Source organism: Ischnura elegans, chromosome 9, assembly GCF_921293095.1.
Source record: "Ischnura elegans chromosome 9, ioIscEleg1.1, whole genome shotgun sequence".
Lineage (NCBI taxonomy): Eukaryota > Metazoa > Arthropoda > Insecta > Odonata > Coenagrionidae > Ischnura > Ischnura elegans.
This window is the reverse complement of record NC_060254.1, coordinates 29,882,849-30,027,027: the sequence shown is the minus strand read 5'-3', so window position 1 is coordinate 30,027,027 and position 144,179 is coordinate 29,882,849. Positions and strand designations below refer to the sequence as shown.

At 38.4% G+C, this 144,179-nt stretch overlaps 5 protein-coding genes and 1 long non-coding RNA gene across 12 annotated transcripts; 4 read left to right on the top strand and 2 right to left on the bottom strand.

Annotated features, from left to right (window-relative positions):
• Positions 1–2,519: 2,519 nt before the first annotated feature.
• On the top strand, positions 2,520–23,939 carry LOC124165686 (organic cation transporter protein-like). 2 transcript variants are annotated; one of them, XM_046543171.1, is made up of 11 exons: positions 2,520–3,593; positions 15,100–15,267; positions 16,164–16,267; positions 16,358–16,512; positions 16,739–16,907; positions 17,547–17,700; positions 18,676–18,844; positions 19,239–19,367; positions 21,410–21,600; positions 21,705–21,878; positions 23,622–23,939. In XM_046543171.1, exons 1-11 carry the CDS (start codon positions 3,255–3,257, stop codon positions 23,628–23,630), a joined length of 1,761 nt encoding a protein of 586 aa, XP_046399127.1. In that variant the 5' UTR covers positions 2,520–3,254; the 3' UTR covers positions 23,631–23,939. The 2 variants fall into 2 exon arrangements, with proteins under 2 accessions (XP_046399127.1, XP_046399126.1); XM_046543170.1 differs by lacking the exon at positions 23,622–23,939 and having other exon boundaries at positions 21,705–22,182.
• Positions 11,730–14,483, bottom strand: LOC124165685. 2 transcript variants are annotated; one of them, XM_046543167.1, is made up of 3 exons: positions 14,306–14,483; positions 13,811–13,969; positions 11,730–13,670 (listed from the first exon to the last, which is right to left on the bottom strand). In XM_046543167.1, exons 2-3 carry the CDS (start codon positions 13,951–13,953, stop codon positions 11,849–11,851), a joined length of 1,965 nt encoding a protein of 654 aa, XP_046399123.1. In that variant the 5' UTR covers positions 13,954–13,969; positions 14,306–14,483; the 3' UTR covers positions 11,730–11,848. The 2 variants fall into 2 exon arrangements, with proteins under 2 accessions (XP_046399123.1, XP_046399124.1); XM_046543168.1 differs by lacking the exon at positions 14,306–14,483 and having other exon boundaries at positions 11,730–13,681; positions 13,811–13,901.
• Positions 23,940–25,305: 1,366 nt separating the features above from the next.
• Positions 25,306–50,329, top strand: LOC124166128 (endophilin-B1). 4 transcript variants are annotated; one of them, XR_006866407.1, is made up of 9 exons: positions 25,306–25,423; positions 25,610–25,751; positions 25,835–25,963; positions 32,113–32,275; positions 33,476–33,539; positions 35,478–35,516; positions 37,575–37,765; positions 40,097–44,635; positions 47,540–50,329. XR_006866407.1 is itself a non-coding variant. In XM_046543784.1 (9 exons), exons 1-9 carry the CDS (start codon positions 25,361–25,363, stop codon positions 47,651–47,653), a joined length of 1,104 nt encoding a protein of 367 aa, XP_046399740.1. In that variant the 5' UTR covers positions 25,308–25,360; the 3' UTR covers positions 47,654–50,329. The 4 variants fall into 4 exon arrangements, 2 of the variants coding, with proteins under 2 accessions (XP_046399740.1, XP_046399741.1); XM_046543784.1 differs by having other exon boundaries at positions 25,308–25,423; positions 44,437–44,635; XR_006866408.1 differs by lacking the exon at positions 35,478–35,516 and having other exon boundaries at positions 25,307–25,423.
• Positions 50,330–55,310: 4,981 nt separating this feature from the next.
• Positions 55,311–93,872, top strand: LOC124164912 (rac GTPase-activating protein 1-like). The gene is made up of 12 exons (XM_046542141.1): positions 55,311–55,464; positions 64,990–65,192; positions 65,264–65,414; positions 69,776–69,942; positions 73,296–73,476; positions 81,353–81,518; positions 84,565–84,694; positions 86,513–86,659; positions 87,311–87,561; positions 91,677–91,809; positions 92,233–92,432; positions 93,812–93,872. Exons 1-12 carry the CDS (start codon positions 55,383–55,385, stop codon positions 93,870–93,872), a joined length of 1,872 nt encoding a protein of 623 aa, XP_046398097.1. The 5' UTR covers positions 55,311–55,382.
• Positions 93,873–101,539: 7,667 nt separating this feature from the next.
• On the top strand, positions 101,540–131,788 carry LOC124165580. 2 transcript variants are annotated; one of them, XM_046543038.1, is made up of 6 exons: positions 101,540–101,707; positions 103,168–103,237; positions 116,821–117,113; positions 119,175–119,557; positions 126,455–126,654; positions 130,104–131,788. In XM_046543038.1, the coding sequence occupies exons 2-6, from the start codon at positions 103,219–103,221 to the stop codon at positions 131,258–131,260; spliced, it is 2,052 nt and encodes a 683-aa protein (XP_046398994.1). In that variant the 5' UTR covers positions 101,540–101,707; positions 103,168–103,218; the 3' UTR covers positions 131,261–131,788. The 2 variants fall into 2 exon arrangements, with proteins under 2 accessions (XP_046398994.1, XP_046398993.1); XM_046543037.1 differs by having other exon boundaries at positions 101,540–103,237.
• LOC124165581 lies at positions 110,680–111,739 on the bottom strand. The gene is made up of 3 exons (XR_006866262.1): positions 111,698–111,739; positions 111,402–111,621; positions 110,680–111,312 (listed from the first exon to the last, which is right to left on the bottom strand). It is a non-coding gene; the product is annotated as an uncharacterized LOC124165581 (long non-coding RNA).
• Positions 131,789–144,179: the final 12,391 nt, after the last annotated feature.

Sequence of the window (144,179 nt, the reverse complement as noted above, 5' to 3'; positions counted from 1 at the left end):
AATGAATGAAATTAGAACAGGTTCTATTTTCTGTTGATGCGTTCGCACAAGCTGGGTAGTTACATGGTGCATTTTGGCGTTCATTCTCTCGTTAATACATTTACCTTGAGCAAACTAATGTACCGAGTAAACAAGTCTACGGAGAACGAGAATAGAAGGAAACTTAATTTATTGTGCAGCTTATATAACCAATTCCTAATCGCACTGTCGAATGGAATGAATCAGCACTTTGCTCATGAAGCAACAGTATGTTCGCGCAAGAACGTTACCCCGCGTTAGTGACTGAGTTCAATGCCCTTGCTCAACCTGCAGCTCGTGTTTATGTACGCGGAAGGAATGGGGAGCCTTATCACAGAAGCAGTAAATATCGTAGTGGCGTCCGTAGGAATTAACTCGGTCAATATGCAACGAAAGCCGGCGGCTGTTTCCCATGCAGGAATGGTCTGGGGTGATTGGGGGCCCTCGGCTGGGGACCTCATGATGGAGAACTACTTCACAGGGGATTCGGGGGTCCTCCCACGAAATGTTTTAGGAAATCGCACACCCGGAAACAGACTTTGACGCCATTCCGGCTCTTTAAAACTACATAAAAGTTATTGAAGTTCGCAATATCGTAAAAAAATAATATTATGAAAAATGAGAATTTCACAGCTAATAAATATTTGAACTGTATTATGGTTCAATTATATATTTAGTGAATTTGTTCTTTGAAACTATACTGAAATCTATATAAACCTCAAAAATAACGCTTTCGAATAATCCTTTCATAAATATGTAATGTTCTCTTTCATCTTCAGACACCTTTATTTTAATTAGTTTTTATATAATCTTTTTACATTGAGTATGTTGTAAAAAAAGCAACAACTGGCAACGTGGAATTTTATACTAGCAAAAATTTGGTTCAGGTAATCTCAGTCTTTTTTATTACACCTTTGATATTTGCATCTCGATAAACGCGAGCGTTGAGTGGGCCCCTTAAGCTCGAGGACCTCGGCGATCGCCGACCAGCCGACCTGGCCAGACCGCCCCTGTTTCCATGAATTATCGTCGTATTCCCCTATGTCATGCAGGCACGAAGGGAGGGCATTGGAAGCTTCTCCCCCTTCCTACCGAAATTATTTTCCTTGCGGCGAATAACCGCAAACCATTTGCTGAAGAGAACACTTGGATAGAGACGGTCTAGGGTGATTGGGGGCCCTCCCTTGGGTCTCGTGATGAGGCCTTCATTTGGCAATCTGGGGTCCTCCCCCGGAAAATTTTAGGAAACTGCATTCCCGGACATGGAATTTTACACTATTCTGGCTCATAAAACTACAAAAGTTAATTAAAAAAAAATTTCGAAAGAAAAATACTATGAAAATCGAGAATTGCACAGCTTGTAAAATTTAATAATGTATTATGGTTCCATCATCTATTTAGTGAATTTGTTCATCAAAACTCCACTGAAATAAAAAAAATTAAAATAACCTTTTCTAAAAAGCATCAGGTTCTCTTTTATCTTCTGACGCCTTTATTGTATTTATATTTTATACTATCTTTTACACTGATTGTAAGTGTGTTGTAAATAAAGCAGCCAATTAAAACGTAGAACTTTATAATAGCGAAAAATTTGGTTGAAGTAACCTGAGTCTATTTTATCGCACCTTTCATAGACGCTTCACGACAGACGCGAGCGTTGTAGGGGCAAAATATTTCATAGCAAGAATCTCGTTCCGAGAGATTTATTAATTAGAAAAGTATATTTCAGTTTTATCCTCTTCCACTTGCCTTGCATCATAACACGAAGGACAATTAAATATTTGTAGTGTACCCTGTTCACACTTGAAAAGGATTGCCAATGCCATGTCGAGAATAACTTCAAAATGTATGCTGTTGCAACCCTTGAACTGTAGATGTCTTTACGCATGCTTTGACTGACTTAGATTTTTAGTTTTTATTGCCTCATTTGAAGCCTTAGATAACATCGTTTGCCTTTTTTGGGTAGACATTATGCCATAGCCCCCCAGCTGGTGAGCTAAAGTGTTTTTCGATGGAGATAACGGAAGGTCATATATTTAAACCTTTTAGGCTACTTTCGCATTTCAAATGACTTAAGAGCCGAATGAATAAGCAAATTTAAACAATAGATTCTTTGAGAAATGAGGAATTTTGGCAACAGTAGAAGATAAGAATTAATGCAAGCCATAAGAATATTAGCGTAACCAGGTTACAGAGAATACGATTGAATTTGATTGGTTGTCACTTTTAAATGTATTAGATTATGTAAAAAAACTATATGATGTTGAAATTGGAATTAAAACACTTTCAGTTATCTAGCAGTCCTTCGTTCGTTCAAAGTAGGACTTTAAGTTTGCCATACGTGAGTTAGCTGTGAACTCGACCATTTCCAATTTGGCTGCTTCTTTCTGATAAACCAAAAAGGTCATTGTTTTGCGGAGGGGATGGCTATAAACGCTTCTGGCAGAAAGGCTAGTTATCAGATATCGTTTGTTTAGCGCAGTCGTCCGCGTTGTGCGGCAGTGGATTGTTCTTCGAGCGTCGGGACGTGTTCTTTCTCGCTACTGCCCTCTCAATTTCAAATCTGCCACTTGGTAGTTCAAGATTCGCATATTTTATATTTTCTTTGTTATCCCTGACGTATCTCGAGTTCTTTTACCTAGTGGAGGATTTAGAGTAAATGATACGTCTGAAAAGATCTTGACACGGGAAAAAAGCTTCAGAAATTATTTTTCCGTTTTATGATCAATTAGTTTTGATGTTTCTGCGAAGTTTTCGTATATATCGTCTTTTTCCTAACGTAACCCTCCTATAATTTCGTAAGGAAAATGATAATACTCTCTCTTGGTATTTTTTTGCAAGTTTTCTAGACACTTTAGAAGTGATTTCTTACCTTGAGATATTTTATCAGTGAATAGAGGCTGAAAGCTTCTGTACAATTCATAAGTCTTCAAGAATACATGTTAAACTTCGGCAACCAAGTTACATTGATTCCAGAGAAAGAGAAAGTGCTGATGTTATTTCTATGTTTGATGCTCGTGAAGGGACTGGAGACTTAACATCTTATTGATTTCGCGTTACTCTGTGAGCATAAGTGATCAATTTTAGTGAACACCATATAGTTTCGAACTTGGCGAGAGGTTTTTTTGTGAGGTAACTATAGAGACAGTTTGAGGTGAAGGCTATTTCTGTGATTAGGCTCTTCACTGAGGATAAGGTGATGGTCGTTGATTGAGGGCTGGTGTCACCTCTGAAGAATGGTTCCTCATTTCCAGTGCAGTTCGGCCATGAAGGGGGACAGTGCAGACATCGAAAAACGCGACTTCTGCCTCGAGAGACCCAGGCTCTCCTCTTCAGCGTCGACTGGCGGCGGCGGAGAGACGGACGCTATCTTGTCGACGGTCGGCGACTTCGGCCGTTGGCAGGCGGTGGTCACGGTGCTTCTATCCCTCGTGAAGATCCCGGTAGCGTGGTTTCAACTGGGAATCGTTTTCCTGGCTCCTCCCTTCCCTTCACCTCCAACATGCGCGAGACCACCTGGTTCCAACATATCGCTTGAATTATGGCGGAATATCAGCGAGCCTTACGTTCAAAAGGTAAGTACCTACCCACCTTTATGTTTAAAGAATAACTTCGCCCAGTGTAGTGCTATGGTTAACGACTGCTGCCACGTCTACGATATAAATTACACGGCATTGGTGGACTCTGAATGGAATCAAACTTCTCAAGTATCCAAATTCACGCCGATGATCCCTTAACGGAATTACTTATTTTAATTCCGTATCCTGGGATCCCCAACGCAGGAAATGGCACTTCGCCGTTGGGTGCCGGAGTTATATTATAGTCTGTATACCGTCGGGTGGCGCACGGGCCCGCCGGCTACCTGAGTCGGTCCAATAGTTTTTAAGGATGTTTCTTTTCTCCCCCTGGCGCTGGCGGACTGACTCAGGTAGGTGGCGGATCCATGCGCCAGCTACCTGAGTCGGTCCCATACAGTTTTATGGTCGGTCCTTCCCCCCTATCCCCTGGCGCTCGCGGACCCACACGGGCCCTCCAGCTACCTGAGCCGGTCCCTTAGAGTTTTTATGGCCGGTCCTTTCCTCACCCCGGCGCGGACCGACTCAGGTAGCTGGCGGGCCCGTGCGCCACCCTATGGCATACAGACTATAGGTTCTTTAATATTATTGGGGAAAATTGTTGAGGCTGATGGCGGCGGAGAGACGGACGCTATCTTGTCGACGGTTGGCGACTTCGGGCGTTGGTAGGCGGTGGTCACGGTCAGGGGCGCAGCTAGGAATTAAGGCTAGGGGGGTGGGTTTTAGGCGCTACTAATACTGGGGTGTCTGGGGGTATGGCATACTCGCCAGGGTTATCGGGAGGTGCGGGGGCCCACCCCAGAAAAATTTTAGGATAAATAGTGAGTTTTACGGCTTTCTGAGAGATATTTTACAAATCCTTTCACTATTATATAGCCAATAGTAATGCAATTAAGTAAAATGGACTTAACTTAAAAATTTCTCTGAGCTCTGGGGGGAGGGGTGTTTATCCCCCAAACCTCCCCCCTCGCTGCGCCACTGGTCACGGTGCTTCTATCCCTCGTGAAGATCCCGGTTGCGTGGTTTCAACTGGGAATCGTTTTTCTGGCTCCTCCCTTCCCTTCATCTCCAACATGCGCGAGACCACCTGGCTCTAATATATCGCTTGAATTTTGGAGGAATATCAGTGAACCCTACGTTCAAAAGGTATGTTTATGAAATGGTATGGTACAAAATTATGACTTTCAATTTCACCACTCTGCAAAAGAAATTTATGGCAAAATTTATCGCGTTCTGATCAGTGGAGTAACCAGGAATTTTGTTCGTTGGGGGACCAAAATCGGGGGAAGAAAATTTTGAAAAACAGGGTACTAAGGAGAGGATTTTAAACTAATTGCAAGAGCGAAATCGAATAATTTCATTTTTCAAAGAAATCTTTTGGAATTTAATGATTTTAAATTATTTTGTTTTCTTTTATGAAGAGAAGTAGTTGTCCGGACCCTTCCCCATCGCCACGCCACTGGTTCCGATGCGTGGTACTTGGCAACAAATTATAGCCAATTACAAATTACCACCAAATTCCGTACACCGCCCAAGCCCTCCCCGAAGCAAATTTCTGGCTCCTGGCCATCATGTTATGACGCTGCGATGTACCATCAGGGAATCTTATAATTCAATTTTCCTGAAAAATAAAGTTCATTCAACGAGAGTATGGTACCCAATTTTTCTGTTCAGAGAAAAGTTCGCACAGGGTGATGCTATGGTTTACGACTGCTATCACATATGCGATTTAAATTACAATGCATTGGTAGACTCTGGGCGGAATCCAATTTCTCAAGTATCCAAATCCGCATTGACGATCCCTTGGCGGGCTTAATTTAGTTTAATTCTGTATCTTAGTATTTTCGTGGGCAACTTCGCCGCCTTAAGAAGGGAAAAGGACTTCGCCGATGGGTGTCGGAGATTCTAGTTTAGAGAACTTCTGGTTTCGAATAATCTTTATGGCAATACAATCCAGGTGGCCTTAATCCTTATAAATTTCAATTGAGAACCTCATTTAGAGGGGTTGCATTCTTTAACATATGTGAGAATCGGGTTGCATACCTTCAGAAGAGCCGTTGTCACCTGTTGAAGTCTCTGGGAAAAAAGCCGTTTCAAATCTTCAGCTCAAGGTGGTTATAGCAGGAGCATTATTGCACATTCATGTTTTTTCATATTTTTGTATTCATATAATTTATTATATTTCCGATACTTAAGCTAGTGCAGGAGCCAGAGCCGGTCAATGGCTGTATCCAAAAATTGCTTTTCGAATTTTTTCAGGGGAAGTAAGAAAATAATACGTTTTCTGAAATTTTTCTCTGATCATTTTCTGTAGGCCATCTTCGGAAAAATTTTCATCTCTTTTCACTGTCCTGGAATCAATCGATAATAGGGTGGTTTCATATTATTTTTTTATTGCCTAAATCGAAAGATTATTACTCCTGGAGTACGTATTTCACGCATTTAGATTTTTAAATGACGATATCTATTTTTCGCGATTAAATGAAAAGTGAAAATTTTCAAGCGCGCGTAAACGCGATGCGTAAGCATGAATGCCGGGAAATCTCTCCAAGAGACTTATTTCTGGTTCCCGCTGCCCCCCTGTGAGGTGACCTTGAGGCGAGGCTTAGCGCTGATACGACGCAGGCTACTAGCGGGTAGCTGAGTACCCTGCTGGCTGGTAGCGCTTGTCTTAAATAAGGATTATTAATACCTTATCAAATGAAGAAAACTTTCCGACCTTAGCCAGTTTTAATAAGTGATTATTAAGACATGTTTCCCTGAGCTCTACGCCTCATGCATGCATTGGTAACCTCAGACGATGTATAACTCCTATCTTCTTGTATAGAAACTAGGTCCCTGTGACGTCACGTGGAGTGGCATCGCATGGGCGCCAATCTGGCCCTTTTCAAATGAGGATAAAAATGGACCATTGCCATTCGTCTAAACCGCTATTTCTAAAACGAAATAATTTGTATATTTTGAATACACTAATGGTGGGCAACGAATCGCAATCAATGCTTTTCGTTTTCTTTGATGAAGGAAACTACCCTATTCGTATAAGTGAACGAGTCAGTGCGTCACACTCACAGTAATTCAACCTGAAGGGTGAATGGGATAGTTGAAGGTAGAGCTCATCTGGACTAAGCCGCAGGTATGTTAATACCTCAAATTCAGGGTATGGAGGACAGCTCCTTTCCCTGGGCCCCATTTCAAGGATTTTGATTTGGGGTGTTCAAAGGATCCGCCCGGGATTTGAACTTGGGACTTCTCAATCAGTAGGCAAGTGTTTTATCCACCAGGCTACCAAATAGGCGTCATACAATGGTTAGATAGGAGTTTTATTGCTCAGATCTAGAGTTTATACTCTCATAGAATGAACTTCTTCTCTTAGGAAAATCGAACTCCAGATTTTCCTCATGGTACCTTATACTGTCTTCACCACATTCTTCACATGCAAGCTTCACCATATGATGGGCAGGAGCCCGAAATTTGCTTTGGGGAGGGCATGGGTGGTGTCCAGAATTTCCATGCTGGTAATTTGTTGTCAAGTCCCACATATCTGAACATGATGAATTAAACTCTAAATTTCTTTTGCAAAGTGGTGAAATCAAAAGTCGTCTTTGTTTTTTACATGAGCGACTATGGTCAGTCTGGTCTTGCCACCATGGGTGTTTTACAAACAAATTTAAAGTCTGAGACCCTGTTATCTGTCCACAACCTTCAGTTGTTGAGAGAAAGTCTGGGCTAGCAGTCACCTTAGAGGATGTATTGTGAGCAGTTGCCGCCAAGGGAAAAAGTTTCAGGGGGCTTGAAGCCCTTAAGGTCACGCCCCCTGTCTAAGTGCCTAATGATGGCTTGAAGTTTCCCTCCCCTTCCATGGTAGATATGTCATGCTCATTTTAATCTCCATTCCTGATACCCCAGTCATTGAACAATTTTTATGGTGAAAAGATCATATTGTCACAATTTTTCCACTGCAGTAGGCCTAGGCGAGCCTTGCAACCCTCAGCCCCTATAACTTCTTAGCCCTGTGGGATGAGATAGAGTCAGGGGTTTATCCTGGAAGTCTCATTTTTACATATTTTGAGCATTACTGGAACAGAATACAAAATTATACTGAATTAAATTTTCTGCCAGGAAGCTCCTCATCATTTGTTCTGTAGTAGTCGCACTTTATCAGTTATAGAGGATGTAAAAATTACAATTTTTAAATTTTGTACCTATTTCAATGGTATTAAACCAAATGCTAATGTTAAATAATCTTATAATTGACAGAAAATTGAATTATGTATTGAAAGAGAAATCTACTGAAAGTGGTCATAGAACACCGTGCAGATTTTGGGGATCCCAGTTCAGATCCACTAGATGTAGATGGAGACAAATAATCAATTGATCATTCATTCAATCACTAATTGAATCATCTATTGTTTAAGTTTCTCACCTTGTTAGCAAGGTTTATTCCGCATTATTCTGCTCATTTCTCCTACTGTTAGGCTTCATCAAAAATCATTGTGTTGTAAGTTTGGCTGAAGCTTTGGAACTGTGGGGCTAGAAATGCATATGCCATAATACTACATTGAATGTCAGTTTCCATATGCTACCTAACCTATATGAATATGTATCATAAAACCACAGATAAAGAATATGGCCTAGGTTGATAAAAACAGAGCACCAGGCACTTATGGGTTCAAGGTTTTTGGAATCAAATTGATTCAATAATTTTTTTGAAAATTGAGTTGGATGCAATTGTCACCCATCAGCAGTGGCGTAGCCAGGAATTTTGTATGGGTGGAGGGAAAGTCCAAAACCCGGAGGGGAAAATTTTTGAAAAACAGGGTACCAAGTAGAGTAGGGGCGGTCATCAAACAACTTTTTTCGAAAGTCAAAGTTCGACATATTACAAAATGTAGCCCGACGTACCAAATGAACGGAGAAAAAATTTTGTTCATGTAGGTTGACATCCTACGGTTGCACCAGGGCAGTTTATGTTAAGCGTAGGCAACCCGCAACACATTCCCTCTTTTTACGCTATTTCGGCGATTAATGTCGTGATTTTAATGATTTTTTCAGCCGATTCTGCACCAGTCATGTACGAAATAGTCGAGGTAAGCAACATAGGTCGAATAATAACGTTTATTATACAATCACCGGTATTAAAATGCAAAGAAACATAAAAAACTTTGAAATTTTCTTAATTAATGGTATATATTTTAATTTGGTGTACTCGTATGGGCATGATCGCACTAATCTGACCCTACCGTTTATATACAACAACATTTTTCCCCTCTCCCATCCTAGAGTAAGGATCTCCTCATCTCCCTACGGCCCGCCTATGAACTAATGTCAACGCACTGCTCAGGCTACATCGTCTACGAAAATGACTCCGTGTTCCAAATTTTGCAGTTCTTCACCCACCATGAGAACAGGTGCTACTCTGGCTCTCAGGGAGACCCAGAACTCGCCACGTGGAGGGCGCTCCAACTCGAGCTTCTCCCATTACTATCCACCCTTCAAGTCTTATGACGTACCAGTTAAGATGCAATCTTTTTTGTATCCAAAATTGGTGGAGATAAATGGTAATTAAACAGATTGGAAGGAAGTGAGCTGCTGAAGGCTATGTAAATACAAATTAAAACAAAGTAACATTTTCCGGTAACCTCTCCTTTTTCTCCATTTCCCCTCTATTCTCCTTTACTATATACATATTCCCTGTACGCTATTGATGAATTGTCTTGTACATGTGGATGGCCTTTCGCAAGGTTTTGTGAGGCAAGGATTTCGTGCCGAAGTGATTTTTTTTAATGGAGAAGCAACTAAAATAAACAATGAATGTATTGACACGCTCTTCAGTTGAGAGTCATCTCTTTGGCGCTCCTCGACAGATGTTTGGGAGATATCTTCCCACATATGAAGATATTATGAAGTATTACTAATGGGTGAAGATGGAAAAGATGCAAGAAAGATGAGAATTTGATCAATCGGTCCAGGAGATTGCCCATGTTGTCGCCGACAGAGTGGACCAAGTGTAGAACGACGCGTCTGGACCTTTAATGTCGAACCGCGGCATCCTCATGGCAGTTTAGAGATACAACACGAAATGTAAAAAAATTATGAAGAGCACAAAGAAGAAAAATTCCTCTGTTGCCCATCGAGACTTTATTAATTTAAGGAAGATGTTAAAATATTGTTTTATTTTCCTCAATGTGTCTTCCAAAATTGGCCTAGTGTATTTGTAAGCCGAAGACGTAAATTAAAAATGAAGAAATATCATTCCTTTTAGACCAAAGATCAACCGGAGAACTAGTGATTGGGACCATTGATTGGAAAACCACAAAAAACATAGGAAGAAGGCTGCCAAAGAAAAAAAATGATAAAAACGGACGAATCATTTGAAAATAGGGCATCATTTGCCCAGAAAATTGGTTCTAAGTTCAAGTCTTAGGGCTCTAAAGATCAAAATGACTCGCCACCCGTGCTCGGCGACGAATGGCAACCATCCTCCCGCCCATCCTATAATAGCTCGGCGCGCAACATCCTGAAGCTGCCTGTGACCTGCCAATCGGTGAAAAGGCACAACGTAGCCAGCGGTTTGCAGCAACTCTCGTGACTGGAGCGTTTGAAGACGTCGGCCAGGTCACACCTGAAAATGCATCGATGATTGTCGACCGGAAGAAAATTGCGCGACAAAGGAAGAAATACAGAGAGCTTGCGACTTCAGAGGATATGGAAAAGCTTAGAGACCAACCGAGGATAGCATTGTTCTTCGAGGGAAGAAAAGAGAAGACGAAAATCAGGGAATTGTGCAGCAACAATGAAGTGAGCATCACGACATAACCGAAGAGCATGTAGTCATCCTTGCAGAACCCGGCGGGGTTCATTTGGGACATGCATAAACTGAAACAGGAGAAACAGAATGGCTCGGAAACTCTATCCTCGAATTAGTTGAAGCTGCTATAATTGACACGTCTTCCACACGGTGCATCGGTTGTGATGGATCACATTCGAACTCCGCGACCGGCTGGAAGGGAGGCGCTATATGTTTTATCGACGTGCGTCTCGGGCGTGCCTTATAGATTTAAGTGCCTTCTGCATTCAGATGAACTTCCTCTTCGACTTATAATGGAGAAATTTGATCGGCCAACGACGGGACCAAATATCTATATTGGGTCAGTTGGTCGCCAACTAAAGACCTGTGCGCAGCTACCTCTAATGAAATTTCAGACGATTGATCTTGGTCTACCTGATACTGAACTAAATTCATCTTTCATCAGCAATTACCAAAATTATTCGCTGGACATGGCTCGTGGTATTTCCAGGGGATACATCCCACAAGAGCTGGCTGATCGCGATTATGGGGAAATGAATAACAGCAGATGGGGAATGACGGCCAACAGAATGATCCGCGTTTACATAGAAACAAGACGACCAACAGTGGCTTTGAATTCAATAACCGAGACTATGATGAAACTCTATATTCCTATGGGGTTCACAATAAAGAAAAATTGGAAGATTACAGAAGCAGAACATATCTGGGAAATGCTTAAGAGAATAAGACAATTCCGTAAAAAGTAGAGTTCTTGAGAAATTCATCCAGAGCAAAGCGTTCTTCGCTCATCCCGAAAACATCCTCATTGGTGAATGATGAAAGGGTCGAAGCGCGAAGAGTAGCTTTCCAAAGGATATTGCAGGCAAGAAAGACCTATTCGCCAGATGAAGGCATCAGGGCTTTTCACATCCCTGACCAGTGTATTTATATCAGTTCATAGGCGAGGGCCATAGGGAGATGAGGAGATCCTTACTCTAGGATGGGAGAGGGGAAAAATATTGTTGTATATAAACGGTAGGGTCAGATTAGTGCGATCATGCCCATACGAGTAGGGGAGGGTGGGGCACAGTGAAACAAAAATTATTATTTTGCCTATAAAAACATTGCTTTTGAAAATAAAATAACAATGAAAATATATAAATGGTGCTTGTCATTTTCTTCACTATTCCTACTTTAAAAAATGGAATTATTTAAAAAAGCAATGGATTTACATCAATTTTTGTAGTGATATGTCAATTGTTTCACTGTGCCCCATGTGTGGGGCACAGTGAAACAGGGCCTTTTTTACTTATGGGGCACAGTGAAACACATTTTTTCAGATTTTATAATACCATTTATTTTTACCTTTGGCAATATTTTCACTAGAATGAAACTCACAATGCATGAATACAGTAATGGATTAAAAAACATGAAACAAACTGCACCTTAGTCAGTGATAATTAGAAGCTTAACGAACATCTAAATTGGCAAATGAAATTTTAAATGAAATAAACCTTTTCATTCTTGCAGTTCCTTTGCGATAAGAAGGAGGTGGTAAAACTAATTTAATGTCTTTCATGCTGACAGATGCTATATCTTCAATATGTGGGAAAAAAAATGAATTTGGCACTTTGGAACTTTTTCGTAAATATGTAACTTCAGCGCCATTGTGTTTTCTTGCTTCTTTAATTATTCTACCTACATAGTAGAATTTTTTCTTCGATGAAAACTCAATCAAAACATAATCACCAACTTTTACTGTACCTACTTTATTTCCAAAACCTTCTAAAATATCCTCATTACCTTCCAAGGGGTTTGAAAGTCCTCCCTCTGACGTGGTGTCTGAATTTTGATGGGGCCCCTCACAGTTATCAATGGCAACATTGGCATTAAATAAACTTCTGCATGATTTAGTTGCCTCAGAAGTTTTTTTTCCTATAGCTGTATTTTTCTTTTCCATCATACGGATTTTTTCTGGTGTGTCTGTTATGATCATACTTTTGCCTGGTTCTCTTTTCCTGGTTGAATTTTTCCTTGGAGCGGCTTTAGGATAGCCCTTGAACTGAGCAGGACTTTGAAAAGTTCTTTTATCTTCACCTTGACCATTGTTTAAACTGGAAGTACTTGCAGTTGCTCTTAATTCTTGGCTCAATAAGTCACACTCTTCAGTTTCAGGAGAAGGCTGGTCTGTTACAGAACTACTCAAGAAATCTGCCTCGGTGAAAATGTGCCTATTATATGGATATATTCCAGTTTTTTTGAATCCATTAATAATAGTAGCTGGAGTCATAGCCTTTTGATGGGCAAAATTGACGCATCCTGCAATATGGTAGATGGAAAGAGCTTTACCTGGATTGCTTTTGTTCCAGGAATCAACTGCTGCGGCATAATAGGTCTTAAATGGAGCATAACAGGAAACATCCAAGGGCTGTAATTTGGCACTGCAATGAGGTGGAAGAGTCACAATCATTATGCCATACTCTTTTGCCAAATCTATTACTTGTATACTAATATGGCTTTGGTGATTATCCATTATTAGCAGTGTAGGGTCTTCTTTACTTGTTTTTGTATGTTTGATGAAGTGCTTAATAACTTCAGGAAATATTTCTGCTGTCATCCAACCACTTTTCGATGTCAGTCCAAGAGAGCCAGGAGGGGCATTGATCAACATATGATCACTGAACTTGACCCTTGGGAAAACAAATGCAGGGGGTATGGTGTTTCCGGATGCACTCACAAAACAGCATGTAGTAACTAGAGTTCCCCTTTCACCTGCTGTTACATTATTTACCCCTTTGGATCCCTTTTCTGCAATCACCTTGGCAGACTTATTTACGACTGTTGAGGTACCAGTTTCATCTAGATTCCATATTCTGGAACCATCACCAAAACATTCTGAACGTCTTAAGGCTGCACCAAGATTGTCAAAAAATGTTTTCACTGTGTGTGCATTAAATGATGTGCAACGAGAAAGAGAACAGTTTTCAGGCTGCCGAATGCTTAAATTTGGATTTCGCTTCAAGAACAATCGTAGCCAGTCTAAACCTGCAGCAGAGTCATCATGCCAGTTTTTTGGCACTTGTATAGAGTTCACCACTGCCATTTCATAAGCTAGCTCTCGAGTGTTACGAGTCGACTGACCATAACAGAGTTTTGAGCATGTTATCAAATAGTCAGCCAAGCACTTTTCTTGTTCAGCTGTAAAAATCAATCTGGATTGATATTTTGGTGTCATGCGAACATGTTCACCAGTCCCTTCATCACTAGCCTTTTTTTGCTTACTCACATACCTGAAAAGAATCTTTTCAAAATTATTATTTGGAAAATTTGAATGTCAGTTTACGTTTACTGTTTATTTGAAATTTAAAAAAATTTTCAGAAAACTTTCAATGTTACAAGATGTTCACATGCAAAAAACAAATAAACATACCGACTGAGTGTTACATAATTGACATTACATTCTTTGGCTGCTTTCCTGATTGAATAGTTTTCATGCAGAACAAGATGAACTGCAGCGCGCATTTCACCATCTGTGAAGGATCCAATATGGCTCTTTCTTATTCTATTCCTCATTTTTGGAATCTTTATTCTGAAAATAATGAAATTCCATCAGAATAACAATAATAATTACTATAGTAATCCACACTGCATATTTCAAGTCAAATAGTTCTTCCTAAATGAGACATGGGGCACAGTGAAACATGTTTCACTGTGCCCCATTTATCTTGTTTCAGTGTGCCCCACCAGGCCATCTTGAATAAATAAACTTACTGCATGAAAACAAATGAAGATATAGAAATATGTTTGGTGGTCTCCAAAACTTAAGAAATGGTAACAGTAAATACAATGATAAGTTAAGATTTCCCATGAAAAGGAAAAGTTTGTCAGTGTGAAATAATTCTTTGGAATTATTTACTTTTCTCACCTTAAAATAGGTTTTGATCCATCAACAGGAGACTAGAAGAGCACAAGCCATGAGACTGCAGCAGCTGTTGTGGTGTTAGTTCCTTAATATAACACAGAGAGCACTAATTCATAGAATTGTCAGGAGGAGGGAAATTTGAATTGTTTCACCCTGCCCCATGTTTCACTGTGCCCCACCCTCCCCTACACCAAATTAAAATATATACCATTAATTAAGAAAATTTCAAAGTTTTTTACGTTTCTTTGCATTTTAATACCAGTGATTGTATAATAAACGTTATTATTCGACCTATGTTGCTTACCTCGACTATTTCGTACATGACTGGTGCAGAATCGGCTGAAAAAATCATTAAAATCACGACATTAATCGCCGAAATAGCGTAAAAAGAGGGAATGTGTTGCGGGCTGCCTAAGCTTAACATAAACTGCCCTGGTGCAACCGTAGGATGTCAACCTACATGAACAAAATTTTTTCTCTGTTCATTTGGTACGTCGGGCTACATTTTGTAATATGTCGAACTTTGACTTTCGAAAAAAGTTGTTTGATGACCGCCCCTAAAGTAGAGGGTTTTAAACTACTTTTAACACTTTTCATAATCTGAATAAACTTCATTTGTTAAAGAAATATTTGGTAAATTCATGATTTTTCAATCTTTCGTTTTCTTTTATGAAGGAAAATAATTGTGTTTTTATATTTTGGGGGAGGTGCCCCTCAGAGCCTCCCCCTGGCTATGCCATTGCCCATCAGTGACTATTGCACTGCAGTGTTTCATCTGTCTTTTTCTTCCTCCTCAGGGTGATACTATGGTTTATGACAGCTGTCACATCTACAATTTAAATTACACTGGATTTTTCGACTCTGGATGGAATCAAACGTCTCAAGTATCTAAATCTACAACGGTGATCCCTTGCATGTCTTGGGAATATGACCGCAGCTTATTTGAGGAAACGATCATTTCTGAAGTGAGAAAATTTCTATGCATTAAGCATACAATAATTGTTATACTGTAGCGAATTACTAGGTATGCTATATTTAATTTACATTCAAGACAAGGTTTATGAGGGCATTAGTCGGTGAATGTAGGTGTATTTTACTCTCTAAAATTGATGAAAACCATCAGAAAATTTGAATAGGTACATATACATATTTTTAAAAAGAGAAAATGCAGTGAAGAGATGAATTAAGTTTCACATTAATTAATGAAAGGAGGATATTCTCCTGTGTGATTTACAAGAAATTATACAAAAATGAGGGTGGAAGTTCACAAAAATGGTGAAAATAATTTAAAAGTAGTGGTTTGGGGGATTGAGTGTTTGATATTATGCGATGGCATTTGCTTTATAGATTGCGGCCACCAGTGATGTAGCCAGGAATTTTGTTTGGGGAGGGGGGAAATTTTTTAGCAACAGGGTATTGAGTAGAGGATTTTAAACTAATTTTAATGCTTTTCATAATAGAAAAAAATCCATTTTCCAGCAAAATATTTTGTAAATCCATGATTTTTCAATATTTTATGTTCTTCTATGATGAAGCAAAGTATAAATTGTTTTTATATTTGGAGTCCAGACATCACTGGTGGTCACATATAGTAATTCTAATTTAAGAGAAAAATTCAACTACATGTTTATGTATATATACTGAGGTAGGTATTTAAGGGAGAGTGAATTCAAATATTATTATTTTGTCATACTTTTAATGCAAGTGTTTGCTAAGCCTCTAAGTTTTTATTTTCATCATTCCGGGATTATTTCTGGAAACATGTACATATTTGAAATTTGTTTTTCCATTCCAATACAGATTAGACCTCACTCATTTGCATAGTATTTGTATTTTAATCTTGTTCTAATTTATTATGCAGTGGGACTTAGTGTGCCAAAGAACACAGCTCTCTAACATTGTACAGATGACCTTCATGTTTGGGATATTGATTGGCAATGTTCTATTTGGAATATGGGCAGACAGGTAATGTGGGATGTCTTTTTCTTTATGTACTGTGCAAGTGATAAGATTTCTCAAAAAATTTAATCATTTCAATCAATTTTTGATTGCAAGGTATGGCAGAAAAGTGCCATTGATTGCAGCCCTGACTCTGCAGGCTATCACTGCTGTTGCTTCTGCATTAGTGCCATGGTTTGAAGCTTTTGTCATTCTCCGATTTTTGCTTGCATTAGCAACCGGGGGTACCATGCTGACCAGCTTTGTCATTTGTAAGTTCCTGAAGATATGTAGAAATAAGTGAATTATTGACGTAAGTTAAGCCACTATTCCCCTCCTCTTTGTGCAAAAATTACTATAACTTTTTTGCTTGCTAGCGATTCTTGCTGTCTATACTGTCAAGTGCTGTGACTTTGTCTCAATTTTTTGATACTATTATGTATATAAAATGTGAACAAATTCCATTCCAATTTTTCATTTACTTTCTTAATGTTTCAGGCATGGAGATTGTTGGAGGATGGTGGCGGACAGCAATCCCTATTCTATATCAAATTCCATTTGGCATAGGACAGTGCACAATGTCCGGTCTTGCATATTACTTGAGGCATTGGAGGCATCTACAACTCACTCTTGGGATGTTATCAGCCTTTTTCATTTTATTCTGGTGGTAAGTGTAAAGGCATATATGTACCCCCCTTATAGCATTTAAGGTCACTGTCAGCTTCAGTCAAAAATCCTTAGATTGGTTTAATTCAGCTCTCCTATCTACTATCCTCTCATCTAATCATTAATAATTAAATAATGCCTTTTTTCATCTTTAATCGCCTATTTATGTATCTTATTCATTGCTATACCGATCAATCTTCCTGTCCACTTGTCCTCAGATGATTGTTTTCATCAGATTAGGTATCTTAATTGTAATATCTTATTTCAATTGAGTTATGATTTGGCCATTTAAGTTGTTTCATTTTCTTCCCAGAGTTTTCTGTAAACTTTTTTTTACCATTGCAAGTATTTGCTGTCAGTAAATTTTCATCTGGGATATTATAGCCCAAATATCAAATATTTCAGTTAAATTTTCTGAGGCTATTTATTGGTAAATTACTGTTTTCAAAGAAAATTTTCAATAGATCGATGAGTACCTATTTTACCTAATGACATTCAATATATAGAGCATCCATTCAAGCAATTATCATTCACTTTAAGAGCCAAAAGCTTAATTATGCAAATATGATCATATTTTGCCACCAGATCCTGATTTATGGCAGAACTACAGGTTTAATGTTTCGTTTGTTTGTATTTTTAGGGTGATTCCAGAATCTCCAAGATGGCTTCTTTCAGTTGGACGCCGAAAGGAAGCTCTTGAAATCATTAAAAATGCTGCGAAGAAAAATGGGAGGCCAGTGGATGCATTACATGATTTACGAATTGAAGAAAAAGTGCGAGAGACAGGAAATCAGGTAAGAAGATAAATTATAATAACTAACTGAATTTTCATTAACTTCTGAGTCTAGATTTAAATATTTCCCAATTGACGATGCTGGTTTGCCTACATGCGGTAGTAGCTGAATCTCATACATTTTTCTTGACTAAAACTCCTGTTTTTTGTTGTTTTCTGATTAGTTCATTACTTTTTGAGCAATCATGATAGCTTGTCACTGCAGTGCAGTGACAAGCTATCATAGTTCTTAACTGCTACCACACTAATAGGTCTTTGAAAGTTTCTGATGTCTGTGTTAGATGCTAGAGTAATGATAACTTGTAAGCTTATGATGGTAGGATGCTTTTAGGACCAGCAGTCAGGGTGACGGTCCATAGCAGACTGGCATAGGTGCAGCAGCGGCTCCAGCATGTGTTACATGTGTGGGCCAAGGTTGGGCCAGATTATAAAATGGCTGGGCCTAACCTTGAGTTAACGTGGATGAATACAAAGGAAAAATATTGTTTAAAACATTTATTTATTGACCCTACACAAAAAAACTGCTTTGAAAGGTAAATAAATGTGTATATGTATGTGCGGTTGGCAACTAGGATATCCAAGTTCATTTCCCAGTCAAGAAAAGATTTTTCATAGAGTTTCATCCATGGATAAACGCAATGGCGTTACTATAGGGATAGTGGGGTCTGGGGACGACGACTCCCCCAGGGATGGGGGGGGGGAGGTCCAGGGGTAGGTCACCGGTTGGTATCAGTGACTCGTCTCACTGCCATGATTTAATGAGTGATCTTTAACTTAAAGCAGATGATGTTTTTATACGTCAAAATTAGTAGATATAGTTTTAAATATTTTTTTTAAATTTCTCTGAGGCTTTGGGGGGGGGATCTATCCCCTCTTCCCCCACCATAGTTACACCAGTGGATAAACACATATGTATCTTCTAACCAGTTTATATGATTTTGCATAAAGTAATTTGTTGAAATTTTTTCCATTTCAGAATGTTGGTCAAAAAAACAGGATTTTGGACTTAATGAAACGACCTCACATGAGGACCATTACTCTTTGCATATTCTGTGACTGGTTCATCGGGGGATTAGCATTCTTTGGATTGTCTCAGTATTTGGCTTATGTTGGAGGGAATCTCTTCACAACGGTGGTCATGACTTGTGAGTAACATCAGTATGATCAGTAGCAATCCAGAGATGGATTCCTTACAGTCATGCTATCCCATAGCCGATGAAAAAATCCAAGATTTTGATAAAACACTTCTTAACGGGAGCGGATCCAGGATTTATTTCTGGGGGGCAAAAGCAAGGCCGTATCCAGGATTTTTTTCTGCGGGGGGCACAAGGATACCTCGTAATGCAAAATGAACGCAATGATATAATGGGACCGTATGAAAGATCTTGCATATTTTTTAAGGGTCTGGGGGGCATGTGCCCCCGTGCCCCTCCTCCTAGATCCGCCAATGCTTCTTAACTACAATCTAAGCTTAAAAGGGGTATCTCCTCTTGGTGACAATAATTCATAATGCATGGTAAATTATTGTTTTTGTTGCAGCTCTGTCATCAGTTCCTGGCACTTTAGCTTGTGTGTACATTGTGGAGCGATACGGAAGAAGAAAAACCATTATTGTGTCCCAAATGATCACAGGGATAGCAACAATTCTCATTTTAGCATTTCCAATTGGTAAGCAATACTTTTAATTTAAAGCCCCAACAGAAATACTCCCTTTGAATCCGTAATGAGTTGCAGTTAATTTTTTTTTTTTTTTTTGCTGTTTGGAAAGATCCTATTAATATATGTAAGTCCACCCCGTGGACTGCAAAAGTGATTATTGAATTTGCTTTCATTCCAACTTGTCCAATTCATGTATCCATAGAGAACAGAGGAAGAAGTGACATTTGGTCTAAATTTCCACCCAGCAACTTGCTTTGAAGGGTTTTGAAGGCTTGGCTTCTGATAAGACTCCAAATGTATGGGTGGTGCATGCTTAACCCTTTCAATTCTAATGACTAAAATATGTGGTAGTAGGTTTCTTGACCCTGGAGATGAAAGCCGAAAATTTTCTTTGGTGATTTTCCTTCACAGACGAATGAATGATGAAAATATCCATTTTTTTACCCCTTTTCAGACGGTCGCGGGTATATGAAGACCTAGTTTTGGGTCTCAAAGAAGCGGGACTTAGGCCTTACCCTCGAAATCTGGGAGCAGGTACCCAGACCCCTCGTCTCATATTATCCCTCTTTGTGGCAAAGGACCGCGGTCATACAATGTTCATTCAGTCAGTTTGCAAAATAAATACATGTTCCTTTCTCAAAAATTTAAACTAAGGATTGAATTCTTTGTCATTTGAGCAGCGTTTATAATTTTTAAACAAATTGTACCATAAATATTAATTTATATTTCTATTTCAGTATATGTAAATATTTAACAGGAAAATTGTTGCTGCATTAAATTCATTAATATTGATAGCATAGCTTCTTTCAAAATTTGAAAATTCTAAGAAAAAAATGAGGAATTCAATTCGAACTCTGCAACTTTATGTTCAAGTAACAATTATCCATACAGCTAATGCATAGAAACAAATCATGATTTACCGCGAACCAATGCCGCTGGTAGGGTCATAAACCCAGAAAGGAGGGAGCCAAACTACCCTCGGAGTCCGAAATAATGTGAAGTCCCCGCTAGCAAGGGTTGAAAAAAGTTGCTGCTGGGAGTGTGAGATCATCTGTAAGACCCTCCTTAACGAATATCCCGCAAAATGCTCATTACAGAGGTAACCAAAGAGTCTCTTGGGGCTCAGTCCAGCAGTCATGCTAAGGAGAGAACTCAACCATCTTGAAAGGGTTATGATTTGTCATTTATTTATTTATTTATTAGCTCCAGTACATGTGGTTACATGTATAGAACAAGTCAAGATACAGGAAAATAAAATATACATAGGTCATATGTATATACAAAGTACCAGTCAGGTATTCCACTTCAACGAAATAAATTCATCCACAGAATAGAAGGAATTACTGAGGATGTATTTATACAGTTGGGATTTGAACAGTGAAAAGGGTCTTGTTTCCCTTAATTTATGTGGGAGGCAGTTGAACAATTTCACCCCTGCATAAAGGGTGAGGCTATGAGTATGACCACCCTAAAATCTCACTTACATTGCTCACTTACATCTCACTTTACTTAATTTTTGAGCCCTAAAAGCTTAAGTCCTTGCACACTCGCATTTTGAGTCTAAGCCTATTAGTGCCAGCCATTTAAATTCAAACAGCAAATGCTAACAACAACCAATTGGCTGTTGATAGCGTTTGCTGCTAACCCAAGCAGCAAACGTTATCGATTGGATATCTAAATTAGGTTGATGTATCCAAAACACATTGTTATACAAAAGATATTTTGGCAACGTTACAAAGCCATCCTAATTGTAACATCCACAACATTATGTCTACTCATTAGATGTGGTGTAGATACCTGTATTAGCAATGTTGTAATATGTGGACCTTGATGTCCAATGTTGTACATTGCTGCAACATTGTTTGGCAGGTCCTTTGGATAGTTGACGCATATCCATGAAGCATTAATTGGATTAACATGGATATTGCTCAGATGTCTTATGTTAACACCAACAATGTTGTCTGGATGTTGCAGGGATATTGATTGCTGCTTGGGAAGCAATGATTTGTGATTATGTAAATTGTTTTTCTATCAATCTTTCTGTTTTTTAGGAGAGTATGTTGGCGATTGGCCTCGAGTACTTTTGGTAGTAGTTGGGACCATGGGGATATCAGTTGCATTTCCAGCCTTATACCTCTACTCTGGTGAATTATTTCCTACTGTGATACGCAACTCTACAATGGGTGTAGCATCAATGTTTGGACGTATAGGGTCCATGGCTGCTCCATTTTTGGCAACATTGGTATGACAGATAGTCAACTCTTTAAAATTATACTTATGGACCCTTATTTACTGGTAAAGATTTTATTAGGGTGCCCTAATATTTTTGTTTTAATTCACTCACAGGGATATTATGGTGATTATCTCCCACCTTTGACTATTGGAGCTACCTATATTGTAGGAACATTTCTCATATTCTTCTTACCAGAGACTAAAGGCAAGCAACTTCCAGATAGCCTTGAGGATACGGATAACTTTTACAAAGAAAAATCAAATGAAAGTTCATCATATCAGTCTACGGTAAGTGAAACTATTCAGTATTAACACTATTTTGCTGTTTTCATATTCAAAGCGAATAGAATTAGATCATTATATCAGTTTTGAGTGGTTATGAGCAGTGGCATGACTAGGAATATGTTTTGGGTGGGGATAAAGGGGTAAGGGGGGGCAACCCCCCTCATCCCTTGCTAGCATATACCATCATGTGACCGGGTCCAGGAAAATTTTTGAAGAATGTCATGCATGGAAATACTTTTAACACCATTTTGGCATTTAAAATTTAACATTAAGCAGATGCAGTTATTGTACATCAAAACTAGGCAATAAGTCGCTTTAAACAATTTTTTTTTATTTCTCTGAGGCTTTGGGGGGGATCTATTGTTATCCCCCCCATATTTATACCAGAGGTTCTGAGTAATCAATATATGCGTACATGTTGAAATACTATGGATAAGTTAAGATTCCCCTTCAATCTATTTCTTAAGGGATCATGAAGAAGAAAGGAAAGCCATTTGCGAAAACTATATCTGTTGTCTGGTCCTCCCTACTTCCAATTTTGAGCCTTTTCTATTCCATATATCCTAGAAAGTCTACCTCCTGGGTTCTACCAGTGTCTCCTTTTTTCCATTGTATGTTGTCCCCTTGAGTAGGTTTGGATGAAAGTCATTTTTTTTGGGAGGGGTAGTTAATTATTTTCTTGGGTCCCTTGGTGATATGCAACACCTCTCAGCAAGAGTGTGTCTAAAGGCCATTTTACACGGTACACGGAATTGCACAATCTGACGTACGTGCGAAGGTGCAATCAAAATTGCATCGTGTAAAGCTGTGAATTGCTAGAACACATGCAAGAATGCGTGGATGCGAGACGGCAAAATTGCCCCTGTTCTAATTTCATTCATGCAATTCCACGCCATTTTAGAGATTAATGCAGCTCGCCTACCTGCGAAATTCCATACCCCGTGTAAAATGGCCTTAAGGTCTGATATGCAAGAGTATGATGATTGTGCTGATATGTAAAGACAAGTGATTTTAATATTAATCGATCATTTTTTACACTTTTTTAAGTTGGTGAAATTAAATCTTTTATTGGAGAGCCACCTTTGCCCTTAGATGCTCAAGGAGCTAAAATATCGACCCCAGAGTAAAAGTGTTTGTCATAAATGTAAAAATCATATCACTGTAGTAAAAAATTGTTTTCATTTACACAGCCGTATATGTTCTGAAGAATAAGTCAGAATCTCAGTATCGTATAATGTCAATAAATTACTTTGCAAAAAATAAACAAAAACTGAAATTTCAAAAATTGGCCTTGAGCTCTCTTGGAGTGGAAGTGGAAATTCCTGTGAGACCAAACGGATAAAAAATAAAAACTTTTCCAGACATTGCCCCCTCCTTATGTAAATGCCACAAAAATATTTTATTCCACGGTCATTATTAACTGCTTCATACATTGAATTCCTTCATATGCTGTAACATATGCGCTTGATGCTTGGATTTTGTTGGTTTATTAGTTTCAGTTCAAAGATAGTTCACTTGGCAGTGTACTATTAATGAATTAATGTCTTTTTCCTTACAACCCTTGAAATAAAAATGCATTTGCTCAAGAAGAGGTATTCCCATGATTAACATTACTCTCCTAGTATGGAGGCTCTAAAAATGGTTAGATGTTGATATATTTAATTTCCTGTGGAATGCTTGAATTTTTTTTATATATTTCATCATTTTTCAATATGTTAGTCTTACTTTGCAGTATTTTACTTGCAGGAAGACTGAATTTCAAAAAGTATTGGCATGCTGAATTAATAATGAAAAACCATGTGGAGTATAATAACTTTGGCTCAAAATGTTAAGAAGAATTCAGTGCAATAGCTCATTGTGGGGAGATGATTTCTTGGTGCTATGAAGAAACAGATGGTTCTCATGCATTTACCTGTGTCAATTAACCCATAGACTGTGGGAACGTTTTATATGATTTGTTTTTCTGGGATGGCCGGGGAGAGTTAATTAAGCTGCAGTAGCAATCCCTGCCAGTGGCGCAGCGAGGGGGGGGTTTTAACCCCCCCCAGAGCTCAGAGAAATTTTTGAGTTTAATCAATTTTACTTAATTTGATTGATATTACTAATAAAATAGTGTAAGGATTAATAAAATATCCCTCAGAAAGCCGTAAAACTCATAATTTTGAAACATTTATCTTAAAATTCTGCAATTTATTAATCTCGCACCCACCGCTTATCCTGGTGGGTATTCCATACCACCTTACACCCCAGTATTAGTTGCGCCTAAACCCCCCCAGCCTTAATTCCTAGCTGCGCCCCTGATCCCTAGAGTGAAGGAAAGTGCACTTCATGGCCTCTATCCGGGTAAAAATAAAAATTTTGGGAAACTGCCGTAGGTTGTCAAACAATGGTCAAAATCAGTCCACCGTCAGCGCACAAAACATATGAAAACGTTCCCACAGTCTAAGGGTAATGCTTTTTTGAAAGAGTGTGAATTTTGTACATATTTTTAATAAAATATTTAATATATTTCCAATATTTTCCTCCTCGAACAATTTTATTTAAATGGCTTGAAAAGAGAATATAAATTATAAAAACAAAAAAAACAGATAGAAATGTTTTATATGATTCAGTTTCTCAGCTGTGAAGTATAATGCTCTGAAATAATAAACTAATTCATCTTTCCCTTTCTCATGAAGCCCTTGATAAAAATTCCTAAAAAAATTACATCTCACTCTATATATTTTATGTAACTATATCCTTACAAAATCTACTCTTTCTCATGTTACATAACCTACTTCCTGCATCTTAAAGATACTAAATCTTCCTGTGATTGTGAGCTGCTCTTTGCAAGCCTCAGTGCAGCACCTTCCTAGCGCTAGGCTTCTCGCATGCTGGTGGCCTTGCCTGGGACCTAGGGAAGCGATCTCAGTCAGGTGGTGGTCTTAGAGGTGGCGCTTCTAACCAGAAGCTCCTTCAAAGGAGAATTTCTGCTTGGAATTAATAAAATTATCTTAAACGTATCAATAAACCTTCCAAAAGGGTATTTAATTTTAGAAAATTTATCTTCAATGATAAAAAAATGAAATCCCCTCACTAAATTTTCCAAAATCATTATGTAGCATAAGAAAGGCAATAATTTCCGCGACAAGAATACCTGGTGAGATCCAGTCTTAAATATCAAGCGAGGTATAAGGCGATCTGATTCATCTTCTTCAAGCTCACCATTATTATCAGCACGATTCGCATGTGATTTTTTTACCATTTTGATGATTAAAGTTTTTTTTCAAAGTTATAGTCTAATATTCTGAACCTATTATTGACCGCGTAATATAGTGAAATTCCTCGGGAAATAGAAAGTTCCCAGCGGTGCCAGCGGTCATCAAATTCAAATCCCACTCCCACTCCTTTCAAGCGACTCACGTGACACAACGCATTATCGCTTTTCATTTCATTGCGCACTTCGTAAATACGGACGATCGATACGAGCTGCAAAATCTGCCAAAATGGACTTCAACATGAAAAAGCTTGTTAAAGATGCTGGGACTGTCTTTAATCGAGTCGTTCAGGTATTTATTTAAGAATTTAATTATTATTAACCTCATGAGTAATGGGCAATGTCATTTATTAGCTTCAAATAACTACTTGAAATACCTTGCCTCATTCTGCCACAGCAGTATCAAGTGCTTAAGAATATCTTGCGTACCTTTATTTGAGATATAGAACTTATTTGTACTCTTAATTGTTTACCCAAGCTCACCGAAGAGAAGTTGGGTACTTCAATCAAGACAGAACTAGACGCTCAGTTTGAACATTTGGCGGAAAGGTCTGATGCAACGAAATTATGGACTGAGAAGTTGGTATGGGATACCGAAGCTGTTTTGACACCTAACCCAGGTAATTGTGTTAACCAAAGGAAATTGAGATAATTTAGTTCATGTTTTTCTTGGTGAAAACATTCTTTTAATGTATGATTTCAGGTAATCGAGTGGAAGACTTCTTAATGGAAAAAATTGACAAGAAGAAGCCTAACCGTTTGACAAACTTGGAGTACCTTGGACTTGATATGATACAGGCGGGTAGTGAGTTTGGACCTGGTACAGCTTACGGTATGTCATGATTGTTTTGAATGTTAAACGAAGCATTGAGTATAGCTGTTATGTCTGCTTAAGTTAATAAGCCATCCAGTCTCTAGTTCAAGTGTATCAAGTTAAACATTGTATTTATATGTTATATTGTATGCTGCATGTTTTAAAGTCAATATATGTGCTAATATAACAACGTCTGACTGCGCACTTGTTTTTTTTACTTCATAACTTCCATCGTAATAGTTAAGGCAATGATAACTGTGTATTCTATGGCAACCTTAGCGTAGAGAAACAATGCTCTCTTAGCAGTTTATTGCTTGTTCCACCTACCCCTTCTCATCCACTGTTAAGTAATGGCAAATGGGAAGCTCAGCGAAGCATTTAATCTGTAAATTGTTTTATATTTACCTTTTGAAATTGATGGCGAAAAGTGAGTCTAGGATATGTTGTTATCTGGTTTGATTTTTTAAATGAACAGCTGTTTCATTGATTGAAATCCCTGCGTGCATCTTTCTTATATAACTTATTCTTTACATAATGATCATTAGAACATTTATTCGCCTGAGATGGTCTTAGTTACTATTTAGAAATTTTAATATTATTTCTTACTGATACTTCAAATGTTCAGTATTTTCGTTTTAAGAATTGCATTTAGAAATATATCCGGTCATCTACGTATATTTTCATTAAAAAGTTATTCTACTTGCATTTGAGACATCTCTCTGTACTTTCTAATGTTATATGTAGAATGTTACATAATACTTATGCATGCTCCACTTTTCATTTTGTTTTATGGGGGACATTTTCCGTGTAACTAATGTATATAAAACCTTAACTTAATAAATCGGAGAATTATCTGTATGATTAGAACAAAAATCAATTCAATTCATAGATTTGTTGAATTTAGTCCTGTTCTTATCCTATAAGTGAAAATTTTATAATTACAAATTATCGCATTACCTAACTCTGAATACGTATCTTATTCTTTAACATGGGTATAGTATGTTTGTTTTTATCATAGCATATTTTATCCAAGTTCTAATTTTAACAAAAGAAATTTAATATTCACTCCGAAATCATTCACCAAATGATTCAGCCCACAGTTTAGAATGGTATTAAGGAGAAGTGTTCACCATGAGTGAAGATCTTGCAAAATACATGGTAGGGAAGGTCCTTCCACCAGGAGAATTGGATTTTTGAATGATTATTTTGAAATTTCATTGTGAGGATCGCAATTTGGGATGGTTTATTGCCAAAATCACATTGGAAGTGGTGGCAAACATTCTCAAAGTGTGAAATGCTGGATTCCATCTAGTTTGCATATTTATTGCCCCCAGTGAAAACTAATGCCTGCAAAATCCTCCACTTATTTGTGACTTTAAAGTATAGTTATTAGTATATATGAATTTGATGTACATGTAAGCCAAACATTACTTGCTCACCCATGCAGTGGAGCTGTCATGGTTACAGCTGTCTTCTAGAATTTAGCAGTTCTTATGACATGAATGCTTGAGACATTGTATCATTCGTTATGAAGTTGCTATTTTTTATGGGAAACAAATGTAATTTATGCAGGTTTAAATTTTAAGAATTTACTTAGAAAGTGATTTAAATGTAGTGACGGCATTGTCCTTTAACTTACTATAGGTTCTCTGCAATAATGTGAATCATGCATCGACTTGTGCTTAGTCATGGAAAAGTTCCTAATTGATTCATTGCTCCACACAATAATGCTTTTAGGCAATGGGATATAAACTTACATATTGTGACTGAAACACAATCTGCGTACTTCCAATTTTGGCATTGCATCAAGATTCTATACATGAGTAAAAAAATAAGCAATGGAAAAATTGTAATATTGTTAATCATTTGTTTAAAACATTCATTCTTAAAGAATGTTAGCAGTATTAAAATTTTCAGCTTTACCTTTGAAAAATAATAATTGTGGAATGAGGTGCTTTGCATCATCACAATAGTCCTCGTAGTACGATCCAAAGATGAGGAAAATGGCATTTTCCATTTCATCCCTGAGACATGAGTGTGCCACATGTGATTGGATCGTGGGTTTGTCATTGGTGGTGCTTGAGGAGTGAGGTAGGGACAATATATTCAGTAAACAGTGACAAGACTTTGCAGAAGTCTGGTAGCATATAGCTAAAAAAATTTTTGTGAAAGGCTTTAACAATGACACCGAATAGCTGAGGTGAAATAAGGAGGTGTTATCTATATTAGTCCAGTGCAGCATGAGTACTGAGAAAAGTGAGGTATCACATCAGATATTAACCAATCTCTTTGTAAATTACACTCTTTAGCCTACATCTGATTAATCTGATTGATCTCATATGTGGATTGTGTGCAGACTGTTTTGCTGTAAATTCATACCGTAGGACGGATAGGACTACCTTCTCTGCTAATACGGCATTGCCAAATTCAACAGCTCAGCTCGTAAGCCTACGATCGTTATCCTCCAGTATTACAAGTTTCTTTAACATCTCGATTTACCGCCGACGTATAGCAATGATTTGTCATAACAAATTCCATTAGGGTCGTGGCATCAATTTTTGGTGTCCTAACACCCCCTGCCACACGCCTTTTAGGTGGCTTGCGGGGTATTATATAGATATAGATGAATTTCAGGTGTACTATTCAAAAGAGCGGCAACGTTATCATCCATTTTTCTGATAACTAAAACATACAAAGTGAAACGCTTGTACTTCATCATCCCGATGTTGCATCATAAATATCCCAAGTAATAATTGTGGCACAATAGCAATAGGAAAACTTGCCCAAGAATAACAGAGTAAAATAAAGTGATGATGATCGACTAAATACTCCCTCAAAACAAATATTACAGCATGCGCTCGGCATATTTCCCAACTCCCTACGGTTGTTTAGGCACCTATGACGTCACGCCTGGCCTCGGCAACGCTCGGGTGTCTTCGTGCAGTGGTCGGCTCAGAGAAATTTTTCTGGATTTTAAAGTCATTTTTTTTTATTTCTTTTGTTGGTGAATGGAGAAACTTGAGGTATTCTTGCGAGCTTATGTATCCATTTTACTGATTCAAAATAGTTTTTAGAGCAATCGACGGCCCATGCAAGTTCCTCATTGTTAGTTGTTGTTTCAACTTGTGAGATAAAAACTTTATTTTTAGTATTATATATACATACCTTCACCATGAGTGAAGATCTTGCAAAATACATGGTAGGACAGGTCCTTCCTCCGGAAGAATTGGATTTTTGAATGATTATTTTGGAATTTCATTGTGAGGATCGCAATTTGAGATGGTGTATTGCCTAAATCACATTGGAAGTGGTGGCAAACATTCTCAAAGTGTGAAATGCTGGATTCCATCTAGTTTGCATATTTATTGCCCCCAGTGAAAACTAATGCCTGCAAAATCCTCCACTTATTTGTGACTTTAAAGTATAGTTATTAGTATCCATGAATTTGATGTAAGTACATGCAAGCCAAACATTACTTGCTCACCCATGCAGTGGAGCTGTCATGGTTACAGCTGGCTTCTAGAATTTAGCAGTTCTTATGACATGAATGCTTGAGACATTGTATCATTCGTTATGAAGTTGCTATTTTTTATGGGAAACAAATGTAATTTATGCAGGGTTAAATTTTAAGAATTTACTTAGAAAGTGATTTAAATGTAGTGACGGCATTGTCCTTTAACTTGCTATGGGTTCTCTGCAATAATGTGAATCATGCATCGACTTGTGCTTAGTCATGGAAAAGTTCCTAATTGATTCATTGCTCTACACAATAATGCTTTTAGGCAATGGGATATAAACTTACATATTGTGACTGAAACACAATCTGCGTACTTCCAATTTTGGCATTGCATCAAGATTCTATACATGAGTAAAAAAATAAGCAATGGAACAATTGTAATATTGTTAATCATTTTTTTAAAACATTCATTCTTAAAGAATGTTAGCAGTATTAAAATTTTCAGCTTTACCTTTGAAAAATAATAATTGTGGAATGAGGTGCTTTGCATCATCACAATAGTCCTCGTAGTACGATCCAAAGATGAGGAAAATGGCATTTTCCATTTCATCCCTGAGACATGAGTGTGCCACATGTGATTGGATCGTGGGTTTGTCATTGGTGGTGCTTGAGGAGTGAGGTAGGGACAATATATTCAGTAAACAGTGACAAGACTTTGCAGAAGTCTGGTAGCATATAGCTAAAAAAATTTTTGTGAAAGGCTTTAACAATGACACTGAATAGCTGAGGTGAAATAAGGAGGTGTTATCTATATTAGTCCAGTGCAGCATGAGTACTGAGAAAAGTGAGGTATCACATCAGATATTAACCAATCTCTTTGTAAATTACACTCTTTAGCCTACATCTGATTAATCTGATTGATCTCATATGTGGATTGTGTGCAGACTGTTTTGCTGTAAATTCATACCGTAGGACGGATAGGACTACCTTCTCTGCTAATACGGCATTGCCAAATTCAACAGCTCAGCTTGTAAGCCTACGATCGTTATCCTCCAGTATTACAAGTTTCTTTAACATCTCGATTTACCGCCGACGTATAGCAATGATTTGTCATAACAAATTCCATTAGGGTCGTGGCATCAATTTTTGGTGTCCTAACACCCCCTGCCACACGCCTTTTAGGTGGCTTGCGGGGTATTATATAGATATAGATGAATTTCAGGTGTACTATTCAAAAGAGCGGCAACGTTATCATCCATTTTTCTGATAACTAAAACATACAAAGTGAAACGCTTGTACTTCATCATCCCGATGTTGCATCATAAATATCCCAAGTAATAATTGTGGCACAATAGCAATAGGAAAACTTGCCCAAGAATAACAGAGTAAAATAAAGTGATGATGATCGACTAAATACTCCCTCAAAACAAATTTTACAGCATGCGCTCAGCATATTTCCCAACTCCCTAGGCACCTCTGACGTCACGCCTGGCCTCGGCAACGCTCGGGTGTCTTCGTGCAGTGGTCGGCTCAGAGAAATTTTTCTGGATTTTAAAGTCATTTTTTTTTATTTCTTTTGTTGGTGAATGGAGAAACTTGAGGTATTCTTGCGAGCTTATGTATCCATTTTACTGATTCAAAATAGTTTTTAGAGCAATCGACGGCCCATGCAAGTTCCTCATTGTTAGTTGTTGTTTCAACTTGTGAGATAAAAACTTTATTTTTAGTATTATATATACCTGTTGAAGTTATTGTACATGATTAATACCCACACGTTCTTGCTAGCATCTCATGTTATCTCTGGTTTGAGATGATCATTCAACAAATTGTTTACAAAATAGCAACTAATGAATGTATGGATATGTTAATCTGTTGTTATTAGACATGGGATTTATGAATCTGGTTCATTTATAAGGTTTCAGTTATGGGTTTTGGTTTACAAAGTGGTCAGTCACTAATTAACATGGATCCAGTTAGTAGGCTCTTCTAACCTAGGTTCACTGCAGTTCTCTGCTTCCTGAGATGTTTATAGTAGTGAGTACTGATCTATTTTTAAATATTGGACAAAAGTTAGGAGGCTTGGTGACAGTTCACAGGAAGTCTAAAAATACAGACAAACCGAGTACAATAGCAATACAATTATGAGAAAATGCACTAAAAAGGGGATGACAGTAGGCATTATGTTTGGCAAAAGTCACGAGGTGGATAACTCACTTAGTGCCTGAGGTATCACTTTCCCATCTACCTACTTCAATAGATATGTAATACTGTGTTGGCAGTACTTTTATTGATGGAGTAAATCAGGTTATACTTTTCTGTATTCAGATCATGGGAATTGTTATAATACCGGGTTAATAATGATGTAGTGTAGTTTTTGCATTATTCCTGAAGATACCTCTGGTGGAAAACTCTAAAAAATATTCTTAGTGAAGCTGGATACTGGTATTATGTAAACATCAGTATGAGGTTAAATAAGATTTTTATCGAATAGAAAAGTTTACCAGATGTATTCAATTTAGGCCTTATTTTCTCACTGATATGTCAATTACCTTCTGATATGTATTTAATTTTTAATGCGTACTATCTTCGTGTTGTGCATTTTATGCTCATGAAATACTTAATTATACCTGTACTAAATAGTTAATGATGTTCTCCATTATGTTGTCTTCAAATTAACATTTCTTATTGCTTTTTTCCCCTCTGTAAACAGGAAGCACCTTAATAAAGGTGGGAGAGAGTGAAAAGAAGCTAGGACATGCTGAAAGAGACTACAGCAATTCAGTGATAAGCTGCTATGTCCATCCTTTGAGGAAGTTTTTGGATGGAGAAATGAAAACTATTCTGAAGGAGCGTAGCATTCTGGAAGGAAAGAGGTACATAATTATTTCATCATTTCTTGCAGCTAAGTTTTATGTTCCAAAGTATACTAAGTTTAGGCCAAAGTAGTTTAATATCCCACTTTGGCCCAGTTATATTAACCCTTATGGTGCCAGCCAAGGGCGTACCCAGGAACTTGGGAGTGTCCCTTGCTTGTTTGATATACATAATGGAAAAAAGAGACTCTTATGACCATATCTAAGTCTTGTTGCAATAAATTTCCCAGGATACATCCTCTCAAAGTTGACACAATGCCATGATCAATCTGTTGTATGGTATTAATAGATTGCTATATTTCAGCATTTTGCTTTGCGTGATTTTGGTTCCAATTTGGTCCTAAATAAAGCACAAAACATTTAGGTATAATTGATCAATTTTTTGTGGTTTAATATTATAATACATACGTACATAATTGTCTATCAAGATTTCATTCAAAGTAATTATTAATAGACTGCTTAATTTTAGCTTTTTGTTTTGGGTGATTTTGGTTGCAATGCAGTCTAAAATAATTTGCATAAACTTGTGGTTGATCGGAAAATGTTTAAAGGCAATACGCATTGGCCAATGAAAACAAAGAATGGAAGGTAGCGCTTTTCAGGTTGAAGAACATACGTTTGCCTAATTCAGGTTTTTTTCTCTTGTTTGGGTGGAATTTACACTCATTAGATGATTTAAAATATGTCAGGTGTCATGTGGCATGAATTTCATCATCCTTTGATGAGGGTCTTTGTATAGTGACCAACCAAATCTCCAAGATTGAATACTTTGCAGGGACAAGGTGGTTGGGTAGGTGTATACTTCACTCGGAAGATGATTTCTTCATCTGATTTGATAGTGCGGCAGGAGGGGCTGTAGTAGCAACCTATTAGGAAACACTTCATACTTTAAAGTAAGATGAAATTCAATCCCTTGAGTCCCACTCGCACCACTCTCATAGATCTGATTTCAATACTCATCATCAATTATCAGATAGTATATTTGGTCTCGAGTTTGATCAATAATAATGTGTCGCTAACTAAATGAATTAATGGCTATTAAATTTGATGGTTTGAGTGACCTTAATTTCTTATGTTCACCATCATTTTAGTTTTGGTTTTTGATTGATTTCATATCTTGAATTTACTTTACAATCTTCATTATTTTTGTGGATCATACTTGAGAATAGACATTAATTTTAAGTTAAAATTTAATTTCAGAATTGACTTGGATGCTTGCAAAAATCGTTTGAGGAAAGCCAGATCCATGCAGGGACAACAGAATGTAAGTTCAGACGTGAATGCTTATATCCTATGGCATAAATTAATTTCTTGTAATATAGCATTACATTCTCATTCATTATAATATGTATATTTTTAAAAATTGCTTGGAATATAGCCATTGTCAACGAAGAAGTGCTCCGCCCACCAGAAATCTATCGGCCCCAAAAGTGTACCTAATTTATATAGTGGTACCTTGCTATTTGTCGTAGATTGTTGAATGGCCTGACAATGTTTTGGAGGATATATTGGGAATGTAATTGTATCATGACATCTTGGCTCCAGTCATTCAAGAAATATGAATCATAAAGTTATTTAAATGCTATCTTTAAGTTAAAGAATAAGTTTATACCTCTTAATGCCTGCATGGGGCATCAAACATATGGTGCTGTTAGGAAATCTTTGTTTGGCATATAAAGGTTTCAAGTTTTTTAATTTCAGGATGTTAAAATGGTAGGTTGTCTGTGTGTGAATATTATTTACCTTTTAGCTTACAAAGTAATTCCCAACATCTGTAGAATATTGCACCGTGGGACGATTAAGTTAATTATTAAAGTGCTAAACTCTTTTCATAAGTTTGGTACAAAATGGCCAAAATAATTGTGGTATGATGTCACTGGAGTTCTTTTTGGTTATGAAGACGTTGCTAGATATTGCGAGCTTATATATAATTTTGAGAAATTCATCAAAATATTTTACTCTTGTCTTCCAAACTATTTCCTTTTACCTCTGAAAAGATATTTTCCATATAGCATATCCATGGTAGATTTCTGAGTGTTCATATTGTAGCAGTGATAAAAATAATTGTTATGGTATGTGTAACTACAGTAGACTCTCGTTAATACGAACAACGTTATTACAAAGTTCTCGTTATTACATAGCAAATTGTTGGTCCCGACAAAAAGGCCTCTCCAATCTATAGTAAATGAAACATTATTATGAAATTTTAGTTATTATGAAATTACAAACCTGTCCCAGTCCTGGTGGTCATAAAATGAACTTCATTACAAAGTTCTGCGAAAAAGCAACGGCATTTAAGTGGATATACACTATGCTACATTGTCATCATTGATCTATGTTTAAGTTCTCTTCTTATACTACGCCCAAGAGCGTCAATTATGGTTCTTTCTTCAGTAGGAGATACTTCAATATGCACGCAACATCCTATAATATGTTTCATTCCTGTGGAATTATGGTGACCCACTCATTAACGGTCGCAAATTGGACGCACAGTTAGTCCTCTTCCTAAACACATTGGATTTACGAACTATCGGAAGTACAAACATCCAAAAATATTCAGGCGCACCCGAAATTTCAAATTTGGGGCCTTTGGAGTTTCCGATGCGACACAACATGGCGTAGATGGACTCGCACTTTGGGCATAATCTGAACAAAGAATCATTTAATCTGGTGTGAAGTCAGAAACTGTTCAGCATTTTGCCCATTCTTTCTTCTGGCGGACTGTGATTTTTTTCGGCTCCGGCTATGTTGCAAGCTAGATGTCAGTTCGTCACAATCGTGAGTTATCGCACATTGTGCAGGATAACAACTCTCCTCGATGCCTTGTATAGGTTTATCAACTTACGAGCAAGGTTTTGGGATGCATCTTCTTCGTAAATCGAGGGCTTGCGCATAATTTAATCGCGTATATTATACACTTACTCTTAAGATTGTGTGTGCGGGAGATGGAAGAGATAAGAAATTGTGACAAAGTATGTTTTTTTTTCTTTCGATGATTCCAAAAAGAAACGTTCGTACGAACTTTGTTATTACGAACCTCCAGTTTTTCGGTCCCATGAACTTCGTAGTAATGAGAGTCTACTGTAATATTCATTGCTACTCAGTGACAGTTATTGTTTAGCAATTTGGGAAAATGTAGAAATTCTTGCACTTAAAAATGGTTATAAAAGTAATGGTTGTCTCTTTCTGATGCATTGCCCAGGATAAGGATGGATTAAGTCCAGAAGTAATTCTGGAGCAGGTATGTTCAACTCTAATTTCTTGTAGATAATTCAAAGAAACATCTTACTGTGAAATTGACATTCTTGAGCATTCTATCCTTTCACATTAGGCATGCTTTTTCTAGGATGCCTGCCAATTCATGGAATTTTTTTGCGCCGTATGCACTTTGAAACAAAGTAGACATGCATTTCTCTTAGGAAATAGGAGGGTATATCATTTACCCTTTTATATTTTAATTCTTTTGCTTATTATTAATTTATTTTGCTTATTAATTATTTTTATTTATATTTCTGTTTACGTTTTACACGATTTCCATCCCAGGTGATGTAATGTGAAGAAGAGCTCATTTTGGTCACCAGAACAACATACCTTGTATTTTGTAGTGACATCATTTGCAACTCTTAAATATTGAAGCGTGGATGTAGTAATTTTGCTCATTACTTTTTGCCTGATATTTTATGTTATTTCTCGTTGGATTTCGTGTCAGATCTTGGCAACAGGATTGTAAAATAGCTTGATTAAACCACTCACCTCTAAGCACAGCAAGCAAGATTGTTTTCAGTCTGATGTGGATTATGTAGGTATATTTTGACAAAACATTGATGATACGAGTATCTGTGTATGCAGCCACATGCATGAGTGCCAGCAAGGATGAAATTTGGCTCAACAAAATCATTTTGCATTATCAGAATTTGAAATCAGATCTGTATATTGTTGGTCATGTATGCTGCCAGTAACACCACTAAGCCATCTTATTTTTGAATTTTATCCTTGGTGACAATATGTTAAGTTTGAGTTTCACTAAATATTTAAGGTTTATCTTTTTAAGATGAGTAACAGTTTCTCATGGTTGAATGTGAGGATTTGCAAGTATGCATATCTTGAAGAGCACATAAAATGAGCACACTTGAAAGGTGTCTCTCTGCTCACCAAATTACTTCACCACGTGCAATATTCATTTGATTATCAGAAACATCCAAAAATGTAATTCTATTGTGTGAAATTAAAGTTTAACTTACTTTCAAAGTATTTGTTTTGCATTCATCGAAAGAAATAGTTCAGCTTATGAAATAGAGAGCATTTAATTTACCTCATAATGCATTTAAAATTTTTGCATGAAAAAGATGTTGATCTAAACTTATATTTGTTTACTTTTTCGGTAGTTTTTTTTCATTTCTGCAGTTCAAAAATTTATTTTGATGGCTTTTAAATTAGTTTATATGCTGCTAAATGGAATGATGGATGTTATGTTTTTGTAATACATACTATCCCAATATTGGTATCTTTACCATTAATATTTTTTTTGCTAGCATTCATTGAACCCACTGGCTAAGGAAAAGAGTATGTTTCCAAGAACACATGGCTGAATTGATCTAGCTTTTCCCATTATTGCAGAATTTTAATTTTATCTTTTATTAGTGTGATTCTCAGCATGAAGTATAATAGGTCTTGATGTAACAATTCATATGTTGTCACAACTGCTCATGCTCATTTTTGTAAGTTTTGAGGTGCTCACTTTTAGCCTACCTATGTGTTTTATTTTACATGCACCTTTAAGTAGGTTGCATTCTACGCTGTGCTGATTAATTTTCATTGAGTGATTAGTCTTTGCGGATTGAGGTGAAGTAATTTTTTCTGCTTCAAGTAATCCATTAAAATGAAGGAAATTTTTGAATTGCTTAATCATATAAGGTACCATATTTCTTTTTTATTATTATAAGTTTCAGTTATAAAATTTTGTTTTTATAGTTCGGATTTTCAAATTAGCTAATAAGATTTTAAGACAAAAATATTTGGCTATATGTACATATTCATTTCATAAATTATTTTCTTATGATATAAGCAGTAAGAAATTATTCATGGTATAATTATAATTGCCTAGTGAAAAGTGGCTGGAATGAATTTGTATTAAATTTTCATTTTACATTGATTGTAAATAGCTAACTAAGCTGCTAAAATAATGGTTTGAAGGTTTTCTTTAAGAGCAGTTTCTAGGAATTCTACACCTTTCTGAGAATTGTAAATTATTGTTTTACAACCTATGAAGTATTTTCTACCAATAATTGTATCTTTCAAGGCGGAGCGTGATTTGCGGGTAGCACAATCCGAGTTTGATCGTCAGGCTGAAATCACAAAGCTGTTGCTGGAAGGAGTTGGCAGTTCCCATGCATCACACCTGCGTTACCTCCATCAATTTGTCGAGACTCAGGCTCAACACTATGCCCTCTGTCATCGAATTATGCAGGATCTTCAAGCGCAAATCGCTGGGTGAGCAATGTCAAGTGAATGAACTGTTTCCATTATCACCATTCAAGTTGATAATATTAGTTATTTTCTCCTAAGTATTTGCACAATTTATAATTATCATATATTTTGCAGTAAATCTCTGGAGCTTTTGTCATTTTTTTTAATATTCATGTTTGAGGTTTGAAATTTGTATTTGACAGTGGTGTTGCTAAATACATATTCCCTCGTTTTTGCAAGGCAGATACTTAAGCATCATAATTTTATTTGTGCTTCATCTTTTGTTAACTAATTGGTGGATTATAACGACTTTTTAAAAGTAAATTGTGGAAAGGTGAGGGTTTGTATACATCACTCCATGAGTATACATGTTCAAAGTCTAAAAGTTGACATCAGTGTTGTCAGAAATTTCTTCAACCCTTTGGCTACTAACAGGACATGTGTGTCCCCCACAAAGGAATGTAAATTGACCACTGGGTTTATATGGGTTCCATACCAAAAAATAGGTGGATAGTCTAAGGACCATAAATAATGCAATTCCTTATATTTCTGCCTCATAGTCTGAGTTTTAATATCTTGTTTCATTAAGTACTCCTCAAGTCCTTAACTAATTTTTAATTAGATTCTGCCCATGATTTTGGTGATAAGGCATTTCTTCACACATTTCATCATCCAGTTTAGGAAGTAATTGATCGGCAGCAGAATAAAAAAATCAACTTTCCTGTGTTTACCAGTATAAATTTTGGTGTAAATGTTAGAAAAAGTAAGCTCAAATGAATAAATATATCCCATGGATGCTGCACCATCATCCAAATTCATATAATTAGTAGACCCTGAATGCATGTCAGTGCTAAGATTCTAGGAAAACTGTATTAATGAAGTCTTATACTTTGAAGTAATTACACTTAGTATTGTAGCGAGGCAACATCTAATTTATATTTATAAATTATTTAAACCTCATAATTTTGTATTACATCCCAAATTATTAACTGCATTTTAGCCAGAACTAGTACCTCCATATTGCCATTTGTGTTCATTTCTTTTAACTGTCGTTGCATTATTTAGTATTGAATAATGTACATTTGTGCTATGGAGTTTCCTGATACCTTTTTTGTGAGTCTAAAATTACTTGAATCATGATCATCTCTTAAGGAAAGGAAATCTTGAGACTTTAAGAAGGTTGTAGTCATGACTGTCAGTCTTATATATGTACTTTATCTAAATTGATCGATTTGCTCATTATTCCTATCAGTTTTTGCTTCCACCAAGTATTTCGTACCTTAAAATATTCGTAATATTTCCCGTAGAGTGTTAGGTTTGTACTTGGTTCTTTCATATTGATGTTCATCTGCCTAACTAGTCATGAATACTATGGTTATTTTTTGGAGTCACATGACTAATAATTGTAGCATTTGTTTGTTAGAGAACTTTGGGATGAGCTTAGCAATTCAGCATTGAGGACTTGTGGGTGTTGCATCATTCATTCGCTTGGTTTAAAACCTGAAAATAAAGTATTGTAAGCATTTGCGGAAAAACAGATAATTAGACAAAATTTGTGGCTGCACAAGGTTTTAAGTTAATTCTATTTATTTTTGTCTGGGAAAGCACATATCTTTTATGCACTACTCAGCCTAATTGAAAGTAGAACTGTTATCCTATGTGGCTGTTTGTCTTGGTATGATAAATTTTCATTTATTCATTAATATTTTTTATGTATGTATTTGGTAAATTCCGTTGTGAATATATGTTTATGTTTGGAGACTCGCCTTTTATTAGTTGTAAGGATTATGATATCAGTCATGTACTATAGGTTGGTTAAAATGATCAAAAGAATCAAAATCATACAACATCATTTATTGAAACAGGGTATGTCTTAATTGTACCTTATTTTTCTTTTTCCTACACATTCCTGGATTGCATTGCTTGACCTTCCATGAATATATTTCCTTTGTCTCTGATGCCTATACCTTTTTTAATTGCCTATGCAAATTTGTGTTTTTATTTCATTTTGAATACAATTTTTTTTCTCCTTATGCCCATTTTTATCTTGATTTATCATGCACATGCATTTCTTGATTGCTTCACAATATACCCTTATTGTTTATAAACCGATGAAATTCCTTGAGGGATTTTTTTGAAAAATTCACTATTAATTGTCAACTTAAAACATGTGACTCTGTCATTCATCCTATTGTTTTCCATTGTAATTTAAATAATAATATGGCCTTTGATGAGATGTAATGTGGCTTACTAACAATGCACTGCTTTTGTATTGCATGATGCTTTATGATGTTACCTTGTGTATTATTTTTGAAAATAATAACCTCATCATTCGTCATCGGTTAATGGAAATAGAGCCAAAAAGCCAGCTCCCAGATTGCAGTTGAATAGCGAGGAAGTTGACCTTGTTACTCCGTCAACTACCCCCCCTGCTGACCCTGCGGCAGCTGGGGCTGCCCCTGCTGACGATGATGTCCCTTTTAGAATCCTGGGAGTTTAAATATCAGCCAATTCCCTTAGTACCCTTAGAGAAGCATCCTTATTTGTTCTCCAAACCCAATGTAATGCTATTTTGTTCATTTTCATTTGTTTTATCTCACATGTATGACCATTACATATCACAATACATGCGATAAATCCATCCACTACATAAAGGGTGAATGCGGAAAAAATTAGATTCCTCAATATGTTTTGTTAAACACTGACATACCCTCTTTTGTTTTAATAGGAGTGGAGTTAATTCCCCCTCTTGTAATTTTGCCTCAAAAAGACAATATCAGTCACAGGGTAATGCAGTGGAAGGGTAACTAACTTGTCTTCCACTTCAAGCTTTACCCCTTGTGTAGCATGTAATGCGTTGCCTAGTAAATACTAACATTTTCATAGTCACTTTCTGAGATGTAAGTTTTGTTTTGTAGTGACTTCTTAATTTGATTTTGATGTGATAACTATGTAGTGCGGTCGGTCCATTGCAATGCCTCAGGTAAAGCGAGATTCATAGATTGTTCATGAAATCACAACCCTTAGTAACACCTACTGCTCTTATATTTTGCTGTTTGATTTAGTCAAAGCTTAAATTATGATAGTGCAAACATTGCATTAGAAGTAGCCATGAGAAAGTGCCTGTTGCACTGCTGTGCGTAATGGCTGAAAACACCAATTATGCTTTTTTTTCTACCTTATCACGAATTCTCATTCGTAATTTCTTTTTATTATTGTGTGTAGAATTTGAAAAAATAACTTTTGAAGCAAACCCTGATGCATTACATATGTCCATGTGATTTTTAGGAATTAATTAAACACTTATTTGTGTGTGGCGGACAATAGCAGCAATGCTGGATATATCCAGTGTTGAATGATAGACTACTTGTAAGTCAACTTGTTGGGACTTCATATTTACATTGTTGGCTATTCTGCATCGGAGCCATCATGTGTGTATATCAAATTATATTTATGAAAAAATAATGGAAACAATAACCTATTGGCTAGTAATCATGCAACAGTTTCTGTTGCACATCTGACAATATATTTGGTAGCAGTGTGGAAGGTGATAGATTGCCTGGTATGTGCCTGTATTTTGTTATCAGGATACAAATGCAGTTGAAATTCAAATATATTCACATTAATTAATTGTTATTTAAATGAATCAATTGAGCAGATTCATCTAAGTAATGTATCTTTTAAGGATATCTGTTCATCAAATAGTCCATCACACTATTATTTAGTGATGCGCTGTTGTGCTTGTCCTTAGAGCCTATCATGTGTTTGCAGAATTAACTAAAATGACAATACGTATATGTTATATTAGTGAAGGAAAGGAAATATGTTTTTTGTATCGTAACACATCTATGAGCTAGTTTTATTATATGTATGTAGTCATATGCTGTTACTTCTGTTAGTACTCCTCATGCATGCTGTCTTACGTTGTTTTTTTTAAGTGATTGTAACTGTCTGATGTGTTGTTGTTGTAAGTGAAGTGCTGGAAATGGTTTAATGGCTCTCTTTTTGATTCCCTCAATTAAATATTGATTTACTTAGTTAATGCCAGCTGCTTAGCATCTAAATAATTTTATAACAATTAATGCTCATTTTCAATTTCTTGCTATCCTTCCTTTATCAATGTCATGGTTCATGTATGTAAAGTCTAAGCAATTGGTACATTGGTTTTTACTTTTTTTGTGGAACTTTTGTGGTTTGTACTGAGTGATGAGCTAATTGTTAAAGAATACATAGCATGAATTTATATGCATTTTGTGGTGCAAGTATGTACTTAACATTTTTTAATATGGCGAAATAAAATTGTATCAAATATGCTGATTGCAATGCATAAGTAGTGCTTGGTGGATTTAGTTTAGTTCACACTAAATTATGTTGTTAAAAATGTATGATATGGACTACTATAAGTGAAGGTGATAAGTGTATGATGAACTACCTGCTCAATACCTACATATTTCATCGTGTATGTACGGCTACCAAGATCTTGCATTTTGTAATATGAATTTTCCCTTTTGAAGAAGTCAGAAATATTTCAGAAGTACATCCTTGTATATATCTGTTGCCTGCATGCGCAACCTGGTTGAAATATCAATCAATAGAGGATTGGGTAAATGAAAGGGATGTAGTTTTTGATGAATACTAATGGAATTGTATTAATTTTGGTTTTTTGCCTCTCCTACTTCATGCTATTGTCTTACTCTTTGTTTATAATAGTTACGTAGTGCACTTCAGTCAAACAGCATTATGGTTTCCCACAACTCAGGAGAATGTTCAATTTCTTTGCTATTTAAAATGTAGTCTAGGTAGCCATTTAACAATGCTGCTTTTTTTTAAGGATCAGACGATTTTCATGAAGTAAGGATGGGTTTGTTCCACTTTTTGTCAGTTGTGATTCCAGTTTGGCTCCTTGTTCATCAGTTCTTGGTTCCAGTTCTTATTGAAGTGTTTCATTTTCAATGCTTAATTTTCCTAAGCTTTTAATAATTTTCATTTCGGTATTACAATGGTTCATACCATTAAGGGAGTTAGGGAAATTAAGATAATGATGCAAGAAAAGCTCCCAATGCTCATCAAAATTTTGAAAATCATGCTTGAATTTGCGGTGAGGAATGTTGCTGTATTTCATTGGTGAGGTAAGAGTTCAGCTACTGCCCTGCCTGGGTGAAATGGGGTAGCATAGGCTTAGAGATATGTACTTGACTTTAATACTGACTGATTTGCCATTAATATAAAGAAATTTTACAAATTTGGTCTGGAAATCAGGGAAAAGGCAAGAAATTGAAAAGGAAAGTGGCTATGAACCCTGTTTATCGAAACTACCTAATGTAATACATCTAATGATGCCACCATCTAATGATTCCTTGTTATCACTCGATGTAAAGTTTTCACTGTAAAAGGTGCTCAAGAAAGTTTCTGAACTGGGTTTTACTAAAATTATTTCCATTCCTAATCCCATTCTAAGCTCCAGATCTGGTGGAACCAAGAACCGAAAAAACAAACCAACCTATCCTTATCATATTTATATAACTAGTAGTTCTTTCTGAAGATAATTACGGCCAGAGTTATGGTAGCATTAGTTACATTAGCAAGGTATATATTTTGCTTTCTCCTGTAGTAACATTGGAAGGTATGACGTATGTCTGTGAAGTGTAGAATTCTTGCCTGTCAAGTTTTGCATTTTATTATTTTTTTAGTATAAAATAGTTTAGGAAGAATGTGAATGTTACTCCATGATTCCAGGCGCTATTAAAATGTATTTTTTTTGGAAATTGGAGTAAGTTATGACCCTGGCAATTTTTTTACGTTTCTTTTGTTCTCCTTTCTTCCCATTACCTCCCTTTCACTCCAAATCCAACTCATCTGCTAAATTTCCTTCATTCTTACCTCTCAAAAACCTAAAACCCGTAAATTTGGGCACTTGATACAACACATCCAAATCTTTGCACTACTAAATGTCTTGCTGTGGGCTCTGTCCAACAACCTTTTGAATTATCTTTTATGTTGGTCTTGCACATACACTCTCCTAACGTGCACTTGGTATCTCCTCTTGTTCATTTTTATTTTAAAATTACTCTTAACTTATCGTATGATTCTAAAACTTGCCTCTTACACATTTATTCCACCATCAACATACAATCTTGTGACGTATATATTTTCACACACCACTCCAAATGCCTTTCTTCAAAATTAACGTATTTGTGAAACTGAATGATAAAAATTTTTCTTCTAAATTCCTACTACTGAATGAAATATCATTCACCAATATCTATTGATGATTTAATTTTGTCTTACATACATACATGTATGTATGTGGCATCGTAATTTATTGTGATGGATGTCTTTTTTTTTCAATTGACATTCATTCATATGCCATTACAAATCCACTGCTACAATTATGTACTGAAATTCTCACCCTTGTTTGCAAATGTATTCTTTATATTTATCCTCTTCGCCTTGCTTCCCTCTACAAATGTATGTCCATAATTTTGCCTATTGCTTGCCGATTAATTTGAACTCACCTGCTTTCACCCATTGTTGTTTCCATTTCTTGTACTTATTGTTGTTATTGATATGTCTACCACTTTTGGACATATTTTTGTGGCCCAACACTTTTGTTGTCGCCTCCCTCCCCATTCCTGTGCCCTACTCCTCTTCCATCCCCTTCACTCCCACTTGTGCCATGAATTCACCGCTGCCAGCTTGTCGACGGGAAGCACACAGGTCCCCTTAAGCCAGTCACAGCAGCAAGCTACCAATGACGGAGGTGGATCATCGTCTTCTTCTGCCGGAGGGCTCTCGCCTACTGAGGGCTCGGCCAAAGACTTACGAAAGCGAGCAAGAGTGCTTTTCAACTATGAAGCCAAGGACAGCTCAGAGCTTAGTCTTGTGAGCAATGAGGTGAGGACCTTTCTTTTCCTTACTAATTTTTGACACTCTTCTCTGGGATAATTTCATCAATCCATTCAGTTGTAATAGTGTTGAGGTTTATAGTGGTCAAGTAAAACATGATTACCGTATTTGACAGCATATAAAATGCACCCGCATTTCAGTATGGCACGCACAAGAAAAAATATTCTGTGCGAGGGTGTGAATCCCCAACAACTTATGTTAGTTTCTTGAAGATCTTATACGATTGTATAAGTTGAAGCCAGATATCGAATGAAGTTGATCATATACATATGTATATCAAGCTCTTTTGATATTTTTCTTAAATAAGGGAAGGGACAAGCTCTTTTGATATTTTTCTTAAATAAGGGAAGGGATAAATTAAGGGAAACAAGACCCTTTTCACTGTTCAAATCCCAACTGTATAAATACCTCCTCAGTAATTCCTTTTATTCTGTGGATGAATTTATTTCGTTGAAGTGGAATACCTGACTGGTACTTTGTATATATATACGACCTATGTGTATTTTATTTTCCTGTATCTTGACTTGTTCAATACATGTAACCGCATGTCCTGGAGCTAATAAATAAATAAAATTAAAAAAATATCTAGCTCCCAGCTCCTTCAATATCACAGATACGAGCCAATCATTAGTAATGTATGAGGGTTGCACCAAAAGTAAGGTTCATTTACATATTTTTTTACGAATAGAAAACTTTGTTAACTGTTATTAATTCTCACATCATTGAAAAGCTTGTACTTTTGCCCATTTTTCAATGTAGTCTCTATTTTTTCGGACACACTTTTGAAGACAGTGTTCCAGCTTCTCTATCCCTAAGTCGAAGAAGTCTCCCGCCAACCTGTTGGAAACGTGTGACCTCTGCTTGGACTTCATCGTCACTCTTGAAGCGTTTGCTACCGAAATGTTATGTTTCAGGGGTGTAATGAAACACCCCCATTTCATCTCCTGTGACGATAAAGTGAAACAACTTTTCCTTGTTGCCTTCCTCCCTCACATTGTTGAAAAAATTTATGAGCTCAGTCAAGGTTTTGCTCCTTGTGTCCATCAGTCAGCATCTGGGGGACACAGCGAGCACACAACTTGCTATTATCCAACATTTCTGTTAAAGTACTTTCAATTGTACCGTTGGAAGCTTCATGAATGCATTCAACAAGCTCACGGACAGTGGCCCTCCGACCTTTGCTCAGCTCACTGTTGATCTTCTGGACAATCGCATCCGAAACCGGCAGTCTTCCACTCTGTTCTTCATTGTGAACTTCCGTGCGACCCTCAGCAAAAACCCTGCACCAGTTGCGGACGTGCTGAACGGACTTGCATGCATTCTTCACCATAACCTTCAGTCAGTTGCCAATGAATCTCTGTGGACGGTAACTTCCATGCGTGGGGAAATTGGATTACTGCTTGAACCTCACACTTGGCGGGAACGGGGATCAACACTCCTACTGTTGATGGTTGCGAAGCCAATACTGAGTGACATAGTGAATCGCAGACTGGTGGACTCAAGAGTAGGGAAACCACTGAGCACGGTACTGTTGTGGTATTTAGTGTAGCACCTTCCCTCAACATTGTAGCTCAGTGGAAACCTTACTTTTGGTGCAATCCTCATATATTATAAAAAATAATAGATAAATAATGTTACAGTGGCAATGAGCTTAATAATAATACATAATAACTGCGATATAGGTACTTTAACTGAATAATGAAGGTATAATACTTGTAAATATAATGGAGTCAGTATGGAACTATGGAGATCAAACCTTCATGTAAATGATGCAGGTGATTATTTTGAGCTATTAATTAAGAAAAAAAGGTGTTCTTATATGTCATCAAATATGGTATGTTAAAATATGCTGAATTCAACCAATCGGTCATCATCATCGATGCATAGTCAGCAATCCTAAGATTCCTTCCATGCAGCTCTCCACCTAGTTCTCTGTTAGGCTAATCATTCAATTCTTACTTAATTCTTATGTTTTAAATCCATCTTAAATAAAATTTAGATGAGGTAACCATGGCTACTGAGCAGTTGATTCCATTTCGTGGCTAAGTGGCAGGATACGGGTTATTCATTGTCAATTTGGAAGATGCTTGAGTAATGAAAAAGAAGATTTTGTAAATTTATACTTGTATGAACAAGTGAGAAAGTGGCGGAGTAAAAATATATGAGGGACGATGATGGAGAGAAGTTAGAACTTGGTGCACTGTGTGCGCTACTTATTTTCACTAAAAAAAATCAACCATTTTTGCAGCCTTTGTTTCAAGACTGTTTATTCTGTGATTTTTTTATTTGACCATTTTAATGATAATTAATCAACATACCCTTTTTAAACTACATAAAAGTTACGTGTAAAAATTCCACAGGGTAAAAATCATTTGCCTTGACCAGCTTTCGAACCTGGATTTTCTCTTTACCTCTTGTGGAGTTTAGATTTTTTGATGAGATGTATGCTTTTCCAATGCATGCGCATTGATGAAAAAATATCATTGTCGGCAACCCACATAACACAGAAAATATTATTCATATCATCTAGCTTCATATCTACTGCTGGCTAGTTTATGGTAATTTCCTCGGTAATCTACCAATGTCTTCAAAATTTACGAGAAAATAGTCTCATTTTTCATAACATCTTCTCACCCGAAACCAAAGTGGTGGTAATTGAAAATTTTATGTGGATTCACTGTGTTCTTTTCCTACTCTAATTGCCTTGTGTTATATTTTCAACATCAATATGAGACTATTGACATTCTAAGGAAAAAATCCTTGTTACTAGTTTATTCATCGATAATCATGGAAAGTTTGGGAGGAGTGTCAAAAGGCCATGACATTTCTTTTCTATCTGTGATTAGTTTTATTAATTAGATTAATGTTTTTATGCCAATATTTTTGTTTTAGGTGATTGTAATTGTAGAAGAGGAGTATGAACTGGAGCCTGACTATGCAATATGCGAAAGGGGCAGCATGAAGGGGAAGGTGCCCAGGGCCTACTTGGAAATTTTATCGTATTAAATGGTGCCAAGTTTTGAGAATGTTATGAGAGACTGATGGCGCACATTTGGTAAATGGCAATGGAGATGTGTAGCAGTTTTATTGGAATGTTTACAGATATTGAATCCTTGCAAAATGTGTACTGCAGGGGAGTAGTAAGTACTTCAGTATTGTGCTTGTGAATGATTTATTGGTGCTGGTTTTGAAGGTTTGAAAATTCAGAATATGATTTTGAACCATTCTTATGTATGTATTGAGTAAAAATTTTACTTTGTGGTCTGGATATAATGACCACTTTCTGAATACTTTCATCATGCAAAGGAAACGTTATCATGCATGATTTCAAATTCAAAAAGACAATTGCTCAGGCCATCATCATGCTGTGGAAAGTATTTCAAAATCAGTAATTGTGTGTCTCACTCAAAATAGAGACAACTGGCTGTATAAGTTGAGTAAATCATGTAGACTAACACTAATAAAAATTACTGATCTGAGTGGTGGTGTTGAAAGTTCAATGCCAAGGTAGTATTCTGTAACTTCTAAGAACAAAAATGTTACTGATGTGTAAATTAACAATTGTTGCAATATAGGATGTAGAAAGTCAAGAAAAGTGCATCGCATAGCCATGTTTCATCGGTTGTCTAAAGGTAGTCAAAATGGAAGACTGAGGGGAGATTTTATCATTAAAGAAAGACATTGTTTTATTGATAGTATTTGTTTACCCTATAATTTAATATTTGAACAAAGGCATCATTATCACAAACTAAGCAATATTGTCATCTATATTTAAGCATGACAGTGATGAGAGAACTAAAATGAGTTGGTATTTGGATTGTAGATGAGAGCTAATTCAAAAAAATTCACTTTGCTCTCTATTTTGCTTAGTGTGGTACAGAACTCCTCTGTATGAATTTCATAACACCCCTGCACTCTTTACCAGGCATTAATCGTTAAATATTTACAATCCAGCACGAAGATACATTTATTAAAGTTACTCTATTGAAATTTTTATTTGATGTTCAAATTGAAGTATAGTGGTGCTCATAAAAGTCATATACATGCACTACTGTTGTCTCAGTTCCTGAAATTTTAATTTTTTATTAAATTCTCTCCGATAATACATTCCAGGAATTTAAGATCACTATCAATATAATAGTGACAAATAATATTGTTGTAGAATTTAAGTCAGTCATCGTTTTATTGATAATTGACAACAGACTGCCAAGTGCCTGAGGAATTCTGAAAGTAATACTGTTGAAAGCCTTCCTCTTTTTTTCTTTAAACCAGATAGTAGCTGCATGTAGTATGCTCTTTATGAAAAACAATAATCTGAAGAACTTGAACGTATTTTTTTGGGAATTCTTTTTTTGTGAAGTTGATTATTGGCGTTGCTGTTATTCAGGGATCTTTTATTATCCTCGTTATTATTAACATCTTGTTAATGAACCCATTGAGTTCATCTCCTGTTGGGTATCTTAGCTTCATTTTAAGAAATGGCAATGAATCATCATTGCCCCAAATACTCTGTTGTTCATATGAAACCTTTAGCAATTATAATCATGTTATTTTCATGTTACGTGTTACTTTTCAGTTGGCACTTCCATGAGCCAAGGTTCTCTATATTTCATTGGAAGTTGTTTGTAAATTTATAATTGTAAAGAAGGTCAAGAAGTTACATAAATGATTATCATTTGGCATGGTAATGATTTATTTGTGATTGTTTTATAACTGATATTTTAACATTCACAAATCATTGGAAAAAGCTGCGGATATGCATTACCTTGTTAAAATTATTGTTCACCTATAAGTATAATTCATTCGAAACAAAGGTATTAAGGCTTAAATTTGTGCTTGCACACTTTTAAACCACTTGCACATGATTTATATCCAGTTGTCATCACATATTAAATATCATTCTCTACATTCCACTGAAGAAGTTTGCTGTATATAAAAACGATATAAATTTTGAACACCAATTTACATATTACCTATTGGCTTGAAATTACTTTGGCGCAATAAATTAAATAGTGTGATAACCATACTAACTTCCTACTATGATATTTTGGAAGTGATGGTGGTAAGTCTGAATTTGTCAATTGTATTAAAATTGCATAGTTTAAGCAGCTTACTGCACACACTGAAATATTAACAGATCCCAAATTGTTAGCAGAAATATTTCGTGACATTGGGGATATGCAAGAAATTTGGGCAGTTATTTTAATAGAAGGGTAATAAATGTCATGAATTAAGGAGGTATATGTCCATAAATTTAATAGTATGATTCATGACTGTTATTCAAGTACAATATCCCACATTATGCAGCTGGGGTTTTAGTAAGGTTGTTGATGGTAAGTCCTTGCTAGTTGTTAAGTTAGGCTCATCTAAGGTGAAGCTATGAGTACAGGTCAGTGCATTATATGTTTTGTCATTCGATTGGATGAGATGGTAATGTTAATTGCCATTACAATCTTTCGAAAGAGGAATTTAATTATTCACTTATATATAATGAGGATTAAATGCCTGCTAGCTGTGATTATTATGCCAAATTGTGGAATTCATCTAAGCTGTGAATTTGTTTCTTCCTTTTATTAAGCATTGTATAGATAATTTTGTAATTTTTGTCATATTGAGTCGTTTAATTGTGAATATAGCTTCTTGTTTAATATATTCTTTAAATAAATAAGTTATTATAATTTTCGCAAATGTTTCTCAATCCATCAACCAAAGCTACCTAGGAGGATATCATGCCTTCCCATTAATGATTAATGGCAGAGGTTCTCATAATTGCTGGTCATCATCATTAATCCTAAGATTGGTTTGTTGCAGCTCTCCATTACGTTAGCCTTTTCATAGAGACATATTTTATCTCTTTTACATCCTTAATTACCTACCCTACGTAACTCATTCAGGGCCATCCCTTGCCTGTCTATGATAGTTTTCATTAGGTCATCATGCCTCATAATGTGGCCTACCAAGTTGTCCCGTCTTCTCCGTAAGGTTTTAAGAAGACTTCATTTCTCCCACTCTTCTTAGCACTTCCTCATTATTCACTTGATCAATCCATTTTATAGTCTTCATTCTTTAGTTGCACCAGATTTTGAATGCTTCCACTTCTGACTTCTCTGCTGCTGTCAACGTCCACGTCTTGCTCCCTTAGAGAAACATCGATTGAGAATCACTGCTGGTGTCACTGAAATATCCATGTTTCATGTGTGCATTCACTGAATCTTTCTCGCTATGTACGCTGATGCGTTATTTTGGAGGGTGTGTAAAGGTTAAGTCTTAATGCATTCACTGTGTCGTAACCCAATAAAGGGTCTTACCTAACTACTGCACGATGGCACATTTACTATTTTTCTTCATTTTGCTGTCGTCATTATTTGGCAAAATAATAGTAGGAGTCTTAAAACTGGGTGTGTGGTTATTGTATAGATGGTAACCTGCTACGTCCAACCATAGGTTGGGTATGATCCACTGGTGCGTCATATGTTTGCCAGGCCTGATGGTACATTGCAAAGTGATGGCCATCCACAACTCAGCCCACCAGTAATACATAATCGGAGAAAATTTCACAAAAAACCCATTGGCGTGTTATTTTGTATTAAATGCATACATTTGGTGTGTTACTTAACCCCACTGCTGAGGTCATTCCAAATTGGGGTTTGACAGTTAAAGCTTTTTTTTTTTTTTTTTAAAAGAATTGGCAAAAAAATTGGGTGGCATGTACTAGGTGGCTATTTCTGATTCTGGCCTCAGTCTAACTCCCAGGTAACTACAGTTTTATCCTAAATTAGTTTTGCTGAAGCCTGGCTGTGGATATGTGCTCATGCCTCATTTAAGAGGAAATGATGGTAGGGCCTTGAGCACACTCCCCTGCTGCAGTGGACGGGCACATGTTCCTATTCATTCTCTTTACCCATTCTCATTCTCAGAAGACCTCATAGTGTGGCACACCTCTCGGAAGTACCTAGAAGATGAACCCACTGGTGGGTCACTGAGTACAGAATGAAGTACACCCATTGCCCACCATAGTCTGAACTTGGGGAGGGAGATTCAGCTCCTCTGCGACTGTGTCGAACTTTTTGCTTGCTGCAGAGGTTGTCTGTCAACCTGCCGAGTCATTTTGATTGTAACTCATACAATATAAATTCTTGATAGGAGACCAGATTCGTGGGCGCAGCTAGGATTCAAGGCTAGGGAGGGTTTTAGGCACAATTAATACTTTGGGGTGTGGGGGTATTGCATACCTGCCAGGGTAAGTGGGAGTTACGGGGGCCCTACACCAGAAAAATTTTAAGATTAATGGTTCAAAATGACTAGTTTTACCGCTTTATGAGAGATATTTGATTAACCCTAACACTATTCTATAAGTAATATTAATCCATTAAGTAAAATGGATTAAACTTTAAAATTTCTCTGAGCTCTGGGGGGGGTTTTATCCCCCAAAACCCCCCCTCGCTGCGGCACTGACCGGATTCACATGATATGTACTTCATTCACTTTGTATCCTACTTCAAAGCAAATGGAAACAAGTTATAACCTTTTGAGTTTACCGCATCAAATACATATGTGCACTCCCCTGTTAACTCCCCAAACAAAGTGTTAACTCCTCTGTCTACCATAGCTAACAAAATGGATGTACACCTGTAGGCTGAGGTTGAATTACCTTCATTGATGATGGAACATTTCCTCCCTGAAAAAAAAAAACTCATTCCTCCGCCTGCACACATATACTAATTCAGAATTAAATAAGTAGAGTGACGATAAATTGGTTTGTAGGATCTCAGAAATTCCTGGCAAATTGATAGTAGGAACATTTCTCAGGTTCCCTACGGGGTGAAATGGTTGATTTATTCTAACATTTAGAGGGTGTAGACTGCCATCATCTGCAGCGTAATTATGAAATGGGGCAATCTCAAGAACTCTTCCTGCAATAATTTTGATCAATATTGTTATCGGTCCCATCCATTTTATTTAAAGCTCAAATATTTTAAAAGAACCAAGTACATAAAGGCTGTTTGATGAAATAATCATTAAAAAATTTCACTAAAAGCCCAAATATTTTATCACGTGTCGTACGAGGGTATTTAAATGCTATTTAACCCTCTGTTCCGGCGGATATTTTAACCTTAATCTTAGAACATGCATAGTCATAGTAAAATTTCTATAACTTTTTTAAAAATTAATATTTTTAAATGCGACTTTGAATATAGTACTCACAAATAATGTCAGCATTTCTTCTTCTTGTGATATTCCATAAAACATTTTCCTTTGTGGAGTGGAACGCCACAAGCTGAGCGCACATACCTAGTCTCTTTCCTAATTTTTCTTGAAGCACACACTTCGCATCTTCTGGTGTGTTATTTTTTCTTCCCCTTTCCAATGATAGGGATGAGATGATGTCTACCAAGGTCTCTCGAGAAGCGATGTGGGTGATCTCTTGAAGGAACACGCTCTGTTGGCTTATCTTCGCCATCCTCGTCTGAGGATGACTCAACTGACTCTTTACTCGCTGCCCACTCTTTGGCGATCTGGAACAAAAATCCTTTGAAACGAATGCTACTTGAATCATTTAGAGTTTTATAAATCCTAAAAGAATTGAAAAGGGCACAACTTTGATCCATTAATATTTAGTCTCACAATTGTTGCAGGCAGGAATTCATTTTGGTTTAATCCTTGCTAATACATTCAACCAATTTGTGCATTCTAACAAAATGACACAAATGTAATTCTGGCATGCATACTTTCAAGGATGCGACATCCTCGTATCTATCATGGAATTTTAAGCACCACGGCTTCACCTGCCAATGCAGGAGGAGGAATAGGCAGCTCCATCTCCCATAACCTCTAGGGCGTTACCGGTATGGGGTGATTGGGCGCCCTCGTCTGGGGCTCATGATGGCCACTCCGGTACTCGGGGGATTTGGGGGTCCTCCCCTAGAAAATTTTGGGAAATTGAAAGGTTGGAAATAGATTTTAGCGCTATTCTGGCTCTTTAAAAACTAGATTTAAGTAAAAAAAAATAGCAACATCGTAAGTTAAAGTTCTATGAAAAGTAATATCATTTCTTCTGACACCTTTACTTTATTTATAATTTTACATAACATTTTTCTGTAAGTAAACCAAAAAATGAATAAGTAGAATTTTATAATTGCAAAAAAACTTTGGTTCTAGTAATCTGAGTCTTTTTGAATGCACCTGTCATGTAAGCTTCAAAAATTAACGCTCAATTCTGCCCTCCTCCCCCAAAGCTCGGGGCCCTCGGTGATTGCCGAGCTGACAACATTCATAATTTAACATGTTGAAAACGATATCGCCTACGAAAACACTAGTAAACTTGCACAGACATAACCAACCTCAGAGGTGCACATGAGATAGATAGCTTCCGTTCACCATCGTATGTGTAATTGTATCGAAATAAATTCAAGAAGAGGAAAAATGATATGAATTAACCTCATACGGTTCATACAAGGCAATTGTTAAAAAGCATTGCAAGGCACCGTGAAAGACAATTTTTCATGCAGCAATATCCGTAGTCGAGCCTAAAAGATGGTTATGTTAATAGTGGCTCTCAAATTAAAATAATTATTCGACCAGTTTAGCATATAAATTTCAAAATTAATTATGAATATCCATAAATGCCAGCTGTCTGCACTGTAAGCTGTCATGGCGGAACTCGGAACGACGGGCAAATATAATTACGAGCTTGGCGAACTCTAGAAATTGGCACTGGCCAAAAAAACGATAAATCTGTAACTTCAAATTAATTTATGCAATTTTTTATTATGTAAACACCGAAATTATAGTTTCCCATGCCGTTAGTGTAGATCAGTAGGGACTCATTTGTTTATGACGTCACATTCCGCTCGCAGAACACGAACCGAGGGTTGCGCGTAGACGCGCGCAAGAGTAATCAGTAGTGATGAGCGGAACTGTGATTTTCGGATCACTTCGTTACCTGTGACTGCTACTCATCAGTAACGGTGATTCTTAACTGTGATTGCGATCACCGAGGTGAATCACTCTTTAAAGTCATCGGTGATTTGTGGCGCTGCTATTCCTGCTACTTTGTCCAATTCCAAGGAATGAGCTCTTCTCAATAGGAACAAATAAACTTATAGAAAGTTGTAAAATTAGACAAAATATTTTTTTGAGGGAATAGTTCTGATTCCGAGTTTATATTACAACAATAAAGTAAATTTGATGTGGTAGAAGAATTGATAAGGGGCAATCATTTTTTGTACGTATTTATAATCAAACCATCATAATTCAAAGCTTCAGCTGTATATTTCGCACAGAATGTCTTATTTATCATTAAATATGAATAAGACGTCGTTATTTTACTGTTGGTAGCATCATGGTAGCTGCCGAAGCTAACTTCACCGTATTCACAGTCGCAGTGATTTCTAGTATTTGGTGATTCAATCACCGGCAGTGACGGGCAGTGATTTCGAGCATTCGGTGATTTTGTCACCGGCAGTGATCGGCTACTTCTATTCAATCACAGGTGGCGATATATCGCATATCACTTGTTAGTAGCCAGCGCTATCATCACCGAATCCAGTGATTGAATCACCGATCACGGTGATTTCGAATATTGAATCACCGACAGTGACTGCTACTTTTCAGTAACGGTGATTCAATCACAGTTAGCGATATATCGCTCATCACTAGTAATCAGTGGCACCATTTGAAATATTCGTGGTGGTGAGTGTGGCAAGCTGTACCTCTCAGGATAAGTGTGTTCAACATGGGTGAAGAGACGTCTCTGGTTGATTGCTTTGATGATTTGATAGCACTGCAAGAAATATTGATCGATGATTCGGAGCAAGGTACATGTGGATTTGAAATTCAATTATCATTGTCTTGTCAAGAGAAAAAGGAAGTGTTTAGTCCGGTACATTTGACTACGGAAAGGGGTCGTTTAACCCCTACGTCGTCCCAACGAACTAAAAGGAATAACTTATTCCAATCGTCAATATTTTAAATCTCATATACGATTATCTTCTACTTTACATCCTTAATAACTTGGCCTCAGGGGTGCCGGCTTGCAAAAAATATTGGGGGGGGGGGGGGGGGGGGCAAACCGGGGATCTTGCCCGGGAAATTTTATAAGTAGTGAGTTTTAAGTTTTTTAAGGATTTTAGAAGAGTCATATGATCAACATGAGAACCCTGATAACTCGAATCTCGATATCTGGACACTCCGGGGAAAATCGGCAAGCCTGACACATTTTTTCCTCACACCCATAACGAATTTTTGAGGGGGCTCGGGCCCCCTCAAGCCCCATGGAGTCGGCGCCATTGCTTGGCCTATATAACTCATTTGGGGCTCTCCTTTGCCTTTCTTTCCACCCAATTGACCTTCCTCTTCATCAGGTCATCGTGCGTCCAGTGATGTAGCCACGGGGGGTTTTCCGGGTTGCAACCCCCCCTTGAGCCTTCAAAAGAGTACTCCCGGACACCCCACCCCCTTTGTCGTGGTATTTTTTCCTTACACCCCGGAAGGGCCCCGAGATCTCTGGTAAACCCCCTCCCCATTTCAAAATCCTGGCCACGCTACTGCATGCCTCATGATGTGGCCTATTTAGGTGTTCCGTCATCTTATTAGGATCTGCTTCTTCTGCATGCTTTCTATGATGCCCATGCCATGTCCCCACAAAAGATCATGCACAAATTGTAGAATCTGATCAATTGTTCCTTAATTCTGTGCTTGTAATCTCAGCTGTAAGTATATTTTTCTTGAAGAGAATGCCTTCTTTGCTTATAATTATAATAGTAGCGGGCGTAACTTTGTGGAAATCCTTAATAGAAGGAATAATAACTATTTCCACATGGTAATTTATTAAGACCGACCATGGTTTTGTTACAGCTTAACATGGCGAATGAACTCCGCACCATTGCCGTTAACAATGACTACGAAGAAAAATTAGTGTACACCATTTTCCGGCGAAAAAGAACTCGGATGGCAAGGTGTCTAATATTTAAAACGCAAACTTTCCTGGGAGGGTTCTCCTAAATGGTGCTGAATTCCTTTCCTTTTTTGGGAATTTATCGTTAAAATTGCAGAGACTACTCCCCAAGGAAAAAATAAGGCCAGCCTTTTATAACTACCGTACACTAAGGAGCATGCTTGGATCTCCATAGGGCAAGGAAATCCCGAAGGAACGGAGCTGAGTGTATTGCCTCAGTTGCACCTACACAATTTACATCGGCTTAACAGGGAGGAATTTTTCCATCAGATGGCCAAGCACCAGATGTGTCATAGACAGCCCGGAAAGATAGTTCACATTTTGCAAACCATCTTATTGACATGGGGCACAATTGTGACTTCACCCCTACTATTCTTCACTTTGAGGGTAGAGATTAGACACCTTGGAAGAGCTGGAAATTTTAAGCCACTGGAACTCATACTCGACCACCTTTACCCTTCTTGCTCCCCCCTCCTCCACTTTCCCACTTACTCATCCAACCCTCCACTCACCCCACCCACAGTGACGCCTAAACCAGCTCAAAACCCAACCCCTACCTCCCCCTAACCAACAGCTTCCGGAAATTTCCCTTCCCAACCTTCTGCTATATATACTTGTCAATTTACCTGTAATTCTTCACCTTGATAATGTTATGCTGTAACGAAACCATGATTGGTCTCAATAAATTACCATGTGGAAATAGCAAAGTTATTATTCCTTCTATTTCTTCTTTACTTGTTCTAAATATCAACTGTTTCTTTCTCACTTAATCCCTTGGTGGTCTCTAGGCTTCTTATATAGGCAGCAAAAGTTCTTAAAGCTTATTTTTTCCTAGTTTGATGCTTTTTTTTGGTACTTCTTCTGCTCCATTCTAATATCTTTCTTTTTATTATGTTACAGCTTATGTATTTTTGTCAGTATTTTCGAGTATTCATGTTCCTCGCCTGCAATCCTGTTGTCCTCATCTGAGAATTATTCAGCTCCCTACTCCATTCTTCTGTAGCTGATTCTGGGCATTATCAAAGCGTGTGTTTTCAGGCTTGTATTTAGTTATAAAATCGTCTCACTTCTCTGCTATCTTCTTTTTGGGAATATGAATGATGTCCTGCTTGATGTCCATTAGTATACATATCTCCTGTCGAGTTTATTTTTCAGATGGATTTGTTGGCCTTGATTATAGCCTTCTCTCTTGAATTTTCCTGCATAAATAAAATCATTTATTCCCTCTCGTTGCTGTGTCAAATTTTTTTCTTGAGATGCTGATGACTCCTGTGTCTTCCACTATTCATTCTCCTCTTTAATTTTTTTTGCATTGATAATGTTTCTTTTGTATAATTCTTCTTGGGATTTTATCTATCACACCACTTAATCTTTGTTTTCAACAAGATAATTTCCATTTTTGTTCCATCCTGATAGTAATGCATCTTGCACCACGGGCCAGGGGCCCTGCTAGGAACTAAGGCTTGGGGGGGTTTTAGGGGCAACTAATACTGGGGGTATGGAATACCCGCTGGGGTAAGCAGGAAGTGCGGGGGCCTTCCCCCAAAAATTTCAAGGTAAAATGGTTCAAAATGGTAAGTTTTACGGCTGTGTACATAGTTTGATGTTTTCTTTGAGAGTCATCTGTCTCCCTAGTATTAGTTACAAAATTTTTCATTAAAAATTACATTAAAATATTCTCTATATATTCTCTAATATTCTCTAAGCCATGGGGAAGGATTTATCCCTCAAAACCCCCCTTTGCTGTACCACTGCCAGTGCATACCTTGGATCAAAACTAGGAGGGGGGGGGGGCAAGCCATGATCGTTGGACTTGTAATATTTTAGCATGGAAAAGGTGAATGAGACCAACATTTTAAGAAAATTATAAGTGTTTTATTAGTTTTTAAAATTACTTCTTTGACAAAAAAATTTCATTTTAATTACATGTCTTACACTATTATAATTTTTTTTGGGTTTAACTAAAATTTGTAGAAAACTTTCCTTTCAATTCAGTCCTGATTTTCCTTGAGCTGTCCCGATTTTTGCTTGAAGAGGGGGCAGCTGTCCCCTCCTGCCCCCCCCCCCCCTGTTGGGTACGCCCATGTCTTGTACATTCCTTTCATCCTTGACATAGTTCCTTACTACAAGGGCGTACCTAGGATCAAAACTAGAGGGGGGGGGGGCAAGCTATGGTTTTTCAAGTTGTAGGTAAGATTTAAAGAAAGGGTGAATGATTATTTGCCTCAAAAAATATTATTTTCCTTAAAGACATTTGTGATTTTTTCTTCTTCAGCTGCCCCCACCTACCCCACGCTGGGTATGCCCATGCCTCACTATTCTATAGGCAGCTTAAACTTTTCCATGTTTTAGGTTCTTTGGATGATCTTTAGGTTCTTCATCTATGTTTCCCTAGCATTCTTTTATTTGTGACATTTCATTCCTTCTTCTGTTGTGGTAAGTCTGTCATCCTTCCATTTTCTCATTCTTGTAGTATCTTATTTATTAATATTAGGAATTTGATTTTATTGCAGGATTCAGAAACCAAACTAAAGTGTTTAGCCCTCTGTACTCCATATGAGTTCTTCTTCTCTGAGAATTGAATGTTTCATTGTATCCTAGAATTGTCTGCAGGCTATTTTTATTGCGTACCGATGATGATTAACTTGGGCACTCTATTTTACATTCGATTTTCTTGTCGTGTAAAGACTTTTTTTGCTTTAAAAAAGCAACATCAGGAGTGATCATTGGGTTCTCGCCAAATCATATTTATACCAAATAGAAATTTATCATGTTCCCTCTCTTCCAGGTTCATTAACTCTTGATATACTGCTTGTTCATTTTGTGAGGGGCCCGTGATTTAACTTGATCACTAATTTTCTTCTTAAAATAAGCAAAATGGGTTTTCCTACTGAGTGCATCGCTATTTGCTTTTTGATGTGAGGCAGATAGGAAATTTGAAGATCCAAGTGTGATGGAGTGGAATTTTTCCATATTGAAATAAACAAATTCGTGACAGGAAACTTTTCAGTTCACATGCATGTGAATAAAAACTAAACACTGCTACATTGTTGAAAGACAAGAACTTGCAATCCTCATCAGAATCTAGCTCAGGCAGGGGCGCAGCCAGGAATTAAGGCTGGGGGGGTTAAGGTGCAACTAATACCGAGGTGTGTGGGGTGTGGAATACCCACCAGGATAAGTGGTAGGTGCGAGATTAATAAATTGTGGAATTCTAAGATAAATGGTTCAAAATGGTGAATTTGACGGATTTCTGAGAGATATTTTATTAATACTTACACTATTCTATTAATAATATCAATCCAATTAAGTAAAATGGATTAAACGTAAGCATTTCTCTGAGCTCTGGGGGTGGTTTTAACCCCCAAAACCCCCCCCCCCCTCACTGCGCCACTGAGCTCAGGAGCATCTTTACTCAGACCCCCATCATATGATATATGTACATTGTTACATTTCACAATGCCTGCCAATCACCAATGATGAATTTAGCTTTCTGCAATAGTCAAGTGAAATTTATAGGTGATCTCTTAAAAGGTTTACCGATGTGTGTGATTCGACATAAAAATATCAGTGTATGCAACCCCCTCAATACTGAAGCTCCCTCTGAGCAAATTTCAGACTAAGTGCCTGTGTCTCACTGTAATATTTCCTCCATAACTAGACAACTAAGCACCTGTTGCTTGCCTCCTAAAGCATCAGTCACCCGGCAACAGCATCATAAGCGCAATATATTCCAATTGGAGAGCAATGATTCCTCCTGTGACTGATGCTCAATCTAGGAGTGTGTGGTCACATAGACACATGGTGCAGTGAGAAAACTTGGTATAGTGGAAGAAAACTAAATACAGTTTTGAAATCGGCATGCCCCTTTTACACCGAAGCAGCTCAAAAATTGAAGTCAACAGGTACTGTGTTTAAAATTGTTCCCCAGTGTAATTATTCTTAAAATAAAAAAAAATTGTGAATGTCATTTGTCTTTTTGTATAAGTTTAGGTAGAAATGACTGAAAGAAAAGTGTGAATGCTATTGTAAATGTTTTACTCCGAAAAAAATCAATTTGAATCCTGTCAATGGATGAAATGACCTTTCTTGCTGTTACCATAGTGTCTTTATAGTCACAGTAGATGTTAGCAGGCCCCTGGGCTGCAAGCGAGTATAACTACAGTGAAATGCTTTGATTCAATGTTTAAATTGATTAATAACATGCCAGAGTATTTTTTTAGCATTTGGTAGAAAATGTAAAATCCAATATTTTTAACCTTTTCCCTACTAACCATGAAAATATGTGGCAGGACGTTTCTTGACCTGGGAGGCGAAAGCAGCAAATTTTCATTGGAGATTTTCCAATGCAGGCGAACCAAAGCTAAAAATATAAGTTTCCTTGCCTCTCCATCTTATATGACAGTCGCAGGTTTGCGAAGTCATGGTTTCAGGACCTAACTAAGCGGGACTTAGGCCGTACCCTTAAAATCTGGGAGCAGGTACCTGGACCCCCTGTCTCATATTACCCCTCTTGGTGATAGGGGACCGCGGTCATACAATTGTTCATTCAATTCTTTGTCTTTTGAGCAGCATTTACAATGTTAGAACGAAATTCTACGATAAATATGAACTTATATCTCGATTTCATTATAAACATGAACATGGAAATTGTTGCTGCATTAAATGCGTTCATGTTGATGGTAGAGCTTTGTTCAAATTTTGATAATTCTCAGAATCTAATGAGGAATTCAATTCAAAATCTGCAATTTACGTGCAAGCAACAATAGGGTAGTTCCCATCATCAAACAAAACGAAAGGCATTGATTGTGATTCGTTACCTACCATTAGTGTATTCATAGTACACAAATTATTTGGTTTCAGTAATACCGGTTTAGACGAATGGCAAGGGTCAATTTTCTCCTCATTTGAAAAAGGCCAGATTGGCGCCCATGCGATGCCACTCCACGTGATGTCTCAGGGACCTAGTTTCTATACGAGTAGATAGGATTTTTACATCGTCTGAGGTTACCGATGCATGCATGAGGGACAGAGCTCAGGGAAACATGTCTTAATAATCACCTATTAAAACTGGCTAAGGTCGGAAAGTTTTCCTCGTTTGATAAGGCATTAATAATCCTTATTTAAGCCAAGCCCTACCAGCTAGCATGGTACTCTGCTACCTGCTAGCATCCTGCATCGTATCAGCACTCAAAGCCTCGCCCCAAGGTCACCTCACTTGCAGCAGTGGGAACCAGAACGACGTCACACGGGAGTTTTCCTGGCATTCATACTTACCCGTTGTGTTTTCGTGCCCTTGAAAATTTTCACTTTTCATTAAATCGCGAAAAATAGATATCATCATTTTAAAATCTAAAAGCGTGAAATACGTACTCCAGGAGTAATAATCTTTTGATTTAGGCAATAAAAAAATAATAGGAAACCACCTTATTATCCATACAGCTAATTCATATAAATAAAGCATGATTGACCGTGAACCAATGCCACTGGTTGGGTCATAAAAACCCGGAAAGGAGGGAGCCCAACTACCCTCGGAGTCCCAGGTAATGCAAAGTCCCTAGTGGGAGGAGTTGAAAAAGGTTGTAGCTGAGTGTGTGTGATTATCGGCGAGACCCTTCTTAACCCTCCGAAGCTCGCGCTGAGCCTGCTACACTCACTTTAGTAGTTCTTGACCAATTCTCAATAATGCACTTATATTTTCTCTACCTTTTCCTTACTCTTTAGGCTACGTTTTACATGCGCAGAATGTCCCGATTAACCTATCATAAGGTTGGAATATGATACTTTTGCTTCGTATGCACGTGGTGTGAGCCCCTCAGGTTTTACGCAAGTGCTCGCGTTACAGTTTTGATTCTCACTCTTAGCCTATTCTTTTTCTCTGATCGCCTGTATAGACACAATGTAGGCTGTCATGGATAACCTCTAACACTATACTCCTAGTAAAGGTTCTTTTTCTGCCAAATCAGCTTAATATTTTGAAAGTCATAACTATTTACATGGGAGAATGTCTGAGAAGCTATTGTTGCTCTTCCTACTGTAATTACAAGCGCGCTATAGTTGACACAAAGTAAGCTACTAGTATTGATTTCACACAATGTTATAAGTTATGGCTCGTTAAATTACACCTCTTCTCGAAAAGTGTATTCACTTCGCCCCACGGCGGCCATAAAATTCGGAGGACACGGTCATTCTGATTAGAGAGTGCACAGATATTGGAGGTACTCTTCTCGCTGAAGTTTCAACTGCACCAGTTTCCGCCACAAAACCGTGAGTATTCTCTTTCAGCATTCTGGCAGTGATTTTTTGATTGCGAAAATTATAGAAAATACAAAGAATAACAGCAAAGACGACAAAAAATGATAGGATAGCTGCAATTCATGAGATATTTGAAAAATTTGACAGTCAATCGTAAAAGTTCTCATGTTATTGGTGAATACCGAACCATTTATGAGAAAATTGTGGATTTTCGAGGTCTTTTTGCATTCCAGCAATATATCCCAAGTGTGCCCAACAAATACAGGATAAAAAATTTTGCTTTGCTAGGTAGATGCTGGAATATTTTACACTTAGAACTTTGAAGTGTATGCTGGTAAACAACCTGATGGATCGTTTTCGGTCAACAACAGCCCTTCTGATATCGTGAAGAGGTTATGCTCCCCATCAGCAGTACTGGTAGAAGTATTTCGATTGATAATTTATTTGCCAGTGTTTGTTTAGTAAATGAACTCTTGAAATTCTGACTTGCCGTGATTGGAACAGTTCACAAAAATAAGTGGGAATTGCCTACTTTTTTTCGTTGAAACAAAAAATAAAAAATCCAGTTTATTTGAAATCTGTAATTTTTTTTGTGTCATACACTCCAAGAAAGAATAAATTTGTGTTTATGATATCAACCATGAACTATAGCAAAAAAATGATGAATGTAGTGGAGATGAAAGAAAGCCAGAAATGATACCTTTTTATGACATGACAAAATCGGGAGTAGATACACTAGATCAGTTATGCACGGCATACAATGTATCAAGAAATGCACGGCGTAGTCCTATGCCAAGTATTAAAGTTTTGCTAAATATTGCTGTGGTAAATTCCTACATTTTTTACCTCGGAAACAAAAACTTAGAAGTAAAATCTCAGAGAGCGTAATTTAGGCAATAGTCAGCTGGGCTCGTAGATGAACACGCGTAAAGAAGGGGAACCATAAAATCGCTCCTGAAAGAGTTAGGGCTAATTATAAGACGAGCCTATCAAGAGTAACAGAATAGATTAACCAAAGGCAACTAAAAAAACAGAGAACCCAAACTTCACTGGAATTTAAAAAATGTGTGCAGAATGTGGATGCACGAAAAATATATTTAGAGGGTATGTCTGAGAAAATATTGAAAAGTGTATTTATCTCGAGCATATGCAATTATTGTATAGTGCATGCTTGCAGAATAATGTTCATTGCTAAATTTGCCTTATAATGTTTTTTTCTGTCTTAATATTAACACTGTGTAGTCAATAAATCAATAACAAGTAATGGTAATCTGTATTATATCACACTTGATATGAAGAAATAATTACATATTTTATCAGATGTAAATGGACTTGATTTTCATGAAATGGACCATTTCAGCATTATTAGTTTGATTTAAACAAAAGAACAGGAAATATAATCGACTTTAATGGGTGAGGACTTGAAAAAGAATATTGAGCGTGACCGGCTCAATGCGAGTAGGTACTCGCGTTCCAAAAAGGGGTGAGAGTCCTGCAGGGTTAACGAATGTCCTGCAAAAATGCTCCGTACCAGGGGACACAAGAGTCTCTTGGAGCTCAGTCCAGAATTCGTGCTAAGAAGAGAACTTCAACGTCTCGAAAGGGTTAAGCTGAATTGACTTACCATGCATAAGCTGCACTGCACTGTAGCTAGGAATTACGGCTGGGGGGAGTTTAGGTGCAACTAGTACCGGGGTGCGGGGGGGTATGGAATACCCACCAGGATAAGTGGTAGGTGCGAGATTAATAACTTGCGTAATTTTAAGATAAATGGTTCGAAATGGTGAATTTTATGGCTTTCTGAGAGATATTTTATTAATCCTTACACTATTATATCAGTAATATCAATCCAATTAAGTAAAAGGATTAAAATTAAAAATTTATCTGAGCTTTGGGGGGGGGGTGGGTTTTATCCCCCAAAACCCCCCTCGCTGCGCCACTGCTGTAGTTATACTCTCTCACCACCAGAAGCATAGGGATCCTCTGGAGTGAAAATTAAATGGAATGATGTGATTTTATAGACTGTGGTTTTACTTCATATATGACTTCTTGTGAAATTTGGATTTGAAGCTTGATAATGCGGAGGCTCTACGTGTGCTGCAATTTATCCACTTATTTTATCTGGTTCCAGAATTTTTGCAGTTTGTCATTAATCAAGAGGACTGCAGACTTCAGTGGTGTGCCGCAGTAGAAGAATGTAAGAAGTTACAGGCTGCCCTTGAAAAAACACAGAAGGCTCTTATTGCTTCAGAAAATTCTCTTCATTGTGCCCGAAGGATGCTGGACAAGGAAAGGCAGAGAAGAAGGCAGTTTGAAGAGGAGAATCTTGCATTGGTAGGATTGCTTTTTCCCCAGGATAATTCTTTATTTTTATTTGGTGGCTAACAAATGACTCTTCTTTGCAGGAACGGCTTGTAGCCCGAATAAGGGACTGTCATGTTCCACTACAGAATCAACTCAATGAAGAAATTGAAGAGATTTTGCATTCAGCTGCAAGGAGTGCCAGAAATAGCATAGCTGGATCTCTTAGACTTAGCACCATTTCTGATGCAACAGGTTGGTTGATAACACTTGGGAATGGTCATTTTCTTGTCTTGGATCTGCAACTTGTTTTGTTATTACCTTTTGGCATCTGAATAAGAAAATTACCTCAGTTTTTGGTCTATCACTTCAACTTTTTAAGCCACAGGGGACCCTCTTTTTGTCTCATGTATCATAAAAAATATGCAAATGAAGGGAATATAAAGGAAAATCTTACCTTATACAGTGTCCATGCAGGAACTTGGTAGATAATCTATTAAAAGGTATGGTTTACCGATGGGTGTGAATTGATAAAAATTAAGAAAAATCCACATTTGCAACCTGCACCACAACAAAGCTTCCCCCAAGAAGCAAGTCTCACCAGTGGCGTAACTAATGGAGGGGATGAGGCGATAGTTCCCCCCCCCCCCCAAAACCTCAGAGAAATGAAAAAAATATTTCATACTATTATCTAGTTTTGACGTATAATAACTGCATCTGCTTAAAGTTAAATTTTTAAATCGAAATGAAAGTAAAATGTTATTCCAGACATGTCATTTTTCAAAAATTCTCCCGGACCCCCATTTCCTGGGGGGCATTGCCTCCCCAGGCCATCACATCCCCCCGAAAGCATATTCCTAGTTTCACCACTGGGTCTCACTGTAGTATCTCCTGCATAAATAGATTGCTACACACATATGTAGCTTGTCTCCTCTGACGTCAGCCACCTGGTACCAGTCTGATAAGGCTTGTGTCAGCCATTTGGAGAGCAATAATGATGATCGATGCTCAGTCTAGAAGAGAGTAGTCACAATCACATTTGGTGAAGTGAAAAACTTGACATGCTAGAAGAAAACTAACTAAAGTTTTAAAATCAGCATGCTTATTTTAGCATGAAGTAGCTCAAAATTTGAAGTTATCAGAAAGTTTGTTAAAAATTGTTCCTCAGTGTAATTCGTCCTATTAACCTTTCACATTACCTTACCTTACCTATGTGGCCACTCAAACCTCAGGAGGTTTTTGGCCTCACCAACAACATGTCGCCATTTATCTCTATCCGCCATCCATTCTGCATCTGCTCTCATCTTCCCTAAGTCCCTTTTCACTTGGTCCTGCCATCTTAGTCGGGGTCGCCCAAGCGGACGTTTTCCTCGGGGTTGATTTTCAGATACCATTCTTAGCATGGACTCATCTTTTCTCCTCTTTACATGACCGGCCCATCTTAATCTCCTGCTTTTTATTTGCGCTATTATATCCGGATCTGTATATAATTCTCTGAGCTCTTTGTTGGTTCTGATCCTCCATACTTCTTCTTCATTAATAGGACCATATATTGTTCTGAGGATCTTATTTTCAAAAACTATCAATTTCCTCTCCTGGTTTTTTGTTAAAGTCCAGGTTTCGGATCCGTAGAGTATTACTGGTTGTATTATTGTCTTGTACAGTTTTGATTTAGTTTTTCTTGACAGAAGTTTACATTTTAGCAATGATTTAAGAGCCCAATAACAGTTGTTCCCGAGAAGTAACCTTGCATTTATCTCTACCTCCTCTTTATTTTCCTGTTCTATGGTTACTCCTAAGTATTTAAAATTTGTTGTCCTTTCAAAGGTATAATTTTGGACTTTTAAAGCCTCTGCTTCTATGTTTTCTGCGTGTCGACCAACAATTAAGTATTTTGTTTTTTCTTCGCTAATTTCTAATCCTACTTTTTTGGTTTCTTTTATCAGAGACTCTGCAAGAGTTTTTAACCCATTTGCATCCTCCGCCAATAAGGTCACGTCATCTGCAAAAGCTAGCAGATTTATCTTTTTTCCGACTTCAATCCCCGGTTGTTGCTCCTTTACGGCTTTAAGTGCATTTTCTAATGACAGGTTAAAAAGCAATGGTGAGAGTGCATCTCCTTGTCGTACCCCCGTGGCTACATCAAAACTTTCTGAAAATTCATTATTTATCTGTACTTTGCAACTTGAGTTTTCTGTACATATCTGAGCCAGTTTGACTAGTTTGTTTGGGATTCCCATTCTCCTGAGATATTTCCACATTTGGTTTCTGTTGATACTGTCGTACGCCTTCTTAAAATCAATAAAGAGGAGGTGCGCATCTCTATTGAACTCCCAATACTTTGATAAGATTTGTTTAATGATAAAAATTTGATCAATCGTAGACATTTGTTTTCTAAAACCTGTCTGGTGCTCTCCTATAATTTCTTCCGAGTATTCCTGTATTCTGTTATACAGTATTTTGGACAGTACTTTGTAAGCCGTGTTTATTAAAGATATTCCCCGATAATTGCTGCATACTAACTTGTCTCCTTTTTTATGCAGCGGGACTATTATAGAGAGGTTCCATTCTTTTGGTATTTTTTCCTCGTTCCATATTTTCACTATTAGTGCATGCAGCTTTCTTAAGAGAGCATTTTCCCCGGCCTTGAGGAATTCTGCTGGTATACCATCCTCTCCAGGAGCTTTGTGGTTTTTTAGAGCTTTTATCACGTTGCATACTTCCTCCTCAGATGGATCTTGGATCTGTATTTGAGGATATATATATAATTCGTCTTCTTCTTCTGCTGGGATCCTGCCCGCATTAAGGAGGTTGCTAAAGTAATCCTTCCATATATTAAGGATATCTTTTTGGTTACAGGTAATTTTACCATCTTTACCTTTGACCCCAAATGTTCTAGGTTTAAAACCCTGTTTGAAATATCTCACCGAACGGAAAAATTCTCTAGAATTGTTATTTGTTCTGTCTTCTTCCGCTTTCTTTAACTGATCTTTCACAAAATTTCTTTTAGCGGTCCTCAGTGTCTTGTTTGTCTTTCTATTAATTCTTAAATATTCTTCCCTTTTTTCATGGTTGTCATCTGTAAGTAGTCCTGCCTTGGCTTTTTTTCTCTCCTCTATCATTTGCCGGCAGTCTTCATTGAACCAAGTTTTCTTGTTCTTTCTATTATTTTGGAACCCAACTACTTCCTTCCCTACTTCCTGAATTGAATCTCGAATAACTTTCCATTTTCCTTCTATAGAATCCTCTTCTTCCTTTTCTAAGGCTTGGAACCTGTTAGAAAGTTTAATCATGAACTCTTTCCTAATATTTGGGTTATCAAGTTTTTTGAGATCAAACTTTTGTTTTGTCTTTTGTATATCTCTTCTGTTTTTGCACACTTTTTGCCTTACTTTTATTATTATCAAGTAATGGTCCGTTCCACATTCTGCTCCCCTCTTGCTTCTAACGTCTGTGATGCAGCTTTTATGTCTATCCTCAGTCAAGACATGATCAATTTGGTTTTTTACTTGTCCATTTGGGGAGACCCATGTATACTTATGAATATCTTTTCTTGGGAAGGTGGTCGACATGATCTTGAGATTTTTTGCGCTTGCAAAGCTTATGAGCCTCATTCCATTTTCATTAGTTGTTTCGTGCAAACTGTTTCCTCCTGTATATTGTATCCAGCTTGGTTCATTTCCTACTTTTGCATTTGCATCACCGAGTAGAATTTTCATGTCATAGTCTGGTATACTTGTCATCAGCTGATCCAGATTGTCATAGAAAAAGTCTTTTACATCATCCTCTGCATCCTCTGTAGGTGCATAAAAGCAAATCACAGATATGTTCTGAAATTTCCCTTTCAGCCTTATGTAGCATAATCTTTCATTTACAGGTTCAAAGGTCATCACAGATTCCATAAATGTTTTTCTTACAGCAATTCCTACGCCTGCGTAGTGATTACCATCGTCACAGCCACTGTAAAAAAGGGTATGACTAGATGAATTCAGCTTGCCATTGAATGGCCATCTTGTCTCTTGGAGACCTACTAAATCTTAACCTTTCACATTGCCCTCTTAAATAGCAGAGGTTCAAAATGCCATACAATTTACTCTTATTTACCCATTTACGGCCAAGGTTTGAAGTAACAAAGTATTTGAACTTTTCAATGCATGTATGTATCATCATAAAGAACATAAAAGTTAGAAATATTGAGGAGATTAATTTATCTCTATGAAAAAAATAATGGTGTATTTCAACTACTTAGGAAGAATATGGCTCCCTCTCTTAAATGGCCAATATAAATTTTTCAATTCTTTCTTTGTCTTTTGTAACAGAAGGTCATTTCTACAAAGATCTCATATTGATTTCATTACCAGTTTACAGAGAAATTAACCATTAGGAATGGCATTTTTTAATATAAATTATGAAATACCTCTAAAAAAGTCTAAAAAACCATTTTCATAACAGATAAAGAATAAGAAAAGAGTGAATGAATTTGACAAAACATTTTGGTAACAGAAAAAGAATAATAAAAGGGTGAATGAATTTGACAAATAAATTTTTTCATTTGAAAAATATGATTTACTGTTATGATTTCATATGGAGATGTTCAGATAGAAATTTTTTCTCAGGGTCCATTCTCACAGACTTGAGTGTAACACGGTCAGAAGATAATTGTATGATTAATTTGGATGGTATGAGTTTGAGATCTGGAAAAAACTGGAAACAACAAAGGCCATCATACGGAGGTGGAGATGTACTTCCTACCAAATGTAGGCGATCATCCATCCGCTTAAGTGTGAGTATCCTCATTTATTGCTGGAAAATTAGATGCAATGTTTTTGAATAAGCAGTTATTTTAGATAACCTTGCTTCTGTGAAGAAATAGCACGTACATATACATGTGTATTAATGTTACATTCATCCAATTTAAACCAAACTGATTCCATTGATACATCTGATATTTATAAATTAATACATACATTTTCTCTGATATCAGTCACAGCTATTCAGCCCTTGTAATCACATGGAAATATTTTAACCAGCCTTATCAAAAATATCTTACCAGTTCCTAATTTAAATCAGATCTGACATTGGTCACATGTGAATGAAGTATGGAAATTGTGGGCTCAATAAATTTCTGTTATTGTGTTCCATATTATTTCTGTTGGTTCAATAAAAGTTCAATAATACTTTCTCACCTATTCCATATATTCCACACTGTCCAATCACATATCTGAAATTTAATTGTGATTGGTAGTTGCTTTTTAATGAATCGTGTGAAAAATCACTGACTTCTCCTGGCATTGTATCTGCATGAAGGAAAGTCCATTCTAATAACCAGAAATGAAAAATCATGTCAGTAAGTGCACCTGGTCTTTGCATTTGCATACTTAGGTCCTTAAATATTGATGCTTTCTCAACTGTTTGTCACCAGAAACATATGTGATACTCACATTTGCTGTTATTTACTTTTCGTTGGTTCCTGATTATCACTGATTTAGTGTTTCAACTCAAAGGTTTATTTGGATTTGTGAGGCTACAACTCACCCCAGACTAAGCCATGGCATTTGAATTTTGCTTATTCAGGGTGATTGGCAGAAGTGCCTTTCCTTGGGGCACCATACTTGTCGAGGGACTTCACAGTGGATTTATTGATACTTTCTTCAGACTATGCCCTAAGTGCAAGTTCCTCTACGCCACACTGCATCACGTTGGCCAACTCCATTGACACCAACTTTGAAATTTTGGGCACGCTTAAATTTTTCGAATGTTTGTAACTCTGGAAATCGAATTTTCATCAGAAGAGGACTTAACATATAGCCGATTTACTATTGGTAATGAGTGGGTCACCATGATTCCATGGGAGAGAAGCTTATTATATGATGTTACGTGGATAATGCAGATGTGTCTCCTACTGAAGAAAGAACCATAATTGTCCCTCTTGGGCACAGTTCACTAGGAGAACTTAAACATAGCACAATGTTTATGACATAGAGTAGTGTATATCCACCTAAATGCCGTTGCTTACCCCTGGAACTCAGTAATAAAGTTTATTTTATAAGCGCAGGGACCGGGACTGAGGTTTGTAATTTTGTAATAATGATGCTTTTACTATGGATGGGATTAGCCTTTTATTTTGGGACCAGCGATTTACTTTGTAAAAATGAGAACTTTGTAATAATGTTGTTCGTAATAACTGGAGTCTACTACACCCATGCCTCGTATAGCGAGAGGGATGCGTTCCTTGGGGTCTTTGTGCTGTACCAATTTGTGTTTTATGAGAGCGTTTTAACATAGGGAAGATAGGGATGCATTCCTGGTAGCGTAGGTGTTGGGTATTGAATTTCCTCTAAACCATATACATATATTCCTATTAATTGCCTTAGAAAACTTTATTTATGTAAACTTTTAAAGTTTAAAATATCTTTAAAGATAGTGGGCACGCATTCAAATACTTTTATTCACATAAAAAAAATTCGTACGTGCTTTTGAAATTCCTTCCTGTTGTGCGGGTGGGCTAAAATTGCTTTGTCAGGGGTTCGCAATGCATTGTCGACAGTTGACGAATTTTCAAACCAGTCTAAAAACAATTATTATGTCACCCAGGCCCCTTTGTCACTCATCCAAATAACAGGCTAGTGCTAATTGGAATACCATTTCATTGCTTGCGGAGTTTGTGAATGATAAATCATAACTGGCTGTAATTTAAAGTCCCCCGAGGCATTAGCAACTTTGCAAAACAGTCTTTAAATGCCTTGAAATCTGACCCAGTTTTACTCTCCTGACAGTGAATGAACGAGATTGCATTCTTTTCCAAAACAATATCATCTTGTCAACGCTAAAAACTAGTTGAGGGGGAAAGGAGCCACTTTCAATCACAGCTTGGAGTTCATCAGAAAATGTTGTGGTGACTGAACTATCAACACCTAATATCGCCGCACTGAAAATACCTGCTTGCAGTTTAAAATTCTGGAACCAACCGGAGCTTTCAGTGAATGTCTTGGAGCAATTACAACCTTCGTCTTTTTGTACAGATTCACAATGAACTTTCCGTATGTATTGACCGCTTGGTTGAAGTTGGCATGGCTGAGGTCACTGATTTTTTAACTTCGTCTTTTTTCAGAATAAGGCATCGTGAGTTTATTCTTCTGCGCCGTATCGCTGTGACACTCTCCATTTTCAGAGCAATTGACCTCTTTAAATTTCTCTTCTAGGTTTATAGTTTTTCTTGATAACTTCTTCATTTTTCTACCAGTAATCCTATTTTTTGCCATTTTTTCTTTGTTTTTACTCTATATGGCTCTATCAAAATCACCTTCTATTGCTGCACTGTATACCTGAGATGCAGAGGGCCTAAGACTGCTGGGAGGGAATGAAGGCATTGTGTTTGAGACTCTATAGTGGATCATTTTATGTGTTGATGCTATTCATATGCAACTCGGCCACCGCTCCATTTCTCCCCCTTGAATCCCGATGATCTTGAAGGCTTTAGCGTAGACCCTCTACCTGGAAGTTAAACGCCCGACAACCTATGATGGCAAAAATTACATCTCAAACCGTATTACTTAAAAAAAATCATTACCACTAGCTCCATGCATAATTAATGATTTAAATTAACTATTGTCATTCTGTTTTGGAGACAAGATAAATTACTTTGGTAGGGTGGCTATCTGGACCCGATGATGAGTAATGCTTTTGGCCATTGCACAGCAATGGATTTCGATTAATATATAAACAAAAAATAAGATTTCAGGCAAGCAATACTATTAATGTGTGTAAAATGAAAGCAATTTCGTGTGTACTTAGTGCAAGTTCACGTTTTATCATGAGACCGTTAAAGTTTTTCATTAGGCTACACTGTGTTGCGATGTTTCCCCTAGGAACAAATTTGTGCTATATCGAAATTGGGCTATATGAGGCCTGGATGTATATCATTATTGGGGATGTCTGAAGGCTTGACTTGGGATTTGAACCTACAGCCATTTTGGTCAGGAGTCCATTTCTGTACCCACTGGACCATCACATTACCCCAATTCCTGATAAATAGGAAATTAATCATGTTGATTTAGACTAGTTCTCATATGTTCTGCACTCTTCATGTAGTGTGATATCTACATTACTGAGATACATAATCTGTAAATTTTTCAGAACAATCATATCATTGAAGCAGCAGAGGAATGGGATCATCTGGAAGCTACAAATACCGTTTGTGTTTCGCGACGGCTATTTAATGATGCGTACCTCATGGAATCTAGCGAATACAAGGAAAATGTTACGGAAGCTGCTCCTAACGTCAGGGAAACACGGATGTCATCCTCTACTCATAATAGTAAGAAAAACGTTTACTTAGATAATATTCTCTTGAGGGAAGTGATTTAATGGAATATGTAGTGTGGCTTTGTGTAACCATAAGCATGGTTTGATTTGAGTTATGTTATAGTATTTTTAGTACATCTGTTCCTGTTAAATATTGTCACAAGACTGATTACGTATTTTACCTTTTGATGTCTGCGGTGGGGTGAATGAATTTTGTAGCACAGTCCTGGGAGTCTTGACATAGCAATGATTTGGCAATGCCACTGAACCTGCTACCGAGAATAACAAACACTCAGTGCATAAAGCAAAGGCCTTCTTCTCGAGTGATTAAAAATGTTTTTGATGCCCATCCAAGGACATTTTGATCTGTGATTCTTATGGGGGGTATCATGGGCCACGGCAATGCTTGCCTCCATCCTCTCTTGTCCAGAAATCAAACAGAGACCATTAGTGAATTCGAAATTAGTGTATTTGAAAGGAAAGAAACCAGAATGGAAAAAAAGAAGTGGCATGCTAACTCATACTTTTCTAAGGACTGGGTTGCTGATTCCATGATAATCCATTTCATTTATAATACGCTTCACAATTCATTTATAATACCCTTAACTTCCCACTTGTTATAAGTGCACTTTTAATTGGCATTCTTGCTGTATGAGTACGTCTTTATTAACCCTCATATGGATTTGCTGCGCCTTAGCGGCGTTCGTGGTTTTTAAAGTGGTGTAAAATTTTTCCATTCCAATGAATCATTTTGAAATTTTCAGTAGTCTATTTTTTCTGCTTTTTTTGTCTATATTTAAAATTTTGTTAGCATAGTGTCGATAGGTTACATTTTATTGGCCTCTAATGGAAAAAGTTACGTCGTTGGATTTTCGGCGCCGCTGCGGCGCTCAGTATTTCCTCGTCGCTACGTCGTTGACTGCACTCTCAATGTTAATGTCAAAGCATTTACGGTTCGTATGAAATGCTATAATATATTTATAATCATATTATTTATATTTCTAAACATTATAAACAAAATAAAATTGTTAAACAAAAGGAAAATACTACCATACCAATTTTGCTTTCTATTTTAGCTAAGAATCGAAATATTTACCTCGTTATGATGTTCATTGACAAAACTTCATCTTTTTACAACAATTATTCATAAAAACTCATGGCTAGTCAAAGTTGTTTTTTCATGGGCCGCTGGCTTAGTTTTGCTTGGGCCGAGAATTTCCTCATCGCTACGTCAGGGTCTGCACTCTCAACGCTAATGTCAAAGCAATTATGTTTCATATGAAATGCTATAATCTATTTATAATACTATTATTCAATTTTTTAAACTTATAATCCAAGTGAAATTGTTTAACAAAAGGAAAATATTGCAATACCAATTGTGCTTTCATTTTTAGCTAAGAATCATTATGTTTGCTTCGTTATAATGTTCATTGAAAAAACTTCATCTTTTCGCAAGAATCATTCATAGAAACTCATGGCTAGCCAAGTTTTCCTTGTTTTTTCCGTGGCTTCCGACTTAGTTTTGCTTGGGCACCTTCTACGATCCGCGTCCACGCACCTACCGTGGTGATAGCCACCTTTGGGTAAATCCTAGGGTGACTCTGTTTAGAATTACTCCAAGCAGCAATTCTAAGAAAAATTTAACGCAATGCATTATCCGAATTCGTAGAATAATGCTTCCTCACCGTTGTGTGAATATTTCTCGCTGAATGAGTAACTGTAACTTGCCAGGAGATTCAGAAGTTTCACCGACTACCGTGAAGAACACATCGCACAGTTATTGTTATATGTCTTGTACCTTTCATTCGAAAAAAATCCCTTTGCGGCTACGATAGTCTATACAAAATTGCTGGCGTTTATATAGCTACTGATGACGTGACAGTTTACCATTGGGGTGAAATCAAGATAACTACCCAACTAATTGTGTGATAGAAAATAATTTTTTTCCTGACGATGAGTTTAGACTTTACATGGTAAAAATCGTTTCATTATGAATAGGTGAAAAGACAATTTACCGTGAGGTGAAAATTTGTGAGCATTATTCTCGTTTCTTTGTGTTCTGAAATGCACAGATGTTTTATGCATTTGGGTTGTTACTAACGTAAAGGAGTGAGTGAGGAGGGGAAATAAGAAGGAATGCCAGGAGGTTGTTTTGAGGTGAAGGGGTGGTAGTGTGTCGACTGCCAAGGATCGGGGAATACCCAGATCGTTAGGACAGGTAGGAGTAGAAAATCCTTATCGCAAAAAAGGTTGGGAGTGCAAGGAGGCAAGTAGATACAAAAGCCTGCTTTTTCTTCATCCTTCCAACGCTGCATGAGGGACAGGGAACAAAAGCATGGTCAAAACGCTCCGCGGTGGCCCTCCCTTCATTCCAAGAAGGTCCAGCTCGGTGGGTCATTAGGGTGGAGAGAAGTTCAATCAAGTTTTGTGGGAGGGGGGAAGAAGGTGGTGAATGACGAATAAGGGAGCTTAGTGGGAAGGTATGGACAGTCTCAATGTTTGGGTCAGTGAAACGCTAAGAAAGGAAACGGAAAGAAAATGTAAGGGAAGTCTTTCCAAAGTGAGGGTATTTTTGTCACCCCAGAGCATTCTTTCATCAGTTTCTCACGCAGAGCTGGACGAAAGAAAAAAAGGCAGCTGCCTCTTCTCCCCTACCACTAATACCACATACTTCTAAGAATTTTTTTTTTTTTGGATTTCCCACCAATCCAGGAGTAAAACCTAATCTGGTGCACTCCGACGCAAAACATGCATATCCATATCCAGGGAAACCTTTCTCTTGGGCTACACGTCCCAGTGGGGGAATAGGGCTCTGTGGTAGGAAAAGAGTACCGACTCTTCTAGCTCCAACTCCAAAGAAGCGCTAGGTTCTTTGACACGTCGCTTATCTTCCCATATTATTTATATTTCAAATCCCGTCAGACTTGATTCTTTTAATTGCAGGACATAAGCTCCCAGAATATTCGTAAGATTTGTCTTGATCGCCAGAATCTTGTAAACATCATGAAAGTTACACTCGTCTCTTATCACTTAACTTACGGCTGTTCCATTATTAACGTTTAATACCTTATCCTTCTACGTACACTGCAAAGATATAACATATGGGTGGACGCAGTGAAGAAAAATTATGTCATATGGGCATAAACGAATATTATTAGGTCATCATTTTTAGTATTAAGATACATAAAATTATAAACAATTTAAACATTAAAAAGCGGAGTTTGTAGAGCTATGCATGTCAGAAAAATATTTCAAACAACAATTACACACGAAATTAAAACTTTCACTCGAAAATAACAAACAAAGGGAACTGAAATAAAGAGCATTACGGCAAGAAATGGAAAAGAATGCAGCGTTCAAGATTTTTTGTTATAACTTCAACAATAAGGGTTTAAATCTAGCAGAACACGGTAAGAAATAAAGATAATAGATGTATTTACCATTATCAATCAGAAAATATGTAAATTCAGACTAATTTTGAAAGATAATAGCAAAAAATGACGCAGCGCCGCTGCGGCGCAGTAAATCCAACGACGTAACTAATTTTGTAAATCCATATGAGGGTTAAAATAAAAATAAAATTTAAAAATAATCCCAATTTGCTTTAGTGAAGAGGAGATGTAGATGCTAGCAAAGCTTTGAATGTTTCAAGATTCCTCTTGGGTAATGCATGGATTGTGGGAGAACCTCTCTCGGGGGGCTGCTTTAGTAGAGCTAATTTTGTTTTTCAGTGTGTGCTGAATTGCTTTTTCCATTGATTATATGTAGTATATGTATTGTTATACTTATCTTCATAGTTGGATTTTATGTGCCTGAGGCCTAAAGTTAAAAAATCACTTCAATATACAATGTGCAAAACAATGAGCATATAGCTGTGCTATGAGTATGCATCATTCATTAATTTTTTTAAATGCATGTGTTAAATGTATAATAAAGTAGCATAAAAACAGCAATGTTTTTTACATGTTTTACTTCTTACGTGATGCACGTATAAATGTTATTCCAGGGTATTAAATATATGTACTAAAGAACTATCTGCTGTACTTCCATGTGAATAAATTAGTGCTAAGGTCCATTTCACATGGATGCGATGGACCTTAGCACTAATCTATTCACATGGATGCGAATGGTCCGCACTGCACGCTATGTGCATGGATAAGGTTACATTGCAGTTAATGGAAGCTTACACATGAGCAGGGGGGCAGCCAGGAATTAAGGCTGGGGGAGGTTTAGGTGCAACTAATACCGGGGTGTGTGGGGGTATGGTATACCCACCTGGATAAGCAGTAGATGCGAGATTAGTAAATTGCAGAATAATAATATAAATGGTTCAAAATGGTGAGTTTTACGGCTTTCTGGGGGATATTTTGTTAATCCTTACGCTATTCTATTAGTAATATCAATCTAATTAAGTAAAATGGATTAAGGTAAGGTGGGGTAAGTGCGACCCATAAATAGCATACATCAACTTTAACTAGCTTAGGAAAATTTTCTAGGCTAGCTAAAAACAGGAGATTCAATGTATAATATGTATGTGAATCACTGAAAATGATAATTAGATTTAAAATCCTCTCTCTGTAAAGTGGTAATTTTTATAAATTTTTACTTACAATCTTGTAGAGGGATCGCACTTACCCCGTACATGGGGCAAGTGCGTCCCATGGCTGTTGTGCAATATGTTTACACATTACGCGGCGCATGGGGTAAGTGCGATTTGCCCAGAAATTCAGCAGTACATTGCTTTTTAAAGTACCAAATTATGTTTAACCATTCTTGAGAAATCAACTTTTATCTTAGGTAATGTAAGCAGATTTTTTTTTCGCGTTTTTTGGTTAATTATGGCACAGTATGGAATTGTTGTTTAATGTGTTTTTTTAATGATAATAACAGTATTCAACTGTTACACATTAATTCAAAAGTGTATTTAAAATATCTAGTGTGCATAAAAGTGGAATTAATAAAAATAAATAAAAAATTATAAATCCTGCATATGACAACAAATCTGAATATAAACTAGATTGTAATGAACAAAGAATTTCTTCTCTAATGTAATTTACGTTATTAATATAAAAAAGCAAAATGAAGAAAAACTCATGGTCTTCAACCAATTCAACATTGAATATTTATTTGTTTATTTTAAGTTTTACCCCGAGAAAGATAGGCAAAACGTTAACTTTCCTCGACGGCCGACAGAGGGCTTCGGCAATATTTTTACGACATCTTCCCTGTGTCTGTGACCATCTGGAAGGGTAAAGGCGACGTCGCAGAATGCTCCAACTACCGCCCGATCCGGCTTTTATGACACGCCATGAAAATATTCGAAAGAGTGATTGATGCTAGGCTCAGACACATTGTTCACATCACACCCAACCAGTGTGGATTTGTAAAGGGGAGTGGCACAACAGACGCAATACACGCAGCTAGGATGCTCTTGGAGAGGCACCGAGAGAAGAACAAGCCAGTGCATATGTCTTTCCTTGATCTGGAGAAGGCCTTCGATCGCGTGCCACACAACCTTATCTGGCATGCCCTCAGATCTCACGACGTCCCTGAAGTCTACGTGTCATGGGTGAAGCTTCTCTACACCATCGTCACCAGCTCCGTCCGTTGCCCATCAGGAATATCACCGCCTTTCCCAATCACTGTTGGCGTCCACCAAGGATCGGCCCTCTCTCCGCTCCTTTTTATCCTGTGCATGGACACACTCACGGCCTGTCTCCAAGAATCACATCCTTGGTCACTACTGTTCGCCGATGATGTCTTCCTTGCCAGCACCACCAGACCCGAATTACAGCAGCGAACTCAACTATGGAAGGTACGACTCGACAACTATTGGTTGCGATTAAACACCAAGAAGACTGAGTACATGGAGTGTGGACCTCAAACCGATGGCACGATCAGCATCGACGGTGAGGACCTTGAAAAGGTCGAGAAGTTTAAATATTTGGGCTCTGTCATCAGCAACGATGGAAACACAACCGCCAACACACGAGCTCGAATTAATGTAACATGGCTGAAATGGTGCCAAGTTACTGGCGTATTGTGCGACCGTCGAATGCCCGAACGATTCAGGGCCAAAGTGTACAAGACCGTAGTCCGCCCAATGGCCCCATATGGAGCAGAATGTTGGCCAGCCACAGCAAATCAAGAACAGGCCATGCATGTCATGGAAATGAGGATGCTGCGATGGATCCTAGGCATCTCCCGCCTGGATCACATCAGGAATGAAGACATTCAGAAAAGAATGGGAGTTGCACCGATCACAGACAAGATGCGGGAGGCTCGACTGCGGTGGTATGGGCATGTGGTGCGTAGTGATGAGAACTCCGTGGCCAAAACAGCAATGTGGCTGAGTACTGAAGGACGCCGACCACGAGGACGACCAAAGATGCACTGGCTCGACAAAATTAAGGCGGACATGAAGACCATCAATGCCACGCCAGTAGATGCCCTGGATCGAGCCAAGTGGAGAAGACTTTGCAGAAAAGCGGACCCTGCAACAGTGCGGGACAAACGCTAGGATGAAGAAGAAGAGATCTTCCCTAGGTATTTCGCTGGAATCCTCATTCCGTGGACAGGTAAACTTAATTCAGTTCCAAAAAATGTCCTCAAAAAGAAAACCACGGCATCACCTTATTCATTAATCTCCAGAATTTTCCCTACATAGTGAGCAACTGACTTTTTGCTGCTGAATCTAGCCAGAATCCAATCTCCACTTTGAATGTTAGTCACCGAATTTGTTAAGCTTTTTCGACTCATGCTATCTTGTTTCAGGCATTAATACCATGTCGTCTACATCCTCCTCGTCAGAAGACATGATATTCAATGCCCTATCATAATCAATCAACAAACTGAAGTAAGCTATCTTTGTCAGATAAACCTTCAAAATAAAAGTTGATGAGAGGACTCTAATTAAAAGACCTAGTTTTATAAACTTCGGTGTTTTGCAACATTTATTTAAGAAAGTTTAACGCAAGAACTGCCAGACAGAAATTAAAAGTTTAACGCAAGAACTGTTAGTCAGAAACTAAAAATTCAATCCATACTTCAACCTCGTACCCTGGGGTAAGTGCGACAGGGGGTCGCACTTACTCCAGGCAACGGGGTCGCACTTGCCCCGGAAGGTAGGAATGGATGGTTACGATGGGGAAAGTGCGATCCCCCATCCAAACTAAATATAATGACCCGAGTTCCTTAATTTAAAGTAAAGCAAGGAAAACCAATCCATGAAGAAGAGAAAACAAGATATAGTTCTTACCTAACACCTCCGATGCGTTGATTCAGAGGGAACTGCGGTATAGCCTCTCCTCACAACCAACTAAGACTACGAGATGAATGGACGGGTATATTTCCTAAGCATGTGGAACGAGAAATTAAGGGATAAGTATTACAAAGTCGTTGGCTCTGGTTTCATTACTACGTGTAGAATATGTTGCACGACCGCCACCTGCTTCGAGAACGGAAATACGATTTTCCTGAAGGGGGGTCGCACTTACCCCGCAGTCGCACTTACCCCACCTCACCTTAAACTTAATAATTTCTCTGAGCTTTGGGGGGTTTTTATCCCCCAAAACCCCCCTCTCTCTGCGCCACTGCTCATGAGTGTGGACCGTCAGCATGCAGAGGAGCCATCCGCGTGGCCCCTCCCCTCCGTGGATCATCCACATGTGTACTGGCCACAGAAACATCTCTCTGTGAAAGCGAGATCTCTGAAATTAGTTTAAACTGTTTTTGTGAGATTAAACCGATTTTAATTTGACATGAATACTAGACTTAACATTTGTGATACGTACATGTATATTTTTGAGGATGTTTGTTGGAATTTTTAGAATGATGCTATCCTCCCCTCAATTTTTTCCCATATTTTCTTCCCAATGATTCCAATACAGGGTCTAGTATTTCAACATGGACCATGGCAAGGAATTCTGGAAGTGTTTGGTTGGCACCTGATGCTGGAATGAGCTTTGAAGCTATCAAGCGAATAAATTGCCGGCAGCACTGCTTTGAAGAGAAGACAGTCCTTAAACGTGAAGAATGCACTCCATGTGGGAAAAGGTTTGGCTCACTCTCTTAAATTATTGCATATTGATCTAGCTGTAGTTAGAGAAAAAATACAGTTAACTCTTGATTTTACGAAGTCAGTGGGACCGGAAAATTGGCACTTCGTAAAATCGAGTTTCGTAATTTCAAACCTTTTTCATAAGTCACGAAAAAATGTTCGCTTTTGTTTCTTCCGCCCTTTTTTGTCTTTAGTGGTCTTATTTAAATGTTTTTGGTGGTTATTCTCGGTATTATTCATAGAAAATGCTTTTTGTTATCGATTTATGCTGTGAAAGATCGTTAAATAATTATACCACCATAAAATTCCCATTTCTCGTTCATACTTCAACATCAACAATCGCTTAAGAAATTCCCGACCAGTTTAGAAAACGTAATGAAATAATGAATTGCAAAGTTTATTATAAGAATTTAATGTTATAAATTTGTGGTTAGGAGCGAATAACAACTATTAAGTACGTGTAAGATTGATATTTGTTTCCAGCACCCACGGAATTTTAGCGGCAGCCGGCCTAACCGCCATTTTTGTCGCCCTCTATCGCTCATTGACGTGAAAAAAAAAAGAAAAACGAGGGCCTTAACCCATTTCCAAAATAATCTTCGTAAGTCAATATTTCGAGTTACTCCGTATTTTCAGCTGAATGTGCTATCTTTTCAATTAGTTGTTTTCATTGAGATTCAGTCACGATCATAAATTACGTTGGATATCTTCTGGCGAATATTTGAAGTAAATTCTGTTTAAGTTCTCCGTCCGGATATTGTGCCTTATCATCTTTGCAGGCGTTGCTACGAAAGACTTTATTCTTCATCAGGACCATATTCTTCATACCGGGTGTGAAGTGCTATGTTCATATAGTATTTCTCTCTTCTTTTATGCCGACAGGAGCAAGGTTCCAACCGGAAAACGACAGGAGAAACATCTTCCATTAACGGAGAAATAAAGAGAATCGTTATTATCTGCATTGATTGTTTTCCTACAAGAGATGTTTCGTCATTTCTTAACGTGTGTTAAGCATTGGTTCACTTGCGTGAATTCCCAAAAATGACACGCAAAAACCTGTACGTTCACCTCATTTAGTTTTCGTGTTCCTTTCTCTGCCGTATTGAAAGTTATGCAAAGGATCATTGACATAGAGAAAAGATTTTCTAAGCTTTAGCACTAAAAAATAGTGGCACCGTAATCGTAAGTAAATATAGTGAGGAAAGAGCAAAGAAAATAATTTCAATTGAAACGTCAGCAGAGAAGAAGAGAGACAATAATAAGTGCGGCACCATTTCCCCGATAGTGGAAGATACTTCTTCAGCCTCTCTCTGGTTAATAACTTACCCCCGTTGCAGGTAAAGATGAACCATGCCCTTCTCCACAATCGAAAAACATTCCCAGTGGGTGGGGTGAATAAGAGTGGGATGGGGATTGCCTGAGGAAAGAAGTGGTCACCATATGGTGGGGTGAAGGGGGCAGGAGAAAGAAGGGTGGGGAAAGGGCCTTCAGCTCTGCCTCAGTTTACGTTTGGGGGCGTATTTTTGTACGACGCACTCAAGCTCTGTAACCTTAGGGAGGGAGTGAATGGGAAATGCTGGGGAAGGAGGGGTTTGGGATGCGTAAGGTGGGTGTCAGCAGGATCAGCAGAAGGCCGCGGGAGGAAGTAAACAAAGACTTTGGAAAGAAAGATCTCTCGGCATGGGAAAACGGGGAGACGTGCGAGAAGAAAGTTCATGGTTAGAGTTAGAAGTGCGTCTTCATTACGAGTAGCCTGAAAAATAAGTTGGTGGTTGATAGAGCCCAATACTTAAGATATTTAAGTTGTTTATTCAGGAAGGCTATCAAAGTATCTTAATGTTTGGAGGGCAGCGTGTACTTCTTTTTTATTTGGTGAAATTACTTCCTCACTTTCATCTTCGTCGTCACTGCTATCCTGACTAGTCTCAGCGGTCTCGGCCGCTGCTTCTTCCGACGTATGTACCGGCGTCCCATTGTCGCAAGCCCGCGGATCATCGTCAAGGGCAATATAATTGTTTGATGTTGCGCGCTGTGCTCTTCCTGCTTTTTCCAAGAATTTTTCAAAATCATCTTTTAAGCCTCTTATCTCCTCCGCGATTTTATCCGCTGCAGCTTCCTGAAGGTATAACGTAACGAATCAACCATAGCCGTGATATTATAGCAGTAGAATTACTAGTAGGCTAGTTGTATCGATTACCAACCTCGAGAACATCCTCATGATGCGCTATAAAAAGGAATCCGGCCGATTTCCAGCAATTTGCGATTGTAGTGGAGGAAATAAAGTACGTCTTTGAACCATGTTTCTGCGATGAAAAATGACAATTTTATTAACTTGGCCATTTTAGCAACGTTAACAAAATCGTTATTTCTCATCGCAGAAACATTGTTCAGAGACGTACTTGAATGCCGGATTGGCAGGAGTGCGATGCAAACAATTATTTTTTGATGATGGTATTGATTGATAGATTTTCAAAATGCAGTCAGAGCGGTCACTTTTGGGGAGGGAGGCCCCCCGCTCGGAGGGTCGAAGAGAGGGGCCAGCGAGGGTGAGCTCGTCGAGGAAAGAGTCCCACATAAGGGACCCTTCGAAGTGCTTCGGCGAAAAGTAGTCAAGTAGTCATCGAAGTACGTTCACAGTAGCCTGCCTTGCAAACGTACCAGGTACGTTCACAGCAGTGCAAAGGGTTAATTAGGGGTGTACGAAATACCCCGCGCGACCTTCCTGACATGTCAAATTACGAAGTATTGTCGATGCGATGTTTACGCATAGGCACGTAAATAGGGGCATTATGTCAGTCGCGATATTTTACTGAACTCCTACTTCCCCTAAATTCCCACCGTGAGGTTTTAGGTGAACCCTTTCTCTCCAAAGTTGCACTACCATTTACGATTTCACACTTTTAATGATCTTTTTTTATCCCCCAAAATCCCCCTCTCGCTGCACCACTGATCATAACAACCTACACTTTGACAGCAAATGAGTTGCTGGGTGGTTGGGTAAAGGAATACAATGTGAGTTCCATTTTTAATTTCTTTTTTTAGGATTAACTTTGGAAAAATTGCTTTGAAATGCGGTGATTGTAAAGTCGTCTGCCACACAGCTTGCAAAGACGAGGTTTCCCTTCCATGTGCTCCTTTGGGAAGCACACCAGCTGCTAAAAAGGTTAAAAAGGTTGGTTGAACATATCTCTCAATATTATTTCTCTTGTTGGGATGCAGTTCTTTGTCAAATGGTTTCCAAGGACCCCTTTAAAGTAATTCTTTGTTTATTGAATTCAATGCTTAACAATTGTATAATTTATTTGCTTTTTCTTCAAAACCGGTGATGATGTAATACATTTTGTGCTGTGAGAATCCATTTTAATATTTTTGACCGTAACTCATCACGTTAACTAAGCGAGCTAAGATCAATCTGGCTGATTCAGTCGTGGTTGTTGAACTAAGTGGTTTAACCAGACTGGTCTGAAAGCAGGTGGAGTGAGCTCAGTCAGTGCTTAATTTCGGACGGAATGCACCAGAACGGCATTCCGGCACCTCTTGGGGAAACTTGGGTCGTGTAAAAAAAAAAATCTGTTTTTTTAAATTTGCTAAAACAGGATTCAAGATTCCTCATCGTAAAGTATATTTCAAGTTCTAAAAATTGGAAGTTTTGATGGAGTGTCAGCTTTAATATTAAAATTATGTTAGGGTATGTGTAGGTATGTGTTCCCGTTCCTAAAATTTGAGAAATTAAGCACTGAGCTCACTTCCGAAACCTGAAATCTCGGCTCGGGCTGACCAGTACTGGTCTGATTGTCGAATGCATCAAGCGGATCCAATTCAGTCGCTCATTGTGATTCTTCCATGTCATCAGATAACCACTTTCTTTCCTTAAGACAATGCTTTTTTTTGTGTGTAATGGTCCTTTGCATTCCGTTTTGGTTCTAAAACTAGGCAAAAATATCCCAACCATAAATTTCCTCATTCAAAAGTTATTTATCCAGTCATTTTTATTGAAATGGTTAGCAGCAATAACATTCACTCGTGACTTTGTTGACCAATTTTCAACCTAAGTTCCTACAAAGAACAAATGATGAATCGTCTATTTAAGTAGAAATTGATCAAGTAAATTCCCAAGCAATTGTAATCGATCTCTCCCGTTGTTCCCCTTTCTTTTGATATACTGTTCTCTGTTCATTTTATCTTTGCTGGTGAGCTGGTGTGGCCAAAGCAAGTGGGCGTGAGGGGAGGGGAAGTTTCTCGTCACGTGACTTTCCCTTGACCAATCTGCAAATAGTAGGCGTGGCCTCAGTCAATCGCTCTCAGACCTCTGATGAGTTGACATCGTGAATCTGCTCGTGGACCAGTCTTGCCAAACCTCTCCTTGTTGGTCTCTTATAAGTATGCCTTTCACCTACGGTACCTCATTCAGCGGGATAGGTGACGATTTCATGGGCTTCTGTGGAAGGATTATCCTCAATACCTTCCAAATGAGTAGGTACATTGTCTTGGCTCATGTGTTTTCAGTGACAAAGTAGGGCAGCTATGTACAGCAATGGCAACAATTTGGCAACGTTACGTTAGCTCTTCCTCCCTCTCTTGGTACAACCCCTACCCCATTAGCAAAGCCTTCCTAAAGTGTCTGGTCTCTCACGAAAAATCGCCCGCAAACGTGAAGTGAAAAGATGATAGTATCAGATATCGGTTTCAATTTACCATTTGTAGTGTCTAGCTGTGATGATAAAACATTGATGTTATCCCTCTAATTTAATATTAAGACCCTAGATTAAGTCGACTTGATAGAGATTTACAGAAAAATGTAAACACAGGAGAGGAAGGCAAACTGAAGGATGGTAAAACTGATAGGTGAAGATGAATATGTTAAATCAATGTTGGTGAGTGCAACGCACAGCAATCACTTTCTCTTTTCAAATCAGTCTTAGTTTGGTTGGTAAACAATGTGAGTGTTGCAATGAGTGAATACTGTGACATTAAAGATTCTTTCCTTTAGGTCTCAATTGCTGATTATGCGCCAGCAGTTGCTCCCATGATACCATCAATTGTAATCCACTGTGTCAATGAAGTAGAATCTCGAGGTCTCAATGAAGTTGGAATCTACAGTGTTACTGTTTCAGAAGAAGATGTTAAATTTTTGAAGGTAGGTATTCAAGGAATCCCTTGGGAAATCTAATATTGTGATCAAAAAGTAATGAAATTGGTTTTTACCTGATGCTCCCATTTGCTTAAGGGGTACCCAAACTTCAAAATATGATATCACCTTTCCGACACTGTCATAAGCAGTCTCCATTGAGGTATAAAAGGGAGTCTTTGTATTGTCATGAAGTTTGAGCCCATCAGTCTGGGCGAAAAAATAATTTAAAAAAATTTAATTTCAGGCACTGGCTCTTGTGCAATGTCTTTATTTTCCATTCAGTTGTCAATGATTTAAAGGATAGCATTTAATGAAGATGTGGATGCATAATTTGCTCCATTTTTTAATATTATCTATCCAACTTTATCTTCCAATCTATTTATCCAACTTTATCTTCCCATGTCATGCAAATGTAATGCATAATTAATAGTGCTCTTGATACTGAAATCATTACGTACTCTTTTAGCATACATTTGAGGGAAATTTCATGACTGCTGAATAAGACATAGCATTGTAGATATGACATCTGCTTCTCCAAAAGCTACTTTTACTTCAGTTGTGTTTCATGGACGAGATTCTCAAACATACACTATGAAGCCAAAGCTTTACGTGCCCTTATTAATCTTTTTATTACTAATAACTTTTCATTTCCTGCAGGAGAAATTCCTGGAAGGCAAAGGGGCCCCTAATCTCCATGGATATGATATTCATGTGGTGTGTGGTGTCTTGAAAGACTTTCTCCGCAGCCTGACTGAGCCTATCATATCTTTCTCTTTGTGGGATGACTTTGGTAAGGCAGCAGAATCAACTGACGCTTTAGATTCGGTTGCTTTGCTGTACCACCTCATTTCGGAGTTGCCGAGACCCAATCGAGATACTCTGGCATACTTAATTATTCACTTGCAGAAGTAAGTTTGTTTTAAATAGCTGAATGTAAAGTTTTAATTGTTAAGGAAATTGGCTAGTATAATTTGCATCGGGCATTACATATCAATTTTTTGTTGGGGTTTAATTAATGATAAATTCTAAAGATCAGGTTGGAAATGTATGGTGATCATTTGATTGATATAAAATTCCAGCCTATTATGTGTGCCATTGCATTTTCTTAATTCATAAATTTACTAAAGTGTGAATCGGCTGGCTCATTGTTTTAGATCAATGATATTAAATGTAAATAATATCTTTCATTTGGCAGATTCGCTACAGTACCTATTCCATTGGTCCAAAGTTTTGGGCTATCTGTGAGGGGCAAGAATATTGGCCAACACTTACCACATTTTTCAAAGCCATGCAAATTTTTACTGTCATAGACTTTTGAATTTAAGCATGAAAGTAGTATTTAAATGTGATGCAAAGTTTATGAAAAGTGGAATTCCCTATTTGGTATACCAGCATGCATATGCATACATAACTTATCTTTACCTCCAGTGTCCGCAACTCTGGCTGTTCATTTGCAATCTCGCGTTCATTTTGATTTCGTGTTCATTTGAACATTTGCATTCGATGAACAGGATGTGATGGTTCAGGTTCGCGGTCAATTTACGGGTCAGTTATCTGTTCGTAATTTATGCTATGGTTCAAAGTTAATTTAAACGTTAGGTTAAAACTTTATTTTGATTAGTTATATTAATGCAAAAATTTATTTCAGCAAACAGAAAAATATTTTAACAGAGAAATATTTTGCAATTAAATTATTCGTAATAGAATTAACTTTTAACTGGGTTAATCTGTATTTTACCCTGCGTCGCTTTAAGAGGTCTGAACTGATGATTTTGGGAAACAAAAATTTGGCTTCAACTTTCCTCAAATTACTTGTTTGTAGTGTAATTAGACATCGAAGGGGAAGAACTTGGTACTCTTCCGGAGAAAGTCTATGGAGGCATATATCCATCATTTTCAAAGGAATAAGAACAATACGATACCAATGGTAATTTTATTTGATGACATTAGGTTTTTCACATCGCAACATTTTATGTATTTTATTGTGACCACTTACCTTAATTGCACATAAATACACCACAAAGTGTTTACTTTTTCTTTGCTTTCCACGTTTAATATTTAAATATGTTACTGAATTCCATGTGTGTAACATATTTTACTATTTTTTTACATTATACCAAAAGTACTAATTTAACAATGAAACTGTTAATTTATCACTGTCTTACACATGCTATTATTGACAGTTAATTGCATCGTAAGAGTGGATAGATATTTGAGACAGGCTGTAACAAGGAGAAAAAAATTGATTTCTTACAGAGAAGTCTAAGATATCAACAGATTTAGGCATTACTTGGTGGAACGATGAGATATTCATGGTTAAATAAAAACACAGTACTATTCCACAACCTTATATTTTTGCAGTCTACTAGTTTCAACGTTACAACGTCATTATCAAGACTAACTGAGAAAAGCATACAACATCCAGCCTTATTTATCCAACAATAGTGTGAGGGAAGGAGGAGGGGGGGGAACTAAATGAGGAGGAGCATTGAGCATTGTTGGTTGGGCATTGTTGGTTGGATAGGAGGTTCAAAGCACAAAGTATAAAAGTTTGGGGAGGTGGGATGGGGGCAGGCAGATAAAAGTCAGGTGGTAACGAGGTTAATGAGAAGGGGAGGAGGAAAGATTGTCAAGGAAGAAGTCAGATTTTAAAACAGTAGATAAAAAGTTAGAACATTTGAATACAGTCATATCATTAAAAATTTCGATGTTGCGTGCAAGAGTGCATTTGGTGATTTCTAAAATTTCTAAAATATCCAGTTTTACACTTTTGTCATGTACATGTAAAATATTAATATTAAAATCACTGTTGTGGCCGGATTCGGACAGGTGTTTAGAAAAGTGGGAAATGGAGTCTTTCAAACGAGCACTTCTTTTATGTTCATCGACACGAGTTTTAAACTTGCGGCCCGTTTGACCAACGTACACACCGTCACCTCCTTCCTTGGGCTACTCAATTCCCTCCACCGATCCATCAATTTTACAACTGAACTTGGAGGTGACTCAATCCACTTCCTAGATCTTACGATTTCCCTCAAAGAAGGCAAACATGACTTCTCAATCTACCGGAAAAGTACCTTTACGGATGTACTTATCCCCGCAGACTCAAACCATCCTTACTCCCACAAGATTGCAGGCATTAACTCTATGCTAAACAGACTCCTTTGTATACCAATGACTGCTTCAAGTTTCAACCAGGAACTTGATGTTATTAAATCGATATGTTCTAATAACGGCTATCATTATGACCTCATCCGTAAATTACTGGCCAAAAAAACCCGAATAAGAGTATCGCCCACCCTAACCAGTTTGCTGCCGGTCCCCAAAACAGAACCCAAACGGTGGTGCAAATTACCTTTCCTTGGCCCCCTGTCTTACAGTGTTCACAACCTCATACCCAAAGACAAATACAGAGTGTGTTTTTACTCCCCGACCTCCCTTGGTAAAGTGATTTTTAACTCCAAGGACAAAGTGAATCCTGAAGACAAAAGTGGTGTCTATGCCCTGACATGCGACGAGTGCAACGGTGTGTACGTTGGTCAAACGGGCCGCAAGTTTAAAACTCGCAAGTTTAAAATTCCACACTAAGCTTTCATTTACTCTAAACGTCCGATAAACAGTATTTTCTACCTGAATGACCGTGACTGTTCGCCATGACCAGATATTTTGAACTGTTCTTTTTACTGAACAGGTTCAAAGAGAACGGTTCATCAAAATGAACAGTTAAACCCACGTATAGCTGGTTGCATCATCATTTGGGTAGTCATCACTTCGAAATGCTATGTTCCTAGATGTAACATTTTTTTAAGTTATAGTTTTCTCCTCTATGGTATTTAAATTCCCTATGGTTGCCCTTCACTGTCAGATTTCTTTATAATTATCCTTTTAATTCCCTTTAAATTAGTGTACCTGTACACCCAGTGAGAAATGGATCATCGAATCTACGTCGAATCTTCGTCGATTCGACGACTATGGATCGATATGTGGTCGATGTCGATTTTATTTGTTCAATCGATGATTTTTCGACGTGGTATTCTCATTGGTCAGCGGGGTCAGCGTGTTGATTGGCTGAGGGGGGACAAAGTGATGTTGTGATAAAGTCTTAAAATTAACGGTGAGACTATTAAAATATATGTGACACAAATAATAAAGCTAAAATTAAATAATTATTTCATTAATTCATACACATTAGTCTTAATCTCGGAGAACAATCTTTGATTCCTTTTCATTCTGTAACTTTACGGGAAGTGCATGACGTTGAAGCTTGAAGGCAGTCTCCAACAATCTCTACCGGTCTCTACTAATTTTTGGACTCTGTCGATCTGATAAGCCGGTTGAACCGTGGGAAACCTGTGTCGGTTGCTGTCGGTGTTTCGTTTCGTGTCATTTCGTTACCTTTAGCCTCTCGTCATAGATATCTACATCTCACATTTTTTCTCAAGGGTTTCTGATTATGTATTATTGAAGATAAATACGAATGATATTACAATTCACCATAATAAATTTGAAACAGTCTAATTATTTCAGCCTTCATTTGTTAAGACAATGCGTGCTCGAGTGAAATCCGTCGTTGGGGCAGCAATAGATGCTCTTCATTTGCCGTAAAGATTTATATTTCCGTAATTATTATTAGGAATCACAGGTAAGCAGACGGTATCACGTCGACATAGAAAACACGTCGATGACATCGAAAACACGTCGATTTTCGGACCATATAGACATCGATCGATGTCTTGGCTTCGACGTTTTATCGATGACTACTTCGACGTCGAATCGACGGCGATTCGATAACTCATTTCTCACTGGGACAGGCACACCAGGCACCTAATTTATAACACATCCCCCAATATTTCACCTAATTTCTAATATTTTTCCCTAATTTCTGTATCATGAGGCTATTGTAAAAAAGAAGTCCAATTGGTTGAGCGTTTACTTGTGTTATCATATGAGATGATTTTATGGATGTAATCTTTGCAGCCTGCAAATGATAGCTGTTATCCATTATATGTGCTTCTTATTTCAGGGTTGCCTCATGCAGGGAGTGCAAAATGCCTGCAAAAAATTTAGTGGAAGAGTTTGAGCCCACAATTTTTGGATGTACATATAGTAACATATCCCCTGAAGAAATAAATAATGACATAAGAGTGCATCATAAGGTATGTCATCACTCTTGCCACTTAAAGTCATGTTTGTTTAAAGTATTTTCACCTTTTATTGAACTTTCCTTGAAATCAGAGGTGATCAACTCTGTTCTTTTATTGTAATAGGGCAATTTCATATTGTTTAGAAACGTGCGTATGGAGATTTTGATCAAATGCTGTGAATTTTATCTGCTGAGGACTTGCATTTTTGAAATTTTATAAGGGAAACTAATTTCGTGCAAGTGATTGCTTATTAAAGTCTAACTAATCACTTAACCATAATATATCATCCACTTTACAATATTTGAGTACTGCAGTTGACTTGATTCTTCATAATAATTTTTTTTGGAGAGTAAACTGTGACCTATACTATGGTGTGTAATGTTATGTATAATTTTTTAATGTTTCACTGTAATAATTATATTAAAAATGTTACAGGTCATAAAGGCCCTCATGAAGATTCCAACAGAGTACTGGTCATCTTTCATCAAGCCAGATAGTAATACCCTAAACACTCCTCAGTGCGAAATTCCTTATGGGACTCCATCAACTGAAAAGTGTGGAACTCCTGCGACTGTAATAAAAAACAGGGCATGGAATCAGAGAGGCTCTGGAAGACTTTTCTCGAGTTCAAATAGGTATGTGAATGTTAATAGTGGAGGATTTGTTTTCTTGCTTACTTGAACCTTGATGGAACCAATCACAACACATTGTTTCACTTAGAACAGCATCTCCATAAACTTTTTGGAGCTCACGATGCACTCCAGTGTCTCTCGTTTTCTTCGAGTAAAAGAAGAAAATCAACTCTCAAGGCCTGGTTACACGGTACATTAACACGTACAAGTTAATGTACGTTTGCGTGAAAGATTTTGGTGGAACGGAACATGTATGAATGCATGAACCAAATTAGAACAGGTTCTATTTTCTGTTCATGCATTTGCACGAGTTGGGTGGGTACACCGTACATTTTCTTGTTCATTCACGCATTCATACATTTAGACATTAACCCGTATGTGTTAATGTATTGTGTAACCAGGCCTTTACAGCATATTACGATTAATTGGTAAAAACTCAGACATATTCACGCAACAATTAGGATATGACGCTAAAACAAACTCATGACTGTCATCGGGCGGTTTCTTTACCAAATGTCTAAGCTTGATTCATGATGTTTCCAATATGTCAAAATTAACCAGCTATCACTGCTAGAGACATCTATTGACAAACAACAAGAAATTAGTTGCGCACCTTTAGTCTGTATACCATAGGGAGGTGCACAGGCCTGCTGGCTACCTGAGTCTGTCCCATAGTTTTTATGGTTGGTCCTTTCCTCCCCCCGGCGCTCGCAGCTTTCGGGCTGACTTAGGTACCTGGCAGAGCTATGCACCACCCTATGGTATACAGACTATAATAGTTAATTATGTAAAAATGATTAAATATGAGAATAATGAATAATGGAAAAAATTAATAATTAATAGTGTTACCAATGCATGAATTGCCTTGAGAAAAAATTTCCCTGGAGTGGGAATCGAACCACTGACACTTGGCTTTCCCTGCCACTGTGCATACCACTGGCAATTTTACCAAGGGTCATGGTACTAGATGTTAGGCCCTCGTTGTCCATCAACACCGAGGGAGAAAGGACTTCAAAGAAGCTACAAGCGGTCATGAGCCTCAAACCTGCGCTAAATCCATGCATGGAGGTGTGTGTGATATTTCAAAGCCTGCGTCGTGAACGTGTTCTTTGAAGTCCGCAGATTTAAGGACTGCAAGGGCCTAACATCGAGCACCATGAGCAAGTTTGGACTGGAAATCTTGGAAAAGTGGGGGAAATTGAAAATGGAGAGTTGCAATATATGCCTTGGGATAGAGTGGGCTGTTTGAGCAGGTTTTTCTGTATTTAAAAACAGATGAATATCAATTGACCTTGTGAGATATTTAATGGCTTTCAGTTGTTGTGCTATTTGTTTACCCTAATTTTTGTTTTCCTTATGTATTTTTCCTCTCCAATTTACAGATGGAAAGGGATGAGGTTTTTTGATTCTCCAACAGTGAAACATTCTTGTGATAATGCTTAGAGACAGAGGCATTGTATACTTCTATGGTGTGAATAACTAACAATAAGTCAAGTCTCCTTGGTGCCATAGTTGATTTTATTTTTTGTGCAGTAAGCTTGATTTGTGGCAGAAGTATACATACATATTCCAATGTGTCAAACTAATATTTGCCACTTGGTGTAGGTCATAAGGTTTTATCTTATTTATTATGATATTTTAAAAAAGTTTTTAATGTTCAGAATGTGCAAATACATATAATATAGTTTTTATTGCAATGCCATCTTGTCATTGAAGATATGATGTGTGTAAGATTTATTTCATTTATAAATATGTTTTTAAAATTATTGTTGTAAAAATGCAGAAATAATTAAATATATTATGAATTTTGTTTATATAAATAAAATATTCTTGAAGTCCAAAGACAATGAACATGGTAAATAAGTCCTCTAGTTTCAAAAAAATATGGGAATAGTGAAAAATTAAATGATCATTTATATTTAATAAATACATATAATTACTGTTAGTGGGTGTTAAAAATTCATTTGGGCATATCCTGAATATATTCCTCAGTCGAGTAATGCAATTTTGCCCGTAAAATTTGCTTAATCTAGATTTTGAACTGCTAGTACTACTGATGCATAGTTGGCAATTAGTTATATAAATGCAGTCGCGAGGTTAAACCTATCTGATAAGGGTAGCACAAGCAGAAGTAATTGAAATTTACTCTCGCCAGTGTTACTCCAGGGGTCATTGGCACACAAGTCTTTCCACCGTGACACATTTGTTGACCATGGGAAAGGGCTCACAACATTTAAAAAATACAAAAGGCCTATGTCTGCAATTCCCTGTCCCATTGTAATTTCACATAATCAAACAATTGTGTCCATTGCACCTTTGGTAGAAATTTAAAAAAGTATTTTTGGTGGTATGTTATCTTCAGATATATTTTCGTCCATGTGTAACAGGGTAGTTTCCATCATCAAAGAAAATGAAAGGCATTGATTGTGATTAGTTACACACCAGTAGTGTATTCATAATACATATACAAATTATTTGGTTTTAGAAATCCAAGTTTAGACGAATGGCAATGGTCAATTTTAACTGCATTTGAAAAAAGGCCAGATTGGCACCCATGCAATGCCACTCCACGTGACGTCACAGGGACGTAGCTTCTATATGAATAGTAAGGAGTTTTATATTGTCTGAGATTACCAATGCATGCATGAAAAGGGAAAAAAAAGGGATCAGGGAAAAATCTCTTAATAATCACCTATTAAAATTACCTATAGTCAGAAAGTTTCCTTTTTTTATAACGTATTAATAATCCTTATTTAAGTCAAGCGCTACCTGCTAGCAGGGTACTCTGCTACCTGATAGCAGCCTGCATCGCAGTGGCGCACATATTCTTGCCCCAAGGTCACCTCACTCGGTGGCAGCGGGAACCAGAATGACGTCACACTGGCTTTTCCCATCATTTATACCTACTTACAAGGAGACATCGCTAAAGTGATTTTCGGGATCTACATTCGGATGTTATTTTCTGAAACTATATAGGTAAGGTAGAAAAAGTGTCACGGCTTTCTTCCACATAGGCCCGGGTTCCAGAGATATTCGCCCTCTAATTCGCGTGATAAGGCACAATTTGGAGTTTTGTTTAAAATCCAAAAATTGATATTAAATTTAAAAAATCGTGAAGTAACTAAATAAAACAAATGGGTGATTTAAAAAATTAGAACAGAGAAAAACTATTTCCAACACTGGGACTTGGTACCTAGACACTTTATACAGGTTTAATGACTAGTGCCCTAGACCACACAACTATGGCCATGTTTGAGAGATGGAGATTACTCTATGGATGTGATGCTGCGCGAAATCTTTACAAGCGAGCATCTCTCGAACCCGGGCTTATGTGGAAGAAAGCCGTGACACTTTTTCTACCTTATCTATTTGTTAGCCATCGTGTTTTCGCTCTTTAAAATTTTCACTTTTCATTTTGTCGTGAAAAATAGATATTGTCATCTAAAAATCTAAAAGTGTGAAATGCGTACTCCAGGAGTATCAATCTTTCGATTAAGGCAATAAAAATATAGTAGGAAACCACCCTATTGTGGAGAGCACCTATTATTTTTTTATAGATCATGATTACAGTCTTATTTATATGTATATGTGTTAGTTTTAGGGCCAGTGCACCTTAAATACCAGTTATCTGACATAATATTACATTTAGAATGAAGAAATGAGCTTTTGAGGAGGAAAGGTTTTTAAACGCTAACAAAAGTGGCCACTGAAAAACCTGGAAAGCCAATGAATTTCGTTTTGCACAAAAAGTGATAGCGCATCAGGAAAAATACCTAATAAGTCGCCACAAATCATTTATTAAAGCCAATTAGTGATATTTTCTGTCTTTTTGGATTACAAAAGTGTAACTTTATTATTTGAGCATCCTGTACTTTTCCACTAACCATTTGAAACTGTAACGGCAGCGCTAATTATCATTTATGAGTAGCACTTGTCACAATTCCTACCCTTTCCTTTTTGTTACTATTTGAGTGTATTTGGTATAAACGTAATTGTTTCATGTGTGCGTGTGAATAGCATTTTTTTTTAAAATACCGCGCAAACAAGGTGAATCACGACCCGACAGAGCGCGCTAGTGGAACCACTGCCCTCCCCTCCCTTCCCCTCTCACGAGACAGTCAGTGATGGAACACTCAACATCGGAGAGAGACAGCCAGTCATTGAACCACTCAACACCGGAGAGAAACGGTGGAGAGGACGGTCGAGCATTCATTGAACCACCCAACATCGGAGGAGTCGGTGGAGAGGACTGTCGAGATTGATCGAGCCACCAACGTTGGAGAGAGTCGGTGGAGCATTTGAGCCACAGGCTGCTGGAGAGAGAAAGCACCTTGGCAACTCCCCAGTCGTCGGCTTGGAAAATGCAACGAGGAACCATCACGAGCGCATGAGAAGTCTACTCGGCCACGTCACCACCTCGTGTTCCCGAATAAGGTGCAGTAATCAACCGTGTCCCCACCACTGTCCCCGGTCGAAGCAGCGTCGAGAACGTTTCTCCCTCCTACCCCCTCTTTTCCCATTGCAAGGAAGCGCTGGAACAATTAGTGAATCTTGAATCTCAAAAGTGCAGCAGAGGACTTTTTTAAACCCTGCGAAAAGATTTAAATGCAGTTCATTTCAAGTTTACTTTTATGTTATCAAGTTGATTTTTGGTTTCTTTGTATTTTGTATTTGATCCTTGACAATCCGGCCCTACTAACATTTTTCAAGTGCTACTCCCCATATTTTTGTATGTTAAATTTAATTATTGCGATCTTTGTCAATAAATGCATATTCTTGTGTTCGCAACCCAGGAATACGTGTGGTCTTTCACCCTCAACCTCCCCTTCCAATTATCCCGTACGTTTCGCATTCCCAAAATTACTCGTTTTTTACGTCGCCCCCGCTCTGAGGTGTTTCTTGCTCTATTTTATAACGGACGCAAAACCCGTTCGTCACAGGGAGCAATTATTCTTTTGTAAGAAATTTAAGATTTTTCGATGGAAGGAGCATATGAGAGTATAGTCAGTGCTGTTGTTGGGAGAACAAAACTTTATTATTCCGACCCTGGGTTTCAACTACAAGATAGTCACTATCAAGGTGATCAAATCAATACCTCCTCTGCAAAAATGCTCATTAATCACCCACGCAATCAAATCCGCTCATCTAGTAGTCCAACAGTACGAATCCGCTCAGGTGGCAGTGTACGGAGCATAAATGCTCATCTCCTATTCTCAAAGCTTGGAGGTGAGTGTATATGCTCCGAACAATGCCAGCTTAGCGGATTCGTATTGTTGGACTACTAGATGAGCAGATTTGATTCGGTGGGCGATTATTGAGCGTTTTTGCAGTGCAGGTAACAAAATGGTTCACTGTTATGCCCTAGGAAGGGAGCAATTCACTCCAGTATGCCCTCCTGACCTTATCTTTCTCCCCTCCCCTATGATGCAGTACCTTAATATTGCTCCTCCTCCCTCTAATTTCGAACCAGTCATGCACTCCTTGCCATTTGACCTCTTCATTTCCTCTTTCTTGCCTCCCTTTACACCCTGTGTAGCTTAGCATAGCTTAATAGCTTCCTGACGACTCATCAATTGTGTAATTCTAAGTGCCTTAATGGCGTAAAATATGATTTCTAGTGATACAAATGTTCACATTTTCCCTAGAGGGGGTTCCTCCCCCCCTTACCCCCCCGGGTCGTGCCCCCTCCAACACATCGTTCTGCCTACGCTCCTGATGATTAAACATTTCAGCACCAAGCAAACGAAATTCATTTCTTGTGTAATGAAATTAATGGTTTTCCGATTAGTAGTAATTGAAATAAAAATTAAATACTAGTATAGGCAACCCGCACACAACCCAAGCACCCCCTTTCCCATAGAAAATTTCTGGGTAAGTACCTGGACACTGGAATCCACTCCTGCAGTATTGTTACAGGAGAATGATACACATGTACGAGGTGAATTCAGAAAATAACGGGAACTAAAATTTTAAATTTCTCGCCAGTTTGGAGATTTCAATAGGGTAGTTTCCATCATCAAGGAAAACGAACGGCATTGATTGCGATTCGTAACCCACCAGTAGTGTATTCATAATATACATATTATTTGGTTTCAGAAATCACAGTTTAGACGAATGTTAATGGTCAGTTTGAACCTCATTTGAAAAAGGCCAGATTAGCGCCCAAGTGATGCCTCTCCATGCGGCATCACAGGGACCTTATAGTTTCTTTACGAGTAGATAGGAGTTTTACATCGTCTGAGATTACCAATGCATGCATGAGTCACAGAGCTCAGGGAAACGTCTCTAAATAATCACCTATTAAAATTGTCCATGGTCGGAAAGTTTCCTTCGTTTGATTGGGTAATAAAAATCCTTATTTAAGCCAAGCGCTACCTGCTGGCTGGGTACTTTGCTACCTGCTTGCAGCCTGCATCGTAGCGGCGCTCAAAGCCTCGCCCTAAGGTCACCTCACACGACGGCAGCGGGAACCAGAGTGACATCACACTGGCTCTTCCCAGCACTCATACTTAGCCGTCGTATTTTATCGCGCTTTTAAATTTTCACTTTTCATTTAATCGCGAAAAATACATGTCATTTAAAAATCTGAAAGCGTGAAATGCGTACCCCAGGAGTAATAATCTTTCGATTTAGGCAATTAAAAAAATAGGAAACTACCCTATTATCAATTTTTTTTGTTTTGGTCATTGCTTATTTTCGGTTAGAACGCGTCAGAACGCCGATCCGGCACCTCTCGAGGGAAAATTGGGTGTTAAAATTCGGCGGTGCGAGGTGAGTAAGTTTATGATGAAGACAACATTTTTCTTTACTTAAGTTAGATTCTAGACAGTTTTTTTATCGAATGGCTGAAGTAAAGTTGATACCATATGCCTTCAATTGTGAGTACCGTATAAAAAAAGGTTTTATAAAGTTCTAGACATAGCTAAGCCTCTTCCAAAGATCGAGTTTGAGAAGTGTTTAGAGGAATTGGAGATGCCCAGCCCCATGAGTCATGTGTGGATGAAATGCGTGGGTATAGCTTCTGGATGGCGATATTTGGTGGCATTGTTTAACAGGAAACATAATCACAGAAACCCTGATATTGTTTGTTCCACTATTTTTTATGATCTGCAAGGGTTTCGACTATGGGAATTATATAGTCTATAGTGTCGAAGCCTGGGTCACACCATTAAAAAATTGTGGAATATATCATATTAGTGTATGCCAGTTGCGGAACTATGGGTGGGATCATGGCGCAGCGAGGGGGGGGGCCTAAAAATGATTAAAAAAACCCCAGTCCTCAGAGAAATGTTTTAAAATTTTAATCCATTTTACTTAATTGGGTGCATATTATTAATAGAATAGTGTAAGGATTAATAAAATATCCCTCAGAAAGCCGTAAAACTCACCATTATGAACTTATTTATTTTAAAATTCTGAAATTTATTTATCTCGCACCTGCCGCTTACCCTGGTGGGTATTCCATACCCCACACACCCCAGTATTACTTGCAAGTATTAGAGTAAAGCCCTACTCCCCCCAGCCTTAATTCCTAGCTGCGCCCCTGGGTGGGATGAGGGGATAGATCCATCCAAAAGCCTAATAGAATGAGAAGAAAATTTGATATCATACTAATGTTTTCCCTTTTGCGATGATTTCCCGCAGAATTACGAGTGAAATCCAAATTTGAAGTGCCAAAATGATGTAAAATGTGTTACCAGTCATTAATTTTTGCAAATCTTACCCCCGTTGCCTGTGATGGGGGTGTCGTCGCCCACAGTGGCGCAGCGAGGGGAGTTAGGGGGATAAATCCTCCCTCCCCAGAGCTTGGAAATTATTTTAAGTTTAATCCATTTTACATTCGATTAAAAATTCTTATAGAATAATGTAAGTATTCATAAAATATCCCTCGTAAAGCCGTAAAATTACCATTTAGAACCATTTACCTGAAAAATTTTATGGGGGAGGGTCCCTGCACATACTCCCTCCAGTCTCCCCTGTAATAGTTGTGTCTGTGGTCCCCAGACCTCAGCCCCACCCCAAAGCAACCTACGTAGGCCATAGAGTGTATCTGTGATTGCGTTTAATGGGAACTATTTTGAAGATGCAAACCTATTAATAACGAGCGTGATGCACCCGCTCCCAGCGGGCTTCCCCCGCTCTTTTCAATGCAGGTCCACAGAGGGATAGGCGCGTTTCTAATTTTAAAATGTAGAAAAAAAAAAGGCGGAGTCTTATTTACATCACATACGAATTGAGGTCAGAGGACCTCTTTAAACACAACATTGGAAGTAATTACACTATCCTCTGTTAATACTTTTTTAGCGTTTTCCTTAATATTTACAAAAATATTTTGAAAAGATCTTACCCTAGAGAATGCTACATAAAGTTGGCCATGAGAGAATACAGGGTCAGGCAGGAATAAGCCAGCTCTTTGCAAAGTCTGACCCTGGGCCTTGTTAATAGTCATCGCATAGGAAACCTCAGTGGGAAATTGTCTGCGAGTCAAATTAAAAGGCATGGTGGGACCCGACGGCGTTAACTGTATTCTTGGGATGAGGACAATCTTGCCGGAATCGATTTTTTTAATCGATTATTTTTTTTTTAATCTTTAAAAACCAATTTTTGGAAACAATAGCAATATTTAGGAAGTAAGATATGCCGTCGCATGTTCTCCGATAAATTCTGTGCATTTTGGTACCTCATTTGTAGAGTTTGGTTGCGTATAAGTAGAGAAAAAGGTATCTATACAGTAGAAATAATATAGAGGACTGTTTTTATGAAAAAAAAACTCGAAGTCCCGTCATCTTCTGAACACACCTCGTATAGCGATCAGCATTCCATTATTTTGAGTGTTGTGATCAAGATAAATATTAATGGTTTCTATGAGTCAATCTATGTGACACGCCCACCCGCAGCTGTACCAAATATTTGACCGGGTGCGAGAGACCTTGTGGAAAGCTATGAAGGCTGGAGTGTACGTCCTCCCACGCATCGTCTTATCCGCAGCCTCCAAAGAGGAAGCCTGTTATCTGGTTTCCGCGTCGGGAAAAGTCAGTTCTCCTCCTTCGCCTTCCTACCCCGCCCACCAAATCCGCGAGGCGAACCCTCATTAGTCTGACCTCCGCGGCCTCTGCTGGCGCTTCTGTCAAAAAAACCTTTTGTGCGCGGCCGAAGCTGTAGCTGCCGAGTGGTGGGAGATTGTTGTCGGTCGACTCTCTTCCTACTGCGGACAGTGTTTTGGTTCTCAAGTCGTGCTGAGGAGAGATTCTTTCGCAGTTACGCGATCTAATATCCGAGTGAGGCGATTGATTATTGGAACTGGGAGAACTTATTGATATTTTTTTTCTACCGATCTCAGTGTGCGGCTTGGTTTGATGTATTTTGTTTCGAGACGTTTTCCTGCCGATGGGCGAAGTTGCACCTATTTTTTATGCTCCTAATTTCAAGGATTGTCTTGTTAGGAGTTCACTATCATCGCTGAAGGAGTATCGTATCATCGTGTTCCTGTTCTTGTGTGAGGTAGAATTCCTGTAAGGGTCTTGTTTTCTTACGCTGATGGACCCGTAAGTGCGACAGTTGTGACAGTGTCATAAGGGGAGGTTACCTATCCTGCATTCGAAATCTTTCGTTCCGAGTGTCACGCGATTTTATTCAATCACTTTTCTTCCGTCAGTGGGTATAATTTTGCTTCTTTTCGCGTCGTTATTTCGTGAGGCCATTAGTTTTTGTAATTATATAAATTTACGAACTTTTTCCCATCGATTATTGTTGACGGCAAAGTGTCGCTTCATTTTCTGGGCTTAAGTTTCAGGGAATGCTTATGGTAGTCGTCTGAATATTCTGGTGTGAAGTAAAATTTTATGTGAGTCCCGTCTTACTTTCTATCGATCCGGTAGTTGGAGGGCTCTTGTCATCTAGAAAGCGATTTTGAGTGTTACCAGTGTTAAGCGATTTTTCAGTAGTTATTCTGGTCGGCGGATAGTGTTTTGCTCAATAGTTACCGTTAAATTCCTCCTGGTCCTGAGTGAGATGCACTTTTTTGGTGTCTCTCACATTCTAATTTTGCCTGACCCTTTTGGGGAGACAGATCTTGTCATTATTAAAATAGTGACATCCTTTGTGGACCAGTCATTAGCCAGTCAGGAGATTCCTCCTCTGTAATTCTCGGCACGCGAATTTAGATGTGATCATGTGAGGTTTACCACTCCCTTCGGCTAATGAGAATTGCACTTATTTTATGATTTCCGCCATTCTCAATATGGTGGAGGGATTTGAATTACGAAGTTGTGATTGAAATTGACATTTATAGTAGCCGGCTGACGTGGTTAATACCGAGTCTTTCATTGACTCCAATAAAAAAATTACTCTTTACGGCAACTCTAACATGCGTATTTCACCACATTTTCCAGTGAACGAGATTTTACAGAGTGACTATGTCCTGAGTAAACTGTTTTTCTTTCATGGCTGGTAATAAGAGTAACTGTATGGGAGGCGTGGTTAGGTATTTTTCGCCGAATGCCTTGGACATTTGAAGAAATTATTTTGTAAAAATATTGTGGTTCGGCGCTCCATGTACAATACTCGGAGGAGCGTATCATTCCAATTATTTTAACCTGCTCCTGCCGGGTAGCACGATGTCAGAAGATTCTTCTAATTTTCTCTAAGTTATCGGAACTTCCACCCTGGGAAACGCCTGGTTATCTTCATTATCAGTTGTTTTTCTTTCAACCATTTTTCTATTTCTCTCTGTGAGCAGTCTGAAAAAAATCCTCGTGATCCAGTTCGATCTGTTTGACTTCTATTGAAGATGGCGGGATCTATCTCAGGTAAACTATATATTATGGCATTAAGTTTGAACTGTTTTTGAAAATTTTAATGTCACATTTCGAACTGCTTTGCTCTGGCATTGAACCCAAATTTAATTGAGGTAGCCACTCTTATCAAAGAGATTCTAAATCATTTTCATTTAAATTTTGTGCAATTGATGCTTACTTAAAAACTGTATTTGCAATTAATTTTGGCTCTTGATTTGTTCGTTACAGGCAATAAAAAATAATTTTCAACTAATTTTTGACTAAAAAAATGATGCAAAAGTTTCCTCGCTGATAGGATTTTATTCAAAATATTTTTTTATCGTTTTAATCCACAAATAATTGCAAATGAATGGCAGACTAGGTAGCCCGTGCCAAAATTACGCTCTTTCCCGCTATTCAGGGAATAAGTATACCGTAAGTGGTTGAAAATATTTCCTTCCTTAATCAAAGCCTTCTCAAATCTTAAAAAATAAAGGAATATCTAATGTCATAGAATACTCAATAAGTTACAGTAAGGCCCCTCATCAAGTATTATTCTAGGAATTTATTCTTGGAAAAATATTTGACGATACGATCGTGCTTTACACACAAATTCATAATCTCTAATTCTTAAAACAATTTCATAATAAACTGTCACTCTTATCATAGAGTAAGTATATTCTTATATTAAGAGAGTAGTAGAGAGACTAATAGAGTAAGTATATTCTTATATATACTTACTCTATGATCTAATTCATTGCAATTTTATACCATTCACCAACGTACAATCATTTAATTATCATTTTCTGTTGACAATCCCCGTTGATAACTATTCTTGAATATCAGTGCGGTGTTTCTATTTATTCGTGATACTCGTTATCTTTTGAGTTCTTTTAAGTTAAGTTGCTTTAAGTTCTTTATCTTTAAGTTCTTCTTCTCGATGTCAATTTTTGAGAACGTTTTACATTCTTCATATTTCTTAGATTTTATTTTTAATATTTTTGCGTGCTTAATTACGTTTCTTTGCTTTAGTTGTGGTTTTAAAGGGTTTTAATAATTTTTTAAGTAAAAAAAAAAAAAAAAAATTAATTATAATTAGAATAAAAAGTGGTTGAAGTCGATATACCACGAATGAATAATCGACATAGAAAAATCGAAAATTTTAAGTGAAATTAATGGGTAAATAGTGAGCTTTGAGATTGAGATTGTATTTTTTGTCAAGCTTTCGAGACATTCGAATGCATGTCAAGCTTTTACAATTAACTGTGCCTAACTCTGCTTAGAAAAAAAGACTAGTACCCCTTGGCTTCTCACCCCCCCCCCATATATAGTAAATCTATCAATAGCAACTCACAACTTCTTAAAATTTCTGAATATTTCTTCAGTATACTATGGGACAATACTACTGCAGAAAGGGTATATTCTCTAATTTTATCTCAATGGACTGCTGAGAGAAGTAAATGGAACATTGCCTCAGTAAAAATTTATAAAAAGCGTTCAATTGAAAATGCAAAAATTGCTTTAAAATTATAGTAACAGAAAAATATACAAAACCACAGAGCTAATTAATTTTTATTGTTATTTATAATTGAATTGTCGTTTTTTTTTTCAATTTTTCTACTTTTTCTCTGGCATCTGGTCACCCTAGGTAACCCCCCCCACTTCAAATCCTGGCTACGCCACTGGGTTCAGGAGATTTTTTTCAATGTGCAACCCCTGAATTTTATATGCGATCTTAGATGCATCCCCTCCAGGGATGAATTCAGCTTCAAATTCGGAGGGAGAGAGGGGGTAATGCTCTGGGTCCAGTGAGTACGGAATACCCCCACGGGAGAGCTGATAGATTAGAGCTTATTTTATTTTTGAGCTTGTTTTTCACTGAAGGGATAGTCTACTCTATGACAAATACTACCAGGGATGCCGACTTACAAAAAATGTTGGGGGGCCTAAACCTGGGTCTTGCCCTGGGAAATTTTATAAGTAGTGAGTTTGAAGTTTTTTAAGCATTTTAGAAGAGTCATATGAGCAACATTAGAACCCTGTTAACTCGAATCTCGACATCTGGACACTGGGGAAAATCGACAAGCCTGACACATTTTTTCCTCACACCCATAACGAATTTTGGCGGGCTCGGGCCCCCTCAGGCCCTATGGAGTCGGCGCCACTGAATACAACTCAAATTTCACTCAAGTTTGGGACTTGTAGACATGCCTTTAAATATACACTCTCTTTGCTTCTACACAAGAATACAAAAAATATTAAAGTAATAGAAATTGATTTTGATAAGATTTGGGGGGAGGGTAGTCATTACCCCTGTAAATCCCCCCTCAATCCTTCAATGATGCCCAGGAGCCCGGTCAAGCCAGGTCGGCTGGTCGGCGATCGCCGAGGGCCCCGAGCTTAGGGGGGGCCCAGAGTCCTCTGGATCGCCGATAATGTCATACTGCATAACCCTCATAACGCTATGAGGGTTTTGTGTAGAGAACTGCCATTAAGAGGATTCTGGGGGCCCCACACAACGCTCGCGTATATCATGAACTGGCCGGCATGCGCTGGGGCGCTGATCGCGTCTCTTCTCCCTCTCCTGTCCCACGCTTAGGCTAAATACGACTACGAGTTCGTGTGAATCTCCCTCGTGAGATGAGACCACGGTGGCAACCTCAAGTGCAACCGTGCATTTGTCAGTATATTTTGGGGACCACTACGGATCATGTGACATTCCATTTTTTCCCTTGTCCGCTCTTCAAAAGCCTCTTGTTCCGTAGCGAAACCCGATATCCCCGCAGGTGTTTCTGGGTAGTCGATACCCCAATTTATTCATCGAGAAAAAATATCAGATTACTGTCTGGGGATAGGTACACATTCCACTGGTATGATTTTTTGACTAAGGGGTATCTATTACCGTGGGAATCAGTGCCAAGTAGTTCTCCCAGGACTGAGAGTAGGGAAGGAAGCGTTTTTGGGGTTGTTGGAGTTGGGAAGTTGCGCGCGCAGAGCACAAATATTCTCAAGTTTTCCTCACATAGATCGCGAAATCCTTAGCGATACTTAGTTCACCTTAGTAGTTCAGCGAATGCTAGTTTCGTTAGTGAGAGATTTTCATCCTCTTTGAAATGTTAATGTGAAACGTGTTTACAGAAAAGGTGCGCAGGTAAGCAATGAGAGCACGGCGAGTAGACTTGTAGGTGAGGGGGGGAGAAATTCGCGGCGAAGCGGGGTTGCGCCGCTACCCCGGCCACCGTGGCGTGGCAATCGCTTGACGTCAGGATAACAGCCAATCGGAATTGACTGCCAATGTCGTCTGCATATATTGCTGTATTTACGTATTACTTATTTTTTTTCTTATTTCCTTTAACCAGCGCGAATTTAGGGACAGGATTTTGTAGGGATCTTATAAGGATAGGGGTATTACTGCTTCAAATAAGTTAAAAATCCGATTACGCTTCAAAAGCCTTTATTTTGAGCTGGTGTCTGTACATGAAAAATCGTTATTACAACAGAAATTATTCTTTAACAAGCAGGACAGGAGTCCACAAAATTCACACGTAAAGCGGATAAGGATTAGTTAGTAAGAATTAATTGGAACGAAACTCCCACGTACCACTCGTACGTTCTACCAGTCTAAACTAACATTGTAAAAAGTTAGGAAAGCTCAAATCAATAAACATGGGTTACAACCAACACACATTAAAATAATATTTATACATTGAAAATGTAGTCATTATATTAACAAATAAGGTTCGATCATAACAATTAATGTACAAAATTGTATTGTAAATATCAGGCTATATACCGTAATGTGTACTACAGTATAATGTCCTACGTTTGATGCAATATAATTAAATTAGAAGTTGAAACGAAAACCAAATACTGTTTCACAAACTTTTTATTTGCCATCAAGACAAATTGTCTTGGTAATGATGTTGAAACTAGTTGATAGCATTAGTAAAATAAGACATTGCAGTATTTCCACTGAGTTTTATTATGACACTACGTGTTCCGTCGTTACAAACAACGTTATCAAGTATGGCCAAGCAACACCTGATAATGTTGTTTGTAATGACGAAATGTTAGTGTCATAATAAAAGTCAGTGGAAATATTGCAATGTCTTATTTTACTAATATTAAAACTTCCACCATATCGTGCCCAACATCATACAAGATAGTTGATACCAAATAAAAAGTTTTTGGAACAGTACTTGGTTTTTGTTTCACCATGAATATTTCATCATTCTACTAAGTAACGCCCAAATCAGTTGAGTTTAAATGAGAAGGCTTCAGACATATTGGTAAGGGTGGAAATCAAATTGGAAATGGGAAGAATTCACTCAGGCAGATGATTCTCGGTAGCCTACTGAACCCGGTCGGCTACAGATGATGTTCGGTTGTCAACCAAATCAGGATTGTTACTGACGATTTTTAGTTGCCTACCTACCAAACATAGTAGGATGTTTCAAAAAGCATATAGCCTACTGTAACCGGTTGGAAAAATTTTCAGCTGCAGTTATCCATTCATATCTCAAAGTGCATTCGTATCAATGAAAAGTAACAAAGTGAATCTTTCCTATTTCCAATTTGGTTTCCACACACACTATTATGGCTGAATCTCTCAAATGTACTTATCATACATCAAACTTAGGAGATTATACTGCACTGTACAGTGTAGAGTACGATGAACAGAAAACCACTACTAATCCATGGTATCTCATTCCAGTTTTTAATCCATATTGCACAAAATTAGTAATCAAATCAAAATTTCTAAACACAGGAGAAATTACTGTAGTGAAAGGGATGTTATTACATATCACTTGAATTGAGGTGACTTTTGGAGTTGAAGTAAAGCCAAGGTACAAAACATATTATTATGAAAATATCTTACCATTGTCAATAATGTCATATGATTTAAGACTCCCTTACAAATTCAAATGTGTTTTGCTGTTAGGATTATGTACATATGCAGTAAAACCTCTATGCAGTGAACCTCTTTACATCATAAACCTCCACACTTCATACCACCCCTGCGGTCAGTTTTACATGTAAATTTATAGGCAAACCTCTTTGTAGTGAACCTCTTTATCTCATAAAATACTTATCATACCAAGGAGATACTCCCGAGACAGCCTAACTACCTCCAAACATCAAATTGCCCAAATTTTGGTCCCCTCCATTGCGATGTAAAGAGGTTTTACTGAATAATTGAGGATCTTAGAAACCAAGAAAGATAAGTGCAATTAATTACCAAGAATTATCAGCTATTATGTAAAAAAATTGCACTAGTCCCCCTAGGCTTCTATGGTCCTCATTTGTTATGTAAAATGAATGACTAAATGAATTAATCTAAAAAATCTTTACACGTGAGAATACAACTCAAAGCAAATTAGCAGTAGGAACACTCGTGTATTTAAAAATTTTGACTGCAGTAACTTTTCAACAGTCTGACTGAACTATTAAATAAAAGCAAACAAAACAATGAGGTGGGAATGGGAAAGATTTTTCTGATTAAAGAAAAACCCGACTCTCTGTCTTACTTTGAAATTTGATTAATTTACCCAGCCTTAAATATTTATTTATTTATTTCAAAGGATGGAAAAAATACACTTTTGCATTCAAAAGAATCCTAAGTCTGGAATAATGAACAGTAGTCTCCATGTAAACTTACTGGGAATTTCCAAATTAATCAATTTTAGGGGCGTACAATCCACATTGAAATCATGTAAAACTCAAGGTCGGAAAATGTCAGAAAATTGCAAATGCCCTACTACATGCTTCAAAATTTCCATTAAAAGCTGTCCAGATTAGCCAAAGCAGTATCCACTCCTTTGTTTGAAAAATGTTTTTGAGTGACCTTAAGTGTTTAGGGTGGTAAAACATTTATCCTTGTGCATTTCTTATGGAACAACCGTTTTGGTTACCAAAAATTGAAGGAAGCATTTCTTTACTACCTCCTTTAGGCAAGTTTCATTTGAGATATGAAGTTATAATTTTCACATTTATGCTGACAAATAGATGAGATTCACTTGTCTAGCAATCCATTTCTTTCCACGATAATATCTCCCTTGATAAATGCAGTTATACTGATTAAATAATTCATATTCTCCCAACATCAATAAGGACATAGGTACAGTGGAACCTCGTTAAAGCGAGTACGGGCTATAGCGACACCCCCGCTATTACGAGAGATAGCCGATGCACCGTCGATTGACCCTATAATAAGAGTGTTAAAAAATTCGTTTTTACGAGACCCTTTCGGTGTTGGCTCTCGCCATAGCGAGGGTTTCACCGCCGGAAGACTTTCATGAAGACTCCTTAACCTCTGTAATTGCTAGCGATCTGTTAGAAATGAAGTTAATGGAGTGCTCAGTCTCAAATTTATGTGGTAAACTGTCGTTTGATAAATATAATGATGACAAAACAATGCTTTGTATGATTTTTATTCAGTGCGGCGCTTATAAATTGTTTGAATAGTTGGTCGTTATTTGAGTAAGGAAATTTAGTGATGCAAAAAAACATAGCCTTTCTTCTGGATTTATGCTTACGTTTATCGGATAGATGTTTATCTGTCGCCGCACCACTCCTGTTCCTGTATATCTGTTCGCAACAGGTATATTGGCTATTATTTGCTCCACCTCCAGTAAAGCGACAATTCGCTATAGCGAGTGATTATTAGTGCACCGTGGGGTGTCGTTATATCGAGGTTTCACTGTATTTACTTCCTAACCATAAATACCAAGGGCAGGAAACAGTAATCTCATCTTCTGAAATCCATTACTTAGAAACCCAGATTATCAATGCACTAGATAATAAAATGGAAGTAGCTACAATATTTTTTGATTTCTCAAAAGTTTTTAACACTGTGGACCACCAATTGATACTCAATAAACTTGACTTGATGGTTTTTGTGTCATAGCTAATTTTGATTGAAACCTACTTGTCGGACCATATTCAATTTGCCATTACCTCAGGAAATGGTGTAACTTTCATTTGCCTGGGTACAGGCCTGAAGCAAGGAGTTCCATTAAGCTCCTTCCCTGTGCCTATCCTATCACTTTCAGACATAAATGATCATATAAATAGTTTTCTACAAATAAATGGTTCCAATCCATTCCCTATGCTGTTGGCACCAATATTGTTCTCACAGCAACAATAATTTTGGAGAATTGAAAGAAAAATGCAAACAGTGAGTCATACTTTCTCTACCTATCTCATTGAATACATTGGAGTTCCTCGTCTCAGACAATGGCCATTTTTATAGATCAAAAAAAGAGGCATTTAGGCTATGAATTTTTAAAAAATATGATGCCCTTTACTGTCCTCTGTTCAAAAAGTTGGCTGTATTACCACTGCCATGCAAAAATTAGAGGTTTTGGTACTCGTTGTCTTTAAGTAATGGTTATTTTATTAAAGTTGGTAGCAAAAACTGTAACTACTGTTTTCACTAATATTTCTCATATCTTGCTCACTAAGGGTGAGGCCTTAAGACAAAGTTTCATTACACTTCCCTAAAAGACAGAGAAAAGAATGTCTCATAAGATACAAAGAAATAATATCTCCTTCATCTTACACAGAAAACAGTATGTTTATACATATCTTGAATGGTATTCCCATCGTTGATTGTTGAAATAAATCAGGCCACTATATGTACCGAATAATTTTGTAAGGTGTGCTAAGAATGTTGGCTATGTTGTGTAATCTGACTGATGTGTTCTATTGAATCTTGGTGCATGAGTAATTAAACAGACTAAATGAGTAACAGGGAAAGATACTTTCCAAAAAACCATACCATACAACTTTGTGAAAACATCAGGAGAGGTACAGGCTAATGCTTGGTCAGAGAAATGCAAATTGTCAGAGAAATGCAATTTGATAAATAAAATATATAACATAATATAGAAATACCCACTATAGAGACTGCACAGAATTGGCGAATCACAAATATATAAACTTTTTCAATACCTTCTTCCTAAAATTCCAGATGCTGACATTTATCATGCAAGAGGCCACAAGATTTCCATTCGAGTTCTTCTGTTGGGCACTTACATTAAAGCTGCAAAACTGCTTTATGAATTGAACGATTTCTGCAGTCACACTCACACCTTAATCAATCCACCCTGCTATAGACAGTAAGAATAACATGGATGTCTCCCTTACTAAATTTATCTATTTACAGTTTCTCAAATCTGTATGAAATCATACTCACCTAACCGAACAAAAATGTCCAAATGGAGAAGACAGTAATCGACAGAATGCATGGGCGGCAAGGCTCCCTTTCATTTTCTCTCTTCACCTAGGATTAAGAGTAGAGGTGGATATCTTGGGGAAGTGAACGATATTCCCAGTGTCTTCTACTCAGATTCTTTAGTCTCCTCATTGTGGGTCTATTTTCCAACCCTTGTAATAGCTACACCACCAACTGTCATCTACAACAAAATTTATAATTAATTATGGTTATTTACATAATACTGACAATTTTGAAGTATTTGCTAATGTTTATACCTCTTCTTTATTGTCATATTCCATGAACATGTTTCGTGGGCACTTCAGGAGATGTGGAGGGTCATCGATGGTGAACATTTTTTCACCCGCAAATCTGAAATAAAGATAGGATATCTTGGAAGTGTTGGAGGAGTAGAAAGGACTATCTTCAAAGGGATTACTCATCACGCCAGCTTCCCTAATATAAGGGTACTCCCGTGGAAAATTATCTTATAGTGAATGACTCTCTCTCGCATGGAAGAAAATAATGCCCTAATAGTACTTAAGTCCCCACCCTTTGCACTTGCATTTACCCCGTCATAACACCATTTACAGCACATATATAGCATGACACTAATGAAAAAAATCCACAGATACTCCAAGAACATAAGAATATTATACGCTAAGTACGATATGTCACATAAAAACCAGATTGTTTCATTAATTTTGAAAGTGAATTGGAAGAACAGGGATATACAGCGGAACCGCCGGTCTCACCTACTGGCTTTCAGTGCATTAATGGCCAACTTATACTACAAGATTCTTTCACTTTGTACTTACAGACGTTCATTCCGAGGAAATGAATGCAATTTGATAGGGCTATCAGGAGTTTTCCGCGCGCCGTATCCAAAAGCATGACAACGTTGAGACGAAGGCATGTTTAGATTCAAACGATTACAAACGGTTTGCTGTTGTCTGCTAGTCGTTGCCGATTGGCTGTTATCCTGACGTCACGCGATTGCCACGCCACGGTGGCCGGGGTAGCGGCGCAACCCCGCTTCGCCGCGAATTTCTCCCCCCCTCACCTACAAGTCTACTCGCCGTGATGAGAGGAATAAAAAACTCTTTCATGTTAATAATATCTCAAAAAACTTCTGTGCTTGGTTGAACAAGAACAGTGGTTTCTGTATCGATTTACTACTCTGTGAGAGTTTTAATACAAATTCAGGTACGTTTGAATATTCGTATTTTCATTTTAATACCTTAAAAAATACCGTCTTGTGACGCGCTTCGAGTGAACCTTCCGTGTGGTTCTTCCCTCTCTCCATAATTGCGTTTATTTTTTTAGTTCGTTTTGGACGGGTACTATTTTAATATTTGTCCACTTAATTTCTATTTCCAATATACGTATTGTGCCAAACGGAAACAAAGGAAAGAATCCATCTACTATTTCACAACCTACAGTGGGTCTGGGGAATTCCCCCTGCTTATTTGGGATTTTTAAGACTCAAAAACGGAAGTTTTTGGTAAATTCTTTGATATGATGCAGTTGACCAAATTATCCCGTAATTACAGTTAGAGAATATTATTTATGTAAAAAGGTCACAAAAGGAAATAGACTTTCATATACTTAGGTGCGATAAAAGAACTGGCATCATTCTCTTTATTTTATTACAAATTTAAAAAAATAATTTTTAACTTACTAAATTTATTGCAACAGTGAGTCTCAGCAACCAAATTAAATAAATCAACATTTAGCCCTGATGATGAGCGCCGAGACGAAGCTTGAAACGTCGGCCGTTATGAAAGAATTAACCCGGTGGGAATCCCGAGAACAGGTTACCCACGCTTATAACGAGTTTGGATTTTAGGGGGTACGCCGTACCGCCCCGTACACGCCCAACTACAGCACTGTGTATATATCACTCGGGTATATCCTCTTTCTCGTTTCTCGAACGGGGAGCTGACTTCCTTCAACTTAATTAGAAGCGGATCAGCTTTGGCACCTTCTTTCTTGGACAGACGTAACTTCCCCATGACTGTCAACACGGATTCCGAAAAGGCAGATCATGCGAAACACAACTCGCGCTCTTTCTTCACGATATTCTAATTCTGGTGAATCGAAAAGACAAGGTGACGCATTATTTCTAGATTTTAAGAAAGCTTTCGACATGGTACCTCACAACAAACCTTTATACAAATTACAGTCATGCGGATTAAATGAAAAAATGGTGAACTGGATTCGCGACTTTCTCAGTGATCGTAAACAAAAAGTAGTTCCTGACGGAATTAGCTCTGATGTAGTAAAAGTTACATCAGGTGTTCCACAAGGAAGCGTAATCGGCCCCCTTTTGTTCATTGTATACATTAATCATCTCTGCTCCGCATTAGCAGTAAAATATGTTCATTTGATGACTACGCTTTCATCTATCGCGTAATTACTGATCACTCTGACAATGAAATGCTATCATCGGCCATAAACAACGCTATTTTTGGAGCCAAGAGTGGGGACTCGAACTTAATGTTAGCAAATGCATATTGGTGCATTTCTCGCGGAATTCGTCCGACTATAACCATGCTGTGGATGGTATTTACATAAATGCAACCGACGAAGTGAAGTAACTGGGAGTTACGATAACCTCGAACCTCTCGTGGGAACACATACAAAGGAATATTTGCAGCATAGCCCTGAAGAAATTAGGATTCGCCAAGCGTATTGTAGGAAGATTTTCGGATAAGAAAGTAAAAGAAAGGTGCTATTTCGCACTCGTGCGACTGCACCTAGAATATGCAGCGAGCGTATGGGATTCGTGAAGAAAGACTTAATCCGCGAACTGAATAAAATACAAAGGAAGGCTGCGCGGTTCTTCAAAAACTGCTACGGACGTGCAGATAGCGCTACCCAGATGTTAAGCGAAATAGGCTGGGAGCCACTGGAGACTCGGAGGCTGCGCGCTAGGCTTAGATTGCTTGAGAATGGATATCTTTCAGAGCAACACGGAGAACATGATATTAGAGCCACCCTATATTTCCAGGTCCAATAGAAGCGATAAATTAAAGAGAGATTTTTTTCCGAACGGATAGATATAGGAATTCGTTTTTTCCCCGAACCATAAAGGACTTTAATGAACGATAGTCCCAACTTCGTTAGAGCACCTCATTTTGTATGTGCATATGGCTGGTGTCCTAACACCCCCTGCCACACGTCTTTTAAGCGGCTTGCGGGCTATTATGTAGATGTACTGGCTGCTTCGAGAACTACATAGTATAACGACGGGGTGTATCATATCTGATACACCATACGTTATTGTGCCCTTCAGAAATAACCGCCAGAGAGTGCAGTGTATCGTTTATGATACAAAATGCAGTGAAGGCTTAAAGTTGTACGGATAACCTTACTTTATGAATTGATCATTTAGTTTTTTTTGTAGCATTATATTTTATAGTAGGATTATTTAGTATAGTCAGGATTTTTTTCTGGGGGATCCGGGACTTTTTCTCGCACAAGGGGCTGATATGCAAACGATCTTCTCATAATTGAGATTAAGAATAGGATATAAAAATTAATTACTGTGCGAAATATTCTCTTTGTTTTAGTATAAAAGTTACTAATGTGAAATTAAATGATCGAGGCTCTGTAATACCATAGAGTAAGTATATGGAGTAAGAATATACTTACTCTATGGTAATACACATAACAAAGCGAACGTAATGATAATCGTATTAACAATCTTGTCTATTTTTTAATCTTGCCTAGTTTTTAATCTTGTATATTTTTTATCTTGTCTATTTTTTTCTTGTCTATTTTTTAATCTTATCTATTTAAAAAAAAATCTTTTCTATTTTTTTAATCTTGTCAATTTTTCTAAGCTGGATTAGGAGGGGGCACGGGCCCCCTAAATCCGCCTACGGTTGTCGGTGGCATAACTATGGGAGGGATGAGGGGAATAAAAAAATGTATAAAACTATTTTTGATTTTAAGGTTTTCGCAGCGATTAGATGCACTACTACATTCTATTTCCGGGTGTACTGCTGTGTGCTGACTATAAAACTCAACGTTTCGTTCCTCCTGTTGGGAACGTCGTCAGGTTGTGAGTCTCGTGACGACATGGAATGTAGTAGTGCATATAAAATTATTGTCTTTTAATCAATGCATCTGTTTAAATTTCAATTTTTTTCAGCCAAAATTTTGTAAAATGTATTTTCAGGCATGTCATTAAAAAAAAACAATCCCTCATGGCATCCATATTTTAGGAGAAGTCAAATAAGAAGGGAAGCACTGTCCGGAGAAAATGGGAAGTGTGTGTAGAATTTATTTTTCGCGGGTTTATCGATTACAACATTTATAAAACATTTAATTTCTGTGAAACATAGTGGTGGTTTAATTTAATTGCAAATTTTAAAACAAATCGGACTGGTAAAAGTTGACGAAATCTTGTGTCAATCTTATGGATATCGTAATTTTCGGTGATTTTTTTTTGCTTCCCTGGGGGGGTGGGGAGTCGCCACCCCAGGCCATCACGTCCTCCACCCAAAGTATATTCCTAGTTACGCCACTGGTAGTAGTAGTAGTTATCGTGAATGGTCATTGTTTTTCGGGTTCATTCCGCGTTGACTCATATTTTGCGGACGACAGTTTCGGGCGCGTTCCAGCTCCCGTCTTCGGTAGGGATGGGCAAAAAATACCGGTATTCGGTAGTACCGAGTACTATTTTTTTTCTACTCCGGTAGTACCGCCCAGTATTTAAAAGCGGTACTACCGTATCGGTACCAAAAAATACCGGTACTGGTATGGCTGGTACTTCGACAGCGTTGAAATGAAATGAATTGAAGCACTCACCTGATGGCGTTCCCGAGAGAACTTCACACTTATAATACACAAATAAAACACCAAAACTTAAAACGTATGCACCGAAATCGTTTGCATGATGTTGCCTTCGACGACAACTACGTCGCTATCACCCTTCTTACTATCAGATAATTGGGCCTCCAATATAGTAATTTAATATTTGACTTATTCAGTGTATTCTTTCTACCCGGTATTCTAATTTGCTGAAATACCGGATAATTAGGGTAATGCGAGCGTTTATTGTCAACTTATCAATATATTTAATTATTTACGAAAGTACCGGTATGCCGGTATTTTTTCGCCGGTACTACCAGGGGAGTACTATTATCGCTTTTTAATACTCATCGCAAAAATACCGGTACTTTTCTAAGTACCGCCCATGCCTAGTCTTCGGGACCCGAATGTCCGGAATATCGTGAATGTTTGTCAGCGGGACCCGAAGACGAGAGCTGGAACGCGCCCGAAATTGTCGTCCGCAAAATTTGAGCCAACGCGGAATGGACCCGAAAAACAATCACCAATCAACTCACCGCGGAAGCCTCCGTAATAAGTTATCGTGAATGTTTGTCAGCAGCTGTGATGGTGCTGCTTCCGATCCTCGCGTATGGATCCATGACCACTCCTCGAATTCACGACGGGCCACTTCAAGAACGCATCCACCGGCCGTGGGAGGACCGTCACGAGCCACCGCCCTTGCCCGGACTGCCGCCGATGCCTCCCGGCGCCACGGCGTCCTCCGGGAAATTCCGAGCGAGGAACCCGGACACGTTTCCGATTTGTTCCGAGAGAGAATGCTCCTGCGAGAGTCGAACCAAGGACGGGGAGGAGTTGGTGGACATCACTTGCCGATGCTTGAAACCCTATACGGTAAGTATGAATTACTATTTACACATGATAAAAACTTAATTGGTAATTTACACACTTTTATTCAAAACTAAACACCAACCATGGTTTCAACCAGGGGCACTGCGCATATGGGAGGCCCAATAATGTAGTTTCCTGAATCAAAGAAAACGAAAGGCATTGATTGCGATTCGTTACCCACCATAAGTGTATTCATAATATACAAATTATTTGGTTTTAGAAATCCCAGTTTAGACGAATGGAAATGGTCATTTTTAACCGCATTTGAAAAAGTACAGATTGGCGCTCATGCGATGCCACTCCACGTGACGTCACAGGGACCTAGTTTCTATACGAGTAGATAGGAGTTATACATCGTCTGAGATTACCAATGCATGCATGAGTCACAGAGCTCAGGGAAACTTGTCTTAATAATCACCTATTAAAACTGCCTATGGTCGGAAAGTTTCCTTCGTTTGATAAGGTATTAATAATCCTTATTTAAGTCAAGCGCAACCTGCTAGCAGGGTACTTTGCTACCTGTTAGCATCCTGCGTCGTAACAGCGCTCAAAGCCTCGCCCTTAGGTCACATCACACGGCGACAGCTGGAACCAGAAATACGTCACAAGGGCTTTTCCCCAGCATTCCTACTTAGCCGTCGCGTTTTCGCGCGCTTGAAAATTTTCACTTTTCGTTTAATCGCGAAAAATACACATCGTCATTTGAAAATCTAAGAGCGTGAAATGCGTACTCCAGGAGTAATAATCTTCCGATTGAGGCAATTAAAAATAATAGGAAACCACCCTATTCCGCACCATTTACAGCTGATTTCTGTTGCCACTTCGGTCGCATTTCAATCAGTTTTCAAAAATGTCCGTGACGCGTTGATGAGTTGAATTCGATTCACATTTTTCTAATATTTTGTGGTATAATGTTGTTAATTACAAGGAATAACCTTGGTAATTGTTATTTAAGAGATTTGATGGATTACATCATCGTGTATATAAATATCGGTTTACACTCGTAAGTATACATCATTTTCCCGTGAAACTCGGATCAATAGGGTAGTTTCCTTCATCAAAGAAAACGAAGGACATTGATTGCGATTCGTTTCCCACCCTTAGTGTATTCATAATATACAAATTACTTGGTTTTAGAAATCCCAGTTTAGACGAATGTTAGCGGTCAATTTTAACCGCATTTGAAAAAGGCCATATTGGCGCCCATGCGATGCCACTCCACGCGACGTCACAGGGACCTAGATTCTGTACGAGTAGTCACGAATCGGTCATAGGTCGGGAAACTTCAGTGCCACCCAAAAATTGACGCGGCGACTTATTCCAAAAGTTTTTATTTAACATGACGAGTACCCGCGAGAGTTTTAACGAAGAATGGTTTATTCTGTTTTTCCGATTTCGTGAGATTTACCTGAGATGTTTGGCGGAAGGGTCATGCTTGGTGGGTGGCTCAGGCAGTGGCGCAGCGAGGGGGGGGGGGGGGGTTTGGGGATAAAACCCCCCCAGAGCTCAGAGAAATTTTTAAGTTTAATCCATTTTACTAAATTGGATCAGTATTACTTATAGCATAGTGCTAGGATTAATAAAATATCCCCCAGAAAGCCGTAAAATTCGCCATTTTGAACCATTATTCTTAAATTTTTTCTCGAGGAGGGCCCCCGCAACTCCTGCTTACCATGGTGGGTATGCGATACACCCATACCCCTAAGTATTAGTTGCGCCTAAAACCCGCCTCGCCTCGCCGGAATTTCTGTTTTGTTTTTGGCCACTAGTCCCAGCCTACTGGCTGTCTCCAGTGTGTTTCAGTAAAGGTGGTTTCTGATTGTATGTTTTTCCTTATGTTATTTTAGTCATTCTGTTGGTGGCGCCCTAAAACCCCCCCTAGACTTAAGTCTTCGCTGCGCCCCTGGGCTCAGGGCCCGGGCACCCTGCCCCTCCCCCCTTTGATCCGGTCCTGTTTCAAGGGTCAAAATGGCGTGACCTGGCAATGATTCTCACATATATAGGGTTCTCACCTAAGTGTTTCTTGCTTATATCGAGGTTTGACTGTATATCCTTCCCTCATAGGAGCTGAATGTATGGGTGGATAACCTGCCCCCACAGGCGGATACGCTGGACATCAGCGATTGTTACATCGTGCGGCTTCAAGGCGTGGATCACTGGGGCCAGGCGTCCTCCGAAGACGGAAGGGGACACGGGTCCCTCGGACAACGGTCCACCCGGAAGAAATCCAAGAAGAACCTGAGGATTACGAGGAGGAGGAAGAGGAGGGAAGTGGTTGCGGAGGAGGAGGGAGAGGACGGGGGAGGAGGCGTGTTGTGGGATGAGGCTGTTTGGGAGGCGGAGATGGGGTCCCCGGATGACGAGGAAGGCCAGGAGGAGACGGACCCTCCCGAGGAAGAGGAGCCGGACACGATGACGGAAGGGGAGGAGGCCGAGAAAGGAGGAAGGCAAGTTCACCCTCCAGAACCAGTGGCGTAGCCAGGAATTTCGTTCGGGGGGTCCAAAACCAGAGGGAAATTTTTTGAAAAAACAGGGTACATAACATAACAATAATGCACAGGGTGTGTGCTTGTGTCCTACGAGGACATTTGTTCCTTGGAGCAAATCCGCGAGGTGTGTGAGTGAGTGCGTGTTTTTATTATTATTTTTATAATTTTGTCTATTCTTGTGTGTGAGTGGGTCACTGTCGTAAGCGAGAGCTTCACAAACCTGTGTGAGTGAGTCCGTATGTCCTACGCGGACATTTTTTCCTTGGAGCAAATCTGCGAGGTGTGTGAGAGCGTGTTTTTCTTATTATTTTTATAATTTTGTCTATTCTTTTGTGTGAGTGGGTCACTGTCGTAAGCGAGAGCTTCACAAACCTGTGTGAGTGAGTGCGTGTGTCCCACGCAGACATTTGTTCCTTTGAGCAAATCCGCGAGGTGCTTGAGTGCGCTGCGCGTTTGTTTAATCTCTTAGTGTTTTATCTTGTTTTCGTTTATTACTCCCCTTGTTAGCATTGTAACTTCTCACCCCCCTCTGCCCACCAAAGAGTACGGCCCTGGGGAATTAATTTTCTTTCAACAGGGTACATAAGTAGAGGGTTTAAACTAATTTTTAACACTTTTCATGATCGAAAAATCTTCATTTGTTGAAGAAATATTTTGTGGATTCATGATTTTTCAATATTTTTTTTCATTTATACAGGAAATTAATTGTGTTTTTATATTTTGGAGGGGTACGGACACCCCATATCCCCTTCTTCTGTCTTCGCCACTGTCCAGAACGATATGGAGGGCTGAGAAACATAAGCCTCGTTCAGATTACGATTGTCCGAGCGATCGTCCTAACGATAGTTGGCCGAACTAGCTGTGTGAATTGGTATGAATGCATGTCCTGACAATGGTTCACGTAGTTCCGAACGTTGCCACTTTACGATGGTTAGGCGCTGGGAGACCGGAAGAGGAAGCGACAAGAGAAGGACGAAAAGTACCTGAAGCTCCCTTCGCTCTTTTTTTTCATGGGTTTGTTCAATATTATGGGCGGAAGAAAGATTATTCGTTAAATACACGTTGAATGCAGTAATATCTTGACCCTGCGTAACTCAACAGATTTGCCAACCGTGTATTTTTCGTTCACTTTAGCTGTCAGCTCTAGAGGGCAGCACAGGTTTTAAAGGTTCTTATGCCCTGTTCACATTACCATCTTTCTTAACCAGCGTAAGATGACGTCAGAACCAACGCGCGTTCACACTCAACCATGGTTAGACCCTAGCGACATCTGATGAGTGGTAGAGGTGGTAGAGTAATTCCAAGTGAAAAATGAATTAACAAGAGCGAATAACTTGTTGGAAGGAAATATAGAATGTGCAGGGAAAAGTTTTTGTGTTAATTGCAATGATATTGATGATGAATTTAAACGTATGTGCATATTATGAGCTGCTTATGAATTAAAAATTGCATTCCAGCGTCGACAATCATTGTTCCTTGCTACGTAGAAGGTAATTCAAATGTGTTCGTCCAACTAATCATTTCATCCATAGTGTGGCTTGCATTCTTCTACTGCTCTATTTAATACGAATGAAAGCGAATATTACTGATAATTAGGTTGATATCAACAACATATACTATTACTTGCCCTTGATTCGGATGTGTCGACAAATCATTGATGTAGGTGAAGAAAATCGAGGACCTAATCTTGAGACTTGAGTCTCAATTTGAGACACTTGTGATTTGGGATGGAGATACACTTTTCGCTGCATTACATTCTTAGCTATTATTGTTTTCTGACTTTGACAAAGGACATGATCCAATCTGATGCTATACCGTAAATTAAAACTGTTTTACCTCTTCTTCAAATGTGGACGAATAACTTGCAGAAATGTGACGATTGTTGAAATTTAACTTATGAAATAAGAGAGAGAATGTGGTATTTTTTGCGATATGTGGTATCACCCGACGTTTCTAAATTTATTTTCTAGCGTTACATCTGACTAGCCGTTAGCCTGATACTTTATATTGATATGGGAAGAACTTTTGTTCAAGGATGAACATAAGTGATCTTTTTCAAACTGGGACAAAGAACTCTTACCAAAACATTAAAATCATTGTGACCTTCGGATTTCTATTATGGTAGTTTCGCACATTTTACTTAATTCTAGCAAAATATTAATATAGATTATTCAATCTGTCCGTAACAATACAATACGAGCTAATAGCTAATTCACCACGAACTATAAAGTATATCGCATAACTTAAATCAGGTTTAAAATCTCATACTATACAACACATTACGGAATGAATCAATAGCACTTTCCTTTGAATTAATTCTGACGAATATAATTCAACAATAACGGCCGTCTCCTCTTCGAAACTTTATTTTCTGTTTTCTTTCCTCCTATCCCACTTCGTTGCTGCTTCGCCTTCTTCTTTTTCTAACCAGCTTTTAACCAACTTGCGTTCACACCCGCATGAACTACCGCCAACCATGGTCGGAAAACGGTGGTCAGAATCCCAACCACGGTTAACGGGAACTTGCGTTCACACCTCGTTTTGTAACCATGGTCGGGGCTAACCGGCGTAAAAAGGACGTAGTGTGAACGGGGCATTACTTTGAAGGCCTGTTTACACGGTACATTAACACGTACGGGTTAATGTCTAAATGTATGAACGCCAAAATGCACCGTGTAACCACCCAACTTGTGCGAATGCATGCACAGAAAATAGAACCTTTTCTAATTTGGTTCATGCATTCGTACATGTTCCGTTCCGGTCCACAAAAATCATTCACGCAAACATACATTAACTCGTACGTGTTAACGTATCGTGTAAACAGGCCTTAAGAACCTTACATGGTTGCCATCTAGGGTTCTTGGTTGTGTGAATGCACAATAGTTAAAACCATTGCTGGAACAGTCGTAACCTTAAGGAGGCAATATTGGTGTCGGGATTTCGGAACTGAGTCAACGGCCACATTGCTTGGGGGGGAGGGTATTCTGTATTTCTCTATAGACTTTGCCGAGGGCGGGGCGGGGGTGGAGGGGAAGTCTCTCGCAAGCGGTACGGTCCTTACCTCATCCGCGCCGCGGCGCGGGGTATCGCCCTAGAGGGGGATGGCATTACGACGGACTATATTTCGTAAACGCTCAGAGATAGGTCAAAACAAACAGATATTCGTTCCTGAATTCCTCTACCTTCACGTCTTCATAAGGGTCGTGCATTTGCAGCTCCAAAAAACTAAATTGAAGGTCCTCAGTATTTACGACCCGTGGGGCAGGGGTTCCCGTTATTTTATGTAACCGAATTTTTTGCTGGTGAATATAAACCTCATTTGGATCATTTTGAGGCTAGGAAAACATAACTTTTCTCAATTGTCAAAAATAAGGGCCGGCCTAGTACATCTACATCTACCCCGCTAGCCGCCTAAAAAAAGACGTGTGGAGGGGGGTATTAGGTAAAGTGACCATACGTCCCAGTTTACCCGGGACAGTCCCGTTTTCAGAACGCTTGTCCTGGAGTCCCCGCGATGTTCCCCGGAACAGGCAAATGTCATTGTTTTTGACTTGCATCTGTGTGAAATACTGAAACTTTTATTTTGCGTCCTTTTAGAAATTTGTTGCCCTGACAAAAAACAACAATAAATAATAAATAATTATGCCACTAATGGTGCTAGTGAGCTATCTTACTGTCTCTATCCTGTAACTGAATCGAAAGAATATGGAGGGGGAAAAACTGGTAACCGACATTTACGACGTTAATGTCTTTTTTGTAATTTCTACATTTAGTTAACCGTAAACAACACAATAAAGTGAATGTTTGAAAGTATCCCATATTTAAATCACCTTACCATTTTAAAGGGCAATGTTTAAATTTTAAAAATACCCTACCACAAAAATTTCGCGCGCGAAAATGCTTAGGTATGCTATGTGTCCCGCTTTGTCCCTTCCAAGATATGGTCACTTTATAGTAGGATACCAGCCGTTTACGTATTAAAAGCAAATGCTCTAACAAAATGACGACTATCATTCATTTAAATCCTTTATGATTCGGAGGAAAAACGAATTCCCATATCTATCCGTTCGGCAAAATATCTCTGTTAATATATCGCTTTTGTCGGACCTGGAAATATATATTGGGGCTCTCATATGCTGTTCTCCATGTCGCTCTCAAAGATCTTTTCTCAATACCACAAGCAATCTAAGCCTAGCGCGCAGCCTCCGAGTCTCTGGCGGCTACCAGCCTAATTCGCTTAGCATCTGGTGACATCTGGGTAACGCTATCTGTACGCCCGCAGCAGTTTTGGACGAACCGCGCAGCCTTCCTTTGTATTTTATTCAGTTCGCGGATTAAGCCTTTCTGCACCGGATCCCATACGCTCGCTGCATATTCTAGGTGCGGTCACACGAGTGCGAATTAGCAACTTTCTTTTACTTTCTCATCCGAAAATCTTCCTACAATACGCTTGACGAATCCTAATTTCTTCAGGGCTATGCTGCAAATATTCCTTATATGTGTTCCCACGAGATGTTCGAGGTTATCGTAACTCCCAGGCAGTGGCGCAGCGAGGGGGGGGGTTTGTGGGATAAAACCTCCCCCCAGAGCTCAGAGAAATTTTTAAGTTTAATCCATTTTACTTAATTGGATTCATATTATTAATAGAATAGCATAAGGATTAATAAAATATCTCTTAGAAAGCCGTAAAACTCAACATTTTGGACCATTTATCTAAAAATTCCGCAATTTATTAATCTCGCACCTATCGCTTATCCTGGAGGGTATTCCATACCCCCACACACACACCAGTATTAGTTGCACCTAAACCCCTCCTAGCCTTAATTCCTAGCTGCGCCACTGCTCCCAGGTACTTCATTTCGTCTGTTGCCTTTATGTCAATACCATCCACAGCATGGTTATAGTTGGACTAATTCCGCAAGAAATGTGGTCTTTCTGTCTGGAAGGGGAGGAGGCCGAAAAAGGAGGAAGGCCATACCCTCCGGAATGATGTAAGTACATTAAGGGGTCGTCCATTAATTACGTGAGGTAATTTTGGCCCTGCCCCCCTCTGTGAGATATCGTGAGATTTGGCTCGACCCCTTCCCTCCACTAGTAAACTCACGTGAGATTGTTCAAAATGCGTATTTTCAGTGTATTTTAACGTTTATATTTCCTCCTAACTCCACAAAATCTCATTAATACCGATTTCAAACACTTTTTAAGTTCTTTCGGCGAAAACATCAGGAGCGACCCAAACGCCACTCTTTTCACAACCATACTCCTCTATCTTCCGTTCTGCGCCGTCAACAACAATAGGGTGGTTTCCTAGTATTTTTTATTGCCTTAATCGAAAGATTATTACCTACTCCTGGATTACGTATTTCACGCTTATAGATTTTTAAGTAACGATATCTATTTTTCTCGATTAAATGAAAAGTGAAAAATTTCAAGCGCGCGAAAACGCGACGGTTAAGTATGAATGCCGGGAAAAACTCCGTGTGACGTCGTTCTGGTTCCCGCTGCCGCAAGTGAGGTGACCTTGGGGCGAGGCTCTGAGAGCTGATACGACGCAGGATGCTAGCAGGTAGCAGAGTACCATGCTAGCAGGTAGCGCTTGGCTTAAATAAGGATTATTAATACCTTATCAAACGAAGAAAACTTTCCGACCTTAGGCAGTTTAAGTAGGTGATTATTAAGAGATGTTTCCCTGAGCTCTGTGCCTCATGCATGCATTGGTAACCTCAGGCGATGTAAAACTCCTATTTACTCGTATGGAAACTAGGTCCCTGTGACGTCACGTGGAGTGGCATCGTATGGGCGCAATCTGGCCTTTTTCAAATGAGGATAAAATTGACCCTTGCCAATCGTCTAAACCGGTATTTCTAAATACAAATAATTTGTATATTATGACTACACTTATGGTGGGTAACGAATCGCAATGAATGCCTTTCGTTTTCTTTGATGAAGGAAACTACCCTATTTTCGTCCATTACAGTTTAATTATCCATTATTGCTTGATCCATTGTTTTTCTCCCATCGTTGACATTAATTGTTACAGTACAAACTTTAATCTAGTCTTCATTACGTTGGATTCATAAAAAAACATTTGTTTATTTACTTTTATTTAAGAATAGTTAAGATTAAACTTTCAGATTACCAAGATCGTAGTCTAGAATCACATTTTACTGTTTCTTGCGGAAAAAAATTACGTGGTACTTGCCCGGACCCTCCTTTTCCTCCATGTGAGATTAGGTGAGAATCAACTTGACCCCATCCCCCTAAGCACCTCACGTAATTAATGAATTCCCCCTAATACTACATCACATTGACCAATACAACCCGAATTCCAAGGGAAAGGAGTGGGGTTCTTTAAGCAGTATCGGGATTACATCAAAGATATGGGAATGACTAACATACTCATTTTCGCTTAGCAAATCAAATGTCTCTCTTCTAGTTCTATACATGTTATGTTCCGGAACCAATAAAATTCAGTAAAAATCGCTGATAAAAATCGCGCTTGTAACGAAATCCCGCCTATAACGAGGTGACTTCCCGGTCCCTTGGAGATTCCTATGATAGCCAATGTTAATTTCTCCGCATGTAGCGAGTGCGGATGATACGAAATCCTCGCCATTACGAACTCTTCTTTGGTAATTGCTCCGGACTTGTTGCTTGAAAAAGATGATTTACGATATATTATCTGAAAACCCTGTAATAGAAAATCTTTTATTATGGATAAAACGAAATCCTGTTTATAACAAAATAGCACGATTGTCCATTGAGATTCGTTATAAGCGAGTAGTACTGTTTTGTTTTTATAGTAATTGCTTGAGGCCCTTATTTTGAAATTTCTCTCGGATTTCTCAATTTCAGGTACGCGAGAGCAGTACCTGATTCAAATGCATTTCGTCCTCTGTCATCTTTGGTTGTCCGTCGGGCGTGGGAGCTGTCAATGAGGTCACACGCCGTGGGAGCCGTCCGCAGTGTGCTGCTGGAAGATGTGTTGATGATCGATGAGTTCCCGGCTCGTGTCTTTGAGCCCCCTCCTCCTTCATTCGCCTCCGCAACCGTAGGTAGGGATCTCAAAAATCGTACAGCAAACCTCGGTTATAACGATCACGCATGGAACGAAATCCCGCCTATAACTGGTCCTTATCTGTTTAACTTGTATATTGATGATCTTGCCTCTTTGCTACCTTCTTCCCAAGCTCAAACTCTCCTTTATGCTGACGATTGTAAATTGTTCAAGGAAATTCAAAAACCATCTGATTGCCAAGACCTACAGGATGCCTTACGTCAGACATCGAATTGGTGTAATGTCTGGAATCTTGCATTAAACCCAGATAAATGTAGTGTGATGTCCATTTCCCTAAAGAAGATAACTCATCAATTTGACTACAGTATTTTTAATCACTCGCTGAAACGTGTATCAACATCTAAGGACCTAGGCATTATCACTGATGATAAATTAAATTTTTCTCCGCACATACAATCCATCAAGTCTAAAGCAATGTCCCTCTTAGGACTCCTGTTCCGTTTCACTGAAATTAAAGACCCCCAGGCACTTCGAACTTTTTTTTCATCTATCATTCTTCCAATTCTTACCTACTCTTGTCCCATCTGGTCTATCTCTTCACAAACCAACCTCTCATCCCTGGACTGTGTCAGCAATTTCTTTGCCAATATAGTAAAAAATAGAATACCGCATTTACGCAACATGTCCACTAATGCTATTCTCTCCTCCCTCTTCATCCCCAATCTCACTACCCATAGGCTCACAGCTGATTTAAAACTTATTTATAAGATTCTCAATTCCACCATCGACTGCCCAGCATTGCTCTCTTTTATCAATTTTAAAGTTCCACCCCGCCCTACCCGTTCTCATCCCCTAATCCACATGCCCATTCCTAGACTTTCGCTCACTAAACGTTCGTTTTTCTACCGCATTACTTCTGTGTTGAACTCACTCCCTCCACACATCGACCCCTTTGAACTTCCATTGAAATCCTTCATAAGCCTTTCCCTATCCTATCTGTCACCGAAGTAATCTGTCACTGCAGTTTCTTGTTGTCCTTTTGTTTTTGTAAATGTAATTATTGTTTTTTCATGTTATATTGCGTCTTCGTCCTCTAATTTATGTATTTTTACCTGGCCACTATAAAATGGCATATGCTGTATGTGGTTATATTTCTTTAAAATAAAATAAAATAACGAAGTCCGCCTGTAAAGAAGAGAGTACCCAGTCCCTAGGACTTTCCCATATGATCGCCAATGCTGATTTCCCTGCATGTAATGAGTTGATACGAAACCCCGCTATAACGAGCTTTTCTTTGGGAATGCCTTTGGGAATTAATTCCTCCCTTATTAATAAATATAATTACGGCCATCTTCGCTAATCAACTATCCCTTACTTTATCATCAGTTGTTCTCATGCGTGCCATACAGCACATTATTCTACTCTTGATTTTAAAATTTACAACCCTTTACAGCCGATTGATGGAAAGGTCAGGTCTCCATTGAAAACTCCGAATTATTTCATTTGTTTTTTTAGTTAATACTTTACTTGCTGACCCCGCGCATTTCGTACCGCCTAACAATAAATGAACAGTTAAGTTAAACCATTTCTGTATCATTAGCGTCCTTACCGTTTTTAATCATATTTAAGTTATTATAATATAACAAGGGAAAAAATTCAATAAAACTACATAAATTGGGATGAAAATTACTTTTCAGAAAGGCATTTTCTTTTGAAATCTACATAGGGTGGATCTTGGCACGTTTATGCGAATTTATTTCAATGAATTTTATAATTTTGATATTTTAACTTAAGAAATGTTAGACAGTGTGGTTTTAAAAAGCAGTTAATTAACGCAACGTTTTATGCATTCTATTTTTGGCTCTTTGTGTTTTTAACCGTAAAAAATGTTTTTAGGTCCAAGCCTGATTCGTAAACTTGGCCCGTTCTCGGGGAAAGTTTACGCAATGCTAGACTGACGCATGACTGATGCTCAAAATCATGTAAGAATAGCCCCTAGGGAGTAGCATCAAAACGTAATGACTTTTGGCTCGCCCGTTATAGAAAATCGGTTCGGAAGAAGTGCACTGTGTTAACGTACCCCATGCGCAAACGTATCACGGTGTACCCTACACATTCGGGTTTAAACCCGAAATATGTAATATGGACGACTAATGTCTGTAAACTACTTGCCTTGCAGTGGCGTAACTATGGGGGGATGAGGAGTTAGATCCCTCCCACAAATATTCAGAGAAATAAAAAAGTTATTTCAAAATAATAACTAGTTTTGGAATTTAATAACTGCATCCGTTTAAAGTTAAATTTTCAGTGCCAAAATAATGTAAAATCCATATCTAGGCGTGTCATTTTTCAAAATTTTCCCCCCGTTGCCTGGGGAGGTGGGGGGGAGGTCGCCAACCCCAGGCTATCCCATCCACCACCAAAGTATATTCCTAGTTTCACCACTGCTTGCATGTATCATAAAAGTAAACAGGAAATAAGTTTTCTTGGATATGTACATATTACTTATACCACTACCATTTTTACATAACGCGACCCGGGTTTCAATGAGTTATCATCATCTTCAGGCGTAAATTATGATGTATTTCTCTTATTATTTTATAGTGAGTTGGTGAAATTTTAACAGGAAATGCTAGCCTAAATAAAAAAAAAAAAATTCACTTCTTCCAAAAAATATTCTTGCCCTAAAGATAAATCCTTTCTCTTTAGTTCAATCGTAGAAGTTGAACAACATCAGATTCTGTTCTTGTTACCATCGAGCTAGCTATAGGGTGAGGGAAGTGTCTGACAGGTAAACGGTCTTCTCATATTTTGGATCAATAACAACGTACTAAAAATACTGTACGAAATATACTTTTTATTTTGGCATAAAAGTTATAACTTTATTATAATGATATATGTATCCAAGTATCATTAAGTTACATATATAATAATGACATATTTCTTATGCTTCCTTTAGACAGCTTGTATGTTTTTTTATTATTAACTTGCGATCAATAGCGTATAAATCAGTACGGATTATTTTCATCTTTGCATGACATGCTTTTTGTCACCTTTCTGACTTTTGCATCATTTCACATCGATTCACTGCCTTCTTATTTTATTAGGGAAATAACTTTTCATACCGGAATTTACTTGCGAAAGAAAAGATTTTTAAATACCGTCTTCATTTAACTCTATTACTGAATACACAAAGCAAAACTAACGAAATGATAAAGGGACCGTATTAAACATCTTGTCTATTTTTAAGTGTCTGGGAGGCTCGTGCCCCATGTTTCCCCTCCTCCCCTAAATCTAAAACCCTGTTTACGGTTTATTCTGAGGAAACAAGCCGAAATATTTCACTAGATTACCTACTAAAGACCGCTACAGGAGCATAATATCTTAAATATCGTCACGATCACAGAAAGTAGAAAAATTTCTGGTGTAAATAGGTTTATCGAATGTTTTCGCTGAAAAATTTATTGTTGCCTTCTCTTTCCTCAGGATACCCAGAGGACGGACCACTTCCTCACGGGGAGGTGTGGGAGATGGATTCCGTCACGCTCAAGAACATCTCGAACGTGAAGAAATTTTCAGCCTACTCCTTCGGCAACGTCCTCCTCAAGTCGCATTTCCTCTGGGATCGCACCAACGTTGTCATCGTTGACAAGAACGCCATATGGGTTACGTTCAACGCTTTGGACGAGGACGAATCTGTGGACCCTTGTGAAACGTCGTACAGAGCGAAGACAGCGGAAGAGGCGAGCTCTACAACAGCTACTACGACTGAGCAAGGAGAAGAAAATGGTTCTCGCGCTGAGGAAGGAGGTTTGAAAACCGCCTGCGAAGCTCCCCAGGGAGTTTTCACCGTGACGAACAGCATGATAAGCATGTGGAGCATGAACGCCTTCGGCATAGCAGGCGCGCGATTGGTTTCCTTCAGCGGTTGCATCGCTACCACGCTGAGGCCATCCGCCATATTCGTCGGCAGCGCCAACTTTTTCTCGTTCACTCGCAACAATGTGCTCGAATCGGTATCAGCCAACGCCTTCGATGTAACGGCATCTTTCGCGGAGTTTCGGCGCAACAAGTTCGGCAGGTTGCAGGAGGAAGCGATGTCTGGGGTCAAGCCGATGCCTTCGAAAATATTGTACGGGCTTCCCCATTTGACCTTCGAGGACAACCTCTTGATCGACGTGGATCTCTGGTCCTTGCACCCCAATTGGGACATTTCCAAATTCGCGAGCAACAAAAGTAAAGCTGTCAAAAGTGCGGGTTACTCCTTTCACAAGAACTCTTTCGCAGACTGTTCGTGTCCTCACCTGGGCTGGATCGTACAAATGGCGATAGGGCAGGAAGCGACTTCGGGATTCTATGCTCACTTAATGCAAGACGAGTCTGGTAACTACTGCGTGAGGGAGGCCGTGGAACCAATGGGATTGGTTATGCCTTGCAGACTTCCCCTCAGGGGAATCGCGTCCTTGTTCGAAGAAGATGGAATGACTTGCAGGAGGCATGTAGACGTCGTGGCGCTATGTGAAATGTACGGAAATGCCGCATCCAGGTTGATATCTTCCTATCTCTCTCAAGTTTTGATCGCTCTCGTCCCTTGTGTCGTGTGTACCATTGTGATGAGCTCATTATTTAGGGTCATCATTTGAAGACTTCGATTGCATGGTGAGGCCCACCCTTATACTATTGTAAGCCCATGGGCCCACCCTTGTAGGCAGGGACTAAGGGGACAGTTTGCACCCGGCTCCCACTGAAAAAGGTGCCCCTGAATACTTTGGAAGTGTTTGCCAGGTATAGGGGAGTTGGGAAGTCTCAATAAGACTATTTTTCCAAATCTCAAACGTGTCTGGACGGCACTATTATGTAGTATTGTAAGTATCATTAAAAACAAGGCAAGAGACACAAAGTGGTTAATTGATGTTGCAAGATGCATGTTGTTTACCATGGACTCGCCTCTGATGACTGAGAAATGTTTTTTTTAGTATCATAGGTTTGCAATGTTTGCTCTCCTCCAAATATGGACTCTGTGGTAAAATATGAGGACTCATTTCTGTGAATACCACGTTGGTAACAGATCCCTATGTATTTCCATTCCTTCTTCTTTAAAATAACGTTAAGACTTAGTTCTGAATGAAATAGCACATTGAGGATGGAATTTATTATATCTGTATGGTTTTGTCATTTATAATTAATGCGAGGACCGTCAATTATGAGCTTAAGTTGAGGAGGCTTGTCAACCCTAAACTATCTTCTATTAACCAGTTTCTGTACTTGATTACCATCATTATTTTGTGTGATATATTGAATTTAGACTAATTACCTTCTTTCCATTACTTTCTGATACAAAGGGAAAATCTCAATCAAAAAATGAATAGAATTCATTGAAAACAAAATGTCACCATAAATGTGTTTTTATAATGCTATTAAAATGAATAATGGAGACTAATTCATAGCCTTCTAATTTTGTGGCAGGTTTTAGTTAAAAAATAGGGTACTTTGTGCTCATATGCTTTCTCCACGTAAAGTCACTAGACAAGAAGTCGTCGTACATACGTCACTTCTTAAGTGAACTCACAATTGCGTAATAAACCGTACTCTCTGAGAAAAACAAATTGGTAGCGGTAAGTATAAATAAAACTCCGCGGCTCGAAAAATGAGAAGTTTCATTGTGAGACTGCGTCAGTGTCATAAATTTAGTATTCATTTTGGAGTAGCAAAGACTACTGCGGGTTCCGGAATTACTGCCTCCCATACAGGATTCCGGTGATCCACCCTCGAGGGTTTAAAAAATATGTACATATGGTTAAACTTTTAACTCAAGGCTTTCGATTATTTTTGCACGTGACAATGTTTTACATTCTCTGGTATGAGCCACATTGGGGCAGTCGTCGAAGTGAATGTGGTAGGATCGGCTATTAAGCGTTTTTGCATGAATCATGCACTCTTATTAGCTGAAACAATTTTTAGAACACTCGTTGTAGTGCCTCCCTCGTTGCTCCTTAATGTAACTCAATTATTCTTCTTAATTATACACGATGTTGTTGTCTCTTTTTACTTATTTATTCAACTGCACTGGTCACTAGTCAACAACTTTTTCTTACCCTTGACAACCCTATGCTTATTGGATATGAAGTGAAACACTTTGCACTTTCCACATAAAAATTTATTACACTAGAGTCGACATGTTTCGCTGCACTGCAGCATTATCAAGACTCTTCAAAAGTCTTGATAATGCTGCAGTGCAGCGAAACATGTCGACTCTAGTGTAATAAGTTTTTATGTGGAAAGTGCAAAGTGTTTCACTTCATATCTCATAATGGATCTCCACAAAGTATCTGCCTCATCCATCCAATTCACCTTTGCTTATTTATAAACTTCAACACTTAATGCTGTTGATTTAAATTAACATTTCGTTAAAATAATTACTATTAACTTCAAAACTCCTCATTTCGTTTTCTAATTACGCTTTTCTCACAAATTTAAGAAAGGGAATACTTGATATCTTATTTTTTCCCGGGATAGTAACTTTCCCGACCGAGTAAACGCATCGTCGGAGATGGACGATCCATGGCCTAATTGAGTGTAATGCGTGCGGGTTCTTGCCCTCGGTGTCGGGAAGCGAATGATCTCACACAAGTATTTGAAGTTTTTAACCCAAAGTTTATTTCCTTTTAAAATCCCAGTTTCCCAATAAATTCAATGAATATACATAGAGTAATAATGAATTTGTGCGTCTAGAATAGCCAAAATTTAGAATATTACCAATGTCTCGGGAAGGAGAGGAGCTGCTGGTGATGGCACGGGTGGATAGCGAGGTGCTTAGGTCGCACGGGCCCTACGGCCCGCGCTTCGACTCCAACTGACGGCTACATCGCTGACAGACCAGTGACTGAGTAGAGTTACTGAGTGCCTGAGTCCCTGAGTGCGTCCTGAGTGACAATTGCATCTACACCGTGCCATTATAAAGGGAAATGGAACCAGGATGTTTTCGTCCAAGAGGAAGGGGAAGAGGAAGGTTAGGCGTTCTTGAAAGTGAAAAGGTGCAAATCCCGAGGAATAGTTTGTCATAGCTGGCTATTCTGAGACGTCACACAACAACATATTTATACATATTTTGGAAATGCAAATCTTCCATTTCCGGATCACTACATGAGCATAGTGCTAATTTCTTGTTCACAAAATTGTGGGGAGGCAAAATGAGAGGGTTCATAGCAGTGGCGTAACTAGGAATATGCTTTGGGGGGACGACTAGGCAACGAGGGGTCCGGAAAATATTTTTTGAAAAATAGCACACCGGAAATGCATTTTATATCATTTTGGCGATAAAATTTTAACTTTAAGCAAGTGAGCAAGCTTTTGAGCATACCTGCAGAGTTTCAAGTTTATAACTCAAAAAAAGCTATTTTGTAATTTTGTCCGGCTTTTTCCGATTTCCGCCGTCCGCTGCGAGCATTGGACTCCGGATTTTGACGCTCGCCACGCGTGAAAATGACCGTTGGACGTGCATAATGGAAATTCAAATAGACCGGTTGCACCGGCCCTAGTGAATGAAGAAGTTGATTCAGCTTTGCCGTAAGTAAGAAAAGCGACATATACTGGTCTGATGGATCATTATAAGCCGATAAGCATGCCATTTCCATTGCCAATTCTATTTGATTCTGCGACGCGGTTTGATGTGCGACTGTTCGACTGTCTTCTCTGTTCACGGAGCGAAGTCCCCCTGAGACCACTGTTTTGGTGAGTGGGCGGGTTTTTCTCTATTTTCTTCTAGTTCCGTTGCCTTGTGAGGCCGCAATGAGTTTTTTTTGTCGGTTCTCTTTCGACGTATCCATCGAAGTACCGATTTTAGCGAAATATCAAGATAGAATGAATTTCATCACCGGTGACACCCAGAAGCACATCTACTGGTGGGATCGAGTTCTTCCGTTTCGGTTGAATATATTGTTGATCCTAAAGAATTCAAATTATCGAAGCTAGCCTCCAATAGTCCCTAGTCGTTGCTGAACTTGATGATTGGCCCCGGTACAGGACTGGCAGAAAAGGTGAGTTGTGTTACTCAGGGGCGCTGCTAGGAATTAAGGCTAGGGGGGGTTTAGGTGCAACTGATACCAGGGTGTGTGGGGTATGGAATACCCACCAGGATAAGCGGTAGGTGCGAGATTAATAAAATGAGGAATTTTAAGATAAACGGTTCAAATTGATGAGTTTTACGGCTTTCTGAGGGATATTTTATTAATCCTTACAGTATTCTATTAGTAATATCAATCCAATTAAGTAAAATGGATTAAACCTTTCACTTCTGTTCAATATCCGAAAACCTTCTCCTTACATGCGGGGAAAATGTTAAAATGCGTTTCGTTGGGCCATGAAGCAGGCACTTACAGGATGGGCGTGGTACACCCTCTATAGGATCGCTAATCCGGGACCCTTTCCTCGACGAGCTCACCCTCGCTGACCCTTATCTTGGACCCTCCGAGCGTGGGGTCTCCCTCCCGAAAAGTGACCGCTCTGACTGCAATTTGAAAATCTATCAATCAATCCGATCATCAAAAAATGATTGTTTGCATCGCACTCCTGCCAATCAAGTAGGTACATCTTTGAACCGTGTTTCTGCGATGCAAAATAACGATTTTATTAACTTTACAAAAAAACGTGGCTGCGGACCACCGAAATATGGCCATATTAGTGGTCATGATTAAGATGGATAGAGCATTTGGGTCACAGAAATAATGTTTCACTCCACCATTCTAAAATAATACGCAATCAATTGGATATTCACAAAAATTTATCGTCGCGGAAACACGGTCCAAAGACGTACTTGACCGCTTAATTGGCAGGAGTGTGATGCAAACAATCATTTTTTGACGATCGAATTGATTGATAGATTTTCAATATGTAGTCAGAGCGGTCACGTTTGGGGAGGGAGCCCCCCCACCTCCCCGCTCGGAGGGTCGAAAAGAGGGGCCAGCGAGGGTGAGCTCATCGAGGAAAGGGTCACGGATTAGGGCCCCTTCTAAGTGCTTTTGCGAAAGTGCTGAGTGCAAGGCAGGGAGGAAGAAACAGTACATTCAAAGCAGTCTGCTGTGCGAACATACTGTCCATTTTTCCGAACTGACGGCGGCTGGGTGGAAAATAGAAACTAGCCAATGAGAACCGCTGCCCCTTCCACCTCTCCGTTCCCCTCCATCCCCTTCCCATTTCCCCTCCGCTCCCCTCCATCCGGCCGACCGGCGTTGCCATCCTTGGAAATAACGGTACTTTCGGGGGCGGCAGAACGAGTGCTGTGCGATCTCCAAAGATTCAGCTTGGCAACACTGCTAGCTGGAGAGCGATGTGCACTGCTCGGAGTTCGGAGAGAGACTGCGGGCTCTTCCTCACTTTCTCCTGTCGCTCTTCTGTGATTGGCTTGAAGAGTGGGTGGGTTTCGAGCACGCTCAAGGTCAGCCGCCTTCAGTTCAGAAAAATAGTTTATAGGTATGTTCACAGGAGTGAAAGGGTTAAACTTAAAAATTTCTCTGAGCTCTGGGGGGGGGGGGGGTTTAACCTCCAAACCCCCCTCCCCTCAAGCGCCACTGGTGTTATTTCTTACTAAACTATACCTGTGATCAATCAACTCACACTATATTCCAGCTTTCAACTTTTGACTTCGTATGGCCATACGTGGTTCACCATATAAGAATTGTAGGGTAAAGTTTTAAATTTTCATTTTGCCAGAACTTGGAAGCTTGATAGCACTTACCCTTAGATTTATTTCCAAAATTTTGCTGGGAAATGTTGTTGGTAGAAAAAGTTGAATAGTCAAAAGGAAAAGTTACCCTGTACTCCTGGGATTGGGACTTCAAGGAGTGGGTTGTCACAACTCGGGATATGGATATGTTTAAAGTCATATTGTCATGGTTCCTAGGAAACCTCATCACAATATATGCCTGTTGGAATTCTTGGGTCATACAGGCATGGGCAGGGCCGTAACTAGGATTATTGTCAGGAAGGCAAAGATCAGTTTGCCTCCCCTGATTCCCCCTCGTTCCCTCCGCAGTGTCGGATATGGATAGGGGAATAGGGGGAGTGCGCCCCCCCTTGCGGGCCCGCCCTTATTGCCAAACGTTGCAGAACCACAATTATAACTTTCTTATATCATAAGATGGCATTGTCTTGTATATGCGTGTTATAAATTTAACTAAAATTTTCTTAAACTCTGCATATGACTTGATTATTTTTGATAAGGATAAAAGTAAAGGTAACTCAAGATATCTTTCGTGCCCCCCTCGAGCTTTTTCTGTATCCGCTACTGTGCCTTCATTCCCCTTCCAACACCACTAAAATATAATAAATCTGTAAGCTACATTTAGGGCATCAGCGAAATTAAACACTCTTTGCTTGCTATTGAGAAGTTTTATTGATATTATTGCTTATGTCGGCCTCGGTGGCGGCGGGGATTAGTCATCACCTACCATACCCTAGGTTGTGGGTTCCAGTCCCGCCTGGATAGGTTGCCCCTTCCAGGACAAGGGTGTGTGTGATCGTCTGTTGTTGAGTGTTTAAACTCCTGATGTGGAGGGCGAAGCGCTCATTGTGCTGTTTTCGGGGGAAATTGAGATAAATAAAAAAATAAAATACAGTAAAACCTCTATGTAGTGAACCTCTTTACATCATAAACCTTCATACATCATACCACCCCTACGGTTCCATTTGATTTACATGTAAATTTATAGGCAAACCTCTTTGTAGTGAACCTCTTTATATCGTAAAACCTCCACTTGCCATACCAATGAGATACCCCTGAGACGGCCTAACTACCTCCGTAAATTGTACCGAGACAACAAGAGACCATTAATGTGGCTGCGATTACGTACGTGGAATGACATTATCAGCAATAAATGCTTCACTCTTTTTTTTCATATATACCTAATTATGCTGTGATTTTCACGTTAATCTTAGTTGCGGCCATTTTGTTCAATATGAGAGCATACCTAACAGTAAATAAGAAAAAAGGTATCCAACTATCCCAATCATTTTAAGTGAATGTTGAATTAAGAGAGATCACATCATTTTATCTCGAATCGTGGTAAAAATCATGCGATAGTGCTCGCCTTCTGTAATTATTAAATAATAAATATATGTTCACTGATGCATGCATGTGTGTTTAAACGCATAAACATAATGGTTTAAAAGACAGTAGTGCCTTTCATTTCCAAAGGATATGAAGAAATGGTGCCTATCACTAAAACCTCTCAATAGTGAACCTCCATACATCAAAGTGCCCAAATTTTGGTCGCCTCCATTACGATGTAAATAGGTTATACTGTATTTGTTTGAATTGTGAACCACGTACACCTTTTCCAACATTAACTCCTACTTTCCCCATTGTTTTATCTTCTTGTATTACTTAATACTTTGAAAGTATACACACAAGTAATAAAGAATTTACTACTGTATTAAACTCCATTTATTAACTACGGAACTCACCAGATCATTACACTGGTTTTCACCCCACACTCCGACCGCCTTCCGGTCAGGGGTACCAACCTTACATTTACCAATCTATAACACCCATGGCGTTGGAAAATTCAGCCAGTGTGCATTCGAATCTAAATACAGTTGAGGACCTCAAATCTGGAAAGCTTGGGTCCAAAGGGTTTCTGGATTTCTGGTTTTCAGCACGCGAAAAAGTGGTACACTTTTCTTAGAGAATTTTAACGCAATAAAACCATAACTCAGAAATTACACATGAAAGAGATTAGCATAAAACATCTAGCAATATTTCAATTTAATATATTCATTAAAAACTTGACGATTAAGTCGTCAAATCACTACTGTAGCTTCCACAGCATAAACTATACGTGCTTAATACTGGATCAGAATGAGCAATAAATACATCTTTTTCTTCATTCTCAATACCATCCGTTGATAGCATCCACTTGCAGACGTTGCAATATCTGTCGATACCTTCCTCAGTCGGACAGTAAATCTGTACAAATGTTTCTAAATTTTGTTAATTAATTAATTTATAAATTCATTCAGGCTCAATATTTGAGATCCCTACGTGTCCCTGCCTAGGTTGTTAGTGTATGTTCATAGCATGTGCTAACTTCCTACTCGTCCCAGAACCAGGCTCAGAGAGTGGTGCCATGAGTTGGCAACAGGACCTGATTCACCGTAAGGTAAAATATGCACGTGCCCAGGGGCGTCGCAGTCTAAGGGGCGCCTTCAAGGGCGGAAGTTCATTCAGTTACAGCAGTACGTAATGTTTTTATATTTGAAGTCACTCTCCTTTTTTGTTGTATGAATTAAGGATAGACATTATTTTTGGAAAGGGTATTCATAAAGTGTTTTAGTTGCATAAAAGTTAAACTTTTTCTTATACCTAGTTTTATTCAAAGCTGTTTTTCTCTAACTGAATTGTCTACGTTTTCCCTGCGTAAAAATTCCTGCATAAATAATAATAATAATTTTATTAACTTTGAGAAATGGTGTAAACCATAATAGGTGTCGTCCAATACAAATTACAAACATATAAAAATACATTCTGTGTACAAACAAAATTCACAATCAAATATCATTAAAATTACATTCAAAGTACTCATATGTAGAATGAAGGGGATAACGCACAAGCCAAACCCTTAATTTCCTTTTAAAGATAGTAACATTTTCAGCTCTAATAAGGGTTGGTAACCTGTTGAATAACCTGATGTTGACCCTATGGAAGGAGTATAATTTAAAGACAACCTGCAAATTCAATGTTCAAATTTTTCTGTTCCTCGAGCTATAGTTGTTAACATAAGATCTATGCGTATAACTGTCTAGATTGTCTTTGACAAAGCAGAGTGCTCTGAAAACATACAAGCTGTAAACAGACATGATGCCCAGCAGTGAAAACTTATGCTGTCAGCCATATACATATATGTTTATTCTTTTTTTCCAAACCTTACCTCATTTGAGTTGCTATGCCTTATCATAAAAATCTGGGAAGGGGGGCTCAATGGAGAGGTGCCAATAGTGTAACTTGGGGCAAATCCCCCCCTGGGTGGCAAGTTGGAACACTACACAGATGAATTTTCAAACGTTCTGGTTTTCCGGGTTTCTGGATTCTGGATTTGAGGTCCGCTACTGTAGCTGATTTTCTCTGTCTACATCATGTAAGACCAAGCAGGTGAATAAAATTTTTATTTTATTTATTTGTGCTCTACTTTAAGGAAGTTCTCAAATTAAGAGTGCTCTTTGAATGCAAGTTGCAACCCAAATTTGAGGCCACAAAATCGGAAAAAAAAGCGAAGCTTATTGTTTGGACCTTAGGGTTGGGGTGAGTGGAGGTTGCGATGATGGATCTATGAGTGGATGACTGGGTTAGGGGCCTTCGGTGGGGTTGGGGGTGGAGGCCCTAGGGTGACATGACTTAGTGCGAGGGCCGCATGCTCAGAGACAGAGACAAGGGGGCAGTGTTCGGCATGCCATCATCCGAGAAGCATCTATTCTGTGATGTGAACCATTTCTATTTGTTAATACAGTCCACTAAGTATCTTTACCCGTTTTTCATTTCATTGAAGTTACCACCCTTGGACAAGTCGGTTTGAAGACGCATGCTTAGTATCGAACACTTATAAGATGTGCTCCCCTTGGCACCTTTCTTCAAAAGCAGAGGCTAATGTTGAAGCCAGGTTATGGCCATTATGAAGACGTTATGGCCATTGGTAACTATGTACCTTTCTGCTTCACTAATAAGGCCATGCAGCTCACCTCTTCTGTGAGGCCTCTCACCTCTTCTCACCAGGCTTGTCGATTTTCCCCGGAGTGTCCAGATATCGAGATTCGAGTTATCAGGGTTCTAATGTTGATCATATAACTCTTCTAAAATGCTTGAAAACTTAAAAATCAATACTTATAAAATTTTCCGGGGCAAGATCCCCGGTTTGGGCCCCCCCAATACTTTTTGTATGTCGCCATCCATGTTATCCATCCACTGTTACAATTGAAATCTTTTGCTCCTGCTCATCCAAAATGAGAGTTTGACTGACCTATGCAGGCACATAGTCATTGAGGGGTGCGGTCTTTGAGGTCTTCAATCCCCTTTACTTTTTCAGGCCCGAGGAGCAGTGGAGAAGTTGTTGGTAGGATATCATGAAGCCATCAACTTATCTATGAAAGGTTAAAGACCATAAGTTTAAAAAAAATTTACATTGTCCATTCTTTCCTTTCCTCACTGGTTACTTTCACTGCATGCTCTTCTATAAAGCAGTTAATTTGCGTGGGGAAGGGAGCTATTTTTGCTGGTTGGGAACACAGGAAAATGATACAGAAAAAATTCATAAACTCCCTGCTTAAGGAAAAATATGCTTCACAACATTTTGGTGTTTACAGTATGCATTTTAGCATGGACTGAACGCCATCTATCATTCTTCTGTAGAACCAATAAAAAACTGCCACTCACTCTGTAAATATTTAAATTGAGTTGAGTGGTTCCTTAGCTGCCTCAATGTCTTTTCCTGATTTCACCACTCCATTCCATATGATTATACATCCCAAGATATCTGTTTCCATGATTCACTGTTTCAATTGGGTGGTTTCCTATTATTTTTTTATTGCCTAAATCGAAAGACTATTACTCCTGGAGTACGTATTTCACGCTTTTAAATTTTTATATGACGATATCTATTTTTCGCGATTAAATGAAAAGTGAAAATTTTCAAGCGCGCGAAAACGCGACGGGTAAGTATGAATGCCGGGAAAAAACTCTGCGTGACGTCATTCTGCTTCCCGCTGCCGCAAGTGAGGTGACCTTGGGGCGAGGCCCTGTGCTGATACGACGCAGGATGCTAGCAGGTAGCTGAGTACCATGCTAGCTGGTAGCGCTTGGCTTAAATAAGGATTATAAATACCTTATCAAACGAAGAAAACTTTCCGACCTTAGCCAGTTTTAATAGGTGATTATTAAGACATGTTTTCCTGAGCTCTGTGCCTCATGCATGCATTGGTAACCTCAGAAGATGTAAAACTCTTATCCTCTCGTGTAGAAACTAGGTCGCTGTGGCGTCACGTGGAGTGGAATCGCATGGGCGCCAATCTGGCCTTTTCCAAATGAGGTTAAAATTGACCCTTGCCATTCGTCTAAACTGGTATTTCTAGAACCAAATATTTTGTATATGTATTATGAATACACTAATGGTGGGTAACGAATCACAATGAATGCCTTTCGTTTTCTTTGATGAAGGAAACTACCCTATTGTGCGAAAGATCCACAGAGAAGCCGCAGAAAGATCCACAGACGGATGATTTTTTTCTCTGTGGATCTTTCACACGATTGTGCATTGCAAGTGACTTCCATAAAAAGTTATTACCGCGGCTAGTCCTAGTATACTTTAAACTAGTGAATATTTTGGTTAACTGTATTTAATTGATGAGAAAACTGATGATTTCCAATTTTGGTCGACTGTCAGATCAATGAAAAATGTAACAAATAGTTGCTTAATCCTTCAGTTACTTTCTGTTTACGCAGACTATTGTGCTAAATGAAATTGTACCCCATGGTAGGAGATATATCGTTTGCTCTGGATATTAAGAATCAAGTGTACCAACAAAATCTCTACCTGAACTAGTTGGTGGGAGACATCCTTTGCTTTTTTCCTCGCTGAAAGTGGTATAACAATTTAGTATCTGCCATATTTTATACATCTACCATTTACATCTACCATCTACATTTAGCATCTACCATTTTGTGTGCAGACAGTGTACCCAGATGTTAAGCGAATTAGGCTGGGAGCCGTTGGAGACTCGGAGGCTGCGCGCTAGGCTTAGATTGCTTGAACAATTGAGAATGGATATCTTTAAGAGCGACACAGAGAACATAATGTTAGAGCCACACTATATTTCCAGGTCCGATAGAAGCGATAAATTAAGAGAGATGTTTTGCCGAACAGATAAATATGGGAATTAGTTTTTCCCCCGAACCATAAAGGACTTTAATAAACACTAGTCCCAACCTTGTTAGAGCACTTCATTTTTTTTTTAGTCGTAAACGGCTGGTGTCCTAACACCCGCTGCCACACGCCTTTTAGGCGGCTTGCGGGGTATTATACGTAGATGTAGATATTGTAAGGTATGTTGTTGTATTCAATCATGTACCTTCTTTTTAGGTAAATAATACATTTAGGAATTGTATTCAAGATATTTATTTTATTACATTCACATTACTTAAATATTATTAACATATAGTTTTTTTTGTATTTTTCCTACAATATGTCTCCTCAAGAATAATAATACTGTTAAAACTTAAAAATGTTACCTTAATGTAAATATGTACATAAAAAGTAGGTTTATGTAGCTTAAAACCTTGTTAGGCCAAGTTCTAACTTGCAGTCTTTGGTTGTTCCATAGATTTTTAGATCTTTCTTCCTTGAATTTATCTGTTGAAGAAAACCACTGACCATATCTTCAGCCATTTCAAAAGTATGTGCCAAAGATTTATAAAGTGACTTGTGCTTGATGGAAAGTGGTCTTTAATATTGCGTGCGGCAACTAAAAAGTGCAAGATAGGAACTGGCCAAAGAAATAATACATGTTTTATGATTAGTGATGATACCATGGTGTGGTACTCATTATTACATTACACAATTACAGATAATAAGTTTGAGGAAATGCAAAAAGAACTTGTATCCACATTTTTATGCACCATATAATGTAAAATAATACTTCTTCTATTCCAGCAATCGAATTCCTCTCCAAAAATAGTGCAAAGAATGTAGAGTGTTTATTTTAACTTTCCTTGCGAAATTCTACTTCTAGCCTTGAATGACATTAAGTATACAGTGCATTCTTGACCATTTGATGTTCAGGGTAGTGAATGTACATGTAAGTAATTCTTTATCCTATTTGAATTATTGTGAGTTGGCAGATTGGGGAAAATACATATGTAGCTAACTTACAGAAAATTACAGTCCACTTCACTAAAATTTATTGCATGAGCTATGAACTGGTTGAATTTCTCATTATGACGTACCAGAGGACAATGGGAACAGGGAAAAATCCTTAAAAACTGTGGATTTAAGTTTAATTTTTGTGATATTATTTACTCTCGTGTTCAGAGTAAAGATATGAAAGAGCATTTTTTGGCTTTTTTTCTAAGGCCAAAGAAACACTAATTTGGTCTTAACACATGTGGCTCCCCACCCAATCTATCTCTCACCCTGTAACCCCTCCATGATAAGGAAGACTGCTGAGTATGAATTTACGTATTTCGGGCAAATAATCTTCGCAAAATTCTCTCGAGCTTTTCACTTTCAAATTGAATGGTTGGCCTTTTAAAACCTTGATGAGTGGTGGGCTGAAGAGTTTTTTTTATGAAAGAAGACTAATGAGTAGCTGATTATGCCAGCAATACTGTTTGACTCATAGCAATGAGTTTTTTTTCACTTGTTGCTTAGTTTGTCAACTTCAAATAAAATTTTTATTTACATTGAGCATAGGACTCGAAAGAGATTTATAAAAATCAGTGTGTAATCTATGGGAAGGCTTTCCATAGCAATATTGGCATTTTTCTGAGGTCAAATACATTCTATGTTGGCCTCGGACATTTGC

Coding starts and splice junctions, on each gene's coding strand:
- LOC124165686 (XM_046543170.1), top strand. CDS start 3,255: ATGGTTCCTCATTTCCAGTGCAGTTCGGCCATGAAGGGGGACAGTGCA. Junction 16,513..16,738: donor GCTGACCAGCTTTGTCATTT/GTAAGTTCCTGA, acceptor TTAATGTTTCAG/GCATGGAGATTGTTGGAGGA. Junction 16,908..17,546: donor TTTTTCATTTTATTCTGGTG/GTAAGTGTAAAG, acceptor TTGTATTTTTAG/GGTGATTCCAGAATCTCCAA.
- LOC124165685 (XM_046543167.1), bottom strand. CDS start 13,953: ATGAGGAATAGAATAAGAAAGAGCCATATTGGATCCTTCACAGATGGT. Junction 13,671..13,810: donor AATTATGTAACACTCAGTCG/GTATGTTTATTT, acceptor GATTCTTTTCAG/GTATGTGAGTAAGCAAAAAA.
- LOC124166128 (XM_046543784.1), top strand. CDS start 25,361: ATGGACTTCAACATGAAAAAGCTTGTTAAAGATGCTGGGACTGTCTTT. Junction 25,964..32,112: donor TGGACCTGGTACAGCTTACG/GTATGTCATGAT, acceptor CTCTGTAAACAG/GAAGCACCTTAATAAAGGTG. Junction 33,540..35,477: donor CCATGCAGGGACAACAGAAT/GTAAGTTCAGAC, acceptor TGCATTGCCCAG/GATAAGGATGGATTAAGTCC.
- LOC124164912 (XM_046542141.1), top strand. CDS start 55,383: ATGGGTGAAGAGACGTCTCTGGTTGATTGCTTTGATGATTTGATAGCA. Junction 55,465..64,989: donor GATCGATGATTCGGAGCAAG/GTACATGTGGAT, acceptor ATCTGGTTCCAG/AATTTTTGCAGTTTGTCATT. Junction 86,660..87,310: donor AAGATGTTAAATTTTTGAAG/GTAGGTATTCAA, acceptor CATTTCCTGCAG/GAGAAATTCCTGGAAGGCAA.
- LOC124165580 (XM_046543038.1), top strand. Junction 117,114..119,174: donor GATGCTTGAAACCCTATACG/GTAAGTATGAAT, acceptor CTTCCCTCATAG/GAGCTGAATGTATGGGTGGA. Junction 119,558..126,454: donor GAGGCCGAGAAAGGAGGAAG/GCAAGTTCACCC, acceptor TCTCAATTTCAG/GTACGCGAGAGCAGTACCTG.